Here is a 144,179-nt window from a genome sequence, read left to right on the forward strand (position 1 = left end):
ATTTTTGCAGGAGAAAGTGTCCAAATTTGGATGCTTTCTCGTTATTTCAGTTTCTTGGCTTCTAACAGAAAAAAATACGTGAATATATTCTATTAATTCAGATGCTACAAGTCTTTACATTTAAGATAAGACTGTTGTAGGCTTTCTGAAACTTTGGGGTGTACATATATCATAAACAATCAGTCATTTTACAATTTACTTTTGGTAAGTAAAATAAAATCGCTTTATCCACGGTGCTAAGCAGGCGTCATCAAGGTGTATTCGGTTTTATGTAAATGCCTTCTATAAGTATTATCTAAAAAAAAAAAATCACATAGCTTTCCCCTATTTAAGAAGAAAAATGTTGTTTAAGTCGCAGAACCCGATTTACTATGAACACAATTTCCATTGGAAGGGGGGGGGGTACACATACAAAATATGGGGTTGATCAGAGAGCCTTGTTCCCACCACATTTTGCATGGTAGACACACTCTTAATTTTCTAGTAGTTATAAATTTAATCAATTTTTGAATTTTTTAAACAAAAAAAGTCGTCGAAGTTGGCATTTTTAAAGCTTGAAAACTTTGAAGCATTTATTGTTGTTAACTTGTATTACAAAATAATAAAAATATATAACTTTAAACAAAAGAACCTTTCAAAAACGATTTAAAACTGGATGTACCGCAAGAAATGAACTCACAAAATGATACCCCTGCTCCCACTTGAGTATAATGGCAAAGTCCATTAAGTTTTGCTATGTGAAACCTCAAATATCTGTCCATGAAATGTAAAATAGGAGATGGCACTTTGTAATACAAAATCTGGGAAAGTCTAATTAAATTTTATTCAGTGGAAGGGAAAGTGTTGAGGATAAGAGTTAGGCACACCAACTATAGAAAAAATAGCAGTGTCTATGTTTTGCTAAGGAACCCCAAAATATGTTCTTGTAAAATAGAAGGTGCACAATGACCCGATGAAGATTCTGTGAAAGTCTCATTAATTTTTTTCAGTGATGTATAGGAGGAGTTGCGGGTAAGAGATGGGTATCCTTCAATATTATAGAAAGAATGGCAGTGTCCATATTTTGCCATGGGAAAGGCCGAAATTTGTTTGATCAAAACGTAAAATATAGGAGGTGCACATCGGTCCCCTGCAGTAAAGATTCTGTATAAGTCTCATTTATTTTTATTCAGTTTCGGATAAAAGAAGCGTAACGGACAGACGGACAAACGTACGGATACCCTCATCAATACATAGTTTCGGATAAAAAAAGTATAACATATTATCTAATATAGTTTTCTTTCGTGTCTAATATGTAATAAAATTATCATAATTTGCCAAAGAGTGATAAAATCAATCCTCACCTTTCATTTCATCCAAGTAAATTAAGAGTAAAATATTTAGAAGGCGTTATATATATTATTTACAAAAAATAAAGCCATCCAAGGATACAAGAAATACATCATCTGACTTCTTGCGTGCTTGATGCATTACATAATTAACATGGTCTTTTGAAATATGGAATTTGTCGGATTATTTTGTAAACGCCCCTCAATATAAAAATATCTTAAAGATTTACTTGAGCATCCTGTTTTAAATGTACAGACGATTCTTTACATTACACATCGTATAAAGTCATACTTTTCAAACATTTCTTTAGATTTTTTTTTAAATGTTGAGTGATTTAAATTATTATGTAATAGTAGCTTTTAAGAAAAAAAGGTCTTTTTCCGTGAAATGTTTTTGCTTATGAAAAACCAAACAAATAAATAAATAAAAATAAATAAATAAGTAAATGATTGATTTATTGTATGTTGTTTTACGTCCCATTCGATTTTTTTTCACTCACATAGAGACGTCACAAATATACGAAAGCCTATTAGGATCAATCTATGAAGAAAAAAAAATTAAAAGGCGCGTTATAACGTATAACATGTATATATGCTTAGTGGATGTATACATATTTGTACCTCTTTCTTTAAAAGTAAGTAGAGTAACTTGCAGATCTTTATAAAACTTATAAAGTTAACAAACGAATAGTACGTAAATTGTTATTCCTGCATATTTCAATAAAATGATGTCAATTAACTTTTTTTTCGGTTTGTTATGCATTTTTGCACGCTGGTCTGATACCCTAATATGATATATAAAATGTATAATTTTATAAATTTGTCACAAAAAGGAAGCTTTGCAGTCTGTATAGCTATTATAAATATTTTTTTCTGGAGAATCATGAGAGGCTATACCATCAATTATTAAAGTCATCTGAGTTACACATCAGTATCAATAAATGGTAAAATGAAAGGGAAAAACAATAGAATGAGTCAACACCATGCAATTTTTCTGTTACTTATTTAATAATTTTTTTTTTTCAATGACATATTTAATAGTATCTTTACTTCATGCAGTGCGATACCCAGCTGCAGTGATTCTCTGGTCTTTTTTTGTAATGGGACTTCCCAAACAACCGAACAGCCCAGTAATATACCCTTGCGTACTTTAAACAATGGCGCCGAGTCCACCAGGATCGTCTGGAGCAAATTCTCTGCATATTCCGCCGGAATTTTCTGTCACAGCTATGACGGGATACGCGATATTGGTGAGAGGAACCCTACAGGCAAGGAACAGAAAACTCTTAAAATACGTAATAGCTTTAAGATTGTAGATGTTAATTTCGAGCTATAAGATTATTAACATTTCTGTAAAATAAACTTAGAATTTTGAACAAAGCCGAATAATAAGACACCCCCCCCCCCAATTCAACAGAAAGAATAAAAAAGTCCGCTTAAAGAAGAAAGACATGTTTCAGTTTCATTTAAATATATATTCGAATTCTTTAAATATTTACCCTCATATATGCACCTCTATGACTGGCATGTAAGTCTTGCAAATATTTTACAATATTCACACGTACAGTAACATTTCTGCATACATTACATGTCTCAGCTAAAATACTCGGTCTACATCTTTCACTAACTGTCCAGGATTGGCGTATGTATATCATGAAACTTATTTCATCAACTATGTTTTTGTTTTTGTTTTGTTTTGTTTTGTTTTTGTTTTTTTTTTGGGGGGGGGTGTTTTTAAACAAGTACTTACACACATGTAGCACTGGTCATGCTTATAACAAGCTGGTTTAAAAGTTCTTTTGTAGAAAAAAGGCAGGTTTCCAGGAATGGAACAGCCATTAGCTCTGTAACTACAGGAGTAAGCATCAGTTCCAGGTGAATACAGCATCACAGAGAACAACCACAGAAGAAGAACCAGTGGTACAGGTCCCATATTGCCTGAATACTGCAGAAATCGGAAAACAAATACAGAAAAGGTGTTTACGAATGTTTTGAATCTGTTGTGTGAGAGAGAGAGAGAGAGAGAGAGACAGAGAGAGAGAGAGAGTGGGGATCTGATTACTCCCTGTTTAACAGAAATGCAAAAACTTGTGACATCTCAAATTGTTTTATATAATGATTTTTAAAAAAAATTTTATTTGAAGTATTTATTTACCATTAACTTTACAAAAAAGGAGAAACATTATGATATACATATAGCATTAACATTGTGTCTCATTAATATCAAAATTGTATGCGCTGCTCTATTCTAAATGCCCCCTTTCACCATGAGTTTCCAGTTGGAACTGGAATGAAAGGAGCATTTGAAATATATACAATGCTGTATTATTGCTTATATTAGCCAGAAAAAGGCCCGTCACTTGCCAGGAAGAAATAGATATATCAAAATAGTAACAGAAAATCCACCCACCCCCAGAAACTGGGCCATGCGTTGTACGAAAGGAATAAATGCATCTCTATTTATAAGCTAATTCAAAGAATGTGCCCCCTCCCCCTTTTAAGAAAAAAGAGGGTAGAAGAACTAAAAAAAGATATGCAGATGAAAAAAAAAGGCCAACCTTGACCTTTCAGCTTTTAAACTTAAGGTCAATAGGGGTCTATTTTAGGTTAAATAAATTCTTGACCTTAAATTTCATTGAAAAAGATTACAGGGAACTTAACTATGTATGCGATATACATGTATAAAATTCTGAACTTGGTCTTGGACCTTTTGAGATCAAAATCAATAGCAGTCTTTTTTGAATGTCATATTGACTAAAAAATTAAAATTCCATTACAAAACCTTAAAAAGAAATAGGGTTATGCAAGATATAATTTATTTTTACCTTGAATTTTTTACCTTGATCTTTTGACCTCAAAAATTAAAGGGGATTTTCTTTAAGTCATTGGGAGTTTTGATATAAAATTTCACAGAAAATGGTTCAAGGAAAACTAAAGCTCTCATTTGAAAACCATTCTTTGCATTGTATAACCTTGAGTTTTAACCTAAAAATAAAAAGGGATCTTTTTTAAGTCACTGGGAGTTATGATACATGACTTAATTAAAAAAGCTAAAAGAAAACTAAAGTTATCATATGGATTTTTCTTGCACCATATAAATTTCTGACCTTGACCTCAAGATCAATAGTGGTCTTCAAAGGTCATAAGAAGTTATTATGTTCATTAATAAAAGCTCAAAGAAAACTGAAGTTATCATCTGGAAACTGTTATTTGCAATGTTTGAATTTCTGACCTTGATCTTTGATCTTTTGAACTCAAAATCGATAGGGGTCTTTTTTAGGTCATAAGGAGTTGTGATATAAATTTTCATTGCAAAAGCTCAAAGGCTTATTAATATATCGCCCAGAAACGAGTGTTTCACACAGACAGAATGACAGACGGACGGACAGAAACAAATTAGTATCCCCCACTTTCGATGAAAGCGGGGGACAAAAATGTGACGCATCAAACAGACCATATCTGTCTGCAGAACAGATGCCCTTAAGGATTTCTAATTGTGATCCTTATTTGATTGTTTATGAAATCGAGAAAACATTATTTTAAAAACAGTTAAATATTTGATATTGCTTGGAGCATTTATTTTTTAAATGTTATTTGACTTGGTAAATATTTTAATAATTCGAGCGATATCTCACCATTATAGGTACACATATATTTCACTGTTTTACTATTCGATTCCAATGAATAAATAAATAGATAATAAATGAATGAATAAAGAAATTTAAATTTGAATATAATAAATCGATTAATCAATAATGAAATTTCAATAATAAATAAAATTTAAAAAATAAAAATACTTGATACATTCAAACCTGTTCAAGATGTGCCTCTTTGGATCTGAGGAGAGATTTTCGTGCATGAAACAGATGGTAAGAGTTTATATACGGTGTAAAGTATCACTGTGGTATTTTATACCAAATCAAAATTACATGTCAATATTCTGAATGTCATGTTAATATGTAGATACATTTAACTTTACAGTGACAGGCTTTAAGCCTTTAATATTTCAACACATGTTTTATTTCAACAAATCCACTCTTGGTTAAGCAATACTTTGCAAAAACCTTAAATTTTGTCAAAAAGTCATTATCAGTTTATTAGTATTATTATCATCATTATTATTGTTGTTGTTGTTTGATATCTTCAGTTTAAATGAAGCCAACTGTTGTCTTGTAACGTTGTATTTACTATCTTTGATTAAACACAGAATGTGTATAATAAGACAAGTATATGTTTTTGGTGAAAACCCGAACTAGTTTTACATATGCATCGTGATATTCAGCATTTGATATGATTTTTATTTGTATACATAGGTATGTTATATGGATCCATTATAGTTTCTTATTATCGGTTACTCTCTCTCTCTCTCTCTCTCTCTCTCTCTCTCTCTTTGCACCCTCCAGTCCAATTCATACCGTTCTACTCTTTTGATTTTTACTTCATCTTTACATTAGCTTAGCTTTGTCCAGCTTATAGCTTCGTGTGTATAAAAAATCAAATTCCATTTGTGAACTTAATGTTTAGGACAAAGTTCTTATTATTGATAATACAAGATTTTACATACAATACATTTTGCTGAAAATTCTCACAGCAAAAAAAAAAAAAGTTTCTATGGTTTAAAAGAAAGAAAATATGCGGATTCTGTGGTCCAAACAATAATCCTGAGCATATGTGTTCCTATTGAGGCTGATGAAACCATTAAATATTTCTAGGAAAGCTACAAATGTTACGTCATAAAAGTATATTTTTTAAGGATAAATAACACAAGTAAAAAAATGCATGGATTGATATAGAATTATTTTTTCGACAGATTTGGGATAGAAGTGACATAAATAATAAATCCCTTAATAAACATAAAGAAATCGTAGATTTTCTTTGGCTGAAATATACAGCTTTGTGACATTCTCCTTAATATAAATCTAGACGAAATTTTGCACATGTTTAATAACTTACATAATTTCCACACTTTCTCTGACAAACATTATTCAAGTCCCCTCTATTAGATATGTTGCTGATTTATGAGAAAAAAAAAGTTTGTGTTATAAATCTTCATGTTTTGTTAACCGGAAATTTATATTTTAACTCATACTAGTTAGTATTTTGAAGATATACTTACCCCCCCCCCAATATATATATATATATATATATATATATATATATATATATATATATATATATATATATATATATATATATATATATATATATATATATATATATTGTATCAAAGAAAATTTATGTTATGAGATTTCTTTTTCAAAATTTTATTTGTCAAGCCAATTGTATACACTGTTTATCCAAAACACAATTTGAAACATCTGACTTTAAGGGTTCTCTCGGTTTATTCGCCAATAATGAATTTTATATTATTGCTGGTCTTCTCTGGCAAACCATGTGTGTTCATGGTTTTGTTTTTTGTTGGTCTTGCACGTTGGATATTTGTACATATCCACGTCTTATATATGCAACAGAACTTAAGTTACCTTTAGATATCATTCCAACTATATAATCTCTGTCTCCCCTTTCAATACCTTGATTATGCACGATTTCTTTCCATATTAATTCACTTTTTTAACCGATATCAATTTATTTTGATATGACTTTGTAAAATTTGTGTAAATTTTTCATATGATCATATAAGAAAATGTTCGTATTATCAAAATTGATACACAAGTACATTTAATCATAATATTCAAAAATACTGGGGGTATGTAAATCTTATGCAAAGGGTATTTTAAAAGCATAATTTACTGATGTACATACGTTACTTTCTTTTATAAATTCAACAGAATTTGTCAAATACATTGTGGATTTCTACTACAAACTATAATATGAAATAAATAAAGAATGATAGAAATTGATATGACCTATTACAGTAAAATCAGCCATCCGGCTGGTTTCAAAGAATTCAATGAAATATAATGGTCATCGCACTGTAGTAATAAGTTTTATTTAGATGTTAAACCTTTATGTAGATTCCAGTAACTTTCGAATAAAATATTTTTTGGAATTCTTTGTTTAATTCTCACTGACAAAAATTAATGAATCTAAAAACTTAATTAATGACATCTTTTGTTTATACTTGCATGGTTGATGTATTGTGTAATTTTTAGTATAAAGAGATTTGTCGACATGTAAATGTATCTATTTCTAAAACCATGCATAGTTAAATCTGAAGTCAGTTAAACCTAAATAACCTTAAGCTTGAAAGAAAGACATGAATATTCTGAGTATATTTAAGACGTGCAGGTTACAAGGATGGTGTTAAATCAGGATTATTCACGAACTTTGAAAACTGAAGTCTTGATAGGCAGATGATAAAACTTGTCAAAATAAGGATCTAAAGACCCGCAGAATGCAGTATCATGGCGGAAAAGAGGGGGGGGGGGTCCACAACCAAACATTGTCAGTTGTGGTGGGCTCTACCAAGCAAAAATTCCTACGGCCATGATCTATGTATAAAAGATAAATGAACAAACCAATCAGTTTTCTGAATTATGTTGACCCAGAACCTGCTAGGATATATAGCAATCATGATGCACGTATCTCGACACACACAACAAAATTTCTTGATAAAGATTTTTTTTAAAATCTGAACTTTGTTTTTTACTAAGGTAGACAAGCTCTGACATAATCTAAAACAGTTAAATTTCAATGTCGAATCATATTTGCGAGCTACAAACTCCGAATAGCACAAGTCAATAAATGACTAAAGTCGTGCGGTGCAAGGGGTCTGGTAAGGGAAGAAAAAAAATGACAGCCAGAAAAAGTAAATCTAATTGATCTTTGTGAGCAAAGACATCTTGTTGAGATCTGTCCACCAGTGTGTAGAACTTCTAGTATAGAAAAACAATGTTTGTGTGCACGCACTTTCTTTAAACAATGTAACAAGGGCGAAGAAATCGAAATATGTGAAATTGAGGACAGGACGGAATAAATATGACAAGAGGCCCATGGACCACATCTGTTATTGAAAAGTTTAAATATATAAGTGGTTCCAACCTACTACCCCCCCCCCCCCCCCCCGACGGGGATTTGAACAAACTTGAATCTACATTAGCTGAGGATGCTTCTTTATTATGACTAATCATGGCTTTGCTGTTCTTGAGAAGACTTTTAAAAAGATGTTCCTTTATATTCTATGTATAGCTCTGATCCCCTGTTATGGCCCTGCCCTACCCCCGGTGGTCAAGATTTGAATCTACACTATGTACTAAAGTTTTCACATTAGTTTCACTTTTTCTGGCCCTGTGATTCTTGAAAAAAAGATTCTTAAAAGATGCCATCAAATTTTCACCAATTCTTAATTATCTCCCCTTGAGAGACGGTGTAGCCCATTGGGCGAATAAACTTTAATTCCCTTTACCCAAGAAATGCTGTGTCATGTTTGGTTGAAATTGGTCTAGTGGTTCTGAAGTCGAAAATGTGAAAAGTTTTACGACAACACACGACAGACGGACGCAGGACACTTTTTAATCAGAATATAGGTCACTCGAGCCTTTGGCTCAGTCGGGCAAAAAATATTGTGTACAAAAGATTCTTACTTGAATTTGTGAAAATCCCAAGACAAATACAACTGGCCATTTATTTGTGTATCATTTTTTTGTCACCATCTATTTTTCCCTTCTCTTCAAAAGCAAACAATGAATTGTTTATATTTTGGTAGAATGTTTAGAAGTTTGCAAATTATTACTTGGCAGATGTGTCTTTACAGAACAAAATCCTTAGAAACAGATATTGTGACTGCGGATACACCACAGTAAGAACAACAGGATCACTATGTATTAATAAGCCTCTTATGTTTGAATAAAAGTCAAGATCTTAAAGGACTTGAATGAAGTAAATATCTTGAAAGGTTCACAAATACCCTCACTTCATCCTTTCAACCCTAGTGGTATGAGGCTATACTTACAGGTATTTACCACAGTTTCCCAGTTACAAACATATGGCCCAGACATCAAAGTATTTTGGGAAGGGGATTAGAACTTGCTTGGTCTTAACTTTGGATCACTACCTATCCTATGATCATAACCTTTCAGTGAAGTCTGATCTTCAGATGTCTCTCTATTACAGAATTATCAAACAGGCACAAACATTCAAACAGTACTCTTCCTAAATAATCTTCACAAACTCTTATATGAATAAACAACAAATATTTTAGTATTTAAATTTATTTTCATCATTATGGCACAAAGTAAAACATATCACAATTTGTTCTACATAATACAAGGAGTTGATGCAGTAGTGGGTGATGACACCCTGATATTTTGATTGTGTGCGATGAGGCATCTGATTGTAATAATGTAACGAACACCAGTGCTCTATATCTGAAAACGCGCTAAAATTATGACAAGTTTAATCAAAAAGTTTTAAAATCAATTGAATAATTAAAATTATTACTTAAAATTCTAAAATTAAGATGCAAAACAATTAAGAATATATTATCATTCAAAATATTGCTAACTATATAGCTACTTTTTTCTTCTGTCTTGTTATCAAATAGAATTTTCAATGCAATTGATACTGTTCAGTTTACGTATTAATTAAAATAATCTGAAGGATAATCACAAGGTTTTCGAGCAAGTGAATTTAAAGTAAGAAACAGTAGGACTAGACTGCTGGCTTCAACATAAAACTTTTAATGAATGTTATGTAAACCAATGGGCAAAATATGTTGAACTTTGGCACATCCACAGTACTATGTGTATACAACTAGTGCACTATATGGCTGTAACAATATTCATGATAAACATTTTAAATTCATATTATTTTAAAAATTTGCACCATTTCAATTGATCTACTATAAGATACAAGTATTATCACACACTAATACAGGTATGGCTTGAACTTCAGCACAATATGCATTGCTATGTTGTATTGATACATGGTATTGTAGACAATGATTATTAACAGAACTGGAATGTTATTTGACATTACATGTGGTGTGTTTAGTGCTATATAAACAAAGTGACATGAAATGAATTAAAATCAATTAGTAGCACCTGCAAAGTGGACAACTAATATCTAAAGAAAAAAATTCAACTGATAATCATAAAATCAAATACAGATATGAAGAACAAGTCCATATAAATAATAAGGCACTCACGATACATGTACAAGTATATTCACCTTGACCTCAAATTATACTCTCTAAAAATTCTAAAAATTAACAGAGGATTCAGTAAAATCAGATTTAAGTAAGAAACATTCCACATTCAGAAGTTCATATGTAAAATGAGGACATTTGTTTCTATGAGAATTAACAGTTTAAACCAACTAATTAAAACCTAATGTTATTTAAGGAATAAGAAAAATCTAGTTTTAACAAATTCAGAATGATAAAAACTGGACAAAAAGGTAAACAATCTATATAGTACCGGGAAGGGTTTTTTTTTCCAAGGATAGTTAGCTCTCTATAAGCTGTATTTGTTCTTCCATACAATAACAAGTAAATTTATAATAATACATAAATATTTACACAAACACTTTGAGCACTTATTAGACATATACACACATTTGGACCTGCCATTTTGAAAACGGATAAGATTTTTTCCCATCTCTAACTTGTGTTATTAGTACATGTATATACAAAGTATAAAATATACATCAGAGACTACACAACTAAATAAGTTAACCAATAGGGACATTAATATCACACATACAAAACATATTTACTGTGCAATCACTGAATGTTTTGTAAAAAATTCTTGAATATTATTGCACCATTTATATGCAATCAAGTGCAGTAATGAAATATTTCACTAGCTTTGATTAAAAGGTCTTTGATCCATTCTGGACACAAAAGTTTTTTCCCTACAGTTATGCAAACAATGCATCATGTTAAATTGTCTCAATGTCAATCCTTTTTTTCTGCTTCTCCTTCTGCCACCACAATTTCTTCTGAACACAAAATGCCACTGAATGAAAGCTATTTCTTGTTCACACGAGATTACCCTCACTCCAATATCAACCAAAAGTTCATCAAGTCTGAACTTGAACATTTACATTCCTATGATAGGAATGTATATGAATGTGAAATGTGGAGAATAAACAAAATGTATGACTTGATGATAAAGTATATAAACATAAATATTGATGAATTCAATAAATGGGACATTCATACTGTTTTTTCTCTGTTTTATATTCATTTGACTCCCTTTCACAGCATCTACATATGACTAGTTCCAATGTTCACTGACTAGTTCACAGATTCACAGGTATGTATGAGACTTTATGGCACAATTTCCCCAACCTTCCTGTCTGTCAGTAGTGGAGAAATTTATGTTATTCAACAGCTCTTCTGATAAATGCTTTTCCAAAAAAAAATATTTCAACAACTTAGGTAATATGAAGTAAAATAATGCTTCATCTTTGATGGTATTCATTTTTTTTTTTAAGTTTTACAAATATTTAAGTTTGTATCATGACCTTTTTCTGGAATTTTCTAGACACATAATTGAGGTATAATTTGCCCCCTTGATTATAAACGCTGTATAACATTTATATCCTAGGGGCTTGTGCACAACTACGCTGGGACTGAATTTCCATCCGAGTTCTCTGTGGAGTGGAATGGTGGTATTCCACCCAATCAGAAGTAAGAGTCTGAGTCCACATCAAAGCCACTGCCTGAGCTCCACCCTCCTTCTGAGGAACCATTTTCTGAGATGTTGGGCGATTCATAGAAAGACGGCAGTATATCATGTTCCACCCAATCAGAAATAAGAGTCTGAGTCTACATCAAAGCCACTGCCTGAGCTCCGCCCTCCTTCTGAGGAACCATTTTCTGAGATGTTGGGCTATTCATAGAAAGACGGCAGTATATCATGTTCCACCCAATCAGAAATAAGAGTCTGAGTCCACATCAAAGCCACTGCCTGAGCTCCGCCCTCCTTCTGAGGAACCATTTTCCGAGATGTCTGAGATGTTGGGCGATTCATAGAAAGACGGCAGTATATCATCATCCGACTGCAATTAAAATAATAAGTTACTGTGATATATGCATATCATAAAAACCCTGCTTGTTGTTAAGAAAGTACTCTTATGAAATATGTTCTTCAGGTAGCATGGACAATTAGTTTAATCCCAGAGGTTCAGATCAAACATTTGTATGCTTTCAATTGCACAAAAAATACTTAAATATAAAATCATCTTTAAATTCCAGAACCATAAATTGAAAATTGCAACACTGGGATTTAAAGAAAAAACTAACTTTAATGCAATTTTGATATGAGCACATATTATGATATGAAGAATTCTCAAAATTTACATTTTACTACAACCCCCCCCCCCCCCCCCCTTTAGAAACAACACATTTTATGCACTGGTATGTACTGTAAATTTCTGGGTAAAAGAAAATATTTACATTTGCTCAGTTTTTCTACTAAGCCAACTGTGAAATTGATTTGAAAACCATTTTTGTGTATACTCACGCGTAGAAATATACACGAAGAAACTCGCGCTAAAGTGACGTCACAATGAGGCTACAGAGACGTTAATAAAAATATGACATATAGGGCAGCGAGAAATTCAAACATTGAGTATATTTTTTGTGCATTTAAACATGTAAAATGTAAATATAAGGAATGTCTTTAAGTTTTGTGTGAATTATTGGTGTGTAAATCACACAGACTTGCACGTAGGCATATTTTTCATGAAGCGCTAGCGCGCTTCATGAAATATGCCTACGTGACAAGTCTGTGTGATTTACACACCAATAACTCGCACAAAACTTAAAAACATTCCTTAAATAAATTTTATGTTGTCAACTCCACTGCCTGTATATATTGAGAGTATTAAAAAATCCAATGAAATGTTAAACTAATCAAGTTATCAAGTATATCAATTTGAGATATATATATATATATATATATATATATATATATATATATATATATATCATTCATTAAATCAAAATTAATATACAAGCCTTTATAACAGTACATGTACATGTATTATATATATTAATAAATATTTACACATGTATACATATTTACGATAGTTTTGACATGTGCAAATCCTGATTCTGCAGTTATACTTGTGGAATATGGATAAGAAGGCATCATTAATGGTGATACTTTGTGGTTACATCAATAAGAAGCATCTAATTTAGTGATACTTGCTGGATACATCGATTAGAAGCATCTGTGCATACTTGGGCATATTACTTAACAAAGAAACTACCTCTGGAAAAAAACTTGGATGCCAGCGAATAGGAGACATTACCGGTCTCAGCTCGATGTCTGAGCCAGGAAGTGACATCACACTGCTGGAACGACTGGAGTTGTATATGCGGTTCTGGTAAGCAGTAGCTGGCCCTCCAGGTAGATAGACCACAGGTAAATCACGATGTACTCTCGCCTTGTGTTCTATTGAATCCTTATTTCCCCTATTTAGATGAAATCAATTCATTTTATTTTACTTGTTAAAAAGCATGAGGTATTCAATTAAGGACATATTAATGCACAAAATATAAATCAATTAGAAAACTAATAAGGTCAAACATGCTTGCACACAATGTTTGTATCAATAATCTGAACATTTTTTATTTGAAAAAAATAGTGCTATTAAATATTTTGCCTGGACACAGTCGCTATGTTTACATTTTAAATTTCTAAGCTAATTAAAAAAATAAAACCAGTTAAATGAATTGAAATTACATGAATATTCTTTGAATTCAATGATAAAGACATTCTTCTTTACATCACATAAAACATCTGTTTTTGTAAACAGGGCATGAGCTCTGTTATTGTTAATGTTTACATTTCACCAGGTGTGTTCAATTTGTTAAACTCTGCACACATCACTGAGCACAGACTGACAATACTGGTGAGTTGGTTTTGCTTTCTCACATTTCCACTCTGAATTTTCTTCATTATAGTTTTAATATTTTTCATTAATACACAACAAAATTTATACTTTTTCTTCAGTATTAAGGTTAAAGTTTACTTTGTGAAAGTGCAATGATGTGTCAATCAAACGCGTCCGAAATTTGTAGTTTCAATAATTGCCAGATAAAAAAAGTTTCTGACCACATTTTTATTATAATTCTGTGTGAAATGCTATAGCAACATGTAACTCATGATATTATATAGAAAATGTGAAAAAAAATGATAACTTCAAGTATGTGTCCAGGCCCCTTTCCAGGGAATATTGAATTTTACTAAAACATGATTTTTAGAACTGTTGTTATTGATTTTTTTAAAAAAAAAAAGCCTGAAGATTTGTTTAGATTATCTCAAAGTTGTACTTATTAAGAAGAATGACCTGCAGCGAAGGCCCAGATAGATTCCCATCACAACAAGAATGACAACTCCTACCCCAACTGTGGCCCCGACTATGATTAATGTACTGTCAGCTGAAGGTAAAAAAAAAAAAAGGATACACATTTTTAAAAGAGCAATGTATAAGTGTATCAAATGGCCCCTTAAAATGAATATCTTAATTTTACTTTATATATAGCTCTACTTTGCACAGTATACATGTGACCTTTACTTTTAATTTTCAATTTGATCAAAATGCCATTAATTTAGAAATATGACATCATTAAACCTTTTCCTGCCATTTTAGCATATTTTGTATAAAACTGCTTATATTCAAGCAGTTTTTCTTCCAAAAAATACTGAGTGCAGACTTGAACAAACTTTATATTTTTACCAAAGTTTTATCTATGGCCAAAAAAAAAAAAAAATTAATCAATAGTTTCTCAGGCACCGCCGCATCAGGTCAAACACTGCCGCATTGATCAATTTTATTGACATATTGAAAAGGGAAGTAACTCAATTTTCTATTTTTTCAAGTTGAAAAAGAAAATTGAGTAATTCCCCTTTTCATAAATGCTAATAGATACATTTTTATTAAATAAACAATACATTTCTTGTTAATACAGTATTTTATGAATTAACTTTGTTTGGAATATTATTATTTAAAGTTGAAAGCATATTATAATTAATGAGGGAACAAAAAAAGTAAGAATCAGTTAATATCATTATTTTGTGCAACAAATGACATGAAAAATAGGTAACACCTAGAAAAAAAAAACACTGCCTGCCATATTGAATTTTGAAATTTTTGGCCCGAGAAACTACTAATGAATTTTTTATGGCCTATCCGAGACTAATAATTGACAGAAAAATTTTTCATGTTCAAAGCTGTGCTCTATGTTTTCAATAATAAAAAGATCAAGAAAAATGCTTATTCTTGTCTTATTTTGATTAGATTGCAAAAAATTTCCTCATTTATGACATCATTTAAAGCCTGTGAGTGCATATAAATTTGAAAAATGTTTTGAAAAATCTCTTAATATAATCTCTTCTACAAAACAGAAAACAGTTATACATATCAGAATCAAATCTAAAATGTTGATTTTGAGGGGCCAAAATTGACACTTATCAGATAAGGTCCTTTGTATGTTGAGTTTAATTCATAATTTCATAACATTATCCACTTATTTACTGTAGATAATTAAAAAATAGATATCTACACATGGTTTTCAACTTTTATAGTTTAAAAAAGTTACCTTTTTTAAGAGGTGTTTGGATTGCTAAAAAGAGATAAAAGAAATAGTGAATTGAAATTATTAATGCAATCAGTTGGAAAAATTAAGTTTTAAAAAAATCCATATTCTGTTCTAGCTAGTACAATGATCAACAAATACCTAAACAAGTTCCATTGACACTTTCATATCCCTGCTTACAGACACATTGATAGTAGTCTGGTGTGTCAACACAATCCTCATAGGCTGCACACTCTGCCACATCAGTATCACATTCATTGACGTTTCCCTTCACGCAGTCAGAGGGACTGCGACTTCCCTTCAGGAGAGTAGTCTGCCCTTGAGCACACTTCAGACATTGGACCTGACCCCGGGCAGGCTGGTACTGACCCAGGGGACAGGGAACACAATTGTTGTTAGAGGTATAGGATCCAGCAGGGCACACAACTAAAATAAGAATTAGCTCAAGTCAACAGATCAAATTTTATAAACTGAACAGTTTAGCTGCTTCCAATACAAACTTTGTCAAGAAGAAATAGAATTCATCTTATAGTGAGTTAAAATTAGAGCTCTAGATTGTCTTGACCACTTACTAATATTACACTGGTCTACAGACTTGCTTCCTAGATTTGATGTAGTAGTTCCATAGGGACAGGACTGACAGGATGCCTGAGTGGACCCTTCCTTATAGAAGCCCCGTCTACACAACACACAGACACCTCTCACTGATAACTCCTCACCGGCCAGACAACCAGCTGTAGAATATAAGTCAACCTATAAATCTCTGATATTGTATCCTCATAGTCATACAAGGATTTCATCTTTTTGTCTACACAAATTCTTACCCACTTATCTCTTCAATAAATGGCAAATTATGACTCTCCTTCGAAATAAATAGCTTCCAATTCATTCAAATTATAAATTGATTCTAAAAGAACAAAATCATACGCCATCATAAAAGTATTATGTACACATTATGAACTACCTGTACAGTTTTCCAATGAAGTGGAGCCCTCATCTAGAGTCATCTGACCATTAGGACATGACTGACACATCCTTCTTCCTGACGTGGTCTGGTAGTAACCACGTGGACATTTCTTACACACATTAGTTATATCCTCTGCATATTGACCAGCTGGACAGATAGCTGTAGTAAATTAATTATATTTATCAAAATAATCAAATTAATTATTCTCAAAACCCAATTCTCTAAACAAAATCATGATCATAAACTAACAAAGCCAAGTATAATTAAACCTTGTATTTATTATTTTTACTACTCGATTTTCATAGTAATTCCATATCTATTTTTGGCAAACATATGTGAAAGTTTAATTCCTTGCTTTCAAAATATAGAATGCTTACTGTAGCATTGAGAGGGTTGTGTGGCCCCTGGATCTTGAGTTGTCTGTCCCTCTGGACATGGAATACATTGAGTTTGTCGTTCCTGATCATTATAAGAGCCAAGAGGACACAAGTCACATGTTCCTGGACTCACAGACTGATTATGGAAGCTACCTATGGCACAGTTCACTGCAAGTACAGCAAAATTGATATCAGTAATTAGTCTATATCAATGACAAAAAGGTTTTCATGTTGGTTTTCCAAAATGCCACATACCACAATACTCTGTCATCTCTGTGTGTTTGAGCTCCTGGCCCTCTAAACAGTTACACTGAGCAGTTACAATCACAGAGTCATTTTTGGCAACAAAATCTTCACTGTTGAAGGCTCCTTTCTTCACATAAGTCTTGATGCTGTCAAGTGGTTGTGAATTTGTTGTTTCCAAGGATGTCCTATAAAAAAATATTGGTATATACTGTATTATTATCATCATCTGAAACACATGAAAATCCCTCAATATGCATACATAAAGAGAGTAGATACAATATAATCAGAAGAAATTTAACTTACTTGTTAACAGGAAAGTTGAATCTAACAAGATATGAGGTATCCACTGCCTGTCTGCGTTTTCTTCTATGACTGATGTCCCCAGAGCAGTGAATTTTGACATACATGTTACAGACATTGTCTGGACACAGTCCAAACTCTTGGTTCCACTTGGCCATTGTTTGGTTAAAGATCAGCTTCAGTTTCTGTGTTAGGTCTTCTGTACATGTGGGCCCAGCAAAACTAATGGTTCCTGTCACTCCAGCAGCAGGGGGAGAAAAAGCTGAATAAACAGAAAAGATATTTACTAATCCTATTTTGTAAATAACTGTAAATATTACCTTTGAAACTAAAGTTTAGAAAATATATTCAAACCATTTTAGAAATATTAATATACTTATTTTTATTTCATTATGAAACATTTAAATATGCAAGTACATATATATCAAAGATAGGTTAATAACTATTAATTTAACTGTCAAAGAAATTGAAAATTTACCTGCACAAGCAGGAAAGGTGAAGTTCTCTCCCCTGGCAGGGTCCCATTGTCCTGTCAGTCCACACCTGTAGAACTCTGGGACTGGTTCACTGAATGCATGGGTGTCTGGACTGTCACAACTTAGCCAGCAGTACCTTTTACTCCCTACAGTCCTACAGCTGTGGTTTACACTCTCTGGGACTGCTGGGACTTCACAGTCAAATGCTGTAAACAAATTTTAATATATCACTTAAGTTAAATATTTTAATCCTTCTATATTAAACATCACATCTCAATCCTTACAATATTTCCTTATTCTTACTGTAACTTAATATTAAAGAAGATTCTTTTAAGATTATTAACATCCTTCTTAAGTTCTCCAACAATTTATACACTCCAAAATGGAATGACTTACGAGAGACTGCAACACGAAAGGTACAGTTTGCTGTATTGTTGGCTGCATCAAATGCCACATACATGACAACATACTCCCCATAGGCCAGGACTTCCCCTAAAATCAAAAGTCAGTCAGTTTATAATAAACTACATTTAATCTAATCAATATTTGTCTTCATAAAAAAAACAAACAAACAAAAACATCTCCCCAAAAACAAAAGGACTCCTTGTTTCAGAAAACTCACATCTTGAATAAATAAATGAAATACAGTTAAACTTGGTTATAGGGAACTCACTTATAAGGAAATCTAAGTTATAAAGAACTTTTTACAAATCCAGTAGAAGACTTTTCACTCTGTACTTATATGGATACAAAGAATCTCATTTATAAGGGAGCAAACTTTGAGATCCTAGAGACTTCCTTATAGCTGAGTTTTACTGTATAAGCTTTCTATGGTTTTAGTCACTTGAATTCTATAAGATCTGAGCTATCTGTACTATTACCTGATCTGTGTGTTTGGATGATATTCACAACACCCATATCATCATAAAAGTCAGGCTCTGTCCAGTTGACCAGACTCAAGCGTTGAGAACTGACCACTCTGAAATCACTTGGACAGTTTATCACTAGTGGGGGACTTTTATCGATCTGAATGCTGCAGTTATGTCCCTTGAACCCAGCAGGACACCGCTTGTCACCACAGGTTGAGGGTTCAATCACTTTCAGATCACCTTTGATGTTAGCTTGTAACTCCATCCACGGACCGCTGCTTTCTGACAAGGAGTAGCATGACTTGGATAATGTGGATATGTAGTTTGGCTCTAACTGGTTTGGGAATACATGAAGCTGGCTCATTTCACCATGAAACTGCACCTGACCTGGCACTGGTTGTAATGACTGTCCCAATAAAATCATTACTCTGAAAAAAAAGTGTTTGTTTCTCAATATAAAGTAATCTTCAAAATCATGACAATGTATTTAAAAATAATTTTTTTTTTCATCGTAGGTACATACAGTACAGGCAACGCGGATCCCGTATTTCCCGCGCCCCGTCGCGGTGTAAACACAACGCGGGATTTGGCCAGGTGAGACAGGTAAACCGCGTTGCCACCGCGGGAAATTCATCACCTACCTGTCCCCGCCGCGGTTAAATCATCGATCAACTAGTATCGTAAACAAACGGGAGTTATCTCCCCGAACAAGTATTTTGCGAAATTCCCTGTTTTGAACATATTTTACTGAGTTCATAAAAAGGATTGGAAACAAGTTTTATCCAACTTACTAGGTTCCTCTCCTTATATTTTACAATATGTCATGCAAATTAAAAGAAAAATAATACAGTTAGTACAAGTGAAAAAGTAATTTTAAAAATAGCATATCAACAAGAGAATCTACATGTTTCGTCAATAAATTTATGAACAGTAGCAAAATTCCCTCTTTAAAAAATTAAAGATCTTCAGTGTATGTATATTTATGAAATTATTTTCTTTTATTTTGCAACAATGAGGTGAAAATAATGCATATACTCCAAAAAAGAATTTGCAAAGCAGAAGATATTTTGAAGTTTTTTTGTTTTTTTTAAAATTATTATTATTATTATTATTTTTGAATTATAGATCAATACTAAAGCGACATCTTTTGTTTTAGATAGTGTTAAGAAAACTATTTATAAGCCGCGTCATTTGAGAGTTTAACATGACAAATTTTAATGTCGGAAATATAAGTTCTAAAAACTTCTTTTCAAATTATATGCGAACTACAATAATGTTACATGTACATGCACGTGCTAAACAATAGTCAGTGCGAGTTCCAACTAACAGTTTTCAACATTCCTATGAGGAAAAGAGTACATCTTTATACTGTTTATGTTTTTGTATTTTTACCAAATTTAGAACAGTATAATTCATTTAATTAATTTCACGTTATTGTATAAATGTACAAGCATTTCTCTGAAATTGTCAAATGACCGGAAAGCTGTAATTAATATATTGAATGGTGAGAGTTTGCAGTGAGTGAGCGCGTGAACTTTATACAAGATATCAATATAATTTTTCTTTTCCTCGATACATGTATTTACTTCTTTGGAAAACAGTGTTTTGTTTTTAATTTTATTATTTCTCTAATTACAGAAGGTAGGATGTGCATGGTGATGAACTCCATAAAACAATTAAAACGGCCCGGGGGGGAGGGGGGGGGGGTGTTATATCACTAAAAGTTATTCTCAATAATACTCAAGAAAAAAAATCAAATGCCACGTTTACTTGAACATATTCTTTTCTTTGTGTATTAAGGACTAATGACCCTCTGCTCCAAATTTCACGAATTTTTTTTAAACTTCCCAACATTGATTTTCATCAAGAGCTATAGCATCAAAATCAAATGAAAAATAGTATGAGGTATGAAGCGCTGCTTATTTTTTCAGAAATAATTTTTATGTCAGATCATAATATGAAGAAATTTTAACAAAGAGATTAGGAAGAGTAATAATTTATTATCAGAACATAAAATTAGAAATATGCAGTGTATATGAAAATAATATTTAGTGTCATACCTACTAAATTCATATTAGAAATCATAATGAAGCGCTGCTTCCTAAGTCAGAATATCACAATGTTATATGTGGTTTTAAGAAAACAATACATCTGTTAGCAAGAGTTATCTTTCTTATAAATATTTTTTCATTGGAAAAAAATGTAATACTAACAAGTAATAGCTTTTCAAAAAGCTTGCCTGACTAATCAATCAATATCTATGGAACGTATATGCAAGAGGGGTGCTAAATGTTTCCGTCATCAAGGAGCGACATAGTTGCGATACTTCATTTCACAAGATGTACAATTGACTTTCTCAAATGTCATAACCAAATACTGCAGGTTAACGATTATCTAAGACATGCGACTATTTGGGCATTCATTAGTTAGCCCGCGGGCTGACTAGTTACTTTGGGATGAAACTGCAAGTGCGCTAGCGTAGATTATAATCAAAGGCGGATCTAGCACCGGCGCGCCGGGCGTGCGCCCCCCCCCCCCCCCCCCCCGGACAAAAAACTCACGATGATGGTCTTACCATATACATGTACATGTATTATAAATGAGTTTTAAATTGTTTAGTTTTTCTTTTCAATCGATTTTAGGACCTTTCTCAAAATTATAATAACGTACTTTTTATGAAATGAAAACCAGTACAGATCATGATGTCTTCTTCATTTTGCCGATTCTTTACTTAGAACCTTACGGGAGTGAAGCCCATTCCCCTACGGGTACTGACCTACACTCTTGTCACTGTATAAAAGGAAACCCTTGTTCATCACAAAGCATGAAATAATATGCCACTCGCTGACTTTCTAAGCTTTTTTTAAAAACCTAACCTTGTAACGTACATTATTAATAAATGTAATATTGAAAGAAAGGCTAGGTGGAAAACAGAATGAATCAAGAAGGGATGTCCCATTTACTAGGTGGAGAGACTAGTCCACTTATGGGATAAATAGTAAGAATAATCAGCAAATCCATTGTTTTAGTGTTGCCTGTCCATATACAATATGTTCTCTTAAAAAATGAGATAAAATTTACTGTTAATAAAAAATCTGAAGCTTAAGAATCAAGTTAAAATAATAAACTTTATTTATTTCCATAGAATTATCACACCCATTCAATAGAACAACCCAAGAAAAAGGCGCGAAGATAATTTACATGTGACATTTGGCGCGAAATGATTGTGTCACCCCTTTCGTAGAAGGCAAATGGACTGATCCAGTAGTTTAGAAACGCAGAAAAAACGTTACACGGACATGTCCGTACAAAGAATAGCAAAGAATAAACATGTGCATGCAACAAAAACTGAAGGAATTAAACATATTATTATTTTGCATCAGTTATATGACTCTTTTTTCTGCAAGCTGTATTTGTTTAAATGCAGGTAACAAATTCCGATGTAAATCAGCTTGCACAAAATCTAGTTCATTAAGAATGATCGCTTAGTTTCGGATCCCTGAAAAATTAATCCTTATACTGCCTGACGCACGTGGCGTCAGGCAATAAAAAATCTACATTTGGTGCTTGATACATTAAACCATTTTTAAAATGATCGTTAAAAAGATAGAACTTATTCAATTTTTAAGGTTTTTAAAACTGGATTTAAATGTTTTTTTGTCAAACATAATAAAACAATTTGAAAAGTACAGTCAAAGGAAATATAAGCTAATGTTTTCTTCATGTGTTGAGTTTGATCGAATTGACTGTTCAAAGGTCTCGATAATTAAACTCTGATAAAGTAAACTATGAGTAATACTAGGATATTTTACTTGGAAAGTTATCTCTCTTATCAGAGGGTCGGTCCCCCTTAAGTATTAGTGGCAATCATTTCCTGTGTATAGGGATTAGCAGACCAAGAGCAGGAAACGGCATGCCCTGAGGGTTTCACACCTGTCGTAGAGTTACTGTACCTGAGGTAAATTTCTCTGCATGTGCAAGGCGTTGTCTAGCCATACAACACACCAGTCCCTTCAATGTTTCATTATTTCTTCATTTTCAAATGAAATTACAACCATGAAATCTACGCGAGTCAATATATACTTGCTATAATTTTTTTTTTTACCCTGAGTGACGTATATTAAGAGGAAAAGGGTCAATCATACATTTAAAATAAATTAATAAAGTTTGAATGAAATAAAATAAATCAAATCAAATGATGTTTTTATTAATATTTTCTGTATATGCCCACGGGGCTCGATATTTGTTTCTGTTTATATATGTACATGTGCATGAAAATGTATTATGTAAGTAGAATATCAAAAAGGAAAGTAAAGAAAAAAACGTACAGAATGTTACGGCACGTGCATCTTTTTTCCTTCATTCAGTATATTGATTTATCGAGTTCATCGATTAAAACAAAATATTCATGATAAAATTTCAATGAAATGATTTGCTTATGGATTAATTTTTGTTTCAGTTTCAATATAAGTCGTTTCTGTGAAAAGATCATATACTGTAGCCAATTTATCAGTTTATTGACCAGTTGTGGACTTCGTCTAATTCTACGATCGAGTTTCTGAAAAACACAGAAACAGTAACAGCCACAGACACTATTTACTAAACTAACTTTAGTTACTGCTTCCAAGACATTTACATGTATTTCTAAGATCGCCATATTGCTTCACGATGTAAGATTACGCAATCTGAAGGTATTGCAGGTATCTCGTTAGAGTATTTATTTAGCTAGTTATAGGCACCTGAAAACTCGTAGCCTATCGCTCTAACACATTTTGTCTCTTAATATAATAAGTTTATTTTTGTATTGTACAAATTATTTTAGGGCCCAAAATCAGCCAATAAAAGAGGGTTTTTCCGATTTGACGATGCGTGTAAATGAAAATATTGATGATCATGATCATATTAATTTCAAAAAGAAATAAAATGGAAAAACTAGCTATGAAATTATCCTGAATATATAGGATATGTATGTAATGATTTTATTAACAACAATAACCAAAAAAAAAGAGAGATCATGTTGATATTACTTCTACAGTCTTACATGTTTAGCTGTTTAGCGCATAGTATTAGCAGTTAATGGTTCCTAAATCTTCCTAAATGTACACTGCTTAATACTGTTACCATCTCCATCTATCATCGTTTTTCATTCTAATATTTATATCAGATATATATAAATACATACATATATATATATATATATATATATATATATATATATATATATATATATATATATATATATATATATATATATATACAAAGGCATATTTTTTTTTAAGAAACCAAAGACTGTGATCGAATCTCGCAGAAAAAATAAACGCATTAGCTACATGTAACTGAGAACGAAACTTCACGGCCTAATCGTGGACAATTAAGAAACGTTGGCATTTTTAAAAAAAATCTACTGATACTGTTATAAGGCGGATTTTTTTTTTTTAGCAATTTCAAGATAATTTATGGTTGAATTATTGATTTTAAATAAATACTATACGGTTAATGAGCTGACGATCATATTTCATCCAATTTTACCGCAAGTACTGGCAATTATATGCCTTTTTTAATTTAAGAAATAATAAATTTTGACTATTGATAAAAACATAGGAAATAAATAAATATTATACAATTTGATAATACTGAAAATTATATCAAAAATTCATTTAATGATATTCACCATATAATGCAGGCCATGATCTTTAATAAAATAACCCCCCTTTTTTTCGTCGCGATTAAAAATCGACAACACTTTACAGGTAATAAATCTAAGCTGCAGAAAAACGGTACCTGGCCCCGCCGCGGTGTAAACACGGTCGCAGGTAATACCGCGATCAAAACCCGCGACGGTGAAACGCGGAAAGGATTAACACACTGCCGAGGGGACGCGGTCTAATACGGGATCCACGTTGCCTGTACTGTATGTGGTGTCATTTCATTTTAATGACGTATTACACAGTTTGAAATTTTGACCAGTCTTTACCAACCATATATTTTAGAATAACAACTGAACATTTGTAAGAAAATGCTTGTAAATAAAAAACAATGGAAATATTTAAAATTACTTAACACACTGATGACAACCTTTTCCAGTTAATATTTAAAAAGTGGGCTTCATATTTTAGCGGGTTTTGGCATGGGCAACAATGCACTAATTCATGTTGTTAATAATTCACTCTTCAATACAGTACAAGGCCCAGATGTGTGTATCACTTATTCATGATTGTGCCAACAGCTCAATACCCAGTGATTGCACTAAAATTTGAATATGTCAATTAATGCTTACATACAGTACTCTGAAACTATTCTGATATATACCTATTGGGTAAGTTCATCTGATTATCTCCCACCAGTCTTGTTCCATTTAGGTACATAGACCAAGAACCCAAATTTTTCTTTGTCCAAACAAAGCAGACATGGTTCCAGAGGCCATTGTTAAGGTTCCAGGGACTGAACCACTGCTTGGCAGTATATGTAACCGAAAAACTATTTTCACGAATCTCCACAATCCTGTTGGTGTTATTTCTGGAAGATTGAACAAAGGAGGTGACCAACACATTGACCAAAAGCTAAAATGCTGCTGTGTATATCTAATTAAACATTCATAAAGACATCTTACATTGCTAAGGTTAGAATGGTCTTATTTTGGCCAGTGTTAAAGGATCGAACCCAAAGACACATGGACATTTCTTCTTCCACAGTGATCCAAGTTTGACTTGATGATCCATTCAAGCCACGGAAGAACAAATCAAAATTTGAGGATTTCTCTGTAAGATATTAAAATGCAATTGCAGATATATAAGTACAAAACATAAAAGCAGAAAATGGTCATAAACTAGTATCTACTGGTAGTCAACAAGACAAGCTGCTGTCCAGATAAAACAAATACTTTGAAAAAACTTTTTTTTTTACAGATTACAAAACAATTGTTTAAATTGAGAGACTTCTGCAAAAATTTGGGGTAGCATCACTTTAAACCATAAAAATGATCATGATTCAAAGAAAAAAAATATTATATAGGTTACCTTTTCCACAGTCAAATCCAGTGAAAAATGGAGAACATAGACAGGTACCATTCTGACAAGTTGCCCCATTTTTACACACATTATGGCTGAGGCAGGGATCCACTTTAACTTCACACTTCTTCCCTTCATATCCTGCTGTACAGTTACACATAAAGCCAGTCTCATCATTAACACATGAACCTCCATTTTTACAAGGTGAAGATTCACAAGTAACAGTCTTTTCTGAGCAGTTGTCTCCAAAAAAGCCTAAAATAAGCATCAAAGTCAAACAATAAATACATTACTTGATATTATCCGAAATTATCCTTCTAAATTCAGTTTGACTAAATGTCAACCCCACAAAATTGTCCCTTGAAATGACATTTCCACTACCTATTCTTAAATGGATAAATCAGGATTATAACACTTACCATCTGGACAAGCACAAAAGTATTTTCCACTTTGAGAAGAATCAACACATTCTCCACTATTCTGACAGGGCAGAGACAGACAGGGACTTATTTTGTTTTCACATGTGAGCCCTGTCCACTCAGAGGGGCAGCTGCAATGAAATGGATACATCATTAAGTATGAAGCGGAAACAAGTAGAGCAAAGCAAATTCCCATTTCATTTATTGTTCACCCCCCCCCCCCCCCAGTAGCTATGAACATTTTCCATCTTATTTTCCTTAATTTTAAAATCTATTTATACATGTACAAATAGAACTATTATGACTGTCCCCTTCTGTATGTACATATAAAGAAATTGGGCAATGGAAGATAATGTAAACAGAATTACAGAACAGAATATAGACAAAAATATAAATAATAAATATCATTCATATTACTTAAAGCAACCAACCTGCAGGTAAACCTATTAACCAGATCAAAACAGGTACCCCCATTTCTACACGGATTTGGGCTGCAGTCATCAATATTGACATTACAGGTTTCATTTTTAAATCCTTGAGGACAGCTGCAATTAAATCCATCGACAAGGTCCGTACATTTTCCTCCATTTAAACAAGGTTGGGATGCACACTCATCAAGTTGCACCTGTATGAATATTTAACCTTTACATCCAAACTTCTTTAATGTGTACAGTGAAAATAATTTAAGTCCAAATTAAGGGGAATTGTGTACAAGTAATTTTAATTAGTGAAAACAGGTGTGATTAATGGTCATTAAAAACCTCTTTTACCTCACAGTAAGGCCCTGTGTATCCAGCCAAACAGTCACATCTTCCCAAACTGATATTACACGATCCATCATTCTGGCACTGGAAAGGACAACTATGGGTACGAGTCTCACACCACTTCCCTGCAAAATTCAACACAAACATATGTTTCCCTGTTACTTCACATATTCAATCAAATAAATTCTTATAAACATAAACCACCTGAAAAAGACTGCCTGGTTCCATTTTTTTTTGACAACCTACCTGTCCAACCATTCCTACAAACACAGGTGTAGTCATTGTCTCCATCAATACAGTCAATAGCTGAGGTCAGGTTACAGGGAAAGGGAGAGCACTCATCTCGATTGATCTCGCATCGCTTCCCTTGAAAGCCTGTGATACAGAGTCCAACATTATTATCATGAACATTACACTAAATTCCTTAGAAAACTAAGATGGGGCTTTATAGATGTACATGATAATACTTTTTTCTCTTACCTGGAGGACAGATACATTTGAAATCATTCTCTCCAGGCTCACATCTAGCTGAGTTCAGACAGGGGTTGGCTAAACACTCATTGATATTTATGTTACAGTACTTTCCAGTGAAACCAGGCTAAAAAGAAATGATTTAAAATGATCAACTTCTACTATTTTGAACTATTTTTTTGAAATGTAGAGCATAATTATTAATTTAAAATACTGTTTAGCAAATGTTCTCTGCCATTTTAAGAGATAAAATGCAGCAGGACTTACTTATAAAAAAATTTAGTTTACACATTATTATTTAAAGTTAACTTTATAGATTTTTTTGTTTATAATACCATAAACTTAAAACAGATTGCAGGTGTTGGTTCCATTATTGAATTTCTGGGGAGAGATAGGCAGGTTTTGATTACCCTATAACCACCCGTTAAATATTTTATTCAGCCCCCACCACTACCTTAATTTAAGTTAAATCTTATCCCCTACAATACAAGGTACTAACTATCAGCTCACTTAAAAAGAAATCAAATTTATGAGAATGATATTTGACACTCTCTTCTAAGGAAAAGTACCCGTGTTGATAGATATATAATGTAAAACTATTACATTTATCTCTACTATATCCTCCCAACAGTCATAAATCTGTTCCCTATTTTAACAGTATTATACCCCCTTCTCACTGCTTTCTGTTGTTTTATTTTTTTTCTGTAAGAGTTTCACACAACAAATTTAATATGCTAACCTTGCATATACAGGTGAAGCTGTTGATGTCATCAATACAGTATCCATTATCTCCACAGAAATTCAATGTACACTCGTCTATCAACACTTCACACTGATTCCCTGTGTACCCTACAAAGAAAACAGGACACTATACTGCCATTACACCACTACTAAATGAATCAGTACAGTCATTCTGAACCTGGACTTCCATACCCATATGATCAGTTTCTTATGTATTATGCATTACCTGGCTTACAGGAACAGCTGCTAAATGCTGAGTGCTTTACTCCTCCATTGAAGCAGATTTTGGTTGCTTCATTTTCAGGTTCTGTGCAGTTAATTCCTCTGTATCCAGTCTCCTGTCAACAAAGTCAAATACTTTATCTAAACTCTGAAACAAAACCTTTATCTGTTATGGAAAATTAAAAGTATATCAAAATTAAATACAGTTTTGAGTGCAAGGTCTTGTTTTGGTAAACCTCAGAAATTCTTACAGAACAATCACACTGATATTGACCAATCAGATTTATGCATCTGCCGCCATGGAGACATGGATTGGGTGAGCACTCATCAATGTCCTGGGAACAGCTAAAATTAGAATAGGTACACAGTGTTACTGAATGTACTAATTATGTAAAACTTAGGTATTTTATTATTCTAATTAAACTAGACAGTGAGGGTCCCAGTGAAGAATACATTGTACAGATGGAGTTGGGAGATGTGACCAAGGTAACACATTTATGTAAAAGAAAATAGAGAAATTCTTTTAAATGTGGAACAACAATGCATGAATTAGATTCACTCAAGTGATTATCTAGTGGAAATGTAATCCTTCTATTTACATATATGAAAGAAGTTCATATCTTTCTTTAGAATAATAATTCAATTTAATGCATACATGTAAATGATCTTCAATCAATTTGAGGTATACATAATAAAAATTAACCTTTGGCCTGCAAATCCTTCAAAACATTGGCAGTAATATCCACTTGTATTGGTTTTACAAGTTCCATGTACACAAGAACAGGGAGACTGAGGGACTTCACAGAAATCTCCAGTGTAACCTGTAACATAGAAAACCTCCATCAACCTACAGAAAAAGTCAAACATTCTCTACCCTGCTCAAAGTCAACGATTTTCTGTTTTAAAATCTATGAAATCAATGTAGAGATAAATGTATCAGCCCCAAAACCATTAACTCACAACAGACTTTAAAAGTCAAAATTTAGATTTTCAATATCTTGTTATTTATTTCACATATTTAAAAAGTTGCAAGTTTATATCATATTCAAATACAAACATGTCATAAAAAATGTTTCATTATTTGAAAAGTTATACTAAATTTAAAATTTTGACTAAAGTCTTTTTTCATATATATGTTCTTGGAGCACATATTATCAGCATGCTCACAGGCTTTGAAAGATGGTAGATACACTTGGAGACATGATAAAGTTCTAGCCAGTATAGCTGACACCTTGGAGAAAAGTATCAAAAAACCAAGGAAAAACAGAGAGGGCCTGAGATTTGTCAACTTTGTGAAAGAAGGTGAAAAAGGACATAAAGTTAGTGTGGAAGGAAGTGGTCTGCTGGGAACAACAACAGATTGGCAGATGCGGACAGACCTCAAGAAAAGATTAGAATTTCCACCTGAGATAACAGCTACAAACAAGAGGCCTGACATAGTTATCTCGTCAGTGGCAACAAAACAGACAATTCTTATGGAATTAACAGTACCATGGGAAGGCAGAATGGAGGATGCATATGAGAGGAAGAACCTAAAGCACCAAGACCTAGTGGCGGATTGTCAACAAAATGGATGGAAGGTCTGGTTTTTCGCAGTAGAAGTGGGATGTAGAGGATTTGTGAGACAGTCTACGTGGAGGGCACTGAGAGTCATTGGCATTACTGGAGCAGAGAGAAGGAGACTGATAGGGAGTCTGTGTAGGGAGGCAGAGTCAGCATCTATGTGGTTGTGGAGAAGAAGGGCAGATACATGTAAGTGGAAAGACAGTTAAGATACAGCAGTGATATAGACATTAAAACAGAACAGCAGTGATGTTAAGCCAAGTGGTTCCGGGCTGGGACCTGATCACCCCAGTCGGCGCACCTCTGGAGGCTGTAGTGGACAGCGCCGAAACAGCTGATGAAGGAGGATCCACCTGAAGATGGAACCACGCATCTTTCCACCAGGATGTATACAAGTAATAACTTATTCTGTTATTCTTTTGTGTGTCTGTCCAAGAACTTAGCCATAGGTATACTGACCTGCAGGACAGTGGCAGATAGGTCTGTTGTACAACACACTACAAGTTCCTCCATTCATACAAGGTTCACTGTCACAGACGCTGTAGTTGTGTTCACAGTTATAACCTAAAACACCACACAGAAATCTATATCCATAAAACTGGTATCAAATCAGTAGATGTCAAGTATGTAATATATTAAAATTCAGTGGATATCTGATCTTTTCAACAAGGACTTTACTTATGGAGCTGAATTACAATATGGTCTTCAATTACTATCAGACTACGTTTATAGTTTTTACTTCTAATGTTAGTTACAATCAGGTCTTATTTACATGTATGACCAGTTTTATTTGCTATCAGGTCTTCAGATATGAGCAGGTCTTTATTTACGACTACTCACAACCACTACCTCTATACTATTATCAGACTCAGTAACTATAAGGTCTTCAGATATAAGCTGGCCTTACCATAGTGTCCTGGAGCACAAGTACAGCTGTACCAATGGTCTATAAGGTTCGACCTACATGTCCCACCATTTAGACAAGGACCCTTGCTACAGAAGTCTATGACTGCAATGTCAAAATAAATTACAAGTAAAAACTCATTCATATCCCTATCATTGTTTCTTTATAATACTGTACAGCAGGAAATTAACTCGCGGAGTTAATATTTGCTATATTCGCAGAAATAAAAACTCTGCGAATTCAACAGACAGTGAATAATTCTTCAAAAATTGATAAGGATACATTGAAATATCACTGATATCTGTGATAAGTTTCGTTAACTCATTTGTGTTTCCTTGCAAACATAAAAGCAGTAATTAATATATAGTGGAGATGTAGACTGTCTTCCTAATTATGCGGGTGTATGGATTAATTACTAACACGTAGTTGTTGGGTTTTTTAAAGCTTAATTGATAAATTAACATCTATAACTAACATTTAATTCTGCCACCCAGTAGAGGTGCGATGTAATTATCTATAAAACATGTATTGTTAGATTTCACCTGTGCGTATCACTCAGTCTTATTATCTGATATCAAGAGCACTTACGTAGTAAAGACAACACTGTTACACATTAATTCAATTTTATTAACAGTTCAACATTTTGACTATCGGTACTGACAACTGATTTAGATTCAGGGGGATTTAAATATACTGCAGTAAATACTACTCGGTACTCTACTCAAAACACACTATGAAAGAACACCTACCGAAGGGCTTCTTTTTTTTACATGAATGTTTTGGACACGACTTGAAATCACTTGAATAAATTATACTCATATGTATTACAAAAATATTTAATAAAAAGAAAGAAAACACGAGAAAGAAAGAAGAAAGTTTATTTGAATGCGTAACATTTGTCTTCTAATCGGGGTCAGTACGGTGTTTCGTTCTATTTAATCGGGTTCAGAATCGACAAAATACGCAAAGAAAATATTTGCAGTACTGAAAAAAAATCTGAATAATTTATCCTTTCCGCAAATTCAAACGACTGCGATTTGCTGCAAGTTGAACAAATCGCAATCTTTTCCGATCGCGATTTTAACCTGCTGTACAGTAGATTCACTAGATTGTGATATCTTTTCCAAATCCTGATTTTTTCCCCAAATCTGTATCACTTTGTTTCTGAAATTAATGATTAATTTAATACATTTACAACACTAAGTATATCTGTATCTGTGATATAACTCTTATGAGAAGTTAATCCAGTATCACATTTGTTTACCACCATTCCAGCTCAAGGACACTTCTAACAGTAGACCTAAATGTTATTTATAACTTCTTTTATACTGCATGAAAAAAACTTTTCCCTGAGTTTCTACCTTTGCAATCTGTTGGACTGGATTTCCCTGTGCCATCAGTAGCAGTGTTACCAGGACATGCTATACACTGGCTGGACATTTCTGAGCTGGAGTAGTGGTTCCATGAACAGTTAATACACGGTTCTAATCCAGTGTCACTATACTGTCCTGGCCGACATACAGCTAAAAAGAAATCCGATCATCTCAAGGTTTCGAAGGAATACCATGATAGGAAATAGAAACAAATTCAAGGTTGCCAAATGTAAAGTGATCAATATAGAATAACAATCATCCTTTACAGTGAAAATTAGTGAAAAATTACATGTCAATCAATTTAACTATGGAACTTACTTTTACACTGATTTGAGGTTGTTGCCCCTGATTTTTCAGTGGATGACCCATTACTACAAGGAATACAAGATTTAGCTCCCTGCTGGTCAGTGTACTTTCCCTGTGGACACTTAATACAGGGCTGTAGTCCATTCTCTGAGTATTCACCCGGCTGACAAGGTTCTACAACAGTAATTACTTGGCTGTAACTAATTTGTAACATTAAGGACATTGGCAGGTCAGGGCTTTCCGGAGAAAAAAGGTTTAATACATGGGTTTTTTAAATTTGTAAAATAGTGATTGAGAGTGATCTCCCGTGTAGAATTCTCTAAGCGGTGACAACCAATAAAGCGTATGTTATAGAGGTAAACAAAAGCACGTGTACTTCCTTCAACGGGTAGAATCATCTATACAGCAAGAAAGAAAAGTAGTAATGGCTTTGTTGTACATTGTATTCAGGGACAAAGAGCAAAAAGGTCGTCATTTACCATAGTTATGCTCAGTATGCTGGGAAGGGCAAAGATGTGACATATGCTGAGAGGTAGGTCGACCATGCCGACTGAGAACAGTTCTTAGGTCGTGTGAAGGAATCAGCATTTAGTAATTACGAATAAAAGTTAAAGATAAATCCATGCCAATATTTTTATGACAATGTGTTTCAATCAATTCAGTCAATTACATGATAAGAACAATCAACCAGTCTCTTGACCAATTTTAGCTGTTAAGGGACGCAACTCAAAAATGATGATCGGTGCCGGTATATCCTTGTCTTGTTTCTACATCTACATTTTCAACCAAAATATCTAGAAGTCATAGGAAATGAAGTTACAATAATGTATATAATACAAAAACTGTATGAAATAAATGTGTTTTGAAGAAATATTATGGTGAAAAATTATGTAGGTCCCTTTTATCAACATTTTACATAGGAAATGCATTAAGAATTGTAAAAACACTACTTTGACAAAATCTAAAAAAAGAATGCTGGATTGGTAGGTAAATTGATCCAGAATATAGCCTATTTAGTACATTTAAACCTACTCAAAAGTTCTTGAAAAATTCTATACAATAGCCAGGAACCTTGCCAATGTCCTTAATTTAATTTCACTCAACAGCTTCACAACAACATGTATACATGTTTGTAACAAGAGGCCCAGGGGCCACATCGCTCACCTGAGCACTATGGCTAGGAAAAAGCAGAAATCACTTCAATCTTGAAAGGTTGAAAAGTTTAAATATAAAAGTGGTTGGGGGGGGGGGGGGGGGGGGGGGGGAGGGTGTCATGAATTGAACAAATTTGAATCTACATTATCTGAGGATGCTTCCATTTAAATATGACCAATCATGGCTTTGCTGTTCTTGAGTAGAAGATTTTTAAAGATTTAACCTATGTATTCCTATGTAAAACTTTGATCACCCATTGTGGCCCCATCCGACCCCCAGGGGTCATGTTTGAACAAACTTGAATGTACACTATCTAAGAATGCTTCCATATAAATATGACCAATCATGGCTTTGCTATTCTTCACAAATAGTTTTTTTTAAAGATTTTTACTATGTGTTCCTATGTAAAACTTTGATCGCCCATTGTGGCCCCACCCGACCCCCGGGGGTCATGATTCGAACAAATTTGTATGTACGCTATCTGAGGATGCTACCATATAAATATGACCGATCATGGCTCTGCTGTTCTTAACAAATAGTTTTTTTTAAAGATTTTTACTATGTGTTCCTATGTAAAATTTGATCGCCCATTGTGGACCCACCCGACCCCCGGGGGTCATGATTTGAACAAATTTGAATGTACACTATCTGAGGATGCTTCCATGTAAATCTGACCAATCATGGCTTTGCTGTTCTTGACAAGAAGATTTTTGAAGATTTTCCCATATATTCCCATGTAAAACTTTGATCGCCCATTGTGGACCCACCCGACCCCCGGGGGTCATGATTTGAACAAATTTGAATGTACACTATCTGAGGATGCTTCCATGTAAATCTGACCAATCATGGCTTTGCTGTTCTTGACAAGAAGATTTTTGAAGATTTTCCCATATATTCCCATGTAAAACTTTGATCGCCCATTGTGGACCCACCTGACCCTCGGGGGTCATGATTTGAACAAATTTGAATGTACACTATCTGAGGATGCTTCCATGTAAATCTGACCAATCATGGCTTTGCTGTTCTTGAGAAGAAGATTTTTTAAGATTTTCCCATATATTCCCATGTAAAACTTTGATCGCCCATTGTGGACCCACCCGACCCCCGGGGGTCATGATTTGAACAAATTTGAATGTACACTATCTGAGGATGCTTCCATGTAAATGTGACCAATCATGGCTTTGCTGTTCTTGAGAAGAAGATTTTTGAAGATTTTCCCATATATTCCCATGTAAAACTTTGATCGCCCATTGTGGCCCCACCAGACCCCCGGGGGTCACGAGTTGAAGAAACTTGAATCTACACTACCTGAGGATGCTTCCATGTAAATATGACCAATTATGGCTTTGCTGTTCTTGAGAAGAAGATTTTTAAAGATTTTTTCCTATATATTCCTATGTAAAACTTTGATCGCCCATTGTGGCCCCACCCGACCCCCGGGGGTCATGATTTGAACAAACTTGAATCTACACTACCTGAGGATGCTTCCAAGTAAATATGACCAATCTTGGCTTTGCTGTTCTTGAGAAGAAGATTTTTGAAGATTTTCCCATATATTCCTATGTAAAACTTTGATCGCCCATTGTGGCCCCAACCGACCCCCGGGGGTCATGATTTGAAGAAACTTGAATCTACACTACCTGAGGATGCTACCACATAAATATGACCAATCATGGCTTTGCTGTTCTTGAGAAGAAGATTTTTAAAGATTTTTCCTGTATATTTCCTATGTAAAACTTTGATCGCCCATTGCGGCCCCACCCTACCCCCGGGGGTCATGATTTGAACAAACTTGAATCTACACTACCTGAGGATGCTTCCAAGTAAATATGACCAATCTTGGCTTTGCTGTTCTTGAGAAGAAGATTTTTGAAGATTTTTTAATGATGCCATTAATTTTTCACAAATTCTTAATTATCTCCCCTTGGAAGAAGGCGTGGCCCTTCATTTGAACAAACTTGAATCCTCTTTACCCAAGGATACTTTGTGGCAAGTTTGGTTGAAATTGGCCCAGTGGTTCTTGAGAAGAAGTCGAAAATGTGAAAAGTTTACAGACGGACAGACGGACAGACAGACGGACAGATGGACTACAGACAAAATGTGATCAGAAAAGCTCACTTGAGCCTTCGGCTCAGGTGAGCTAAAAATCCTGATGTCCAAAATACAAACACTATCATAATCATTTTCTAGTTGAAAAAAAAAACATATGGTTCTCCCTTTTTCTCCTTGATCATGTTGATGAATAAAGTATGGATATTTTCTGCAAAAAAAAAACAACTCCAATACAAGGAAATTATTTGTTTTTCTGGGACTTAACCAAGATAGGAGTGTTAAGTGTTCACTGTCACAGTGTAAGACTTACTGAGACAGGGGACTTGGTGTTCACTGACAGACTTACTGAGACAGGAGACTTGGTGTTCACTGACAGACTTACTGAGACAGGAGACTTGGTGTTTACTGAAAGACTTACTGAGTCAGGAGACTTGGTGTTCACTGTCAAACAGACTTACCGAGACAGGAGACTTGGTGTTCACTGACAGACTTACTGAGACAGGAGACTTGGTGTTCACTGACAGACTTTCTGAGACAGGCGACTTGGTGTTTATTGACAGACTTACTGAGACAGGCGACTTGGTGTTCACTGACAGACTTACTGAGACAGGAGACTTGGTGTTCACTGACAGACTTACTGAGGCAGGAGACTTGGTGTTTACTGAAAGACTTACTGAGACAGGAGACTTGTGTTCACTGACAGACTTACTGAGATAGGAGACTTGGTGTTCACTGACAGACCTACTGAGACAGGGGACTTGGTGTTCATTGACAGACTTACTGAGACAGGAGACTTGTGTTCACTGACAGACTTACTGAGAAAAGGAGACTTGGTGTTCACTGACAGACTTACTGAGACAGGAGACTTGGTGTTCACTGACAGACTTACTGAGACAGGAGACTTGGTGTTCACTGACAGACCTACTGAGACAGGGGACTTGGTGTTCATTGACAGACTTACTGAGACAGGAGACTTGTGTTCACTGACAGACTTACTGAGATATGGAGACTTGTAATCGCGGTGGAGATTCGGCTGGGCTAGATATTTGGTCTGACGCCCACCGAATCTCGGGACAGTTCTTCATAATTCATGTCTGGGAATTCAGCCCCAACTTCGGCCGGCTACATCAAGAATTATTCACCTAGGCGACACTGTCATTTGCTTCAATTAAGTCATTTAGTTGTTTAATTAACTCTCTGTCACTATTACTTTCACATTGCTTACCGTCTAGGCATGTAAATCCCACCATAAAAACATTCACTAAAATCTCCGTTCAAAATATGGCTCCCCTGACGTAATTGTTTATCTCCGCACACTAAATAGTTCCTCTATGGTCTGTTTTCATTTCTATGAAAAATACTTAAAAGCCACAGTAGAGATTCAGTATCACATAAAAGAAAACAGACTGTAGGAACTCTTTAGTGCGAGGAGATAAACAATTACGTCAGGGGAGCCATATTTTGAATGGAGCTTTTAGTGAATGTTTTTATGGTGGGATTTACATACCTAAATGACTTAATTGAAGCGAACGACAGTGTCGCCTAGGTGAATAATTCTTGATATAGCCGGCCGAAGTTGGGGCTGAATTCCCAGACATGAATTATGAAGGACTGTCCCGAGATTCGGTGGGCGTCAGACCAAATATCTAGCCCAGCCGAATCTCTACCAAGATTAGGAGACTTGGTGTTCACTGACAAACTTACTGAGACAGGAGACTTGGTGATCACTGTCACACAGCTGACAATCCCATGCTATCGGTATTCCATCTATACTGGGGCACCTCTCACACGTATGGCTGGTCTGGTTGGCATAGTAACCAAGGTCACATTGAACTGTCAACAGAAAAAAATGGCAATTTGAAATCAAAACCAAAAATATCCCTATTACTGTTAGTACTCTCAAGGTTTTAAAAAGCAAGCCTTACCACATTTCAAACTGGTCTCATTTAACACACTATCTGCAGCACATGTAATTGCAGTTTTGGTGGCATTAAGTGAGATATTCACATTCCCACAGACCGGGTCATTCACTGAAGATCCATTCTGGTATTTGTTCACTATTTGTTGTGTGAAGTTATCCATGCACTCAAAGAACTTCTGTCTGTGAACTTTCAGCTGGGTCACGACCAGAGTAAGCACCAGAGAATCCTGTAAAGGGACGTAACTCCTCATAATAATAGTCATACTATATAATATACTGCAGCGTATACATCTACCAGTGGTAAGACATGAAATTCATTTCCAAGAAATACAAACACTGGAACTAATTGATTTTTTTTCAGTGAATTATCAAGTTTGAGACATCAGTGTTATATCATGTATTTCAATAAAAGAAGAAACACTTAGTGATCCAAGAATACAATAAATTACAAAAGAGAAATTTTAAATAAATGTATAATTATTGAACATTTAATTTGTAATAATAGCAATTTCCACAAAATGCACAAAATATCAAACAATTTAGGCATTAACAATGATGGTGTTTTATGAGGGCCATTCAAAAATTATGCAGACTTGTTGCACAGAAAAAAAATATTTTACAACATAATCAAGCAAAAAGTCTTACATAATATAAAAGAATCTATACTTATATGGCCCTAAAAATTTCATATCAAAATCCTGAAATTGATAGAAATTTTGGGTGGTTTAACAGGAGATATATGAAGTCATCGTGCAGTAAAATCTTCGATGTCACAGGCATTATAAAAAAATGTGAGCTTTCATTTATCAACCTTTCCAATGGTGTTTTGATACTGTACAGTTTTGGTTATCTTTTCCACTCAGCATAAACATCTATATACCAATTCTTATCCTGCTTAAAATCTTTAAAACTAAAATAGTAAAGTTTAGTTTGTTTTAAAACCCCAAAACTGCTGATATTTCTGAAATATTCTGCGACATCGGTCAGTCTCAATCAGACCAGATTTAGGGTATGAAATTTTCCTGGAAAACCAACTAGCCAAGGGGCTACTGATCAGTAAAAAATTACTAGTCCAAACCTCAAACTAACTAGCCCAACTATTTTTTATGCAAAAGGAAAACTTAACAAGTTAAAGTTTCAAAGGCTTTGGTGAGAGGAACAAATTAAACTAGTTCTCAATCAAAAGAAACCAGTCTACATAGAAAAGCAAACGTATATAAGCTGAGGATCGAGAATTTTTTTTTCATTCTGCTAGTCCAACGGACTATCGTTACATTTGAATTAGCTAGCCCAAGTCTTAAAATATCTAGCCCCAGGCTACCGTATATCTCAACCCCTACAAATCAAGTTTTCATTATTGATCTTCTTTCATCCCTTCCCAGATTGCCTTTTCCTGAGGTTTAACTTGTAAAATTCTCTTATGCTATTTGTAGACATGTTGGAAATACCACTGGTTTACTCAGTTTAATCAAATGTATTTGGGTATATGTTGGCATTTTCTTGAGCATTACACATATTTTGATAAAAGTGCGCTGCTCTGCAAATCACAAGACTTTATTTTTGCAGTTGTTTCAAAGAAATGGCGTCGGAGAAAAATCACAATTTTTCTGTAAGTATTTCAAACATTCTGTCAGAAATCTAAATGCATAATAATATAACAATAAAAAGAAACTTAAGAGAAAACTGTTGAATAATATCACGAATTACAGAAAATAAATGAGTAAAATTTTGGACTCGGCACAATTGTTTTTTCAAATTTTTGTCATGCTCTGTACAATGTCATCAGCACAGAGTGTCAAATTCTTTAAATCACTGTCAGACTTTTGGTCTGACGAATCAAAGAGTCTAGGGGACAGTACAAAGTTTTGTCTGACCAGAAACATTATTTTGTACAAAACAGAAAATAAGTACATGTAATTGCACCAAAATGCTTTTATTTTTTTCAATCTCATCTGATCTCACAATTTTCTTTGCTTATAGGATAGAGAGTCTTTAATCAGAGGCATAAATAACATGATTATGACAACTGGATTGAACACCATCACCACACACCATTTCTGCTGTTTTTGTGACCTTAACCTGCGCATCCTGATCTTGATCTTTTCATAATTTGCATCATGCCTGATTTTTAAAAAAAATGTAAAATTGGGCTGAATTTTTTTGCCAGTCCAGACAATTTTTATACTGTCCTTGCCGACAGAACCGATGGTTTTCAACAAGTCTTCAGCAATATCAAAACAGCAATAATTTTACTAGAAATTAATTAAAATTTTTAAAAAATACATGTACAAAAAATATACTGGAATCTTTAAGAAATAAGTTTCTGTGAAATTTCATCACTATATGACGTCTATAAGAGTAAATAAAGGCAGAGTCTGCTTAATGTTTTAACAGCTCTCGTCTATTTTATGTAAACTGCTTTCATTTTCTCATACAATAGGCAAAAGCATTTCAGGGGAAAAAAAAACAAATAAAACAGAATAAACTACTAAACAATACAAAAAACCCCAAAAGTTCCTCAAGCCTTTGTGTACATTTATATACAAATACTACATCCTAATAAGAATAGATATATCCAGTAATTAATACATGTAGGTGTAGCAGATGAATGTATTTAATTTCTGAGAATTGTTTTGTGTAAAATTTGCATTCTGCATTAAAAAATCAATTGTGATGGTTTAATCAAAGTGTAAGATTCAAAAAAGCTGTGTTATTAATTAGCGGCCACTTGCAACAGTGCAGATATACCTGTTTGAACTCTCTGCCTTTCTTCGACTGTTTCTCATATACTTTAACAGTATATAAAATTGATTGCTCAAGCTTAAAGTAATAAAAACAATGTTTAAATGTGCATGCATGTACTCACATTATCCATCTGCTGCATTAATGATAAGCACATTGATCTTTCTAGTTCATGTATTATTATTTTATGTGATTCAATGAGAACATGTCACATGTACACATACTTAAGAAATGGTTATACATGTATTTAACATTTTAAATAAGAGAAACAGATTCTTCACAATAAAGACCGAGATTATGGAAATTACTATACAGGTTTTGAAGTACACAAGAATTCGCTGAATTAGGCACTTATTTCTATTAGAGTATTCTAATCCTATCAAAGTCTGACATGTGATTTACACAGAATAAAATCCTATTCCAGGAATGAATATAAACTTTACACTAGTAAATCATACACCTCCTACTTTAACACATCATTACTTAAAGGAAGTATATGTACATGTATAGAAGACAATGATAACATTTTAGCCATGATTTACTTTAAAAGGCTACAATTGAAAAACAGACAAAACAGAATGATATGAGAATGAATTCAAAGACTGAATACATATGATGCAAAGATCTACAAAATTAATATAGCACTTGAGACAGCTTAACAAGATTCTTACCAATGATACGACTTGGCCATAGAGAAGGTATCCAAGATATATCTCTGCATTCTCTATACAGCTGTTGTTGGCAAAACTAAGCACATCTAAGCTGATTAAGCGGGAAATATTATCTGTACAGGCTTTCCTAGGATCAGTAATGTCCACGGAAAAATTCAACACTACATTTCCATGTGCATTCATATCAGCCCCTGAAAATGAACCAACAGTTACTCTTACCTTACAAATTTAATTTCCTATTTCTAAGTCATGTACTTTAATTCATGTACCAAATACAGATACCAGGATTAGATAAGGTACAGTAATTCTATGTTGAAAGCTCCAAGACATTCACCTCAACTATGTTAAATACTAATCACCAAATTTTCGCAACACAATTTTTTCGTGAGATAGTTATTTGGTATTTACAGATGTGAGACAAAATTTTCACGAACTGTGATTTTTGATGTATACAATCTATAATACAACAAATATACGGTACAAAAGAATTTTCATAAGCAGATGGTCTTGCAAAAGAAAAAAAAAAGATTTACAATATGTACTGCACACCAAATTCAAATGGGTTTATCCATGTACATAGGCCACATAAAATTGAAATTATGGTTCTCAGGCCTGCGCGCAACCATTTTGAGGTAGCCGCATTCCAAATTTTAACATATTTTTGATAAAATGAAAAGTTGGTAATGCAGAGACCAATCCACTAAAAAAAGTTATTTTCTGGTAGTTCAGTACTTGAATATCACTCCCAGTAGCCATTTTCAAAGAGATTTGGATACTTCGTTTAAAAATACATACGAAGATAATGCTTACGATGTTCACACGTTGATAAGCAATGGATAATGCAAACCTATTGATCAGACATGGAAAGTATATTTATGAACAAAGAATTTTTACCATTATTTTATAGAAAATTTGGGTATAAAAAAAATACCTACCTCATCTACTTTATACCTGTTTTGGAGAAAATTGGCCTAAGAACCAGAGAATTAAATTTATGTAGCCTTATTTTTTAGGATAACAATACAAATAGAAAAGCACTCACTCTTCGCTTCATAAAGAAAGTCACATGACCCTTCATTGCCATAAGTGTCATTAGCTTTCGCAGTAATGTTGACGAAATGTCTCACAGGTATTACACCGGGCATAGCAGCATCACTAAAACGTTCTAAATTAACACTGTAACTGATCTGATTGTTTAGGATACCACTGCGGTCCCAGGCGGTGACCAGGTTAGAGAGCGTGATGTTGGTCTGATTGTAGATTGTATTGTACTTCTCCACCACTACTGTATCAGGACATGTCACATCAGGGGGAGTGGTGTCCTCTACAAAAATCAACAACAAATGTACATACATTTCCTTTTTTACACTGTCTTCAAAAATTTTATCCACATGATGTACATTTAATTATTTTACAACAGGTTAACCTAATTCTCTAATATCCATCTATAAAAGTATTTGACAAACAATATCCCTTGGAATTAATAGATCGAAGTGAATAAAGGCTATGTTGTGTAGGAAGAGAATACCGTAGAGTAGTGGGATTGTACAGCTGGCTGTGTTATTACTCTGGTCAGTGGCTGTAACTGTGACATTTTGCTGTTTAAAAAAAATTATGTATAAAATATAGTCATTTAAGGACAGATGCTATAATTTTTTTTTAAAATTCAAAATAACAACTAAAGTCATGCCTATATGAGAAAAATGAATATGATTGGCTGCATAATTTTTAATTTTTCATTCAAAGTTTTCTATAAAGTAATGAAAAGTTTTATAAATTAATAATGATGATGGCAAAAAGGAAGAATTTTGAACATCATAGAAAGTCTACAATTTTTTTTTAATATTTTAGAAATTTGAATATTTACATCATATAAAACCAAAATAGGTCCAGAAATATACCAATCCATGCATCCATGGATTTTTTTTTGTTCTTAAGATAAGAAAATTACTTTAATCAGATCTTTAACAATCTTCACAGACATATATGTATTGCTTGTAATATTTCTATGAGCAGTTGAAAGAAGTAATGTATCAGGTTAAATGAGTCTGAAGGAATTGTACTCGTTTCAAAATAAACATACTGCAGGACAGTAGATTTATTACCTGTCCTTCAAACAGATAGGGTTGTTTCAGTATGTCTGCTGGGTAGTACTCCATGACAGGAGGGACTCCAGAGTTATCAGTGACACTGGGCAGGGAGACATTGATTGGTTTGGAATCTGTTCTTCCCATAGGAACTTTGAGAATGGAAGGACAAGGTCCAAACACTGGAGATTGTTGATCTAAAAAATTCCAGAAAAAAATTTGGCCATGTATGCATGTAAAATAAAAATAATGAATCTATGTCAATTGTGCACAATTATTACTGACATTAATACAGTGAACTCTATAAATGGATAAAGGTAAATTAATTAATCCATTACTCTTGTCAATACTTTTCTACAATGTTATTGTTTGAAAAAATTAAGCTGACATCACTACAGTTATACATGTATGTCCTTAGCACTGATCTACAACTAACCTTGACATTCTGGTGCTGCAGGTAGCCAGGAAGCAATCACTTCACTGGCAGCATTTTGTGCTACACTACGTTTCTGTCGATTATTCCTACCATCTTGGTCCAAGTTACCTCCCCTAAGCTGTGTAGATGTTCTCTTTACCAAAGATCTCTGGTAAACACTTCTTCTTCCCCTGGCACTTCCTACAATAGTTAGTATCCCATATACTATAGCAAGAAGTCTTTTGTTATACACTTCATAACTTTACTTTTATTAATAAGCAAGCAGGAACTTCATTTACTAATTGTAATACCTGCAATTAAATTGCTTTCATGACTTTTTTTAAATTGTATGTTTATAACTAACTAGAAAAATGTTCATACAACATGAATGTTCTGCCTAGGTCCCTTTGTATATTTAACACACTCATGATACAGTCAAGTAAATTTAACAATTTTTTGTACAACATCATTTATTGTGGTTAATGACTTTTATGCAACAGATATGAATTTGTTGTAAAAGTGTTTGTTTTATATACATTTTACAAGTGATTTTCACTGTTTTTTATCATTCTACCAAGTGTATTTGTGAAGCACATCATTTTAAATGGCAACAATTAATTCCTTAGGTGGAAATTGTTGTTTGACCTATCTTATTATATATCTACAAACACAGCAGACCCCAATAACTAGAGGTATTGTGAGTGAGCTCACAAAATTGTTCCCCCTGCTGCAATTTTTTTTCAAACACCCAAATACAATTATCTAAATAAGACCTTGAACTTCTCAAAGTAACCTTGGTTAAAATTAAAGACTTACATATCCTCAGGTCATACATAATCTTTGAGTGAAAGGCAAACATATGTTTCTCCATTAGACTTCTATGGACCTGACATGAATTGTACACTTTTTCTGCCAGCGACCTTGAACTTGCCACAATGATCTTGGGTAAAGGTTATGATATACCTCTAGCTCAAAAATAATCTTTAAAAAATTCAAATACAATTCAATTTCAAATACTTATCTATTTGAGAGTAATGAACAAGTAACTAATTTATACTTTTTTTCTGCCAGTGACCTTGAACTTGGCAGAGTGACCTTGTGTCAAGGTCATGACACATCTTGAGGACATAAGTTATATTTGTGTGAAATATAAACTTCCCATGTTTTTCCATTAAGAAGCTATAAAGCGCACAATTGCATGGACAGACAGACGGACAGACTGACATACAACATATATATATATATATATATATATATATATATATATATATATATATATATATATATATATATATATATATATGTAAACCCAATTTTTTTTTATTTGAGGGGGGTATAATAAAGTTTTCATAGAAATATACTTTAAAATAGAAACAAAAAAATTCTAAATATACTTTTACATACCTTTAACACAGACATAAGCATTTTCATTCCAAGTATAGTTTGGTGCCATGCAAAGAAAGCTGAAGTCTGGAGTGTTGAATCTCCTTGATTGACTGACTGGACAAGCTGAGCCCATATCTTGTTGGAATCTCTGATACACAGAACTGAAGTTCTCTTTATACAACAGTCTTAGGCACATCAAAGTACGATTTATGTCCCACTCATATGGTAAAATGCTCAAAGTCAGTTCAACCTACAATCCAAACCAAAACACATTACAACAATATTACTCCTCTATCTAATCAAATGACTTTCATTCCACCCAGAACTCACAGAAGCAGATGCTAACTTTTCTAGATTGGTACTTTACAGGGCTAGTGGGTGATAACTTAGATTTGCTCCTTGTTTTCTTGTATCAATAATCTAGCTTCTGACAGAAGCTCATACACTCTTGAAGAAACAAGAAAAAAGTAACATAATTGAAGACTACCCCAAGAAAAATGTTGAAATAAAGACGGATACATGTACCAAATCCTGCTGATCACATTTAAAAGAGACAATAGAAACTCATGCAGTAATCATGCAATTAAAATGCTAGACTTTTCTTGTAAAATCAATTAAAATAGATTTTCTGGGGTGTATGGATTGAAGACACTTTAGCAGGTCACTAGATTTCCTGACCTCAGCATAAATTTGCATGTTAGATTAGTTGTTTACTTTACCAACTGACAAATCAGTTGAATGAGTTGCAATACATTATGGGCTACCACAAGTTTCAGGACGAACACAGTGTAATGAAAAAAAAGAGCAATTTTATTTGTCCCTAGGAAGCTCATTTCTATATCTTTTTTAAAATTTATAAAATAAATATTGAAAGTGATGTAAAATCTTGCATTTCTATGCTCACAATTACAAAATGTGGCACCTTATTTCAACTTGAAAACCTTTACATTGGTAAATCCACAAATATCCCTTGAACCTTTATTTATGAGAAGAAAAAAAAAGAAACTGAAGAAAATAAAATTCCTGACAATTGATACACATGCACTTGAAACTTTTTGACAAGTATTCAAAAGACTCTGTATTACAAAATCTTTGTAGCTTGATTTTTTATTATTATTATTATTTATTAAAAGAAAGGAATAGGAAAAAGCAGGCAAATCATGTTCTCTGTGACAAATATGTATGTATAATGAAGGTTCTGATGAGCTATGTCAGGAAGTGTAACACAGATCATTTACACACCTGATTCCCAGCAATGTTAGCTTCAATTCCTTTAGACATCTGCCTGCACTGACTAGAGTTGGCTTCACTCTTTATTACATCAATCATGTACCCCCTCAGCTGTTGTCTAAGGCTAATCATACAATTCTGGCTGGGAACACCTACCCAGCTTATATTGGTGGAGAAGTTAGCTCTTAGAACTGCTGATCTGTCTGTAATGAAAAGATTGTAAGAATTGCATTTCTTTCAAATTCATGTCAAAAAGTTCTAAAGACTGAATACTAAATGCTTTGACGTACCATCAATACATCGTCGGAGTTGTTTATAGTAGAGGTAAGAACCCAGACAATGATCTTTCATATCCAGAGGATCATTTTTCTCCCACGTCAGGTTACCACATTTTCTAGAGTTTTCTGTTGGCACAACAAGGGCTCCTGGAATGAAGTCTTTACCCCAAAGGTGTTTGTGCAATACTGTTGAAGCACAACCCGCATAATTTGCTTGCTCTGAAGTAGCCATCAAAAGTACACTAACATTACCATATACTTCACTATTGACACTGTCACTTAAATGATATCCTAGTTCACCAATATTTTTGTTAATTGTTACAACCACATCATGGTCCAGACACATGTCATACAGGCGTTCCTTTATAATTGAGACTTCTTGCCTCTCCAGTTGTTTCCGAATTGATGTTTGGAAATGCAAACGACACTCAGGCAAGCTTGCTGTAGCAACTGAAAAGGTCACCTTCATTTTATATTCTCTAGTTATCATATAAAGCACAGGGGTACGATAGCAACGCCGGGCTATGTGATGGAATTGAAAAGGACTTTGGCATCCGATGTTCATTGTATAACCTGAACTCACATAATCTATTTTGTGACAAATATTGCTAGGGATTCCTTTCACGAGATTTGATATGTTATTCTGAAAGTTGTCATCTAGTAACTGTCTAAGGCTATGGTTAATGCAGGACTCCATGTCCAGTGGGAAGTTCCTTGATTGCAGCACAAAGGGCACCCTCAGTATTATCTAGGTAGAACAACAAAATCATTGACATTCTACACATGTACAACATTTCATGATATATATATATATATACATATATATATATATATATATATATATATATATATATATATATATATATATATATATATATATATATATATATTAATTTATTTATAAAGACGAAAGCCTTTCCTCCATCAGGCCATCACTTATGTGACCTTTACTTAACAGATTCCTGCTTCTACAGTGAAACTTTTCATAATAAGTTCATATGTTCAATAATCAGAATTTATCCCATGTTTACCCCTTTATCCCGTGGATATGACTCATTGGATAATTTTTTCATAATCCACAGTTAAGTGCAGTTGTGACGTCACAATGGTTTTTGCGTTAGCGTGATGAAGTAAAATAAAGTGGAGTCCTATATAAAACAGTGTAAAACATTGGTTGTGAAGTATTTAACATGGGATAAAAAGAATCTCCCATGATTTGTAGTTGGATATGACTTTTATCCAACTCGTTGTGTGTTTTTATCCCCTCGCCAAGGCTCGGGGATAAAAAACACACAACTCGTTGGATAAAAATCATATCCAACTACAAATCATGGGAGATCCTATATTTATCAGAAAATTTCATGAATATTTCATTTAATGATGAATCACAGATGCTGCATCTCCCAGTCAAAGTGTTCTACTAGTGATGCTACACCTACATTATAGAATGCTGCTAGATTTAGAACTAATGTGAGACCTATATTATAGAATCAGTAATGCAACTAGATTTAGAACTAATGTGAGACACTATTCAGGTGAGAGTGATAAGGTGCATTCAAATGACAGCAGCACCCTTATTTATATGATTCTTTATTAGATTCACAGGTATCTGTGAGAGTAAATACTGCTATATTGTGCATATAAAATCAGTTCTCAGCATGATCAGGATTTTCATGCAAAGTGAGAAACAACTGCTTTTCAATCAGAAGACCTCTTAAGCTAGCACCATAAATCTGCTTGCGCAAAGTTAAGTTTAGTTTATCTCATGCCTCATAACACTCTTCCTTACAATGTAAATTAACAAGAGGCCCATAGGCCACAATGCTCACCTGAGTCACCTTGGCCCTCCTTTTTTTCAGAAGAAAAAAGAATCTAAAAGATCTTTTAAAAGATCTTTATTCCACAAAAAGACCCCATATTGTGGCCCCAACATACCCTCAAGATATTCGATCTAAATATTCCCATGTGAATCTTTGATCCCCCATTATGGCCAAACCGTATACCCAGGGGCTTAATTTGAATAAACTTTTAGATCCAAAATCACTTAGTCCTCTTAGCGAAAAATTTAGGGGATATTTCTAATCCTAGGAAGACTTCTCAGTGTGTCAGTGTGCACTGATTATTAAGCTTAAAATTTTAAACACGTCATGTCAATATATATACATGTACATGTAAATATACATTTCTCAGTATTACTTTAACATCCCAAATACTAAAAGACAAGAAAATTGAAGTCAAATCTTTTCAATGGCAAGGAATATAAATAACTAGCATTAGAATAAAATTGCACATTGTCAACCTAAAAATTTCTCAGCTGATAGAAGTCATTTCATTACTTGCATAATATGCACACATGATCAAAGTCCATTATTTGACTGTTTAAGTATAACGTTTAAGATTTTTAGGATATTAGTAAAATCAAAGTTTCATTGTTATCTTTAAAATTCTTTTTCAATAAGGTAATGCTTTTTTTTAATGTATTAATATGTATTTATATAAACAAAACCAAAAATGAAATATACATTTCATTATAAAAAAAACACTACTGCATGCCAACTGAGCCATTGACTTCATGAATGTGTGTGAACACAAGTCAACAGCTCTAATTTTATTACCATGCAGTAGCATATGTCTGTACTCACAGCATGGATTTTAAATTTTGACAATAAAAAGGTCTAAAATCCTCTACAACTTTTTTGAAATGACATGGATAGCTGCCATGTTCATCTTGTGTATATTTTAACAACACATGAATAGGTAAATTCTAAAGGAGTTCCAACCAAGTATTCAATGTAGTGGTTAACAGTAGCGAAAACTGGTGCTCTGCTGCAATTCATCATATTTTAACATTGGTAAAACAAACGACATTTGATTTTTTGCTAACTGGAAAAGCACTTGTTTGCAGGCAGGTACCACTTATCAAATAACTTACCCGCCAAAGAAAATTAGTGTCTAGGGCTTTGGGCAATGCTATTTGTCTAGCCCAGTTTACCAAAGCATGCTTTGTGGCAAGTTTGGTTGAAATTAGCCAAGTGATTCTCAAAGAGAAGTCTAAAATATAAAAAGTTTACAGATGACACACGACAGATGAACATGGGACAGCCTTCAATCAGAAAAGCTCACTTAAGCCTTTGGTTCAAGTGAGCTTAAAAGGTACAGGTGTTCAAAATCCAAGATGGATCATTAATAGCAAATAATGTCAGAGTCCAAAATTTACATGAAAGAAGTTAAAATTTTAATTCAATGAACTTCAAATTTTTCAAGTTAGCATAAACTATTAAAATAAAAACCATGCACAGTCAATTGTGGTGCACTCAGTGATTAATCTATGCAGAAGACCTATACAAATGAGGTCTTTACAAGTATGCATAGAAACATGTGCCCAAGACATGCCATGCAGTCCAGTTATACCTTGTTTGGTGTGGGGGTCGTCTACAAATAAAGCCGTGTAAAAAATAAATTTCAATTTGTTCCAGAAAAGTTTCTGAATTTTAAACATGCTAACATGAAGCCATAATAGATTTCATGAAACCAGTAAATACCACATAAATTTGATGAAAAGGATATAAATAACAATGTCTTTCTTGTTTTTGTTTAGGAGTACATTCTGCATCATGTGATTTAAATGGGCAACTAATGCTACTGCTAAAAATATATTTTCTGAAATGGTGTATAAAGCAAGCAGAAAGCTTTGCAAAGAATGACATGCCAAGTCTGAGTTTGGATAACAAAGCATTACCATAGAATTCTTTGTGATCCACACCCATTAAGGTATCACATAAAGCACTTGCATTGATTGGATCATCCAATAAAAATAAAACATTTTAATAATACCAATATTTTTTTCTCCAAGATAGTAACTAAAAAGATATCTACAAGCAAAATTGAGATGTATTTAGGGTGGATACACTGAATAGCTTACCGTCTCGTTCTCCAAGAACCTAAGATCATACTGCAGAGACTGCAAAGGTAATGCATCCAGTCAATTGTCATATCTTTACATTTATCTTATGAAATACTGCACACTGGGTAACATACAATCTCTAAAATATTTTCTATATCATTCTAAACAAGACTCAAACATTTTTTTTTTTTTCTATTTGTCTGCCTTCTGTCTGTTTGGCAAGGAAGTATCTCTTAAATAAGATTTCAATGAAATTTTGGGAAAAGATGCATCTTGAGGTTTGAAAAGTTTGACAAGATTTTAAGTCCGTAAGAGATATAAATACAAAAAAATCAAATTCTTTTTGCATTAAGATATGTTGCACTAAAATTTGAAAAATGCAAAACTGAATTTATGCACTTAAAAGTCAAGATGGCTTCTTCATGTTATATTTGCATTTTCTTATCATTGTTGGGTTGGTTTAAATAGTTTTTATTTACCCAGTGCACAGTACTTTGTCAATTATGATTAAATGATGCAAGCAAGCACCATGCATGCAAAGAACCCAGAATTTCAAATGTCACACAAGCTGAAGGATGTAAAAAATCTGTTGTACAATATATTTATGGTACAATGATTAAGAAAGCCAATATTTTAACTCTTAGAACAAAGGCAATTTTAAGACAGGTCCTTTATAAGACAAAGCCCCCCCCCCCCCCCCCCCCCCCCCCGAAAAAAATAATTAAAGGGACAGAAAGAAGTTTTAGGTATTTATAAAACATAATGTATTACTATAAAAGGCTTTAAGCCCATGAATTTTACAATTCTTTAAACATGTTAAAGGGTCTCACTGCTTAATAATCATGCTAATGGTTTGACTTTATGTCCAGGAAGAAAGATTTTTGATAACTGGATTATCTTTTCTGTTGTGGCCACACCCCTGAGATCCAAGGTAGGCAGAGACCATGAAATTCACAATTTATGTTCCTCGATATTTACTTACAGATGCCAACTGTATGTACCAAAAATGGTTGATATTGTACAACTGTTCCAGTGAAGAAATTGAAAATATTCAAAAGATTTTACCGACAAACGGAAGATGGTGCAAAACGCACAGCACAATATAGGGATAGACATTAACAGTTGTCCGAGTGCCCCCGGAAAAAGTAATATCTCAGTTCGGGCAAGTGAAATTGTCAGTGTGCTTGTCCAATCAAGCAGGTGAATATATGATAGAAACTTTACCTACAAAATGTACATTAGTTTGAAAATGCAGTAATAAATTGAACACTTTATTTTTGTCAGATTGCAAGATTTTTTGGGCTTTGGAATATTCCTCTTTTATTCCTAGATACATTGTTCCATACATCATGTGCTGTATCAATGTTCAATGAATAATAAGAGTCGATCTTTATATTGCTTACTTACAGAAAGATTTACACCAAATATATTTGATATGTGACGTATTCTAATGAAGATGCATGTATATTGGCTTTGTAGTACAAAAGGAGGGATACAAATTTATAATAAACCAGAAGACCCTTCTGAAAATAAACAAAAATATAAATGACATTATCTATTTTCTTTAATAACTTTTTCAATTTTTAATCCCCTTTCAATATCTCAATCCTGTATCTTCAATTATTGAAAAAAAGAAGAAGTAGAAATTGGATTACAAGATATTTTCCTTCTAAATTTGGGCAATAAAAATTAATCATTGGGACAGGTCAAAGTTTACTTGCTTGAAGGACAAGTGAATCCAAAAGTTTATGTCTATACCTACATCACACTCTGGTTCTGCTATGGAATAAAAAAAACCCGGTTGAAAAGTAGACTGATGAAAACCCTAAAGTAACTCTGCCATTACTTACTAGATGATGACCTAAAGTCAACCCTTTACATGACACAGAGCATGCAGATGAATATAACATTATTTGAATGATTTTCAAATGCCTCTTTTTCCTACTTATTTTATACACTGTTATTCTCTTCTTTGCATGCTTTAGTAGTAAGAAGTAATTAGTATTTTTCAAACAAGTATTATGTCAACAAGACCAAAAAAAACCCCTAAAATTTGAGGCCACTTATAAAAAGACAAACCTGGTTAGTGGTTGGGTCATGTGAGAGCATGGACGTGGTGTCAAGTAATGTGGCATCTGTGATGTGATCGCAGTCAGGTAGGTGAGGGAAGACCTGTATAATGGCCTCGCTGGCTTGTTGGACTGTATATTTTATATCTTCACGCAATCTCTCCTCACATTCCTGTGTTAATCCTTCACTCTGCAGGGTGAAGTTATACTCAAGGGTAAAGAATGGAGTTTGGTCTGGTTCAGCTGAAACAAATAAGGAATAAACATTAGCAAAAGGAACACTGAGGAAAAATAAATACACATGTATATATGTATACTATTTATTTGCTTACTGGGTAGGTTACAAAACCAGATTAAAACAAGAAAGGATGGTTTATAATTCAGTAATCTTGCTTTGAATGGAGAGAGAGAGAGAGAGAGAGTCAAAATACAGCAAGGTATATTTCTAAATTGTCGTATTTAGATGCATATCATGCAGCATGCATATCTAAGAGGGACATAGGAAATTTAAACAAAGAAAACATGCATCATTCTACTTGAAAGAAATGTGGAATAGAAATACATGTAATAATTATGTATTAAATCTGTATATGACATTTTTAAAATGCTTGATTATACATGTACACTAGTTTCTGGAAGAAAAAAGACTGAAATTTACTTCCAGTCTGCTGAATTCTAAATAAAACAGACACAGATGTAAACAACATGTATATAATATGTACGGAAATACAAAAATAAACAGCAATTAAAAAAAATTGAAATAAAAATGTGACAATACAGATATGAAACAAGAAGCCATTTGTTAGCTAACCAGGTGAGGCTGGGGTGGACATCGGTGTCACAATACTGGTAGAACTTGGAACAGTGGTGGTGGACACCATAGGCTTGATAGTACTGGTGGGTTCTAGTCGTGGTACCGTCTGTATCACCACCTCTGGTTGAGTGTCGGCCCGGGAAGCTGGACGTAAGAAGGATGCTGCTAAGCTCTGGATATTCAGTATACAGAGATGCTGGTTAGCATCATAGCGGTAGCTATTACTCAGACACATCCATGCACTTTGTTTGGACAGTGTGCGACTTGAAAAGGGATAAATAGATGGGCATGGTTGATTGGTCTCCATTGAATTAAATACATTCTCTACTTTTGTGTTGATGGTGCCATTGACACTCTTAGCACAAGTTTCCACCTGACCTTGGTCCCCCATGAAACCAATTTTCAAAATAAATATGAACTGGAAGAAGAAATAAATTGCAAAATGAGAAATTTAGACATACTGTGAAAAAGAAATGTTAGTGTGGGAAAAGTTTTTTTTTTTATGAATTTTGTAACGTTAAAAAAAGCTTCACAAAATTTATTGCTGTAAAAATATCTATCTTTACAAAATCAGTAATTGAGATCTTGGAATTCAACAGAACTTAATATTTTTAGAATATTATTGGTTTAATATGAACAATAATCCATGCCTAGGCTTCAAGTCTTTAACAAGCAATTGCGTAGTGTGTATCATTAAACTATCCAAATTTAATTGAATGAAATTCAAAAGCTGTAAGTATGACAGTGTCATTACAATGCTGTGTTTGATGTTTGTTCTTACCTCCTGGTGTGGATCAGTGATGTAGGGTCTCTCTCGAGTTACTGACAATGTAACCCCTTTACAGGATTTCCTATTAGCTGCCAATGCATCCTCAATTGCTTTTTTGCTGTTATCAAATTCGGAAACATAACGGTTTTCCAAATTCTGCTGACAGCTAGTATCAGTAGGGTATGCTGGATATTTGTATGTCCAATAAATCCCAAAATGCACTGGGGGAAGAGCTAAAAAAATACATGCATACAAATTGTCTGTTATGGAAACAAACATTCTGCATTGAAATCAAACTTTCTTCACATTATGTGTATTTTTCATACTTACTCACAAGTTAATAATTATTATAGTCTAAAATAAGGTAAATTGTGATGATTTTCAAAAAAAAAATATATATATATTTTATAAATGAAAATAGATTTATAGAAAAACAATACATGTAAACTATCATGTTGAAAAGCCCTGCCATGCTTCCTATTCCCTGTCAATGACACAAGAACACTACACTCTTACAATAAATCACTATAATCCACTGATTCTTCTCTACATTCAGGCTTCATGCTTATCATTCTGTCATAATTCTGGTACATGTCAATCATGCTAAATGTTCATTTCATACTGTATGCATGCTTAATTGGGAGAAATATGATACACATATAAAATATCAGAACACATCTGGGAAATTAAAACATCAAATCAGCTTTGGTTGAAATACACTTCATCACCAAACAACTTGTAAATTTTAAATTTTATCATATTTTTGAACTTGTTCACTTGTCATTGAAATGACCTAATGTTTGTTATACATTAGAATATGACAGAGAAAATAATGCAGCTTAACCTCAAGACTCTACACTATACAGGGGATTCTCTATTTCTTCCTGAACTATTTTAACCTATGTTACGTAATACCATAAACCTATGTTAGATAATACCATAAAATCTTACAGGTAGCCAATGTTGTTCCTGGTGTTGTCGTTTCAGCTATCAATGGTTCTGTTGTTGTTGTCTGTGCAGTAGTAGTGGTAGAAGTTATTGGTACAAGTGTACTTGTAGGTGTTTGAGAAGTATTTGTGAGTGTAGTTGTATAAACAGATGAATAAGCATTTGAAGCCTCTGTTGTTGTGGTAGTTGTAGAAGTCTCTGCTATTGTGGTAGTTGTAGGATTCTTTGTTGTGGATCTTGTTGGAGCCTCTGTTGTTGTGGTAGTTTTAGTAGCCTCTGTTGTTGTAGAAGACTCTGTTGTTGTGGTTGTTATAGAAGCCTCTGTTGTTGTAGGAGTCTCTGTTGTGGTAGTTTTAGTAGCCTCTGTTGTTACAGGAGTCTCTGTTGTTGTGGCAGTTTTAGTAGCCTCTGTTGTTGTTGGAGCCTCTGTTTTTGTGGTTGTTTTAGTAGCCTCTGTTGTTGTGGTCGTTTTAGTAGCCTCTGTTGTGGTTGTAGCCTCTATTGTTGTGGTTGTAGGAACCTCTTTTGTTGTTACTGGAGTCTCTGTTGTTGTGACTGTTGTTGGAGCCTTTGTTGTTGTTGTTGTCATTGGAATTTCTGTTGTTGTTGGAGCCTCTTTCATTGTGGATGTACTTATAGCATCTGTTGTTGAGATTGCTGGTGGAATCTCTGTTTTTATGGTTGTTGTCTGAGCCTCTTTTATTGTGGTTGTTGTTGGAGCTTCTGTTGTTGTAAGAGCATCTGTTGTTGTTAAAACCTCTGTTATTGTTGGAACCTCTGTTGTTGCTGCAGTCTCTGTTGTGGAAATAACCTCTGTTGTTTTGGTTTTTGTTGGAGCCTTCGATGTTGAAGCCTCTGTTGTGGTTGTAATTAGAACCTCTGTAGTTGTTATTTGAGTCTCTGTTGTTGTTGTATAAGTAGGAGCTTCTGTTGTTGGGGTTGTTGTTGAAGTCTCTGTTGTGGTTGGAGCCTCTCTTAGTTTGGTTGTTGTTGGAACCTCTGTTGTTGAGTATGTTACAGGAACCTCTGTTGTTGTGGTTGGAGCCTCTGTTGCTGAGGCTGTTGTTGGAGCTTCTGTTGTTGTGGTTGCTGGTGGAGCCACTAATGTAGTGGTTCTTGTTGGAGGTTTTGTTGTTGTGGTAGTTGTAGGAGTCTTTGTTATTGATGTTGTTGTTGAAGCCATTGTTGTTCTTGCTGTTGGAGCCTCAGTTGTGGTTGTAATAGTAGCCTCTGACTTTGAGGTTGTTGTTGGAGCCTCTGTTACTGAGGTCATTGTTGGTGCCTTTGTTGTGGTTGTGCTTAAAGTCTCTGTTGTGGTTGGTGCTTCTGTTAGTGTTAATGTTGTTGGAACCTCTGTTGATGTGGTTGTTGTTGGAGCCTTTGTTGTGGTAGTTATAGGAGCCTTTGTTGTTGAGGTTATTGTTGAAGCCACTGTTGTTGTTGGAGTCCCCATTGTGATTGTAGCCTTTGTTGCTGTTGTTGGAACCTCTGTTGCTGAAGTTGTTGGAGGTACCTCTTTTGATGTGGTTGTTGTTGGAGCCTTTGTCATGGTAGTTATAGAAGCCTTTGTTGTTGAGGTTATTGTTGAAGCAATTGTTGTTGTTGTTGGAGCCTCAGTTGTGGTTGTTGTCTCTGTTGCTGCTGTTGTTGTTGGAGCCTCTGTTATTAAGGTCATTGTTGGAGCCTTTGTTGTGGTTGAACCTGAAGCCTCTGTTGTGGTTGGAGCTTCTGCTAGTGTGGTTGTTTTTAGAAAGTCTGTTGCTGAGGTTGTTGTAGGAACATCTGTTGTTGTGGTTGTTGTTGGAGCCTCTGTTGTTGAGGTTCTTGTAAGAGCCTTTGTTGTGATTGTAGTAGGAACCTCTGTTGTTGTGGTTGTTGTTGGAGCCATTAATGTTGTGGTTATTGTTGGAGCTTCTGTTGTTGAGGTTGTTGTTGGAGGCTCTGTTGTGGTTGTTGTTGGGACCTCTGTTGTTGTGGTTGTAGACTCTAATGTTGTGGTTGTTGTTGGGACCTTTGTTGTGGTGGTTGTTGTTGGGACCTCTGTTGTTGTGGTTGTTGTTGGAGCCTCTAATGTTGTGGTTGTTGTTGGAGCTTTTGTTGTTGAGGTTGCTTGAGCCTCTGCTATTGTGGTAATTGTAAAAGCCTCTGTTGTTGAGGTTTTAGTTGGAGCCATTGTGGTTGTTGTTGGAGCTTCTGTTGTGGTTGTAGAAGTAGACTCTCTTGTTGAGGTTGTTGCTGGAGCCTCTGATATTGAGGTTGTTTTTGGTGTCTTTGTTGTTGTGATTGTTGTTGGAGCCTTTGTTGTTGAGGTTGTTGTTGGAGCCTCTGCTGTTGTGGTAGATGTAGAAGCCTCTGTTGTTGCTGTTGTTGTAGGAGCCTCTGCTGTTGAGGTTGTTGTTGGAGCATTTGTTGTTATATCTTCTGTTGTACTTGAAAAAGAAGCTTCTGTTGTTGAGATTGTTGTTGGAGCCTCTGTTGAGGTTGTTGGTGGGGTCTCTGTTGTTGTGATTGATGTTGGAGCCTCTGTTGTGGTGGTTGTAGAAGGAACCTCTGTTGTTGTGGTTGTTGGAGCCTCTGTAGTTGAGGTTGTTGTTGGAGCCTCTGTTGTTGTAGTTGTTGTTGGGGCCTCTTTTGCTTTGGTTGTAGTTAGAGCCTCTATTGTTGAGATTGTTCTTTGAGCCTCTGTTGTTGTCATTGTTGTAGGAGTTAATGTTTCAGAGTTGTTAGTTGTTGTAGGAGTTGCTGTTATTGTGCTTGTTATAGAAGCCTCTGTTCCTGCTGTAGGTATCTCAGATGTTCTAGCTGTTGAAAGATCCTCTGTTGTCGTAGGAGACTCTGTTGTTTGAGTTGTGGAAAGTGTCTCTATTGTTGTAGGAGGCTTTGTTGTTTTGGCTGTAGTAGGAGCTTCTGATTTAGGAGAAGTAGTAAAAATCTCTATTTTGGCAGTGGTGGAAGGACCCTCAGTTGCTTTGATTGTTGATGTAACTTCTGTTATTGAAGGCAACTTTGTTGTAATGGTTGTTGTAGATCCTGTTACTGTGGTAATTGTAGGAATCTCTGTTGTTGTGGTTGTTGAAATAGCTTCTGTTCCTGTTGTTAATGCCTCAGATGTTTGAGCTGTTGAAGTAGTTGTTGTGATTGCTGTTGAAGTAGTTGTTGTGATTGCTGTTGGAACTTTGTTTATTTCACTTGAAGTTTGTGCCTCTGTTGTTTTGCTTGTTGTAAATGCCCCTGTTATTTCTGTGGTCATAGAAACCTCTTTTGTGCTAAATGTACCAGGGATTATTGTGGTTGTCGTCGGAGCTTTTGTTGTGGTTGTTATAAAAGCCTGTGTTATTTTTATTGTAGAAGATTCTGTTGTCTCAGTGGTTGAAGGAGTCTCTGTTGATTTACTTGCTGTTGTACCTGTTAACATTGTTGTTTTATGATCCAGTGTTGTTGTGGTTGTTGTAGAAGGCTCTTTTGATGTTGTAGCAGCTTCCGTTTTTGTCACTGTTGTAGTAGTTTCCGTTGTAGTGGTAGACGGTGCCTCTGCAGAGGTGGTTGTTGAAACTGTTTGTGAAGGTAACATTGTTGCAGTTGATGCTGGGAATTCTCTTGAAACTGTGGTCATTATAGGAACTTCTTTTGATGTTGTAGTAACTTCTGTGGTTGTTGTTGATTTTGTTGTGGTGGGTTTAGGATTTTCTGCTGTACTTGCTACAATTGTTTGTACTGTGTGTGGGGCTTTTGTAGATATATTTGAAACAGAGTCAGAATATGAAAGTGAAGTTGTGTCAGTTGTGTTAAAGAACAATGTGCTGCTTATTGCATTAGTTGAAGTATTTTGTTCATTTGTAGTTGTGGTTTTAGTTGTTATCTGTTCCATAGGTGCATTTGTAACTGTGGTTTTAGTAGTTATCTGTTCTGTAGGTGCACTATTTGATGACAAAGTGTAATCTTGTGTAAATGTTACAGTTGTAACCACATCTGCTGGTTCTTCAGTAGGAAGAGTACTTCCAGTCCTTTGTTCCTCCTCTGTGGTAGTTGATAACATGGTTGCAGTAGATTGAGATGTAAGAAGTGTAGAAATGGTAGAAGTTATTTCAACAGGCTCCTCTGTATCTAAACATTCTTAAAAGTTAAACAATAAATGTCAAATAGCATGCAAAACTTTACAATGGCACCATATCAAAATAAACAATTAGTTATAATCTACAGGGGAATGACCAGATAAAAAAAGACCACAGCCAGAGAAAAAGAAAGGATGCATATACATATATAATTCTCATTCCAGGCCAAGCAATTTAGTAACAGAGAATACCAATTAGTACTTCTAGAGTGACACAAAAGAGAAGATATTTTTTTTAATATATAGCAATATATACATGTAAATCTTACCAGTAACTTTCCGGCATGTTGGAACAAAGGAGTCCACTAGGCAGCCATCTGTTCCACCTTGCAGAGTGAAGTCTGCTGGACATTTCCAATGCTGAATCTTCTCCAGGAACTTTTTCTCTGGTGTTGCCCGGTCTTTATTAGCAAGTGTTGGACAACCTGTTTCAGTTATTTTCCAGTTTATACTTGCTGGTGTGTTCTGTATGATGTCTGATGAACAACTGCACACCACAGAGGCAGAGCCACTCATTGTTATCGATGTCCCCAGAATGATCTGAAAATAAAAGAAAGCTGCACCAAAAATAGCATGAAAAGATAAACTTTCAGGAGCAAAACATTTCAAAATAGCTTTACCTCAGAGCCAGAAAAATTTCCTGTGCTTGAGTCTAACACATTCATGTGTACAGAGGAACAGGCAGGCAGATTATGAATGCTTGCATTATATTTAGCTGCCAACACTACACCATATCTACGGGCACATTGAGTGTTGATGTTGTTGTCTCCCTTGAACTTGACCTTTAACAACAGCAAGAGGTCAGGAATACTGGTTTCCTCTGGTAAGGCACAAGTGGAATGAGTAGACCCTGAAAAAATCATCAGTCATTTTTTTTTTTTACAGAATTCTAATACAGGGTAAAAGAAGTCTAGGTTTATGAAGTGTTTTAGTGGAAATTTACCTATGAGAGAGTAACCTTTCTGACAGGTATATGAAATTCTGCTGCCAAAGTAAGACATTCTGGTTGAACTATATACACCACCGTTGACGGGTGCAGTGGGTGTAGAACATTCCATCTCTGTTAAAAATTTATATGTATATATTCTTTTATCTCAATTACTTATACATCATTTTTAATCTTAATTACATCATGAAATTCTTATTTTCTAATCCTACTGAATACACAGTTCTCTCAACTACTTACCCACACATATGGTGCTGTTACCACTCCAGACTCCATTTCCTTGACAGTGTCTGACCCTTGACCCAATCAGAGTGTACCCACACTGGCAGCTATAGGTAGCGACTGACCCATAAGAAAGACCAGTGTAATTCACAAATCCATGGGCTGGTTCTACTGGTTTTATACATGTCTTTGCTAAAATAAAAATCAGAATACTGCATTAAAGTTATTCAGTCTATGACAATCAATAATAAATTATTTATTTTAAAACACTAGTTACCCCAATAAACACTATTCTTTCATACAAACTTCTAAGCTTTCAAAATTTATTCAAATACAAAAAAATATCCTGTAATAAATTAATAATAATATTTCGAACATGATCTTCTTTAACCCAAGATAACAGAAGGCCCATACGTAGACAGACTGTTATGTTGTCACCACTTGGGCTCCATAGGGCTGTTCTATTATTATCAGACACACACTGTCTCTGTGGTGTCCCATATAAAGTGTAGCCCTCCGAACAGTTATAGGTAGCCACCGTGCCAAGCCTTAACATATCACGGTCATAGAAAACATAGCCATTCTCTAATGTTGGAAGACCTTCACACACTTGATCTAAGTAAAAGAAAATATCAACAGTGAGTAAAGTCTCAACAGCCTTCTTAATTATGATTAAAAGTATTACAAATTATATCCTAGCTATTATGATGTTTATATATTACATACTGAATCATATTTCAAAAATATATAGGTTTCTTTCAAAATCCAGAACTCACAACAGTGTATTTTTGTTACCTATACAGCGATCGATATTATGAGACCATGTTCCATTAGCCTGGCAGTAGATTGTGGTGGTGTTCCATGAGGGAAGTGTTCCAAAGGGACAGTAGATAAAGATTGAGGTGGGGTAGATATAAGTATCGTCAGGCAGCTTGGTAGTGTTGGCAAAACCTCTCCCTCCATTTGACACATTGAAGGCTGGGCATGTCACTGACAAAGAATATAAACTTTCATAAATGTTTAGCAAGGAAATTTGGTTGTAGTATATTGATTGATTTAATATATCAAAGTCTTCCTTTTTTAATTTTTTATATTTTCATTAAAACATAATTCTGCAAAAAATTGGCCATTATAAAAACTGTTATTTCTTTCATTAAAACCAACTTAAGAGCTTTTAAAAATTCTGTGTCTGCTATCTATTTCTTTACAAGAGCAAGTAATACCTATACAAGTTTTGTTGGGAATAAGCACTCTTTGGTTCAAGACAATGACATCATTTCCATTGTAGAGTTTATAGCCAGGTTGACATTCACAGATATAGCTCCCCTCTGTATTATTACACCGGTGATCACAGACATCACTTTCACACTCATTGATATCTACAATACCATGCATGATGTATGTCATTATCATAATTGTATAATATCTAGTAGATGTAATGAAAATTAATCATTTTTATCTTACAGAGAGTAGAAAAACGTAATACATATAATCTTTCTTGTATTTAAGGAATGACTAACACCGTATATACTCGCCTATAAGTCGGTTTTTTGGGGAGTTAAACTTTGGTCCAAAACTCTATATCCGACTTATGTGGAGTTATAAAAAGATTGGTATTTTAGCAGGTCAATCCCTCTAATTTAAACTTAAAAAATACAACCAACTTATAGGCGGACCAACTTATAGGCGAGTATATACGGTAGCTACCCAGTTAAATTGTATAATCAGTGCTGTGAAGCTGTAAAGAGGTTTATAAATAAAGCTTAAATTGTTCCAGCAACAGTTACACTAGTGTAACTTGGGTAGCTATTAAATTCATTTTCTATTATTAAGTGTAAAAATAAGACAATTTCCCTTCAAAATTTACTTGAAAAATTGCACAGAATCTAAATGTTATTTCAGTGGATTGATACATATTTGACGTGTCATATTGTGATGTAGGCAACACAGATTATACAATATGAACTTATTTTTCCATCCAATCAAATGGCAATTTATAAAGACAATTAAATTGTATCATCATATTTAAAACTTGAAATTTTTATAGTCTTGGAATTACCATACTTGACCTACATACCATGACAATCGTTGGAGGTCTCATTTAGTTTCTGATAACCATGTGAGCATCTACACTGATAACTCCCCATCACATTGTGACACATGTGTGGCTGACATAGGTCTCTATCCTCACACTCATTTACATCTACAAACAAAGCACACTGTTACACATGTGTGGCTGTATACATACACAGTTAAAGCTCCATATTTTAAATTAGCTGGACAATTAAAAATTTCTAACATCTGAGTTTGAGATTTCCAAGCTGGATTTTGTATGCCTTATCAGGTCAAGACCTTCAATTCACTTGAAATACATAGGTTATTTGACCTAGTCTGAGATTCCAATGTTAGTGTGTGTTGTTCATGTTTCAAACAACTTCATAGTGGTACACTTAAAATCAAAGCTAAGTTTTTACCTATACAAGAGGGTAGATTGGACTGGTAAGTTCCGTCCAAGTAACACCTAACATTCTGAGGACCTTGGAGTTGATACCCAGGGTTACAGGTCACCTGGACAGAGGTACCTCCCACTGGCTGTACAACACTGGTGTGGCCATTACTGATTGGGAGGTAAGGACAAAGGGGAGCTGAAGAGGAAAAAAAATTAGGATATAAATTGTCTATAATGTAGTTTTGAAGATTGATACAATATTTTTTCATTGATAAATAAAATTGATAATGTTGTACTAACCTGCACACTGTGGCATTAGTGAGGACCACTGCCCATCCCCTTTACAAACAATTTCTGAAGCATTAATAAGACGGAAGTTCTCTTTACATTTGAAGTAAACTTTCTGGCCATAAGAGGGATCAAAGTCATTGATAATTGATCCATTCTGCAGGCTGTCTAACTTTGGACATCTAATTTCTGAAGTAAGTAAACAAAAGCAACAGTTATCTCCATCCATAATGGCATTTAACTGGTCACAATGCTGTGTAAAATCTTCTTTATGAAATAGCAAATTACTCGATTCCATTGTAAGATTTTAGCACATCATTAAGTTATGTCTGACTATAAGGTAATGTGCTTGCGAAGTTGACTTACTTTCACACTTTGGAACTGAACTCCACTGCCCATTCCCCTGACACATTGCAAAAAGTGCATCACGCGAATGATACCCCACATCACACTGATAGCGAACCAGTCCAGTGTAATAAGAGGTATTAGACCAAACTATTACACCATGGTCTGGGACAGTTGGTGATCCACAGTTTATTTCTACAAAAAAAAAAAAAAAAAAAACCCACTCAAAAACAACAGTGTATGACTTGATGTTTACTTTATATTCTGAAATTATAAGAAAATTTATTTCAAAAATAACCCTGTATGAGAAAATGAAAGTAGAAGGTGAAAACAATTTGAAGGTCACCTTTGTCAAAAAATCCTAATCAGTGAATATTAGTAAAAGCAGTACTACATGTACTACAATGACTAATTTAGGCTATAGATCAATAGAATCCTTAGTAATGAACTTACCTCTACAGGTTGGCAGTGAGTCTGACCAAGTTCCATTTATATCACAGATCAGAGTTGTGGCCCCTTCCAACAGGTAGCCAGTATCACAGGTAAATTTCACAGCAGTACCATACTCCACTCTCAGACTACTTACATTCAAGTGGTTAGATAAGTTCTCCAATTTAGGACAGTCTACAAATTTACAAAGTACAAGTATTAAAACTTTCACTTATTCATTTCATATCAATTCTTTTCCAGGCAAGTTCATTTAAATAAATGTCTGGTCTCAAATATTCCTTTTGAAACACAAAATAAATTTGTCTCTCTTAATGGAAGATGACAAGATATTTATAAATTGGTCTTGAAAAATAATAAATAGAGAAAAAATCAATAGCTTTTTTGTTTAAATGCAACAAATACAATTAATTTGCAATAATCACCGTATGATATGGTTGCTCCCCAGCCTGGCCTTGATACAAGGTCATCTGAAGTAAAAGAAATGTTGAAATGACCTTGACGTGAACGTGTGACAGAAGGTCCTTTGGTCCCAGAATATCTGCTTATCACAGCACTAGGTTCCTCCAGAGAGGATCCATTTATTAGCTATAAATAAAACAGAGGTTCCATATCAACATTTGTATTTAAATATTTCTTAAACTGAAATTAATATATATATATATATATATATATATATATATATATATATATATATATATATATATATATATATATATATATATATATATACATATCAAAGTTTATCAACTTTTTGATATACTGCACGTGTTCTTAAAAAAGAGGGCTTCATATTTTAGAGGCTTTGGCACAGACAGTGATGCGCTAATTCATGATTACTGTTAATAAATGAATACGATATGGCACTTGTCACTTGGACCATTCAGTTCAATCGTGTCTACCCGCATACTCTATATGTGAACCTCGACAATGTATATACATCTACGTACAGTACTGGTAATACAGTGCTATTCTAACATATATAATTACACATAATTGCTCCTAATGGATTAGAAAATCTTAACTTAATTGTTTTTAATCAATAGTAAACAGCAAATTAAATGCTCAACAATAAAACTACGACCGCAAAATAAATACCTTAAGGCTATTTTCAGCCAGATGGACACGATAATTGAATGTCAATAATCTAATACAATGTTTAAAAATTATTTAGAGTAAGATATTAAAATTTTACTTTAACTCATATACAATACGTACAACTTTTTTAATTTTTATTTTTAGCGCTACATGTGTAGCGCTAATTCATGACTACGCCAACCACTCCATACCCGGCGATTGCGCTAAATTTTGAATACATTAATTTATGTACACATACAGTAAAAGAAAACTTAACTGATTAAAATTATCATAATTGGGTTAAACTGCACTCATAGAAAATAGCAAATGCTTTGCCATAAATCAAACATTTTCAAATGTTTGGAAACTACTAAATTCTAAACTTAAAAAGTAGAGTAAGTAATTTTTTAAGCAAATTATTACTGTTAAAACATCAAAGTCCACTTCGGTGTCGAAGTTGTCGTCAAATACGATGGTGAGTTCTGTGTTACGTGGGTTGGTGATAAGCCATGAACACTGAAGACTAGGTGGATATGAGGCTCCCAGTTTGTAGCCAGGAGATGAAATAATGGCAGCTTCCTTGTTTATTATATTATTGCACCCTGAAATTAAAAGAAATAAAGGTACTGCGAGCAATGAGCTCACATAATCATACCCCCTGCTCCCATGTGAGAATAATGGCTAAGTCCATGTTTTGCTATGAGAAAGCCCAAATATGTGTCTTATCAAAATGTAAAATAGGAGGATCACAATGACACTATGTAATAAAGATTCTGTGAAAGTCTCATTTAGTGAATAGGAGGAGTTGCTGCTAAGAGAATGGTTACCCCAAAGTGTAACAGACAAATGGACACCCCCATCACTGTATTATATATAATAATAAAAAATAGGGAAGTCATGTTAATTTCTTTAAAAGCATCTAACAATTAAGATTTTATATTTAATCTTATAGTTTATAATTTAATGGTAATATAACAATGAAAATTATTATCAGACTTTTTGATGCTTTTAAATACCCGATCTATAATCTTCTGATATAACCTTGGCCAGACAAGACTAGATATTACACACTACAGAATATAACCTTGGCCAGACAAGACTAGATATTACATACTACAGAATATAACCTTGGCCAGACAAGACTAGATATTACATACTACAGAATATAACCTTGGCCAGACAAGACTAGATATTACACACTACAGAATATAACCTTGGCCAGACAAGACTAGATATTACATACTACAGAATATAACCTTGGCCAGACAAGACTAGATATTACACACTACAGAATATAGCCTTGGCCAGACAAGACTAGATATTACATACTACAGAATATAGCCTTGGCCAGACAAGACTAGATATTACATACTACAGAATATAGCCTTGGCCAGACAAGACTAGATATTACACACTACAGAATATAGCCTTGGCCAGACAAGACTAGATATTACATACTACAGAATATAACCTTGGCCAGACAAGACTAGATATTACATACTACAGAATATAACCTTGGCCAGACAAGACTAGATATTACACACTACAGAATATAACCTTGGCCAGACAAGACTAGATATTACATACTACAGAATATAACCTTGGCCAGACAAGACTAGATATTACATACTACAGAACATAACCTTGGCCAGACAAGACTAGATATTACACACTACAGAATATAACCTTGGCCAGACAAGACTAGATATTACACACTACAGAATATAACCTTGGCCAGACAAGACTAGATATTACACACTACAGAATATAACCTTGGCCAGACAAGACTAGATATTACACACTACAGAACATAACCTTGGCCAGACAAGACTAGATATTACACACTACAGAATATAACCTTGGCCAGACAAGACTAGATATTACATACTACAGAATATAACCTTGGCCAGACAAGACTAGATATTACACACTACAGAATAAAACCTTGGCCAGACAAGACTAGATATTACACACTACAGAATATAACCTTGGCCAGACAAGACTAGATATTACACACTACAGAACATAACCTTGGCCAGACAAGACTAGATATTACATACTACAGAACATAACCTTGGCCAGACAAGACTAGATATTACATACTACAGAACATAACCTTGGCCAGACAAGACTAGATATTACATACTACAGAACATAACCTTGGCCAGACAAGACTAGATATTACATACTACAGAATATAACCTTGGCCAGACAAGACTAGATATTACACACTACAGAATATAACCTTGGCCAGACAAGACTAGATATTACACACTACAGAACAGCTTCATTAGTTGAGTTTTTGTCTTATCCATCAGATAATTCAGGACATGGTTAAAATACACCTCAACATTAACAGAAGCCTACAATCTGGGATCTGTACCTGCTTTATATGAAATGTTGAATCCTCTCCCGACTTCCTCCCTGTCTGCCTGGAGCCGGATAAAGAGACTGTGACTGGTGGAGATGATAATGGGGGGTAAAGTTTCACCGGTGTACCTCCCAAACAGAGCCGAGTTTTCAGTATTCCCATCTCTAACCTCAACCCAATCCCCTGACCCCAGGGAAAGATCCTCAAACTACAACATACAACTTTATTTGAATGACTTTTCTGTTTAATGAATTAATTCTATCAAACAGCCAAATAAAAACAGTTTTATTCCTTGCTTTTTGCAATATAATACATAGTTCCCATAACTTTTGGGGAGTTAACTGTAGCATGTGCTACAATGCTCTTTCCAGTATTTCATATACAGTGTCAATACCATTTAGCGAGAATTTTTTCACAGGGTGCTAATTTTGGCTAATTTTAGGGATTTGGTATTAGTACGCTAAAATTTTAATTGCTGAATTTTTACCCTTGCATATAAGCACAGGACACAGGAAAATCCGAAATATAATTTGATTAGTCTGTTGTAAAATGGTACATTTTTCGTTTGGTTACCCTAACAAGTATTTAAATGTACTGGATACTCATCTTGAAGATGAACTTCTACTTTCTGCAATGTTACTGAACTTGTGTCTGCTACAGTAAGTTCCACCCAAAATATTGCCTTACCTTTGAGCAAGCAAAATGCCAAATTTTACACCCGCTATATGGTACAATGAGATGATCTTGTGTACTGGAAGTAAGGTACCAACAATGTAATGAATGCTTTTGGATATCCTATCTCCCTTCCCAGTTATCTTTTATTATTTGCATATTTTACTTCTTAACCTTTACAAATGGAGCATGTTTTGCTATTTTTCTCTTATTTTTGAACACAATACATAAGCTTGCATTTAAACACTCATTCAAACTCTTTCACGTCATCATCTATTGGATTCAAGTCATGTTAATTAAACCTGAAAATTAATGCAAACTTCAACACTTCAATGTAAAGGTTCCAAAAAGCAATTTTCCACTTAACATAATCTCTTTTTCTCACTGGCTGAACTTGTGAAATCACTTTTTGTGCTTTTTATAATATAAGATTACATGGGTTTTAAAAGGTGATCTATATTGTATTAACTCTACGTATATAGTTCACAGGCTTGTCTTTTGACATAATTTACAGTCTGTGAAATTGCTGCACGAGATGATGAGCCACACCTACCTGCAGTGAGATCAGATTTTGTTGAGCAGTGAGCGTCCACTCACAGATAAGGTTGTTGACATACTGAGATTTCTTATAACCAGGGGAAGTAACCCACTCGGACTGGGATGTAGCATTCAATGTGCCACCACAGCCCTCAATTGCAACTACAAAATAATACACAATATCAAGTAAAATTAATCTAAATTAAATCTTCAGAAACTGTAATGCAAGTAATAATTTATTCCCCAACATGTAAAAACCAATCGCGAGTTTAGGTGCAAGATGTGAAGGACTGCTTGATGGATTGTTTGTATTGTTTCACATTTCAAAGAGACTGAAGTTCTTAAAGCTTCATATTGAACATTGACACATAACCGTCTTTAGGTCATGTCATTATATTAGGTAGGGTCTTTATTATGCCAGCACCAATTTTAACTTTGGGCTAATGCATTGGTTTCATCAGAATGATCCATGGCTTTCCCATTTATAATGTTAAGTGTTTTGACAATAGTACAATCACTATACAAGTGTACCTATTTTAGAGTATATATAAAAGTCTAACTTTGTCAGGAATCAAACTCACAAACTTTTACAGAAAATGTTAGAGAAATAAGTGGGAAATCAAACGGATATTACATATTAGAATATTATTTCCTCCAAAGGCCACTATCCGGATAACCTGCTTAACAGATACCACTAATGTACTGCACCTGAAATCAATCTGCTTTTGACAACACTAATTACTGCTCACAATAATTACGACACAAGTAAGAACTTTCTGAGACAACTGGAGGGGTTGTAGATTCTGTACAAAAAGCCTTGTAATAACAAACAGAGACATCAGTCACAACAGCATTACATGGACTGTAACAAGCCGGGAACATGAGGTGTGTCAACTCCAGGCCTGTCACGGCTGTACAGAGGACCATGTTATACACACATTAAATCAACCAGCTTTTGCTGTTACACAAAACTTCAAACTTAAATCAAGTTTTTAGGTAACATTCTGTTAAAATGTATCACAGGGATCATGCAGCCTCATCCATTTAAAAAATATATATATCTCAGCTTAATCTTTTCTATCTTCATTTATTCGTATAATTCTATTTTATTTTTTTTAAATACTTATTTGACACATGACAATGAAAAAAAAAGCCCTTGGTAACTAGACATGTATAAGATATATTAATCTACTGTTCCACTCAATTTACACCCATGATCATTCAGATTTTTCCCCTCTTCAAATTCACATGTCTTGCTAACTTTCCTTTTAATATTTTAGATATAAACCAGAACTGTATAAAACATTTTAACTCTAACTTTATTCCATTGCTTTAAAAATGTATATAACTTAAACAGCTATTTTCACTTTCTTTGCACAGAAGATCAAAACTGTTTATAAATAAATGCACAGCATGCTCTTAGATTTTCAGTGTTGTGACACTCCCTTGGCTCTTAGTGCAGTGAACACAGATGCCATGTAATTCTCTGCAGGAGGATTAACAGAGCCAATTCTCACTCCAACAAGTTCAAACTAAGAGAGCATCAAAGTAATGTTGACGCCCAAAATTATAATTGTTCTATCTACTTCTTGAAAGGATTATCTCAAGGGTTTGAAGACCTGGAGCAGAAATTTGATAGGAGCGAAGAAAACACCTAACTAAAAAAGGCTTTACAGCTGATGAGAATCTCAAAATAAGAAATAGTGAAACCTTATGAAATATTTGACAAGACCGTCAAATTATCAGGTGCTGGTACCAACTAGCCTATATCAAACTCTAATAGAAAGTTACTGAATGAAGTCTGCACCTGTTCTGCAAAAATCAAATTATAGGTAAATTTTATCAGCCTGATTATTTCTCTGCAATTTTGAACATTGTTCATTAATAACAACCATTAAATCAACATCCACAGAAAATGAACGTAGAAATTCGGGTGTGTCTAAAAATATGCAAATAATCTCTTTTTCCCTGTGTCATTAATAGCCACCATTAGTGAGAAATTTACAAGGAATCGTTCAGGTTCACCATCTACACAAACAAAAATTCTCATCATGTACAAAATCCATTTATTTTACCACACTAATCATCTTGTTGTGCACTTTTTCACAAATAAAAACCCCCCAACATTTTTTATCTTTGCAGAGAAAATAAACACGAACCATTACATAAAGACTTTTCTGTTTTAATTCATAAACCTAAAGTTTTCACCAACAGGGAAACTCTAACTGTCAGAATTCACCAAGATGGGACTAGATGAAGACAAATCCTATTTTCACTTTTGTACAAACATCTCCACCTCTCTCCAAGAAAAGCTGCCTGTTATTTTAAGAGATTTATAACAGTCAAACTGTTTTTTCATCTTATCTGTGCTGTTTTGGGTGGACCGAGAATCCAGAAATTGATAATGCTCTAAAATTGATATCAATCTTTCATTTCCTGATAAAGATTTAAATGTCAAGCTACACATTAGATTCTGCATGATGTCATCATTTTTTCCCCTTAAGTATTCTTTGAAACTGTTCACCTAAGTAACAGATTTTTTTTTTGTTGTCGTTAAGATTTTCAAATCAAATCTTATGAAATATCAAAATTTATGGTAGTATTTATAAAAGCGTTCTATCAAATTTTCCACAATATTCTCTATTCAGCCTAGCCTGCTATTGTTCAATCAATTCCAAAACAGATCCCCTGTAGATTCATCTCTCCAACAGAGATGTACTTGGAGAATATTTATACAGGCTTGTGATTTTTTTGGGTGGAGCTGCTATTTCTTGCATGCCTTGGTAATCGATCATTGACAACAATAACAGGAGTCTTTGTTATGCTGAATCAATGTCACAGAAAAACTCCCAAGTGTTGACGCAAATTTCAATTTAAACTACCCCCTCTGACTTCTACATGGGAAATCTTCTATTTTAAGAAGTTGCAGTCTTTTGTATTCATTTGTTACACTTTCTGTACAAGAGAAACAATATACATAAAAGTACAGTATAATTCCCATCAATACAGTGAATCTATGATTCAATTTTATACACAGTTGAACTTGTTAAGTATTTTATCGTTGGTGTCTTGAACCCTCCGATATCTCAAAGTTTTCTCTTGGTCCCATTGAGTTCGAGATAACGAGGTTTGATTGTAATGTCAAGAATTTTTCAACAATTTTTCCATAACCTTTTCTCATGGAAGAGAAATATTTACTGTATATTCTGTGCATCTTGACAGAGTTATTTCCCTTGCCAAGTAGAATTTCAATCACTTGAGGGAGGTTACCCATCACATTTAAAAGATAACATAACAGGAACCCATTTAGAGGGACCCTTCATAGTTCTCTTTTTCTGGAACACATCTGATCTCCCAAAAGCACTATATCAGGCACGTTCTTCAGCAATGGAATGCCCTTGTCAGTCCTGACATTAGTGGGGTCTTCGACAAGATAAACACCCCAGAAGCTGCCATATCACTGGAGAATCATCAGTAAAATGTCATTTGTTGCCGGTATCTCTAACAAACTCTTTTGATAAGAAAGGCAAAAAAATACTGAAAGGACTTGGGGTACACATTCAGATTGATGGGAAAAATATACTGTCATCAATTAAAATACTTTATTCCCCTCAAAGTATTTCATGACGTTGAAGAAATTTCTCACACCCATTGTTATTGAAAGCTAAGTGCATGGGAATGATCAAATATGCCAAGATTCACAATTTTACTAAAGATTGCTTCTAAAAGTTATATTGTAATCATGAAATATCCCTTGCCAAAACAATTTGAACAGGGACCCAAATTAAGGTGGTATGTACAGAAACTCAGCCAATAGATGCAGTAAATAAGGAAAGGGTGGGGTACAGATAGCACTATAGGTTTCCATGGTAAACTCCAAGGCAATCAAAGGAATGTTGTTTTGCAACTGCCACATATTACATCCATGTAGTGAAAACACTTTATATTCTGTCCTTGATCATTAACAGCACTAAAAATCTTACATTGTATACATTTCAATTTAAGTGTGAAAACTATTAATTTTAGAACAATCACCCTAAGCATGATGTACTGCTTTTCAAAGCAAGTTTTGCTGTTTTCCTGAAAATGGCTTTATATTTTTTTTTCTTCATTTTTTTTTTTAAATAAAGGTCAATAGCCTCATTCATGCAAATTGGAATATCTTTAAAAAAAATTCCTACCAAGATGAACTTTTATTTCTTGAAAGAAACTGTTATTTTTTGAAAAATTAACAGTTATGTAGTGTGTTAAAAAAGCAATAACAAATCTATTGAGAATAACACACACATTTCAGAATATCAGTAAGAACATGATTACTTCCTCACCTCAACTGTCTCAAGAGTACATAACGAATCACACAAATTAGAACCTTATGTGGGACCTCAATAATGTGGAACCTCAACAAGGCCTAAGACACACAATATGGGACCTCTGGACCCGAGATACAAAGTTTATTTCACACAATATGAAACATCAAGAGAACCAAGGGTTCACTTTGTAGAGACACAGAGACTTCAACAGAACTGATGATACAACTTTTATCTAAAAGTCTGGAACCTGAACAGAACTGGCCAAGATACACATTTACTAACTTGCGCAATATGAAACCTTAAGAAAATCACAGGTACACTTTGTACCTCATACAATGTGGGACCTAAACAGGGTAAAGTTACATTTGGTTCCTGAAATAATGTGATATCTCAATAGGGCTTGAGGAACACTTCAATTCGCAAAATGTACAAGTTAAATTAACACCTTTACAAACTATCATACTAAGGAAAATCTGGAATCTCAAAAAGAAAGTTACACTTTGTACATTAATGTACTAGACCTCATAAAATAAAGGACAGAATTTTGTATGTAACAAAGACTGGGATTGTTAAAGAAATATATACACTGTACCTCACAATCAAGGATAATTTTTCCTCACTCAATCTGGGACCTCAAGAAGGCTCGACATAATATGTAAGTCGTTTAATATCTTAAACACATTATAAAGCACACTTTGAATTCTGTGCACAATTTTAGGACAAATTTTAGTGACTTTGACTTTGGGCCCCATATAAAAACTAGCCCCTATCAATCTAATTACTTAAATAGACCATCTCTTTTCAACTATTGAAAAAAGTTGTTATCTGCTAAAACCTAGGAAATAGGTAATACATTTTAGTGATGATAGCTAGGTGTTTCCCTAAACATTCTTCCAGTAACTAACAAGTGTCAGACTATCTAGAAAGAGACAGATGCTTTTTTATACACATGATTCATATACTTTCACTCTGGAATCCTGGTTTATAGCTGATGCATAGTAAATTATTTTTCCTAGTGTATGTACATGTAAACAACAGTTCTACTCTCACAAAAGTTATATGCAAGTTCTTCATAATTCAGTTTGAATCTTTGGACTTTCAGTGCATACCAGAGTAAACTATTTTTATGCACATGCTTATTTTTTGCATTTATTAAGGATTTTTTCTCTTTAATTTTTTGCTTGAAGACTTGCTGAAACTGTTAATCACATAATTTTTCATCAGACATATACCTCAATCAAACTCTATAAACTTGGAACTAATGAACATTTTATGAAGCAATCTCCATTAAATCTCCAGATGCTAGGCTTCTGTTGCAGTCAGTAGCTTTGTCATTTCACTTCATCAGAATATTACATCAGACACACCCTTGTTTTATTGATACCAGGAGATATCCAACACAATTAAATCTCTCCACATCAAACCTGATCCACAGCCCTCTGTAAATAAATATCTCCCCAAAGACAAGGGGGAAAAAGCTTACTGCAGAATAAGTTTACTCCCTCTAATTAAATGCAGTCTTTTGTTTATAAAGTACATAATGTGAATTAACCAAAGGGTGTTTCATCATGCCCAGATATATAATAAATCATTGCATAAAAATAGCAGAGAACGAAGCACCAGTTGAAAGAGCTGAACTGAAACCAAATGCATTGGTATGCTGCAACTTTTTGGAAAAACATAAATCATTTGTTGTCAAGTTCACATCAACTTGTGCATTAAGAATACACATTAAAAGTGGTTTATCTAGACCTACTAGAAGTTCTAAATATTTTAATAAAGGGTGCATCCCTGGTCAATGTTTGGTAATTTGTAATAACTTTATCATTAAAAAAAAAAAAAAAAACAAAACAAAAACAAAAACAAATAGAAATAAAATAACCCTACTATTTCTTGGAAGCTTTAAGAGACAGTATAGATTACCGTAATCATTAGCCTTTTCCCAAACTTTATAAATACAATTAAAATTTCAATTTTTGAAAATAACTCCTATTTGAAAATGAGTATCATTTGCAATGCATTCTTCTCAAAGGATATGAGATCTATACAAATAAATTATACCACTAAACTGTTAAGAATAAGATGAAGGTAAATAGGTGTGGTTTTTCTTGCATATATTTGCAAATCTGAAACCTGAATATGGTTATAACACCCAAGCAATCACTAAAGGTCAACAAAGAGAAATGAATAGATTCTAGGGAAGTCAATTTTGTTGTTGTAACAATTAAGTTTCTGTCCTAGTTCAAACTATTAATTAAAACCATTTTTATTGAAACAAAAGATTCTATTGAAGACTGAAGGGCACCTTCAATATCAAAGCGAATGATTGATGATAATACATCAAATTAAATATTGAGAGATATATATGTCACAAATATATCATCCATGATAAGAAATTCTTTTGTAAAAATAAAATTCCATTATACTTAAGAATATATGTCATCTAGAAAAGGATTAATGTTACAGGATATTAAGATATATTGGATCATAATTACACCTGTGACAAAAACCCAAAAACCCGAGGAATGGTTGACTAATGTTGTTGTTGACAATGAGCAATTCTCATCACACTATCTTAACTGTGTTTTAAACTAGTATGAATTTGTGATAACCATTAATAGAAGCTTAAAGCCAACACTGACAAATTCCTATTTCGTATTTGAACTTCAAATATATCTTTAACATAAACCTTAACTTGAGAATACATGTATATAAGTCTTTTATTCATTCATGGAATAAGGGTTTAAGCAATGGCTATTGCTGTACAGGAAGTCAAAAGGACAATTATAAATACAAAAAAATGTTCTGATTGTCATTTTATTGTTTTTTTTTAAACTCACCTGCAAACCAGGTGGCATTGAAGCCAGTGGTCTGATTGTCCTGGTCCGAGTGAAACTTGACTACGAGGCTGTTGGAGGAGGAGAGGGGAATTATGGGAATGCTGCTTCCACTGTAGTTTCCGACCAGCGGATCTAACGTGGAGCGGCCGTCATAAATGCTGATAACATCATAGCCATGTTCTAAGTCAAAAGCTTCAAACTAAAAGTAGAAAATTAATGTTCAATCAGACAATGTTAAACATATTTCAGTCTCATTGTTCTTCCATAAACAGGCAGGTCGAATTCTAAGTCTATACAAAATTTCAACAAGATCTATTGCTTGTTTTTGTTAATATAGTAAAATGCAGTTATATATAGTGAAATCCTGGGGACCTGTGAATTTACTTCACTTTATCCATAATTCGTTATATCTATATTATGAATTCCTTAAACTATATATGATTATTTATATATATACTGGAACATGTTTTGCTTCAAGATGACTACCAAATATGTTCAGGGAAGTACTAAATACCAAAAATAGCTTGCTGACTTAAATTAAGTTTTCAAATGAATTAAACTTCAAATATAAATACTTATGAAAAATAATGTCAGTGCAATATTCTGAATTTTGAGATCTTAAAAAAATTGCCATAAAAATGTAAATTTTGTTATTTTAACCTCTATGGGACACAAAAAAATCAATTTGTTATATCAGACTTTGTTATAACCATTGAATTTGCAAGGAATCGTTAAGAATTTTGCTGAGGATCATAAAAAAACTTTGCTATATCTATAAATATGCTATATCTGTGTTCCTATGTACCAAGTTTTACTGTATGTTGATTGAAATTTGTAACATTAACTGTCTTACTTGTATATAAATTCTTGTCCCGAGCGGAGTATGAATATCCCATTGACATGATGAGAAGGGTGGGTAAGGATGAGGGGAATAGGGTGATTGGAATGTTCCAGTGTTTCCCTGATATGTATTGCCACAATAACCTGCAAAAAAAAATAAATTAATTAAAATAAAAAACCAGAAATTATTGTAAAATCAAAAAATAACTAAAATCTTCATTTCTGATAAAAGGTATTGCATTTTGGAAAATATAGTTTTTACTGTCAACTTCAAAAACATTAATCAATTCAAAATAATTGATATGCTGCACTTTAAAAATTTAAATGCAGTCTAATTTTTTTCCCTTCAAGGATTTTTAATAAAACCTGTCAGGTTAAGATGTCTAGGCACCTAATGTACCGCAATTTGTTGCACTTTTTCTTCACAAACTCAATTCCCTTTTTATTTTTATTCCTATCCAATTCTGCCTCATTTCTAGCAATATCACAGTGATTCAGCTTTCCTTTTTGTCAATACTTAGACTGCAAATTTACTTAACAATTTATTTTATTTCACTGTAAAAACTAGATAGTATATAGACTTGCAATAGTGTCGCTCCAAAAATCATAATAAAATTTGAACTCATTTCACAGTAAACTATTCTATTAGTTTCATTCAAAGATTTCTCTTAGAAGTTACAGAAATAATTATAATTCTCTTGAACAGGACGGTGAACATGCTTACAAAAGACCATGATTAATAATGTCACATTTAGGAATAAATACCTGCAAACTTCCCAGTGCTAATAAATTATAATGACTTAATTAATGCATTTGCATGTATAAATTGCATGGGAGGTCTAATGTTTTCCAAACAAAATAGGTTATAAACATAACTAAGCATGTCAAGTTTAATTCTGGACCTGTCCAATTTTGAATCTCTGTGAAAAGAAAAAAAAAATGTACTAGGTAGTGAGAACTTTGAAAAGTATCTAATTATCAAACTAGCATAATGCCTCAAACAGTCATACTTAAAATAAAAAACCTCTCTTTATCTGCTCCATTTGTGAAGTAACTACCTGAACATCCCCCCAAAGTTAGTCTTCAAAAAAAAAAAAAAAAAAAAAAAAAAAAGTGAATTAATCTCATCCCAAGAACTAAAACTTTCACCTAATGCTACCCTCTGTTCCATTTTTATTCCAAATATATAAAGATGTACTAGATTATGCAAACAAGCTTTATTCATTTCAATTAATTTCTCTGACAGAATACCTTTTCCAACCTAACTATATCAACAAAAACTGTAATGGTAGCATAGTGTATCTGATGTTGTAGTTCACGAGCATGACTACACAGACATGTTTCTCTAACTGTATGGAAATTATGACCTTCATCTACAATTCACAGCTGACATAATGACATTTCTTACAATTAGCTCACACAATTACACATTTAACCCCTTCTTTTTACCTCCAATAGGATTCTTATTTTTCATTTTTCTTTTCTAACTAAAATGTTCTTTCAAAAATTTTAAAACAACATAAAGTCACAAATACGAAAATCAGGAATTTTCTGACACTTGTTTCATGGTTTACATTCTACAATTTTAGCGAGGTACACAATTTCCATAAGAATAACATATAGACAGAATATAGCTTTTCACAAAGAACAAATTTGGGCCCACGCCCTCCTCTCGGCTCCAAGTTTAGACAAAGGCCATTGACAAGCTTCCATTTGACATGTTTACCTTTCACAAGATATAGATACTACAGATAGGGCTGAAGCAAGACTTTAAACTGCTATAGGATATTGAGTTTCTTTCTCAGATTAACTCGAAAAAATACAAACAGATCCATGTACATCCTGGTCATTCATTTATCAACGAATTAAATATCACCCCAATAGTGTGTGACAGAGAAAAATTGGTATCAACAAAGTGTTGAGCAGGTTACATAATCTTTAAAAATCAATGAAAAAGCTTTATCATGATTAATGAAGTACTAAACAGGAAAATTGTCCAGTGTAAATACAGAAGTTATAAATGAAATTTAAAAAAAAATTCTCTAAATCATACCTATAATTTGTTCATTAATAACTTTTTTTTAAGTTTAACATAAATCATATTACCCTGTATCTCTATTGCTTCAATAAAAACAGGTATTAAACAGTCTAACAAGGGCTCTCGATTTTCTATAATTGGTACCTTTTCCAGTGTTTGAAATACCCACTCGACCGCCCGAGACACACAAATTTTGTTGCGGGCAAATAGATTTGCATGTGTTGATGCCCGGCTAGAAGTGTAAAGATTTTTCATAAATTAGAATTTAGATCTTTGATAAATCTCTCTTACATCAACCAATTGTATCGGCAGCAAAGTGTATACATGTACAAGCAAACGGGTAGAATTTGCATTCTACAGGTTTGGGATTGGGATTGAAGATATAGTGATCTGGCCCCATTCACATTATTGCTAAAACAAATTTATAAAAGACATAAATTTTCTCAGGCTCTCGATTTTTGGCAGGGCTGACAACTTTTACCAGCAGTCAGCCCTACATGTCTAGCTTATTTTACGATGAGATTCAAACACTGCCTTTTCTTTTCCCAATAGTTGGACATATAAAAACTAAACTTGCTACTCATATTTCTCTGTATCGCAATTGTTAACTGAAATAAAATCCCCAATGAATATTTCTGCTTTTACAGTAATTTTCCCATTTTTTACAGCCCCAGTCCCATAACAAGGTATGAGAGCCCTGCTTACTCCTATATTAGATTGACTGAGGTTGTTAGATTGTAAACAAAGCCAAACTTACTTTTCTGAAAGCTTCTTTATTAAGCCAGAAAAAAAATTCAAAATACTTATTTATATACAGATATATATCATCAAACTTAGCATAAGTCCTAAAGAACTAGTCTTGCAGTCATAACCAACTTTCAAGTAAAGTAGTTGATTCTGACTCTGCTTAAAATTACATGTACTTAATCTATCCAAGCAGGACTTATGAACCAGATTTAGATTATTACATGTAAAACTATCCAAGCAGGACTCAGGAACCAGCTTTAGATTATTATATGTACTTATCTATCTAAGAGTACTCATGAACCAGATTTAGATTACAAAATGCACTTAATCTATCCAAGCAAGACTCAGGAACCAGCTTTAAGTTAGGTTATTTCAAATGAGGCATTTACAGAAATGAAATACTTTGAAGAAACAAGCCTATGACTTTTCAAAGTGAACACATCAAAAATGCAAAGTTTCATTCAAACTTACCTGAACAATTTTTTTCATCTGATTGGTCAAGACAATCGGCAACTCCATCACACAACCAATCAGAGCTGATGCATTTGCTTCCATCTTGGCAGCGGTATTGCTGCCTAGCACATGGTACTGTTTGGCACACAAATGGCAATTTCATTTCACATGGTCCCAATGACCAGCGATATTTACCAAAGTCACTTACACTATGTACATTTATAGAAGAACACTGCTTGTGACCTACAAAGCACAACATTTTGTTAGGATATCATGTCCGGTAGCGTACACTTGGAAAGAACTTTTTCACATATAAATATCAATATATATATATATATATATATATATATATATATATATATATATATATATATATATATATATATATATATATATATATATATATGAAGTTCTTAAACTTGTATAGGTATATAAACACAATAATCTCTTCAACATGTTTAAAATTCAAAAGTTTTTTATATGGTACACTTAGAGAATCATAAGATGACAAAAGAAAACAAATAAAGTATTAAAAAAAAATGTATATACAACTGTACTCCTGACAAATGAGGAAGTCACATATAGTGGGCCATGGGTTGTTGAGGCATTTGACTGTACATGTATTTCAGTTTTATGCAAACTTTAATTTTTATTGACCATTCCACTCCGTGTGTTTATCTAGTGACAGAGCAACCATCAAAATCCTTACCATTTTGAAAGCCCAGTGGTTGATTCAGGGTCCAGAAACCCTGTTCTATATTTGTCACCTGTCCATCATTCCATTGATACTGACCATTTTCATCTCTGAACAAACCTGTAGATACACACAATAAGTACATACATGTTTAAAAAGAGTTTTTGATACTCTATCATGTTTACAGATAAAGAGATTTCTTTTAGTGGTTGTTTTAGGGAAAGTAATTAAAACTCAGGCTGAAGACCTTTAAAAATATTCCTGAAATCTCTGAAGGAAATCCGTTTAATGCACTAGCTACTTTGCAAAATGTCCAAGAATCACCTTTATAGTGACAAATAAAAAGAGACATTTCCCTTTGTTTGAATTCATGAAAATCAAATGACATTCCATAACCTTTGAGCTTTAAAGTATCAATTAAGTCAAACCTAAGATAAATTTTCACTTGTAAGAACATTAAAAAAAAATTACTATATTTCTAGTAGAGAAACCATATTAGGGTGTCAACTTCTAATTTAAATTGAAATTACTTCTTGAAAAAATAGCAACCATCAATTTTAAATTATTTTTAAAAAATTCAATAAAAAAGCATACACTTTACTTTTAAGTAGGGAATCAAAATAAAAACAATATACTGATAACATTTATTGAAAAAAAATATAGTAAAATTTACAACTGCAAGTTTTGACACATTTACAAAAAGATTTGTCAGTTGCTATATATAAGACCTAGTTTTTATTCTCTCAGTCAACTGTACTACAGATCTACATTCAGCAGTAGCACTCTCTGAATGTCAATTATAAAAAAAAAAATCCCCTATCAGCTAATTATCAGATGTTTCTTGTCACTTACCAATCCAGAATGAGCCGTTATCCCATCCTTCAAGGGATACAAACGTGTCACTCTGCTGAAATTGCACATTTTCTATGAAATTTCCAAGTTGCTGATTTTGATTAAATCCTTTTATTTTCAGCAACCAGCCTCCATAACTGCAGAAAGAATCATATATTTCACGTACTATTTAAGTGCATACACATAAAATTGCAATATAATGTTCATTTGAGTTTTCCAATAAACTAAATAGGTATTCTATCTTTCCTTCAGGCATCAATTTATGGGGAAAAAAAACCAAGTCATTATTAAATCATATTAAAGTAAAATTTGCAGTACATATACTTGCACTAATGAATAAGAACCTTTAAACATGTAAATGTAAGCTGCCTCACTTTGCTTTTTATTTTTTTTTCATTTTTTTTTTTAATAGACTGCTTGTAAATGAGAGTGCTCACACTTTTTCACTCCAAGCCTGCTATATCACATGGAAGAAAATAGCGGAATACATTTAAGGGTCATTGAAACAATTAACTTTAACAGATAACGCCCAAAACAATGTGTAAACTTATTATGCTGAAGAAATCCTGTTATAAAGTCATCAATCCTTGATGGGAAGTCTGACATACTTACATTAATTACAAATTCTAACAGTGTAGTGTTAAAGACTCAGAAAACAAGTGTTCTTTTAGAGAGATTCAGTTAACAAAGATATGGTCTTATGTATGAAATTTATTTTTTTTTTAAATCCAGACCCCCCCCCCCCCCCCCCATAAACAAAGCAATTGATAGAGAAAGTAAAATGATAATCTTTTCCCATTTGTATGGATATATGTAATTTGGGGTGGGGTGTAATTATCTTTAAAGTGTCATAAAGGGAAAATATGAGCATAAAACACCTGATCAAAGATAAAACTAAACAGAGGGAAGAAATGTTGATAACAAAATCCACTTGAACAAATCTTCAAGATGTTTTAACATCATTAATAAGAGGGCTCTATCATAAAGTCAATATCTCTGACAACCCATGACCACCAGATGGCATTTCATTTCTCATTCCAAGTCTGAAAGGTTCCAATTCATTAACAGGAGGATGGGAAGTCTTTGGATTTGGGTGGCCTATTGATATGATTGAATATTTTTGTCAGAATATAAAACAGCACAAGAAGGAAATAACAAGATTAATGTCAATTTATATCAATATCTGATCAGCTATTGGTTTGATTTCTCATCCACTCCTCTCTTGAAAATCAATATATGTAAAATATAGAATTTTGAACATTCCTAAATGTAAAAAGCAATGTTTTAAAAATAAATTGTAGCCAGTTTGTGACTTATGAAATATGAAAGGAGATAAATATGCTTTGATTATGTCCCATTTGCACTGCTGCTTTTTTTTTTTAAAGAAAATACGCACTGGTACTGCCACATTGATAGTTTTTCTATAAACACATACCACATCCGATTTCACGGCAATTTTATATACTCAAGCATCATTTACAACTGTTAATTCTTTTAGTTTGAATCTTTTGATATCAAAGTAAGAAACAAGTAAATATCTGACTTGTGACAATATTACATTAATTGAAGGTTACACCATCTAGCATAAGGGATAAAAATACATGCCACCACATGTATTAGAAGACACACAATCTGTACTCATGAGGATCAATACATCCTTATTCTTTCTATTTACCTTTGACATAATGATTCTGCTTGAGTAAATGTTGCTAATTCTGCCAAAACCAGGACACACGTGCTTCCGATTTTACTCCACCCTGCAAAACACCAGCACTTAAATTTACCTAATTATCAATGAAAGTCTGACAGGCTAAATTCAACAGATACAATTAGCTACACTCCACCATATAAAACATGTAATTACTTCATGCTTTTTGAAGCATGTCACTAAAAGGGTAAGTGGTTCACTTACTTTATAACCAAGTATCAGCTGATATTTGTCTGCTAAATTTATTTAATGGAATGCTGCAGTTATGTCTGGCATAACCATATTGAAGGGAAAAACAATAAAAACATAAAAACAATATCCTTCATTCAATTAGGGAAAAGATCCCCTTGTCTATTCTAATTTAAACTGTTAAACTTTTCAACACCGATTCTTTTTTTTCTAATAAAAAAAATTAATTGGGTCAAAATATTGCATTTCAAATTTGTCTATCACTAGTATAACATTAAGTTTTGAAACTAATGTACCCATCTGTTACAGTACTTATAAGTAAATTGGGACCCCCCCCCCCCCCCCAAAGAAAATCTTAGACTTTGGTATTGCTGTTCAACTTTGAATAAAGGGAAAATCTTTAATTTTGTGTGTAAATAGTAAATATTAAGGACAATATGTTATAGTATTTATATATTTTCACACATTGTAAACTATGAACCTTCATTATTAATATTGAAATATAGGCTCATCATTTTAAATGAGCAATGTTACACACATATATTGTTAATCTATCTTTTAGCATCAACATGTCTTTTCCTTGCTATTTTAATCTTATAACTGTTTTGGACTCTGAATTAGAAATAAATATTCTGTCATGTTTCTCTCCGTTTTATTTTACCCTCTATGTACGATGTTTATCCTGAGAACTGCTGCACTGTTAGAAAGAAAAATCATTGACTTTTAAACAGGTCTAGGCGGCCTCTGTTTTTGGAGGATAGATTTTATCCTCTGAAAACAGAGGATAGCAGTCTTGCCACCTACCGGAATTTTCAAAACCAAGGGCAGTTAACTCTTAACCAAACAAATAACAGCAACTCTTGCATTTATGAACCGTATGCTGATTTCGAAATCAAAACAAATAAAAGGTACAATTTAATATGATGATGGGTAATTCCAGATACTAAATCAATATATTAACTTTATTTTTGTAATTGTCGTCATCAGTTATTCCGTATACAGCTTGGAACATAAATATTGCACTTACCTGGCAGTGCCTGTGACTGCATTTAATTATACCCATGCTGATTTTCCAGTACCATAATTATGTGATAAGCAGTTTAGAACTTTTGATAAACAGATTTGAACAAAATAAGTTTAATCATTTATTATTTCTTTCATTTAATAATTCTTAAGCACAATACTTTGTAATATTTTGTTTATAAATGTATACACATTGCCATGATGGCTGTATGAATATATGTTAATTTCTTAGTAAACATGTTAGATTATTACTTTATTTATTAATGCTATTCAAATTATTTATTTATTTTCATAATTATTCATTCAATCCATTTATAGTTTTATTTGCTTTAATTATAAGGCAGAGTATATTTTGCATTTTAAATACGCTTAAAATGTGTTTCCTTGGGTGTTTCCCTTTGTCCTCCTTTTTTGAATTAAAAGAAAATATGAAAGAAATATTAAAGTCCTTTTTTATTTGTCTAAATAGGGAAAAATCATAAAAAATGAAACAAAATAACAAGAAATATTCAGTAATAATGGAGTGCAAAATGGCCCAACTTTGAAAATAAATTGCAAAATATCTAGACATAGAATCTCAAATCGCCACACACAATCGATAGTTTAATGTTTGAACTTTTATTTACACGTACTCTGGTGCTTGCACTTTTTGATTAAAGGTAGGCACGAGGTGTTTGAAAATTACCTGTGTTATCCTCTGAAATCGGAGGATAAACTATCCCACAATGCAATGCGGTTTCCATATATGGTAAAAATTTTGGCCGCCATATTGAATCTAGCTATCCTCCAAAAACGGAGGCCGCCCAGACCTGTTAAAGTCAGATGTATTCCCCATCATTCAGAGCTCTCACACCACTTTCTTGATACGGGGAGTCGGGGACCAGTAGAACCATAAAAGCCTTTAAAATTGGGTCAATTAGTGACATTCTTGAGGGACATTGGGAAAATCAACATGTTGTTTATAGTTTTGTTACCAATTTTTTAACATTAGCTATGACAATTTGGAAAATAACACTTTCTTTCATTATTTTAGTTAGGAAAATTGCATTGGGAATGGGGCCACTGAGCCCTGTATACGGATAGCCCTGCATATGGTAGGCTCCTATGTGTGTGGATTTAGATTTACTTACCTTCAGGACAAGTTAGCCATGGTAAGTTTCTCTCATATAACTGGATTGCGAACTTTTGATCAGAAACCTGAAGTACAATCCAATGAGTTAGAAGAGGTGGCATTCAATGATTCACAATGATGCTAATTGTACAGTGAATCTTGTCTAATCCAGAAACCACTGGTTCCATAAAAATTTGCAAGATTAGACAATATTCCGGATTAGACAATATTTTTAATCAATTGAATTAGGTCTAACTGAAAAGGACTAGAGTTTACTTCGTAATAGACTAACATTTTGGAATATACAGCATCCAGATTAGACAAGTTTTACTGTACTGACTTTATTAATAACTGGTTAACAGAATGATGATTTACTTTTAAATACTATCTGTCTATCGTAATTCAAAACACAACTGCTGAACAGAAACTATAATGATTACGGCTTATACAAGCCAGAAAATTCCATTCTAGACAAAACTGGTAATTTTCTGTGGTAAGTCCAAGCCAATTACAGTAGTAATTGACAAAGTCTATCTCTACATAGACAGATCGCTGCAACCGTCCACCATCTACATGTTAATTTTAGTTTATTCCATAAACTTTATATTTACCGCCGGACGTTGCAATAAACCCTACCGTCTGCATCTCTTTCGGTCTAAAATAGCTAAATCTCCTATATCCGGTTAAAAATGGAATTGGTACAGACAAAATATAAATAAGATTATTCTTTAAAAAGATAAAATTATAACATAAACACATTAAATTAAAAAATAAATACAAATCATTATATTATATTAATCAAATAAAACTTGAACTCATTAAAAGATGGAATATTTCAAAATCATCACCAAAGTAGGCCCTGTCGGGTGACACTGTTTTAAAGTCATTGTGTGTTTTATTTTTATTATTTTATTTTTATTTTATTTTTTTAAAAATATTTTTCTTACGACATAAATGCTACCAGAATATAGGCCTGTTATTAGTTTAAAACAGTTTTGCATGAAAGTGTCACGTACAGTAGATTCCCAGATGAAAGACTTCATGGGTAACTTGGACCCCGTTTTACAAAAGAACTTACGACTACTACCAAAATGTAAGTTTGCCACTTTCTTTTTTTACACAAATATGAACATGAATTTAATCTTTTTTAAAGGAATTTACAAAATTAATTTTATACAAGTAATTTTAAACCGAAACAGTTATTTTTGCCGCAAGATTTTACATGATCAACTCAAGCTTTTGGTCTCAAAACTGTGGTGTATAGCAATGGGCTGTCATTATAAGACTTCCCCATTCCTCAATCTAATAGTCATGTCAAACAAGAGGAGGTAAACCTAGGGACAGATGATACGAACCAAATTTTTAAAAAAATGCCTGGACTGGTTTATATTTTTGGACCTATCCTCAATTTCTATAATATTAAGAAATTGTAAACTTTCTATGATATATCAAAATTCCACCTTTCTGCAGTCACCCTTATAAATCTATACTAATATAACTACATGTATTTTTTATTCACTTTATAGGACATTATCGTGAAATTTTGAATGAAAAATATAAAACTACGCCGTTTAACTTTTTTCATTTTGTTTATATAAAAGATTAAAGGTGTTATTTTAATGGTTTTTGAAGAAAGTTTGTTTGTAGCATCTGTCCTTTAAAAAAGAATTTAAAAGAAAAACCCATAATTACTCCAACTAGTAAAGAACGCTGGGAAAATCTGTCATGTGCATGACACACGTAGAGCGTAAATCAAACACTGAAATGGTGTGCAGCAAACACCCCCATGTTAAACCATGACTGTTTAAGGAAGCGGCTCGTTCGAATCGGGATGTGACACGCCCGACTCCAGCGGAAAGATAAACCGAATCAAACAAAGGGCCATTTCCGAGTAGTCCTTTATATTTAACCCACCATTCTGATTAACTACAAAAAAACCCACAGTTTAGAACTTCACTTTCTAAAGCACATTCAGAAATATATCTACAGAAGGATTAGGACATCGTCGCAAACCACGGCCAAAACATACGATCCTCTCCCATTCTAGGGGAGAGCTATATACGGACTCCGGACAATGGCTTGAGACGATGGGATAAGGAATACTTTATATCATATGTATGGTAAATAAATAACACTAAATTAAAAAAAAAATTGAATATGACGCGTGGTTAGAAAACCCATCTCTATTTATCTTTTAGAAAAATCAACGAAACACACCTCCTTAAGGACATACGCAACGTAGTTTGAACTTTATTGTCTTTTTCCTTGGAGTTGAAGAGTTCCAATACTAAAAGGAACTGTGTGCTACATTTTAATGTCTATATATGCTATTGTACACTTCTTCTAAAACAAGTTTTGATAAACAAAACATCTAGAATATATGCTTAGTAATTTTTGTATATTTTTCTTTGAATTATACAAGAATTTTCATCAATTGATATCTTTTCAAAACCTCTGGTAACGCATGCTGATTTTTTGTCTACAAACATCTGATAGCACTATAATCTTAAATTAAGAATATCTCGAAAAATTATCAGTAGGTAAGGTACGTTGCGTATGTCCTTAAAATAATGATTGTTTAGCGATCTACAGTGTTCGCACCTGCCTTGACCTTTAACCTTGACCAATGCACCCTCTGTTAATATACCACGTCTTATATTTTGAACTCGTCCTCAACCTACTTGATATATAACCTCTTTGAAAGTTCATATTAAATATATACATGTCAGTACTTGTGCTACACAAACTAAATCATGGACAGATCCAGCATATATATTGCTAATTTAGAGAGGAGCTAGAATTAACGGAGCGATAAACGCTAAACAATATTCTAGTATTTCACTGGGTGGGGAAGATGTTTCTGACAGATGAACAAGATTTGTGGTAATGTATATATTCATATTCTATCGCACGAAACTCGACGAAGAATCGGGTCCACCCATCAGGTACAAAGTTTTTCTACACCGTTCGGAATTTATTGCTTGGCACTAGAAAACAGATATCAACGACAGAACATCTTTCTTTTCGTGAAAAAATTGGCACCTCTGTATTGGTTTGCTAACAAGAGAAATTTTACTAATTAATGGGTGATTATGGAGATCGATTGTTGTATTGTACATTGGTAAAACCTGAAATAAACTGAAAGTCACCAGACAAAAGACCTATACAGTAAACTACACTTTTGTCCGCTAGGTTTGGTTCTTTTCCCAAGTATATCACCAAAAATCCAATTATTATTGTTTTAGAACTGCGAAGCTCTGCTGCAAACACAAGTAAACGATGTTCCAGTTTAAACATAAGCGACGGGGATGCCCGGTGTTATAATGTGTGTGTATTTTTACATACAGAGTTTACATACTGAATATGCTTTATATAATTAATAAAGACATTAAAAGTTGGGCTTTAATGATTATGATTAAAAATGCGTCAATTGGTTGAAAAGAGATATTCAAGTTAAATCTTTTCTATTGAATAAAGGCTTTAATTTCTGCCGGATCGCATTTAAAGTATTTAAATATATCCCTATTTCAAATAGATTTCGCTGCTTTTTCAATTTTTTTCATTTATTCATTTATTTTTTTGTAATCTTATAAAAATGAACCTACAGTTCTGTACAATACTTTTGTGTAAACCTTTTCCCTCGCGTCCAGTTGTTTCGCTGACTATAGCTTACTACAGACATTTGATATCAAACGTTGTATTTTTTCAAGATGTGCAGGTACCTATTGATAAAGAAATTTTGACGACCATATTTTATTTACATTTAATTTATGAAAAAAAATAATAACGAACCATAAGAACAGTTTTGGCAGATCCTGATTTATAAAATGAATTAGCCTTTTCACCGCCATATCTTGAACATCTTGAAATGCCCCAACTTTGAAATATTTTATTATATATTTTTTTATACAAACATGGAATTGTGAAATGCTCGATCATTGATTCAATTTTTTCAACAAATGTTACAAATTGAAAATATTGATGAAAATGTTCAGGATTTTTTTTTATCCCTTAACCACACAAAATGCAGACATGGAGGGGGAGGGGGTGCAGGGTATCGGGTTCTTGTGACCTGGTCCTCCACGTGAGTTATAAATGCAGCATGTTACGTAGCAAAGAAACGCAGAAGGAATATCAAAAGTTTTTATATCTACTTTAAAATTTAGAAAAAAAATCTAATGGTCGTTTTTATTCCGAATTTTGAAGTAAAAAAAACCAAAAGGGAAAAAGTCCTTGTACATTTACGTGTACAGGAACTTTGATGACATCTCAGTATCGGCGGAGAAGAGCATCTGAGCACAGACCCGATGCAATACATTTATAAAGTTTAATATAAAAAATAAAATAAACTGAATGATCTGTCATTCACCAAACATAGGGATACTTTGTAAAATTTATATTGTATCTATTATAGATTGTATTCTATTACTTGTGTAATAATGTGAGTAATATAGTTTAATCAAGAACCCTCTATAAGAAAAATCTGCCCCTAGATTTAAAATAGAAGAAATTGTAATTACAGTTTTTAACTCAATTTGTAATCAATTCAGGCATTCTTAACATTTTCATAGATCAAGATAAATTAACTGAACACTTTATTTCCATACATTTTCCCCACAAAAGTAAAAGATAAAATTTCTGTTCCTTTAAATACTTTATTATCCTTGAAAATTTTTCTTGGGGATAAATGCCAGCAACCCTATGTTGAATATGAAATAAGCTCAATATTTACATCTCCATATACGTTTTCTCAATGTTCCAAAATCATTAAGCTTTACTGTATATAGCCTAGAGATTCCTTAAATAAAAATATTAACTTCTCACCTCTCCAGCGTAATTCATTTTCATGTAAAGATCTTTTTTTTTTTTCTTTTTTTTTTTTTTTTTTTTTGAATCTATTGTATAATATGATCATATAAAAATATATAAATGTATACATAAATAATTCAATATATACCTTATAAATAACTATGTAGAAAAATAGATGTACAATCTTGCTGAGATCTATTTCAAATCTTTTCGAAGGGTAAGAATGTATATAGAGCAAAAAATACCCCCCCCCCTTTCTTTTCTATTAAGAGAGCAATTTTTACATGTTTTTATTTTTTTTAGCAAATAAATGCATTCGATCCCTCTATATTCATTTTCTGACTCGGCAGTGATTTTTTTTCATTTTAGCTTATCATCCGGGATGATGTCTATTACACAATATTTCAATATTAATGGATTATTTATCAGTTGTTATCTATTGCTTTATACCTACATGCATCAGATACATTTATAACACACGTGTAATGTACTCTTAATAGCCTTGACGATATACACATTTAGCCAGTTCTCAATGTACAAACACTTTTATGGACATGGAATTCTTATGAGCATGCGATACGAGTACTTTTGATAAAACTTCACCTATACAGAACAATCGTGGCTCTTTGATCACTAACTGTGCACTGTGCAGACTTAATGCGCCCGTATTTGCTGGTGAACAGAATGCACATACATTTGATCACGTGTTTGGCTTCAATTTAAAGATTTCGAACATCTTAATTTCATGTGTTGTCGACACTAGGGTGTGGTGTAGTGATTAACGAGATTATGAAAATCACGGACTGAACTTCCATCAATTTTCGCAAGTTGAGTTTTTGAAATCTTCCAGATTTTAACTGATATATCATAAGCAAAGCTATCATGTATATAAGGATATTTTTTGAAGTGAAAATGTAAATTGCCTCTCCCTCTTTCTCTGACTCTCTCTCTCTCGTTTACCCTTTTCTGTCAACTGAAAACCGATATCGTTTTTACAAGGTTGCAGTTTTTAAGTGCAACTGTTTGTATATAAGCACATTTATCAGATTTGTTCTTTGCTTCAAGCTGATAAACAACATGTGCAACATGCAACAATAGGATTTATCGCGCTGCAATATAACGGGGTCAATCGTGTACTTACTACCCCCGACATGCCCCGCAACAAGCTAAGCCTCAATCCGCCTACAGGCTCTAAACTGATGCTATATACGTTGAATGTTTTACGATTGACGCAAATTAAAAGAAGCACTCAACATGCTCAATACTTGGGATAAGATACCGGGATTCTCAGTTTTGATGACATTGCGTACATGCATGGTTGCAAGATGTTTTACAATGTATCTACTTTTATCAAATATACTTATCATATGTACGGTGTATGTTAGCATTCTTTAATGATAATTACGTTATGGTGTGTTTACATTTGCATTTTATTTATATCGTCAGATCCGTTCGATGTCATTGCCAGACTATTACATCATTTTTCGCTAGCCTAAAAAATATCAGTCACAATTCAAAATCAGATTTTACAAATCAACCGTGCTGAGGGAATTCAGATTAAATTTGGCTCAATTTAACCACCGAGATTTTTTTGAAAATTAAATAGTTTTCTTTGAATCCTGTGCAGATTCCTTGGCTTCTATATTCTGCAGCCCTGTTCACAACTGACTAATACAAAGCATATGGGGACCTGTAGTTTATTTGGTACATTAAAACTCCAGAACTTCCGCGTTATTTCTTGTTAGGATATTAAACGTCCACCCAATCTGTAGCTTGTCAATTTCAACAACCATATGACTTGTTTCTTTCGCATGCTTAGGTATATGACTGCAGATTATGCTTCAAGCATATATTTGATTATGTTCGCGCCATTTTTTTCTTTCTAAAACTTACGAGATAAAGCGTAAATTTGAAAATATTGAAGTATTCAATTAAATTATAAATGAAGAATATTTAAAGAAGGTATAGAGTTAAAGTGACGTATAAATTATCAAATAATGTATTATTATCATTATATTAAAATTATTTAAAAGATAAAAGAAATACGTGTTGATGGGTTCTTTATAGGAATTTACAATGTACCACAATATCTTCATATGTCATAAGCCCGTGTCTCAGTGACAACCTTACATTTTCGTCACGAATTGTAAAATATCAAACTCGTCTTTGATGTTGATAAAATTAAATAAATGAAAAACAAGAACGTCACGACCTGTTCTAATTATGATATAGTTCCTGTCTTTTTGACAGTGTTAAAATGATAGTAAATTATTGATTGTTACTGTGTGATCAAAAATAATTAATGCTCGCGTTAACGATAGCAGGAAAAAAAAAAAACATAACCACCAAAAGTGACTCAGAATTTTTTTTTCTGATCGCATGCAATGACGCGGAACATAATCAATTCAAAAGGAAAGTGGCGGATTCAAATGCTATCTCAGTTCAATAAATTTTTCAGAATTTTTATTGTAGTGTTTGGAGATTTTTTTTTTTCTTCTATGACCTACATGCAGAAACACATCAATTTGATATACTGTTAAATAAATGATGTAGTGATTTTTCTTTCTTTTTGACAGTTGAAGTGACAAAGGAATAACCTTTTATTTGTCGAAAATAAAATGCATGTTACATGAATGATAAACATACATTACGTACATTCAAATTAGGGATTTCTTTATATCATTAAAAGCTAGAAGAATAATATTTCCATAAATTAGTTACTTTCTAATTAAGAATGCAAGTCTTTTAAGCCATTAAACGTATCGTGAAACTTTTCAAACCACTTTCCCTTTGCACTTCCGACTTGCACTGACTATATACACCATAAGTTTAAGAGTACACACTACATTTAATCAAATATATGGGTCATGGGGTAATGGATGTTGACCCTGTCGTGACCTAATTAACTCACCTGAGAGTAGACACAGACAGAGTTGAACACTGACCAGAGAACAACAAGAGTTAGAAGGTGTTGCGGTTTGGACATCAGCCGATATGACCGGACCATTTGCTTGTAGAATGGGAAAAAAGCACACACTCCGAGTCCGGCGCGGGCATCGGGAAAGTAGGGAAACTAGACCACCAAGAGTATCCAATTATTTTATTTTTATTCTGTACAAAGAGTACACTCATTTAATCCCCTGCATGTAACAGTACGACGAGCGGCTTCTCAGCATCTATGTTTAGAGACCACGACAATAACATAGCGTTCCACAGAAACAAATTCCATTCAGTATTGTATTCCCAGTCAAAAGGAAAGATTCCCAAATACTCCGAGAATTAACTTATAATCCATTTTTTTCAATCATCAATATATATAATAATTTCAATCTAACTTTGTCATAATACCGGCGTGGAATGATAATAATACCGTGTCGCTCTATCGTAATACGAGATCACAAGGGGCCTTCGACAGGGAAACGCACATTCCAAATACACATCCGCCTTTCAGCTGATCATCCAGATTTAATGGTCATAAATCATCGCATACATAATATGTATATCAGCACAATTCTTGGAAAATAGGGCATACATTTTTTTTCTGATATAAACTATGAATTTTTACAATTTTTATCAACAAATTATGTCAATAATGACCCTTAAATAACCTCATTTGTAGTATAACTGCTTATATTGCGCTAAGACTATAACAGCGCCCAATGGGAAGTCACATAAATGTTCATTCATACCCACCCAAGAACAGCGCTTTGGTGGAATAAAATGCGAAATATACAGAAAATTTAGCCAGAACTCTTCATATGTGTTTAAATAATGCAGATATGTGGACGAACGGCGAAATGAAGCTGTGAGAAGAAAGCAAGAGAATAAACAAGGCGAAGGCGGGGAATCCCTGAAACAGACTATGGCTGACCTAAAACCAAACAATATCAGCTGTTGTATGCGATGGGTGTGGTTGCTTATTTGGGGATAATTTGCATCATTTATGGATTCGGGAACCTATCATTCAGTCCTCGGGGGTCTTAGCTGAAGAAATGTGTATGATTTATGACCGTGCGGTCAACTGAAAATGTTTTATTTATCGAATTCCGAGGGCACCCTCCCTCGATTTACACCGTTATATAATTCAATAATTGAATCGCGAAATCGATCGAGAAAGGCCACAGAAACTTTTCAAACAAGAATTAATAAATTCATAATTATTCGACAGTGGAGTGTAGATCGTTAATCTATGTTTATGATAGCGGCTGTATGATGGAAGGGCGTAGCAGGTTACAGAGAGTATTTATTTTACGAGGATAAAACACCTATTGACCTCCCGTGTCGATGATAGTGTGACCGCGTATATCGCCGATTAACGTGTGGATATTGAAACACATAAGCGCTATGTCATTTTTTTTCTTTTTCCTGAGAACTATAACACCTTTCGTTAATAAATTTTACCTTTTTTTTGGTCTGCACAATTCTATTTTTATCCTTGAATGAGCAAAAATGGCAATTATAATAAAGTACTGTTTCTTGGCAAAGAATATAATCAATTAAAAGAAAAGAAAACAAAAATAAATAAACAAACACATAAATTGAAAATAATAATAATAATAAAATAAAATTAAAAAAAATGACTCTCACCAATTTTTTTTTTAATTATAATGTACATGCAATATAAAGTAAGGGACATACAAATACTCCAATACTTCGTGTAAATTATGTAAAGAAAACTCTAGTAACATAAATTAGCCCAGTATATACCCATGCGTTCATACTTTGATATATAATGTCATTACTAAATATGCTAAGTTGAAAATGATCCAAAAAATAATTCATGGAATTCACGAAGCTCTAACTCTCTGCGTGTTTGGAATACAAGCTTCATCCTTTCTCCTTCGATCAAGTCAACAATATGTAAATCGGTTTAAATTTAACCACAACATTTTTTTTTCTTTCTTTTGAAAGTAAACAAGAGACAACACACATTTTCTCTCAGTGAGAGAGTGCGTGCTTTTCTTCAGAAGATCCATTAATATATTCTTTAATAAACTGCGCAATTAATTAATTGATATTGTCTTTCCTGATGATACTGAGGCTGCAGATATTTAAGACTGATAACTCGTCAAAGGTGAACACACTATCTTTCATACAGAGGGTCAGATTCAGAGAGAGAGAAGGGGGAGTAATTTATGTACAAATGGTCTAATGATACCGTTAACATGCTTATACCCGGGTAATCGCTACAGAAAATATTTTCGACCTTTTCTGAAGTAAAAGTATTAACTTGTCAAGAACTTTTTAGGTCACTTCACTATAACATTCCCTTGATCTAAAGCTTCATTATATATTTGAGAGACATCTGCTGAGAGACTTATAACATTATTGTTAGAAATAAAAACATATATTTTTGAACTGTTAACTTATCAGAGTTCCAACGTTATGAAAGATTGCCATTCGGTACTTAGATTCGCTAATTATTCCGAATAAAAATACTGACTGATTGATAACGCCATGCTTTATTTGACAAGGCAATTAATTTCGTTATGAAACAATTGTCAATGAAATTACGCATAAGATTTTTGTATAACTATTTAGGTTATTTTATACTTTTTAAATCTATCTATCTATCTATCTATATATATATATATATATATATATATATATATATATATATATATATATATATATATATATATATATATATATATATATATATATTTATATATTTTGCTTTCAAGTATTCTAGATCACATTTAAGAATTGCCACAAAACAGCAGTTTGAGGAGAGATTGAGTACAATAAAAGTTAAATGAAAATTTTTACTCAAAGTCAGCTGAAGATTTTGACATCGTGGATAGATACTCGGGTAATTCTTGTGAAAATGAATTCAAATGAGACAAGGATAATGTTCTTATTTGTCTCATTCAAACGAACTTACATTAATTATAATAATGTTAACGACTTGTATAATGAAATATATGCGCTTGGTTGCCAGTATTTATTAGACGTATATGTACATAAACAAAATTGTGACGGCACTTATTCCTTCACTTCCCTCACAATGTATAAATACATGAAAAACAGATTTGGTGCCGATATACATTTTAGCAACTTAGATCCAGTTACTGTGTGACATAACCAATTTTTCAAGGCAGAAAACATTTTTGTAACTTATTTGCATAATTTTAGAACAAAGTATGAGTTGAAGAAGACCTTTAGCAAGTTCACGATCATTCGAAATAAATGCGCTTGCAGACTGATACTTTTAGATTGACTTTGTTCTTCATTCAAATTATAAAAATAAGAAATCGTGTAAGAGGTTGAAATGAAGTTTTAAACAATGACATTAAATCAATCTAAAACAATATCTGATTATGTTTGAAGATTTAGTGCCACTAGGCAGAAGTATTTAATTCAAACACTCCATAAACAAGTTCGATTCTTTTCTCAAAATATAAGGCGACAGAACCTTTGTAAACGACGCAAGGATGAAGTTAAAGTATGCATTACAGTAATCCTATGAATGTTCATATACAACTGATGTTGCGAATGCATGAAAATATTTAAAACCTTTCTAAATCGATTTTTTGCATTATGATTTAGATTTAATCCTAAAATCCGAACTTTAAAGGGTGTGAATCTATAACTGTCAAAACTAGTGACGGATGGAGTAAAATCACTTCACGGTAGATATATTGGCTGCGCCCCACCCCCAAAATTGTCGACATTTGCCGTAAATATTTTCTGAGTTCATACAAAAAGAACACTATAGTAATATACGATAATCCTGGAGATAAATGCTAAAAGTTAGTAGACATACATTGGACTCAAAAATAATTTGATAATGACACAGGCCCGAAGAACGCAAGGGGGGGGGGGGAGGAGGGGCGGCCCCACCACTTTTTTTCTGAGCATAGTATTTTGCTATAGTAAATTTTCCTTTAGATGCTGGTTGCCCCCCCCCCCCCCCCAACCACCACTTTTTGATGCCGTCTGGTCGAGCACTGGCAAATTCCAGGATTTGGACAGTAATTTAGTTTTTTTCGCTTGTCAGATAATTTTGGGAAGTCCCCCCCTCCTTGGTCAGTTGAGGTTTTTTTTTTTAATTTTTTTTTTTATAATTTTTTTTTTTTTGCTTGTCAGATTTTAGAAGTTGGCCCCCCTTTTTGAAACCTGTAAGAATTCTTATGAGACTTAATATACAAGTCTTACGAGTGATAATGTCTTTCATAATAACGTAAATTAAATGGATGCAAGATCCGTCATCATTCATACGGAAAAAAATTTGTAGTCATGAAATATGTGGATTTATGGTGTTAAAATTTAATCTAGCCTGAGAAAAGGGGAAAAAAATGTGAACAAAAATTGTTCGTTGTGACCGCCCCGGATTTCATTAGTTTAACATCATTCTTTTCCGTGCACAAGTATTGCTCTTGGGTAAAAGGCGTTCAATTTTTTGCATTACTGAATTATTCAAAATCATGATATTGTCGATGTTTTAAAATTACATCCTCCCCGCAGGATATAGGAACTCCCCCTCACTTTTTAATGGTACAATTACCTTGGAATGAAATTTGTACTACAAATGTATATAATGCTTGGCAATCTCATTTTACAGGAAATTTAAGAAACATAACTCTTGATACAACATTTGGGTTAAATAGTCGACATCATTAGAGTTACCTAACTTTATCAGAAATATGATAGCCTGAAGACTATACGGCATTTCTAGTTAATACAATATATTGAAGCAAAGCATCAAATTGGCCGCAAATGTTACACGTTCTGATCATATTTTACTCTGGATCTATGTCACGCGATGATACCGATGATTTGATTTCTTCAGGCGTGATGATAGTGGTGGATCCAGGATTCTTGAGAAGGGGGGCCCGGCCAATTGCAGGTTGGTGTGGGGGCCCAGAGGCCACAGCAAAAAAAAATGATTTATTAAATATGTATATATTTGGACACAAAGGGGGGCCTCTAAATCCGCCAGTAATCGCAATAAATGTGAAGTGTTTTGTCATCGGCACCTGTAGCAATTCTAAACAAAAATAAATTCTGTACAAAGGAGATGGGTGAACATAGTGTGCAGAAAGCCTATAGCTTTAAAGATGTAAAAATCATTTCAATTTGTGAATTTAGTATTTAAAGTTCTCATTATTGAAATTTATGAAATTATGATAAACAAAACTTTTGTGAGGAAAATTTTCTCGGCAAAATATATTCTTTTATTTAAAAAAAAAGCGGTATTCGTGGGGTTCGAACCCTTGCAATAAAAATCCGGAGCATCACTTCCTTTCGAGACTAGCGCGCTAACCACTAGACTACTACAGAAGTCCTGATGAATAGTGGCATTTAAATCATGTTTGTGACATGACCCTTGACTCAATGGACTTCATGTATTTCTCGAAGATGCGAATGTTATATCAAAAAAGTATATTTTTAAGGTATAGTGGGTCTTTGCTCCAAATTTTTGGAAACCAAAAAATGTATATTTTTATGAAAACTTTGAGGATTAACTTTCAAAAAAATGGAGCGAAGACCCACTCATATCGAAAAATACATGTAGTTTTATAATGTGAGAAAATGACTCTTTTTGTCCTCTTTAGTGTGTGTATATTTCATAAGCAAACAATTTCAATCTTTGTGAGATTTTTTGCAAATTGTACGAGATTTTACATAAAGTACATATTAATATTAGAGGAAATATCAAGGAAATTTTTGATGCATTTAAAATTTAATTTTTCACCTTCATGTTTGTCACACTATAGGCTAGCCGCTTTTCGCTCGTCATGTTCACCCATCTTCTTTTCAAGTATTGTAATTTTTCAGAAACTCGCGATCGCGTATCGAGTTACTTTTATACATTATACACTCCTATGCTGGGGAACACCTCTTTAAAAAAATATATAAAAATCATAAATTATTCATCTGATTAAAATTAACAAAAATTGAAATGCATTATTAACTATAATTAAGACGATATAAAAATTTTTAATTGAATTATTTATTCAAAACTTTGGTACATTCTATCAATAAGGACTTCTATCAAATAACGCCCGATTTCTCCATGAGCACTTTCTAACAACTACAAATAAATAGCTCCCTGCTGCCACCATAAATAATAGCATTCCATCCTCTAAGACATCGAATGTGGCTGACCACAATTCTTTGAATTTGCTTGTTTAAGTTGCACCTATCTTTAAATCAATTTTACCCATTTCCACATGAATTGAAGATAGGTTTAATTGACAATAGGTATAATTAAATTGAAGAAAGGTACAAATACCAAGAATTGAAGATAGGTATAATTTGAAGATATGTTTAAAGATTTGAACTGAACATATATTTATTTGGCATTCCATACAATCTTGGCCAAACTTCTGCACTAGAACATTTTACTTTTATAATTAAACCATTTTTGCACATGTGATAGACAAGAGAGTTAAAATACCACGTTATCATTGCACCCCCTTTATAGCCAACAAGACCCTGACAACGGGGGCAACTACAATTATCTTAACTGGCTCGTCTTTCTTTAAAAAATAATCAGAAGTCTGACAAGAAGCAAGCTCTACTGGTGTGTACTTGGTGTATCATAGCATGGTGCACTTATTGAAAAATGGTCCAGAACTGTTGAAGTAGTGTTTTAAGAATTTCAATATTTCTACTTTTTAGCAACCATGGCAACACCATGTCAAAATCAAAAACAGATACACAGAATTATCAGCTTTAGTAGTGTACTTCCGATTTCAGTTTTAAACAAATTTCAAAGCAAGTACCAATTTGTCAAATTACCATTGAAGAATTTAAGTTATCTTGCACAAGTTTTTTTTTTCTTTGCTATGTCCAACCCATTCTAAGAGATAAAAAGAAGCAAAATTTAAGAAATCTTTATCTAAAAAGCATACTTGTGTAATGTAGCCATTTGCAGTCACAATTTAAAACAAAACACAATAAAAATTCTCAGCAACAATCATCCAATGTCTTCTCCCACACTTGTAATAATTTAAAGCACCAGTAGCAATATGCATCCATTCAAACACTTCCTTGCGCAGTCATTCTCCTGTCAATTCCTATTTACAGTAACACAATTTGGTTCTGACAATTCCTACTTTGCCTTCTTCATTTTCTTCACACTTTGTGGTCTCTTTGGAGTCTGAAAATATTAAAACAACACTAAGTTATTTTGTTCTGAACAATACATTATACTTGGCATGATACAAAAACTCTCAGACCACAGCTCATTTTTGCTTCTGATGCCTTGGCAAACCCGCATTCTAGTGCAGGCATTTGATTAGGTCCAGCCCAAACCCTGGATTTAGCTCCGTCTTAAATTAGCTATACATGGGTTTATTAAGCTATTCAAAATAGTTTGATAAAGAAATTTCATCAGTTTTACACAGATGTTTTTCTTTCTTTCTTTCTTTTTTTTAAATTAAGAAATGGACGAAAAGTTGCAAGTATGTGACTACTCATTTGTACCATGACCTATTTAAAAACAAGAGGCCCATGGGCCACAACACTCACCTGAGTAACTTTGTTTTTCATCAGATGTTCGCCCTTGTTATACTTATTGTGGCCCCATCCTACCCTAGGGGTCATGATTTGAACAATTTAAAATCTGCACTACCCCAGGATGCTTCCACTTAAGTTTCAACTTTTCTGGCCCAGTGGTTCTTGAGAAGATTTTATATTACCCCACCCTATTTTTGTCTTGATTATCTCCCCAGTAAAGGGACTTGACCCTTCATTTTAACAATTTAAACTTCCCTTCACCCACAGATACTTTGTACCATTGGCCCAGTGGTTCTTGAGAAGTTGAAAATGTGAAAAGTTTACAGACAGACGATGAACAACAGGCCCTTACCAGTTAGAATACTTCCCATATACTTGCAATGTCGCAAATTGGAGTGGATCCACTCCGAAATGATTTTGAAGTATACAAAAGGAGTTGCACTGAAAATAACTACCAAATTAATTATAACAAACCATTTTGAGATTGTATATGCTCAAATGTTTTTTTTCTCGCTTCAAATTTATATGCCATGTTGACATTCGGAACTCTCTGGATTGATCATAGTAAAAGCACCGAGTTCGATTTATCACCCATGTTTATTTTGCTACATTGCAAATACACGGAACAAATTCCATCGTTAAACCGGGTCCATAAGACAATATCATTTTAACGATAGAACGTTCTATCCAGTCCAACGTAAGAATTGTTAGACTGCAACGTCACTAATAATTTGAGCTGAAGAGTTGTTTGCTATATGAAAGAGTATGTTTTGTGAAAAATAATTTTTGTGATATAAGAATTTGATTTTTTCATTCTCTATTGTTTTATTTTTATTGGTCAAGCCAAAATTTTCCAAAGAAAGTAATTGATTATAAATTGATTGCGAAATGTTGCCCTTGGCCTGTGGCCTTGGGCAACATTTTCACCTTCAGGTCCAACAAATCATGTGTTGCTCTCATACCCAGTCAATAACTGTGTATTGTTGGTTATAATGACTTTAAAGCAAATATCTATCATTGGGCCATTTTTTGGCAGACAAGTTTCATACCATTGTTAGGCCTTTGTTTTCATACTGAAGTTCTGTCTACCTGATCATTACACAGGGATCACGTTGGGTGTGATCAGTCAACAAGGGATGCTTACTCCTCCTAGGCACCTGATCCCACCTCTTGAATTTCCAGGGGTAAGTGTTTTATGCCCTGTTCACCAATTTGCTTTTTTTTGTTTACTTTTAGATCGATCACTGTTATCTTTATCTTTTTCATTAATTGTATTTCTCAAATTGGGTTATGAATGCCAGAAAATACCTGCAGATTTGTCTTTTTTCAATAAAAATTACAAAAAATTTAAAATTTACCTTAGGTTTGATGACTTTGACAGGTGTTTTCTTCACTTTAGCTGGAGACTTTTTGGCTTTGGGCGATTTTGCTGCTGCTTTTGGCGTCTTTTCTTTGGTAGATTTTTTGGATGCAGTAGGTTTCTTTGCTGCTGGCTCCTTTTTCTTCGTCTCCTTCGGTTTTGCCGCCATTTTCTTTTTGTCTTCGCTTTCAGTCCGTTTCTTTTTTTCTGCCGCCTTTTTTACTTTGTTCACTTTGAATCTGCTGGTCATGAGTGGTCTTTCTTCCGATTTCTTGGTTTTTATTATCATGTTTTTCTCCACTGCCTTCGCAAGAGCTTGTTTAAGGTGGAAGCGAACTGTAGTAGGGTCCACGGTTTTGTATTTTTCCGTAATATAATTGCGAATTGACGGCACGGAGGCACCTTTGAAGTCTGTGTTGGCCTGTATTGCTTCCATTGCCATGTCAAGGAAGGATGGATGGAGTTTTGGAGTACTTTTGGCAGCAGGTTTTTTAGTTGGAGATTTCGATGGAGACGCCATTGCTCTCTCTTTCTTTTGAAGTTTCCACAAAGGCGAGCACGAGGTTGGTTACTTTTTATATATATACTACACACGCGGACGTCCTCGAAAACATGGGATTGAAATTTCATTTCCGTTTTGCATTTTCAATCCAGATAACGCTCAGGTAAGTGCGGAAAACACGAGTTAATATATTTGATTTTTTTTGTATTAAGAATGAGGGGAGTCCGTGCGCATAAGAAATCCAACTCAAAAGTTTTCTGATATTCATTTTCAAAATAAAAAAAGAGAAAGAAATCGAACGCGAAAAAACTATTACGTGTTTAGGAGGGGGGGGGGGTGTAATTCTTATGAGCAAGCCGCTTTCCTTCATTTACGAGGGTTGATCCAAAAGTTCGTGGAATTTCTGTCTAAAATTTCATCGTGATGTGATTAAAGCAAATAACAGACATGTTTATAAAATAGAGCCATTATGCAACAATACTGGACTCTTGAAAATTTCACCACGTTCCAATTAGATCTACCATTAAGATCACAGAAGCTTTCTCAACATGGACAGTTGTGAAATCCAGGGGAGATTTCGACTTAACGTCGTTAGGTATGTCACGTCACGTTGTAGGAGCATCTCAACCTTACGTTCAAATCGACTTAGAAATTCTAAAGAACGCTGCATTCTTTTCTCCATTTCTGCTCTCGAGAAAAGCCTGGGTACCCATCTCGCACCCACTTTCTTCTTATTACGATCATTTTTCAAAATATGCTCCGTCATTTCATATCCTATTTCAGTAGCAAACGTCAACCACAGTATGTCGGCGGTCCACGTCCATTAACACTCTCAAATTGTCTATGAGGAAAAATGACCTTCCAATAGGCAGCCACACCATTCATCCTCCTCCATGGAAGTTCTATTTTTTCTTAAAGTCCTTACGCCACTGGAAAACCAGTTGCTTACTGCACTTTTTGTCCTGCTTGTATTTAGCAGTATATGCGTATAAGTCGGAGTGTTCCCGAGATTTTCACAAAACTTATTTGACCGAATTTCGATGTTGTCTAACGGTGTCATGATGAGCAACAAATCATCAATTGAAAAACTAAATATCCAGTTAAATCGTTAAAACTTTCACACAAAGGTTTATAAGAGGTCAAGCAATCGTAATAATGACATCATTTTCGTTTCATATGCTACTTAACTTGTTTTTTCCCCTCACAGTGAGTATTAAAAATTGAAATGATAATGAACGAATAAATGTCCCCCCGCATTTTCAAGCATCCGTTTTTCTATGACAACTGCCAGAGTGTTACTATTATGAATATTTAAAATATTTTTATTAAAAAAATTCAACAAGTGTATATATCTCCATCTGTAATTTTCAATCACTTCCACCAATAAATGAATAAAATATTAAGAAATTCCACGAACTTTTGGATCAACCCTCGTACATGTATATGAATCTTCTTATACTTCCTAAGAAAGGCCAAAGGGATCCATTTTTCCAACAGGGGATCTCAAGTATAATTGTTTTGGTTATTACGACGTTAAAAGCGTTCAGTGAAAAAGTTTTGGACCAGTCGTCAGCGATGAGGATTTAAAAGGTATGGCGGCATACCCCCCCCCCCCCACTTGTCAGATAATTATGTCGACTTGTCCGATCTTTTTGTTAACTTGTCACTTATTCACGTGTTTAAAAATTCAACATGAAAATGTGTCCATGCCCAATTTAGGCCATCAATTGACACCATGTTTTTTTTTTCTGAGAAGTCAACATAAACATCTGGCAAGTGGTGGCAGAAAAAGAGATTTAAAAGGTCAGACAATAAATACAATAAAAAAAAACACACAGGCGACTGCAGTGTGGATCCCCCCACTTTAATTTTAAAAATTGTAAGAGCTTATAATTTCTCTAAAATATAAAATTTCCCCGACAATCACATCCATATATCGTTCTATGCAAGCAGATTGTACTTAAATAAAATAATGAAATAAAATTAAATAAAATTATGATAGGTAACACTGTTATTACTTTGAAAATATGTCTCAAAGCAGCCCCCCTCCCCCCGGTTTGTTTACAAATTTTGTTTCTTATCTTCAAGTTGTGTACCGGTTTGTTCCCGTTTTGCACACATTTGAATTTCAGGTACTGAAAAAAATGTGTGCAAAATGGGAATTTGTTAGGAGTGAAACGGTTCACCGCGGTATCGATGCACCGCGGTATTTTTTCTCGGTTTGATACACGGTGCAAAATCTCTAATTTTCGGTTCGGTTCATTTTTCGGTCTGTCCAGGTAAGATAATTACTTAATTGCTATAGTCTATATCATAGTTGTGAATTTGCAGAAAAAGAATCTATAGAAAGAAAACAAAGAAAAAATAATTAATTTTTCATTTGAAATTTTGATTTATTTCTGTAATTTCGTAATAAGTAAAAAATATTTTAAAACATAAAAAAATATCATAAATACTGATCAAAACTATAAATACATTCATTTGATGCTTACCGGACACGTTTTTTTTATTTATTAAGATTGAATTCATTAACTCATTCATTTTATCTTTATGAAATTTAAAAAAAAAAAAAGGTGAACTGCAATAAGGATTTTTGTCTAAGTTATCAACTTCAGTTGGATTGGACAAGTCAAATTTTCAAAATTTATTCTTTTGAAATATATATTATAATGCATTGGTAAAATACAGTAATTCCAGGTAAATCCCAGATAGAGATCAAACTATAACTGCTATCAAAACATATTTCACGCCTATTGTTCTATACCTAATTATCAAATGTGTGCAAAACGGGAACACACCATTGTACCGTACATGTACATACCGTACAAGGCCATTATACCGTACAAGGCCATTATACAAGGCCATTATACCGTACAAGGCCATTATACCGTACAAGGTCATTCTCTAAACGTAAGAAAAAGTACAATCTGCTTACACAGAACGATATATGGATGTGACTGACGGGGAAATTATATATTTTGAGAAATTAAAAGCTCTTACAATTTTTGAAATTAAAATGGGGGGGGGGTATATCCACACTTCAGGCGCCTGGGAAAATAATATGGCACGAACAGGGTGGGAAAAAGGGGGTATTGAAGTGACGTGTAGATTCTGTGCAGAATAAATTGTTAAGTGATTGAGAAAATTCGACATTTTACATTCACAAGGAAATATTAATCCGAAGTTAATAATAGGAAAACTGTTTGTACTTGCTTTTGATATATTGAATCAGATTCATTTTTAGGCCTTTTCTGTAATTTAGATACAGAATAGTTGGCTAGTACAGTGCAGTATATAGGGCTAATACAGAACGGAAAATAGTTCCGCCTACATTGGTCCTGTTCCGTATACCATTGCTAATACACATGTACCATATACAAATATGCAGGCCCGTAGGAAGCAATTTCTCTTTGGGGGGCGCAACCAAACATTTTCAGTTGGGGGGGGGGGGGGCTACCAAAAGTTCCTTGACAAGCATTAAAAAAGGTCATCAGACTTTATTATTGAGGAAGCACAAACATATAGAATAGAATAGAATAGAATTTATTTGCCAATCATGGTCCCACTGGGGGCATAGCATAGATACAAGCATAATTTGTAACACTCAAGAGGACAAGAAAATACATGAACATACAGCAATACAGAACATAAAAATACTAGATGTTGAGTCTTAGCAAAACAGAGGTGATGAGTACTTTGAATTACCTCCCTTACACCAGGAAGCCATATATGGCATTACAATTGAGTCACTAAACTACGAAATATTTCAAGGGACAGTCAGTGCTCTAGGATATACATGTCTCAGAAGTGTAACTGTCTGGACAGCATTCCTCCTCATAACTAATGTAGAACAGCAATTCAATAATGTATGTATCACATAAAATTGAGAAAATGTACATAATCGAAAATCAAACCAATTTTACCATGGTGATGTATAAATGTAAATAGATTATAAGATAAAGGGTGCATCAATGGTTGCCAGTCTACAGAAGACATCAAGGGACAGTGCTCTAGGAAATGCATGAATTCTAGTCAAATATATAACATGAATAAAAGGTTGCATTCCTCCACATGTCTACTGTAGATAAGCAAAATGAGCACAATTATAATTTACAAAATGTAACAATTTACAGTAATATTGTTTAAAAATCATTTACAGTGTTTTGATATGAATTGACTCATTTTCATTTGAAAATAGCCATATAAGCTTCTCATTAAAATCAAGATTAGGGAATTTGGTACATAATTCTGAGACAGATTTTAAGAGAATTTCTCGTTCATCTTTGAATTTAGTGCATTTGAAGAGAAAATGTATTTCATCCTCCACCTCATCTAAATCACATTTCGAACATAATGGCATGTGTGCTGGGATACCCTGGAACCTTCCAACTTCAATTTGTAAATTATGTAAAGATATTCTAAATCTACTCAGGCATCTCCTCAACTCAAAATCCTTAATGATATTAAGATAATTTTCGAAACCAAATTGATCTTTAAGGAAACTTTACACTGCACACTAAAGAGTTCTAATTGTTGGGTAGCTTTATACAGTTAGAGTGACCTGCCCTTAGAAGAAAGATAGAAAAAATGGTTATTTATAGTTAATTACGCAATTTGTAATAGTTTAAATATTTGTAGCATTATATTAGACCAAAAATAAGTAATTGAATTCATTATTTCCACTAATTTTCCCAATGTTGGTAAACAACAGTGATTTCTGTTCACGCATAGTCCATTGTCTTTGAACATTTTTTCTTGCAGAAATAAGGCAGGTACCCTATGTTGAAAATGAATTAAATAGTCACAATATGCACACCTTTATATGATATATTTTTCTCCAAGTCCAAAAAGCACTTTTTGTTAGTGTTTATAGCTTCCTTAATTTTGACATAAGTACGTAGTTTACCATCCATATAGCTGCCCAAATTGTCATGCCATAATTTTATGTAAGTTTTCTTCAGAATTTTGTGTATTGTATATTTACTAACTTTTTTCCAGTTATTTAAACATCCCTTCAGTTCTGGTATATTTTCTAGAATAGTGTGTAGTGACCTGTACCAAGAGGATCTATTAACAGCATATAGTTTCTTAGAATGTTTATATGTATTTCTGAGTAAAGGAAATTCTCTGTCATTTTCTTCCAACCTTTCAAGTCTTTGCCAGTAGCTAGGTTTTCTATCGTGCTACCTATACCTACCTATCCTCTAAGTGAAGCATAAGGTCAATTTTCTATAGTACTAGTATTCTATATATCGGCAAAATTATTGAGGGGGCACAAACATATAGTAGCTTTGTTTTCAAAAGTATTCTATTTATCGTGCCCCCCCCCCCTCCCCGGTTCCTACGGCCATGGTTTGTAAGCTCCACAGATTACATCCAAAATATAACATTTGTCAAAGTGAAAAGTGTAACTCTATCTTTTTATGCATTGACTATCGGCAAATCCAGTTAAAGAAGATAGTGGGTTGGGGTGGGGTGGAGTAAATTTGTTTATTATAATTAAAAAAGAGTTAATATACCACAAATACTTGACCAAGGTAATGTTTCTGTGTAGGTAACAATATATACATGTATTTGTGTGTTTTGTTACATAATACAGCTTTTGTATATATATACAATGGGGTATAATGAATAAGTCGAATTTTAACATCCAAAGCCACCTGACAGGTCCGTCGGAAGTAATTTCAGTTGGGAAGGGGGGTTAAAAAAGGTATCATTTTTATGAATTATTTTGTTTTCTATGTTCTAAGAAATTATGGGGGGGGGGGAGACAGGCATGCGATATACAGTGTTCTATTTAATTTTGTATCTGCATCAAACTATAATTCAAATGATTCATATGAGTACTCTTCATTTTTTACGGGATAAGTGTTGGTTTAAAAAAAAGCAACCATTAAGGGCGTTAGATGGTTTCATAAGTTAAGAACATAGAGTTATTCTTCCTTGCAAAGCAGTCAGTGGTTGGGGGAGGGGTGGCTTAAATAAGGAAATATACAGAGTATAGTATGTTAAAGGGTATATACTATATTGTGTCTTGTAACTTGCTTTTTTCATTATAATGATCAAAGTCCAATACATGGTATCTAAGTCAAGAAAGTACATACGTGTGGAGACCCATCATTATTGCGTAAAATTTCTATTTCATTCCATTCTATTTATCTCTCTCTTTTTTCAAAAAAGCTTAATTGTCAACCCAAAGAAAATTAAGAGATTATAGAGCATCACAATATTTATTTCTAAAAACAACGGCAAAAATGCTATATTAAGTAGTAGGTAAAGAAGTACCTATAATATATGCATATACTGGTATACATAATATTTCTTATACAATAAAAAAGCACCTTTGTATTTTATCTACATCATATGTACAAAAGCATATTCTGTAACTAGCAAGCATGGTATAAGTACAGAGGCCCACGAGCCACAACGCTCACCAGAGTCACCCTTTATTTCCAAACTAAATAAATATGAATACATGTATGAAAACTCTTGCACTGATCAACAATACTGAAGATGATTGCCTAATGATTTGACTAATCAAATGATTCGTTATTTGCACATGTTAGAGTCACACTACATGGGGAATTCTTGTACATGTTTATCACTGACTTTACTTATTAGAGTCACACTTTATGGGAAATCCTTATACATGTATATCACTGATAATGAAGAAAAGAATACAAATGATTGTTCGTTGTGTATTCCTAAATGTATGTAACACTTTTACCATTTATTGCATCCCCGCCCTTCTTCCAGGACCAATGATATCAACAAATTAATCTAAACACAACAAGGAAACTTGCACATGTTTCATCACTATGAGCCCAGTTTTTCTTGTGAAGATTTTAAAGTGATCCCACACAATATTTACTGGAGTGTTCCCACACAATATTTACTGGAGTGATTCCACACAATATTTACTGAAGTGATCCCACATTATATTTACTGAAGTGATCCCACACTATATTTACTGGAGTGATTCCACACTATATTAACTAGGTGTCATTTCTTAATTATCTCATTAATAATTATTAAAATAATTGACATTTCGTTTACCTAAGGACACATTTTGTAAAGTTTGGTTAAAAATGGTAGAAAAATCTTGTAAATCTGTAATAACTGTAGGTAACCATTTATGAACATAATGATTGTTTTGTAGAAAGATATCAGTTAAAATAGATATTCGTTACATATAAATCATACAATGAAATATAAATATAATGAACAGTAATCAAACTAAAAGTCCATTGAAACAAATTACAAATGGTGAGCAGAGCAAACCTGGGCCTCTAAAAACATCAGAGGTGGGATCAAGTGCGATGGAAGAGTAAGCATCCCCTGTTGACCGGTCACAATTGCTGTTTGTTCGGATAAACAGAAAATTCGTTAAAAAAATTCTATTGTGAGAATAATGGTCTAATTATTTGTATGAAAAATGTCGATTTAATCAACATTCGATTGTATTTTGCTAACAAGGTCATTAAGATTAAAGATGGTGCTTATTTAAAAAATCTGTCTTCTAGAATCTGTTTTTTAGACATATTGGTGCACCATACTGTTAAACTGTATAGGCATGCTGACACAGAAATATCACCCAGTCTTCTAAGTACATGACATTAAGAGGACGATAGTTTTATTCCTAAAACCACCACCCCAATAATTACTCCCACAAGGAGGAAGGCTAGCACAACGGACAACAGGCACCATTTGTTGTTCCTGGCCAGGTGTTTGTACCTCATACTTCTTGTGATAACTTTGAATTCACTGGCCTGTAACAAAAGAACATTATATTAGAGGGAAAACTTGGCTAGGAATTTTTTAAGAAGTACATTTTGATTTTTTTTTTAAAGTATGGATGGAATTTTTCTCCGTTAGCAATACATGTAAAAGAGTTTTTCTGTAAGTTTGATTTTTTTTATGTTTTTTTTTTGTAGTATGATAGGAATTTCTCTATAAGAATGATTTTTTTGGAATTTCTCTGTTAGTAGGAATGAATTTTTTTGCATGACTGGATTTTTTTCCTAGCATGATTGGAATTTTGCTGTAAGTAAGAATGGACTTTCAAGTAAACATGAATGCAAATATTTCATAAGTATTTAAATGGAATTTTTCTGAAAATATTAATATTTTTTCTGTAACATTATTTAAATTTCTCTGTAAGTATGAAAGGAACTTTTCTTTAAATATGACTAGAATTTCTGTGTAAATATAAATAGAAATTTTCCGTAAGTATGACTGTAATTTCTTTGTAAATATGAATGGCAATGTTCTATGAGTGAAAGTGGATATTTTATGTAAGTATGAATTGGATTTATCTATAAATATAAATAAATGGAATTCTTCTGCAAAGATAGCTAAATTTTTTCTGTAAGTATGAATTAAAATTTTTGAATGACCATTTTCTAATACAAAATGGCAGTATCATTGATATTCCAGCAAGTTTAATAGACCCATCGTCGCAAACTACGGGTTTTTTGTCCATTCTCTTTCCACAAAAGTTTGTGGAATGAGAATGGACGCAAACCCCTGGCTTGCGACGATGACAAAAATCATTGTTGATGAACATTTAGTGATTTATAATGTAAGCATAGTCATTTATCACATTTACAGTCATTTCTATTGATGTCAGTAATATTGTACAGGGAAAATATATTAAACTTTGAAAACTTACCTTATCAAGTAGTTGATCCGAGAGGCCTTCCAGTGCTTCCAAATTTCCGCCTCTCTCCTGCAATGTCTGGACATTAGTATTTAGTATGTTGATCAGTTCGTTGATTTGTCCTTGGACTTTTCTCAGATTATCCACAGCCTCTTGTTCTTCTTCGTCTACACTGTCATGATTTATCTGAAATATATCAATTTGTAGATTTACTTTTACATATATATGCACATGTATGTATAGTAAGTGCTAAGGCAAACACATACCATATATTTTACCCTGCTTCCATGACGTTCTTCCATAAACAGCAAGTCTGGGTTTTTTTGTATTTTGTACCCCGTGAATAAATGAACTAAATTTTGGATGAAAAAAAATGAACTGAACTAAATTTTAAGTAAATAAATGAACTAAACTAAATTTTGACTGAATAAATAAGCTGAAATGCCTCTGCTTGAAACCCATGTTTCTTTCTAACAAAACAATTCTTGATCATTTCTTGTTTCATTTCTACATTAATAGACAAAGGTATTTATATGAAACTGAAAATGAAATCACGTTGTTGTTACCTTGGAATCGGTTCAGTCTGGGGTAATTCAGCACATATATTTTATCATTTTGTGGAACCGAAGTAATCATACAGATATAAATTGCTAAATTACATGAATCAATTTGGTTTGAATATTAAGATAATAAGTGGTCTAAAATAATTGTGGGTAGGATGCCTTTTCTTCTTGGTAAATTGAAAAAAATGCAGAGTATTTTTGCACGATGATCTATACTTTTCTTTGGAATACATGTAATGCACGCTTATAGATAACACGCTGATTTCCATTCCCCATGGCTTTAAAATATATTGTGAACTTAGGTATTCAAGTTATAACGACCATATCTTGTACCTAATAAATGAATGGTCAAATATTTTTAATCGTGGTAGCATTTTGAAGGTGTCATCAAATAAAATACTCCAACAAAGGAATTTACAAAATTTTGATTATTGTCCAATTTATTGCACCTTAAATTTTACATTGAAGTCTATGGGCAGTGCATGTGTTATTAAGATGCTGTAAAAGTAATTTGAACAAATCTCTTAGTGAAAATAAGCATAATCTCTCTCTTTATTAAAATATGAAATTAAATGAGTCATTGACCACAGATATTTTGAAAAAATCAAAATTTTCTTCTTTTCGTCAAAGACAGATACGATCTTCAAAAACGTTTAAGGTGCAAAATGGGCGGCTTCTTGTATGAAATTTCTTGACAAAAAAAAAAATAAATAAATAAACTCCTTTCCCAAATGTCTCAAACCCAAAAATTTCTTTACAAAAAAAAAAAAAAACAAACAAACAAATAAAAAAAAACCCTAAAGTACATTCCCAAACGTAAAAAAACCTATTTCGTGGTGATGGTGGTGGGGTCCACGTTTTCTAGGGGGGGGGTCCAAAGTCATTTTTTTTCTTGCTTCAGTATATACTTTTAATGACTTTGCAAATTCCAGTGAGGGAGGGTCCGGACTCCCCTCCCCCATCCCTCCTCTAGATCAGCGCATGCAATACATGGGATGCCTTTTGATTTTTAAAATCGAACACCGAGTTTATAAATTTTTGCTAGTATTTTGAGTGATGATTTTGTGAATCAAAGAAATGTTTAGGTTTCAAAGAGTGTTCAGAGATGTCTATTGTATGTAATGTGTGTGTGTGTGTGTGTGTGTGTGTGTGTGAAAGTGCGACTCCTCTACCAAAGAAAACGAACAAACAACAGTCAACCATGCTCAGCAGACGACAACATTTGACCTAGCTTATTTTTATTAATTAGCCGTGCTATATTTAGCTTTAGAATCTTCTTGTTTTGGAATATTTTTAGATACGTTGGATTAATCACATCTTAGTTTTGTTGATATTAAAACTCTTTATATCAAAAGTGTATGATCTAGGGTTATAGTAAGTCAATGATGATTACTATGTAGTTTAGATAACCAAACCTGCCATGTGTTTTACATATTTAGCATGAACAGACTAATTTAAATCACATGTAACCTAGACTAGGACTGAACATTCTATAAAGAAAATTACTAAGATTTTTGAACGATCGGTTTCTAAAAAGAAAAAAAAGTACTTACTATGACGTCCATGCTTCCAAAAAATGAAAAATACAATAACACGATTCTTAAAGATTTGTTTTCATTCACTAGGACTGAACGTTCTGTTATTTCCAACGTTATTGCAAAACGAAACAAGATCGAATCATGTGAATGGAAATTATACAAGCTTTTAAACATGCATAATGCATGCAAGTTAGTTATAACGTTATTGAAGTGATTTTCCCTAAATCAATGACCCATTTTATTTTTTGTGTTTTGTTTTGTTGTTGTGTTTTTTTCTTTTGCTTGAACTTCACCATGTACAAATAGTAACGCGGGGGAGTCGCAAAAGAGTATAGAGCAATATATTTTAACGTTATTTATATTTTGATACCGGGAGGTCCAAGTTTTCCAGGTGTGTCCAAGATTTTTTTTTTTGGTTATTTCTGTCTCTGAAAATGCCAGAGGGGGTCCTGGCCTCAAGACCATAAACTGAGAACAGACTTAAGTCAGAATTTCAAATGAATATAACTTCTGGAATAGTTTTGATAATCTAACAAAATTTTCACCATTTGTTTGTATTAAGATAGTAAACAAAAATGCAAATTTCGAAACATATATGTACAATAAAACTCAAGATACCGAGAATCAAAATTTTGATTTAAGTCTATTCTCAGTTTATGGTCTTGGGGCCTGATTTCTTGCTAAAATAAGTTATTTGGTAAGGTCGAGGACAATTTTAGTAACTGAGCAAGATTCTTAGACAGAAAATTCAGAGAATATTATTTAAAAGACAAAGAAAACCATGCCCTGGGATCATAAACAATTAATCAAAGTATGTCTGTATATTATTATTATTATTCTGTATATGTATTGCGCCGAAATGATGTAGAAATCAATCACAATCAATGTCAATCAGTCCAAAATAAAAATGTTAGTCAACACTGCATCACCAAACTACTGTTATCTACAAATTAGCTTTTAATTATCTTCTTACAGACGATTGAAATATTGCAAATTTTCCCTTGTAATCCAAACGAAATGCGAGTCTTTTGGCTGTCTTTCCTCAAACGGACAAATAAAGATCAACACAAGTAACTGTATTTTAATTTACATCAGCCAACCAAAAAATGAGGAATAATGGTAATCGTTACTCATTATCTCGCCATGAGAGGAGTGGATAGAACTCGTGCGAATATATGAAACATCATTTCTGTCCATTAACACAACAACAGTAGAACTGACGGCATCGTTTTCTGTGACTTGATTTGTGTTGCATTCCGTTTTTCCAACAACAGCAGAATTATGTATTATATCTGTGTATATTACACTGTGAACCTCACAGACGATAGTCCATGAAAATACGTATATTCCTTGCTCGGGAGCTGTAAATATACCAGTATTTCGGTTGTAAGACCCCATATTGTTGGTTCCAATGACATCAAAAATAATTGTATGATGGGTACTTGGAGATCTTTCATGATAACTCATGTAAGCATAAAATGCAACTTTTTCTGGAACAACGGCCCCTGCAACAAAATTAAGTGTACTAGTTGAAATAAGGAAAAATACAATAGTCCATAAAATTTTACTTTATAAATAAATTTTAGCCTCAAACTTACTTCTGAATTTTGAAAAAGCCTTATTGGCATTCCCAAGAGATTGTTTTATGGTGGTAGTGTTTTGCTTGATCATCTGTAAAACGAAAACATGCACACTTAAACATCCTGAAATAAAATATTACTCTAAAGCAATACCACCAGCAATACACCGACAACATCACATCAGTGGAGAAAACTAAACAAAAACAAGAAACCCAAGTGCAACAAAGCTCATTTAAGTCACCTTGGTTCAGCGGTCCTTCATAAGTTTGATTTTCTCTTAAATTCCCTTGGAAATTGTGGCCCTCCCTATTCCCAAGAGCTCATGACAACCAAACTTAAATGGACACTCTAATATGGTGGCATATTTCTGCCCCCTGCATGCAAGATAAATTATGTTAACATGCAACATAATTATGTAGACATGCGACTTATCTATGTCAACATGCAAGATAATTATGTTACCATGCAACTTATTTATGTTAACATTCGACTTATTTATGTCAACATGCACCTTATTTATGTCAATATGCGACTTATTTATGTCAACATGCGAGTTATATTTTAACATGCAAGGTATTTATTGTCAACATGCAAAATAATAAGTTGCATGTTAACATACATATCTCGCATGTTGGCATAATTAACTCGCATGTTAACACAGTAGTATCTTGCATGTTGACATAAATAAGTTGCATGTCTACATAATTATCTTGCATGTTGACATAAATAAGTCGCATGTCAACATAATTCTGTTGTATCTTGCTTATATGATGTCATATAATGGCGTTAGTAAGTTTACCGATATTAAAATAAGATTTTCTAGAGAGATTGAAGTGAGATTAGTAACTTACATGTCAACATAATTATTTTGCATGTTGACATACAAATATAAATAAGTTGCATGTTTACATAATTATGTTGCATGTTAACATGATTTATCGTGCATGTAGGGGGCAAAAATATGCCACCATACAATAGGACTAATATAACCTGGAAGTTATGGAGAATATCTTTTAAAAGAATATGTGTTTATGAATCACTGATGCCCCTGTATGGCAACTTATAGCGAAGGTTAAACTTTCTCAAATGCCAATCAAATATGTTGGTACCCAAGGTAAGTTCTAGTCTCGAGAAATATACATGTGAAATATGAAAGTCTTAGCAGCAACCATTGAATAAATATGGAAATGGTTAAAGTTTTCAAAGTAAGTCAAACATCAAAGTCAAGGTCAAAAAGTCAAAATTAATGGTGCCCTACGAAAGGCCTTCTCACAAGAAATACACACGTGAAATATGAAAGCCCTAGTACCAACCATTCAAAAGTTATGGCCAAGGTTAAAATTTTTCAAATGTAGGTCAAACTGCAAGGTCAAGGTTAAAGGGTCAAAGTTGTTGGTATCCAAAGTAAAGTCTTGTCACAAGGATTACATATGTGAAGTATGACAGTCCTAGTACCAACTATTCAAAAGTAATGGCCAAGGTTAAAGTTTTCCAAAAAGTAGGTCAAACTCAAAGGTCAAGGTCAATGGGCTACAATTTTTGGAATTCAATAAAGGTCTTGTCACAAGGAATACACATGTGAAGTATGAAAGCCCTAGCACCAACTGTTCAAAAGTTATGGCCAATGTTAAAGTTTTTCAAAAGTAGGTCAAACTCTTAGGTCAAGGTCAAAGGGTCAAAGTTGTTAGTATCCAATAGAAAATCTTGTCACAAGGAATACACATGTGCAGTATGAATGCCCTAGCACCAATTGTTCAAAAGTTATGGCCATGCTTAAAGTTGGGTAAAATTTTGCAAAACTGGGTCAAACTCTATCACGCCTGCTAATCGATCAGTTGCATAACCAGCAGTTATGTATAATAATCATAAGAGATCGATTTCCGGTTATGCATTTGATACGAATACTTTCAATACACAGATGGTAAGTTGACCCGATGCAGGCAATAATTGAAATTTTAATTAAAATATAAGAATGTGATTCCATGAGCAATTTATTTTTCTTTTATTTTACACTCTTATAAAATGCAAGGTTTGTCGATTTACGACGATATTTGTTTTGAAGCAAGGGCTGGTAGAGCGAAAACGCTGATTGAAAACAGTATTTGCTGACTGGAATTCGTGTTAATCTCAACTAACCTTAAATATCCAATACTCACCATTAGTTTGCATCAGTTACATCTTATCCACCCAAGTTTGGACTTTGATATGTGTATTATTTGGCAAATATTCAAGGTAAATAACGTTGCCTATGCATGCGATACTTCAGTTGTGAAAGAAATTTCGGGTTATGCTGCTTATGCATGAGATAAAGGACAAACAGTTTCAAACTTTATAATTAAAATTAAACTTTATGTAATTATAACGTAGTCTTCCAAAATTAGAAATAAAAGTATAGGATTTTCCTGCAAACAAGTTGAAAATTTGTTAAAAAGATCTGTTAATCGTTGAAGTAAATCTGTTGGGGGTGGGGTTCAGTTACAATCAGTACAAACTATTTTAAAAATAATTGCACTAACATTCGCTGTGTGAATTATTTACATCACATTATTGTGTGTGTATTTTTCAGTTTTAAAACCCAATGCATCGTTAACAGGCCCGTAGCAACGGTTTCAAAAGTGGGGGGGTGTAAGGGGGGGGGGGGTCAGCTTCCCAAAAAAATATGACACTCAAAAGAAAAAGAATACTGATCAAAAGTGAGCGCCTACTTTCCAAAATTATCTGACAAGCAAAAAAAAAAAAAAACTAATTTACTGTCCAAATCCTGGAATTTGCCAGTGCTCGACCTCACATCAAAAAAAGGGGGCAGTGCATTTAAAGAAAAATTTACTATATCAAATATCTATCCTCAGAAAAAGTGCCCCCCCCCCCCCCCGGCGTTCTGGTTAGGTTAAAATTTATTTGGTGGAAAATTCATTTGATTTATGTTTTGTCTAAAAAATGGAACAGACTTTTTGTTTGGACAAAATATGCTACATCCACAACAGTGTAAAATCAATTTTGCTTTTCCTGACGAAAATATTCTTTATGGAATATATCCCATGGGTGAAGCATTTCCTTATGTTCTGAAGCCGGGTATACTGAATTATAATATCGAGCTGGAAAAGACACAAGATGACAACGTCTCATATTACATTCTCATGTTTGATGGTAAAAAGGGATGTCAATCTATTAGGTACGGAAGCGTATTAGTGCCACGTAATTTTTTTTTTTAATGTTGGAAATTCCAACTTTAAAGTTGGGTTTTCCAACTTTAATCTTGGAAATTCCAACTTTGAAGTTGGTAATTCCAACTTTAATCTTGGAAATTCCAACTTTAAAGTTGGTAATTCCAACTTTAAAGTTGGAAATTCCAACTTTAATCTTGGCTTTTCCAACTTTAAAGTTGGTAATTCCAAATTTAATCTTGGCTTTTCCAACTTTAAAGTTGGAAATTCCAACTTTATTCTTGGCTTTTCCAACTTTAAAGTTGGAAATTCCAACTTTAAAGTTGGCTTTTCCAACTTTAAAGTTGGTAATTCCAACTTTAATCTTGGCTTTTCCAACTTCGAATTTGAGCTTTTCTAGCCCCCCCCCCCTTTTTTTAAAACTTTTTTCCCTGATCTTATGCATAACCCGAAATCTCTTTCACAACTGAAGTATCGCATGCATAGGCAATGTTATTTACCTCGAATATTTGCCAAATAATACACATATCAAAGTCCAAACTTGGATGGATAAGATGTAATTGATGCAAACTAATGGTGAACATTGAATATTTAAGGTTAGTTGAGATTAACACAAATTCCAGTCGGCAAATACTGTTTTCATTCAGCGTCTTCGCTCTTCTAGCCCTTGCTTCAAAACAAATATCATCGTTTATCGACAATCCTTGCATTATATAAGGGTGTAAAATAAAAGAAAAGTAAATTGCTCGTGGAATCACATTCTTTTACTTTTATTAAAATTTCAATTATTGCCTGCATCGGGTCAACTTATCATCTGTGTATTGAAAGTATTCGTATCAAATGCATAACCGGAAATCGATCTCTTATGATTATTATACATAACTGCTGGTTATGCAACTGATCAATTAGCAAGCGTGTCTATGTAAAGGTCAAATATGACGGTACCCAAAGAAAGCTCTTGTCTCAAAGAAATACACTTGTGAAATATAAAAGCCATAGCTCCAACCAATCAAAGTTATGGCAATGTTAAAGATTTTGCGGACAAAACAGACAAAAAACTATTTAACCCCGAATCTTCGATTACGGGGACATAAAAAGTTTTTCCTATGTTTATAAACTAAATAGATTTAATCCCCAATATGTGGTCTACCTTTTCCCCAGGACCAGTTCCTAAATTTAAGGAGGCTCATTACACCCACAGTTTATTTTAGATTTCATTACAGCACCACTTATAATGTAGATTTCAAATATCAAAATAGAGGTTATGATACCATAAATATTTTTAATTAAGTAATTTTTTAAATTTTTTTTAATTAAGTTAAATGTTTTATTTCAAGTTTTTATTAATAGAATTGCAGAAATTTCAGTGTCAAGTGTTGGACATCTTCTTCAGACATGTAAACAAAATGACAATACTTCATAATATTGATTCGATATGCAAGAGCATGCTCTACGTATGAACAATTTCTAAAACGAGGTAAGTTATTTACAAACAAGTTGATGAAACAAGAAAATCAACAGTCTCGTTTAAGGACATACGCAACGTACCTTACCTACTGAAATTTTTCAAGATATTCTTAATTTAAGATTATAGTGCCATCAGATGTTCACAGACAACAAATCAACATGCATTATCAGGGGTTTTGAAAAGATATCAATTGATGAAAATTCTTGTATAATTCAAAGAAAAATATACAAAAATTACCAAACATATATTCTAGATGTTTAATTTATCCAAACTTATTTTAGAAGAAGTATACAACAGCATGTACAGACATTAAAATGTAGAACACAGTTCCTGACAAATTGCAAAACATCCTTATTCCCCCAGAATCAACACACCTAAGAATGTTTGAACATCTAAAATTCAGAATAAGGCTAAAATTTCTAGAGTATATATTAAAAAAAAGACAAGCATATAAATAAAAAAAGGGTCACAGGTCATTTTCAACTGCATGTTCCAAGGTAAACTTTGATCCCTTATTTTGTTCCAACTATATCCCCGTGGTCTTAATTTTAAAATCTTGAATATTCTTGAATATTAATTTGTCTAATCATTGCTTCGCTGTCCTTGACAAGGAGATTCTCTTTATGCCCCCGTTATCAAAGATTCAAGGGTATATAGTTTTGCTCTGTCCGTCCGTTTGTCTGCCTCTCTTTTAATCTGTTTCTTTGTCAGCAATACTATAACCCTGTACAAAAATTTTGATATGTTGGAGCTATGGCTTTAATATTTCAAATGTGTATTCCTTGTGACTAGACCTTTCTTGAGGTATGAATATATTTGACCTCTTGACCTTGGAGTTTGACCCACTTTTGCAAAATTTATCAAATTTTAACCCTGGTCATAACTTTTGTACAGTTGGTGCTAGGACTTTCATACTTCACATGTGAATTTATTGTGACAAGAATTTTTCACGGGTGTAAATATTTTGACCTTTTGACGTTGACCTTAGAGTTTGACTCACATTTAAAAAAAAATTTAAACTTTGTTCTAACTTTTGAACAATTTATACTAAGGGCTTTCACAGGTGTATTTCTTGTGACAAGATCTTTCTTGGGATACTAACAATTTTGATCTCTGACCTTATCTTGGAGTTTGACCTATTTTAAAAAAAAACTTTGACTTTGGTCATAACCTTTGAATACATGTAATTGGTGCTAGGTCTTCTCTATTTCACAAATATATATTTCTTGTGACGAGTCCTTTCCTTAGATATCATTGATTTTTACCCTTTGACCTTGACCTTTGAGTTTGACCAACTTTTTAAAAACTTTGAACAAACTCAAATCCAGACTACCCGAGGATGCTTGCATATCATTATGACTAAAATGGCCCTGTTGTGGCGATTTTTTTTAAAGAAAGACTTAGATATAATCCGACGTAAACCATTGATCCAAAATCAATCAAAATTGATTAACGATAATACACCTGATTAACACAGGCCTCTAAGTGGCCTCTAAAATGTAGGCGCCAGCTGGCGCCTTATTAAAAAAAATTTAGTCGCCAATGCCATTAAATTTTAGTCTCCAGACAATATTTTTAAGGCGCCAACTTTAAAAGTTAATAGTAATCAATATAGGAACCCATGATGTGACTAAGAAAACACGACATGTCCATTGCTAAAATTAATTTCCTTTTCTTTTAAATTTCTTTTAGCCTTTTCAGAAAACTTGTTAAAAATGTTAAAATTTCCAGAACTCGACGATCGTCAAGTCAGATTAAAATGGTCGCCAATTTGGCGATTTATGGACATATTTTAGGCGCCAATCAAAAATTTTAGGTGCCATGGCGACTAAATTGGTCGCCAATTAGAGCCCTGTAACAGTAACACGCCTGATGAACAGTAACACAGCTGGTTAAAAGTAACATACCTAATAAACAGTAACATACCTGATTAACAGTAACACATCTGATTAATTGTAAAACACTTGGTTAACAGTGGCTCCAAAGGTTGTCATAGCCGAGGGGTGGTAATGGGGATATGCTCCCATCATCTACAAAATGCTCCTTACATGTATGGCGTGCGCCTCAAATAGCCTCTGACAACCAAGTCAAGCTCCTAGTCTGCTCGTGCGGCTTTCATCAAGTCCGGCGGAACTGCTACTACTGATAGGAGAAGGGGTAATGGTGAGTTATCTTTGGGTAGATAGGGCTCATCAATCTGGGAGGATAGCTCATCTAAGAGAAGGAAAACTCTTATTCCAAACCTCCGCTGCCTTGCGGCATACCCACTTATGGGAAAGGCTAGGTGAAGGAAACACTGATATAAAACCGAATGGGCAGACTGTGCTCAATATCCAGGGAAGGAAAGAAGTTTAGGAAGGAAACTCCAAACTCAAACCACCTTTCCTCTAGGTTACTAGAGGTTTGCGTAGGGCCAACAACCTAGCCTATAGAAAAGCTAGTTACAGAAGCATCAACGACAAACCAAAACCAACATAACCTGGGCCATATTGGGCATACTTCAAGGGGAACTATGATGCTGTGAAATGAAAGCCAAAAGGAAATTGCAGAGCTGACTACCTTTCTGACACCCAGGAAAACCGTCAGATTCGCTACTTTGAACATCAGAACAATGTATGACGCAGGAAGAACAGCACAGATAGCAAAGGAGACGAAGCACTACAACATTTGTCTCCTAGGACTGAGTGAGAAGAGGTGGCTAAAGACAGAACAGCAGAGGCTAACCTCTGGGGAAACACTGTTGTATTCAGGACACACCGAGGAGGGAGCCCACAACACCGAAGGTGTAGGCCTGATGCTATCCCTGGAGGCACAACGTGCTCTTATCGGATGGGAGCCTGTCAACTCCCTGATAATAACAGCCAGATTCAACACCAAGAAAAGCAAGATCAAATTGAACATCATCCAATGTTATGCCTCCACGAATGACGCCGATGACGAAAAGAAAGACGCCTTTTACCGGCAACTACAGGCAGTCTAGGATAAAACAGAGAAGAAAGACATGACAATACTCATGGGCGACTTCAATGCCAAGATTGCAGCGAACAACACTGGCTACAATGAAGTCATGAGCACACAAGGATTGGGCTACATGAATGAGAATGGCGAGAGATTTGCAGACCTATGCTCCCTTAACCAGCTTGTAATAGGAGGAAGCATCTTCCCTCATAAAAGGATTCACAAGGCCACATGGAGATCCCCTGACCATGTTACCGAAAACCAGATTGATCATATTTGCATCAACAAGAAATTTCGAAGAGCATGGAAAGATGTCAGGGTGATGAGAGGAGCAGACATTTCATCAGACCACCATCTGCTGTTGACAGCATTAAGACTACGCCTCAAGAAATTCAAGAACATGACAAACATGAGGACAAGGTACAACGTGAGTGTCCTCAAAACAAAGGAAGAGAAGACAGCATTCCACCTCAGCTTGTCCAACAGATTCCAGCTGCTACAAGACCAGCTAGAAAACAATGATACCAACATCGAGACCCAATGGCAGCACATCAAGGAAATGTGGCGAGACACATGTGAGGAAGTCCTCGGCAGAAGAAAGGCTCAACACAAGGAGTGGATCTCTGTTGATACTATGAGGAAACTTGATGTGAGGAAGGAAAGAAAGCGGCACTGAATACAAGCCGAACAAGAGCAGCAAAGGCAAAAGCTCAAGAGGACTACACAGCCACAGATAAAGAAGTTAAGAAAAGCATCAGGAAAGATAAATGGGATCACATTGACAACCTGGCCAAAGAAGCTGAAGAAGCAGCGGGACAAGGAAATTTGAGAGAACTGTACATGGTCACAAAGAAGCTCTCCAACAAGTTCCAGCAGACAGACAAGCCAGTGAAGGACAAGAATGGGAAGCCTCTCACAACAACAGAAGAACAATTGAAGAGGTGAGTATAACACTTTGGAGAGCTATTAAATCGACCAACACCAGAAACACCTCCGCACATACAACCAGCCGAAACAGACCTCCCGATCAACTGCGATAAGCCAACAAAGACAGAGATCAGGAGAGCAATTACCAGACTTAAGAATGGAAAAGCGGCAGGGCCTGACGAGATACCAGCATGTCATCAAAGAAGATACAGAGAGAGCTGTTGACATCCTATACAACCTCTTCAAGAAGATCTGGGAGGAAGAGAACATTCCGGAGGAATGGAAAGAAGGCATCCTTATTAAGCTGCCAAAAAAGGGAGATAAGGAACTGCAGTAATTACCGGGAAATTGTGCTCTTGACAGTGCCTGGCAAGGTCCTCAACAGGATCCTTCTCGAGAGGATGAAAGAGGCAGTGGTCCCAAAGCTCCGTGACCAGCAAGCTGGTTTTAGAGCCAACAGATCATGTGCTGACCAGATAGCCAGCCTGCGCATCATCATTGAACAGTCAATTGAGTTGAAGTCCCCCCTCTATATCAACTTCATCGACTATTAGAAAGCATTTGACAGCTTGGACCGAGAAACACTGTGGAAGATACTGAGTTTCGAGGTCAAGACAGGAGTTCAACAAGGATGGTTGCTGTCACCATTCCTCTTTCTCTTGGTCATTGACTGGATCATGAGGACTACCACATCAGGCGGGAACAATGGTATACAGTGGACACTCTTGACATAACTTGACGATCTAGACTTTGCCGATGACCTGGCTCTACTTTCGCACAACCACAGTCAGATGCAGGATAAAACAACTCGCCTAGCAACAACATCAGCAGGAACGGGACTCAAGATCAAGTTGAAGAAAACAGAAACAGAAATGATGAAGATAAACACCACTGCCCAAACACCAGTCACAGTTGGTGGTGAGCCCATCAGAGAAGTTGAGTCCTTTATTAGCTGCAGAACTGTAGCTCTCTGGTTGAGAAAATACGGACAGATAAACCAGAGAGCTACAGATCCAAGCGTAGTAAAACCCGCTTTTTTCGCTCGCTTCGGTTATTATTTCTTGTATTTTATGCTTTCCCCCGCTTTAAGAATGGTATCCAATAATTAACTATTTATTTTACTCCTATTTTTGATACTTTTTTTTTTTACCTTTCAACGGTTCCAACAGCCCTTAGTGGTTGTCAGTGGAACATCGGATTGAAAAATTCCCATTCCGACGTCCATGTTGGGGGTCGTGCGAAAAAAAACCATACAATTGCCGAGAAAATGTAAATAAAAATATTAAAAATTCAGGAGATTCAAATATCATGTATATTGTCTATAAAGAAGACAATATGTATGTAAAAAAGAAATGAGATACCGTATATACTCGCCTATAAGTCGGTTTTTGGGGAGTTAAACTTTGGTCCAAAACTCTTTATCCGACTTATATGCGAGTTATAAAAAGATTGGTATTTTAGCAGGTCAATCCCTCTAATTTAAGCTTAAAAAATACAACCGACTTATAGGCGGACCGACTTATAGGCCAGTATATACGGTAAATAAAACTCGGGCGTGTTATTTCAGGACGACACCAAAATGGACGTCGGAATTTTTTTTTAAACTGATACTCCAAAACGTTTGGAACGTTGAAAGGTAAATAAAGTATCAGGAATAGGAGTAAAATATATGCTTAATTATCGGATACCATTCTTAGAGAGGGGGAAAGCATAAAATACAAGAAATAATGCCCGAAGCCAGTGACAAAAAAGCGGCGGTGTAAATCGAAGGTTTTTACAACGCTAGGATCTGTAGCTCTCTGGTAAATCTGTCCGAAATTTTTCAACCAGAGAGCTACAGTTCTGCAGCCAAGTCCTTCATCTACCTGTGGTGGACAGACAGGGTGGCACAGACTGTGACATCAAGTCAAGAATTGGCAAGGCAAGAACTGCATTTATCATGCTAAAGAACATCTGGGCCTCAAAGAACATCCGCATTACTACCAAACTGCGGATCCTCAACTCTTATGTAAAGTCAGTCCTGTTGAATGGTGCAGAGATGTGGAGGTTGACCAAAGCTACCCTGCAGAAGATCCAGGCATTTTACAACACCTTTCTCAGGCGCATCTTCAACATCCGATGGCCTGAAAGGATCACAGATGAAGAACAATGGAAGAAAGCAGGACAGGAACCAATGGATGTACAGATCAGACAGAGAAAGTGGGGCTGGATTGGACACACGCTAAGGAAGTCACCATCCAACTTCACATGCCAGGCCCTGGCTTGGAACCCACAGGGCAAAAGAAAGAGGGGACGTCCAAGAAACACCTGGAGGCGTGACTCGGAGTCAGAACTAAAGGCTCAGGACATGACCTGGCAGGATGCAGTAAAAGCAGCCCAGAATCGAGTTCGTTGGAGGACTGTCGTGGATGGCCTGTGTTTTTTCAGGGAACGACAGGCCTAAGTAAGTAAGTACTTGGTTAACAGTAACACAGCTGATTAACGGTAACACACTTGATTATTAGTAACACACCTGATTAACAGTTATACACCTGATTAACAGTAACACACCTGATTAATAGTAACACACCTGATTAACAGTAACACAACTGATTAAGAATAACACACCTGATTAACAGTAACACACCTGATTAACAGTAACACAGCTGATTAACGGTAACACACCTGATTAACAGTAACACACCTGATTAACAGTAACACACCTGATTAAGAATAACACCCCTGATTAACAGTAACACACCTGATTAACAGTAACACAGCTGATTAACGGTAACAAACCTGATTATTAGTAACACACATGATTAACAGTAACACACTTTATTAACAGTAACACACCTGATTAACAGCAACACACCTGATTAACAATTACACACCTGATTAACAATTACACAACAGTTTATCGGTAACAAACCTAATTAAGACTTAAACATCTGTTTTACAGTAACATACCTGATGAACAGTTACACATCTCTTTAATAGTTACACACCTATTTAACAGTAACACGCCTGATTAACAGTACTTGATTCACAAGTAAAACACCTGGTTCACAAGTAACACACCTGATTTATTTTTAAGGAATTTACATCCTCTGCCTCCTCTAGTCTGCTTTCCAGATTAAGAATTTGAACGCCTTGTATTTTGACCTTTTCCTCCAGGACAATAATTTTTTCCTGATATAGTTCAACCTTTTTTTCCAGTTTTTCCAAACGATTCATACACATCTCACTTCTTGCAAAATGAAATGGAGTGCTGAATATTAAAATAATAACAGCCAGCATGATTTGGACTAAGGCATCTTTGAAACTTGAAACAGAATAAGGATAAAAAATATCTTATCAGACGTAACCTTACGACTAAATGTCTATAAATTGTTTAACTAACTTTTGACCTATTTAGTTGATGATTTCATGGCCATTTGGTTTGCAGACCACAATAATTTTTCAGGGGAAAAGAATTCATTGTTCAAAAGACGATTAAGTTTCTTAATCCTTTTGTTCAATCAGATAAAATGTCGCTTCAATGCTGCTGATTTTCCAAAGGTTATGGTATTTTCTAAAGTAAAATACATGTACAAACAAATTTAGCATAACTTGGGGGTGGGCTAAATAAAGACATATAAAGGAATAACAGACATTTATCCAATAACGAGTAATCTCTCTTATCAGAGGGTTAATGGACCTTGAGACAAAACATCTTTGTATAAGTTCCCAAATCTGATTTTTTTTTTCTCAGCCAGTTGATCTGTACATATTATAACACACTTACTTTGAGTTTAGATCTACTTAAAATAAAATCGTTATATATTGCAAACAGTTTAATAAACGGGTACACATTTTCAAATTTTATGACATATAACATACAATTTAGAAAGACTCAACTATGTCCAAAAATATCATCTGAGCGTTTAAATCCCTTGTCCCAGGGATCATATTGGAACAACTTAAAATAATATACAATGTACAACAGGGATGTTCCTGCATAACCATATGACTTATTGCAGTACATGTACATGTATTTCTTTTCTTTTAAACAGATATTTTTTTATCTTAGCATGTGTGACTCGTGTCGAACTTTCACTGTTTGCTGTTGCAGAATCCTATAGGCCAGGAATGATTTGGATAAACTTGAATTTTCACTATATGTGGATACATGAATACCAATTTGGCTTACATACTGTTTTGAGAGTTTTAAAGTTTATGCAGAAGAAAACCTGATATGAATTTTTATTATATGATGATTCCTGCAGGTATATTATATATATATATACCTAATTTTCAGTAGAAGATGATTCTCATTTTTTTTATATTCCCCAATAGGAAAAAATCAGACCCTACTGTGACCCCTTACATAAAGGACTTTTGCAAGAGAAAGAAGAGTGATTAGTAAATTTAACTAAGTCCTAAATTACTGTACACAAATTGCTGAAATCACAGAATTCGAAAAAAAAAATATCACAATTAAAAATATTAAATTATTCATTTACCCGCATATTTATTTGTCAGGAAAGTAAGGTGACTCCGGTGAACGTTACAGCCATTAATCCATTCAAAATAAATGTTACTTCTGGTCTAAAACTATTCTCTTACAATGTAAGAGAAGTGGACAGGCTTTCGCCTACATCCACTTCTCTTCGCAAGCCTTCATGTTTTGATTCTGGAAAACGTGTAAATCTCGAACCGGTGACGGCCTACACTTCAACTGACATTTCGTCTAAAATACGTCTGAATATACGTAATAGACGTGTTATATTAACAATTTTAACATAAATACACACAATTGTCACAAGAAAACTGACCTTTACGTATTGTTAATCTATTTTCACAAGTTCTCCATTTCCGGATTTATAAACCTCTTTCTCTTTTAAGTAAAATAATAATTTAAATGGTCCCGCTTCAAAACATAAATCAAAGGTGATAATGCTTGATATAAAATTAGCACTCTGGAATACCCGTCCTGTGTCGTAGGTAACATGGCAGGTCTGCAGAAGGCAGATTCTGGGTAAGTATTAAACATGTTAGACTTAAGTTGAAATATAGTGAATTTGTCTGAGATAGTTTCATTTAAAATAAAGAGCTGATTAAGGTCAACATAATTATCTAATGTTTGATATCTCAAATATGCCCTTCCTCAGGTAAAATCCAAATGCCGGGGGTTGACAATCTTGAAGACTGCTTGCATTTAAATCTTAAGTATATAAAATGACACGAAGTAATGGACAGAATGTTAAAAATTCGTTTGACAGTCTGAAGGGATCTGTTTATCTGTACATGTAGCTGTATTAGTAAGGCAATGCATATGATAGACATTGTTATTTATTGTTTAATACATGTAGTTTCTTCATAGGCACTCAAGCGAACATATCTCTAGCCTTGTGATCGAGTGCCCTATTTAAATTTTAAAAAAAAAATGGATACCTGAAAATACGCAGATATTTATATAAAAAAGAAAAGAAAGTAAATATATAGCTCATTTAGATTATGATCATTATGTGCGTGTATTGCTATGACTTATTTTATAAACATATGTCAATTAATGAAAACAACGAAAAGAGAGAAGAAAAATCTTTACAGATTTTAAGTATGATCAGAACCCGATATAACCTCAGTATTCACGTATCGTTTTTCTTAATTTTTTTCCCGCATCTTTCAAAAATTAAGACGGAATATTTACATGTTGCAGATACTAAAACTCCTCATAAAAATGTATTTCATGTATTGTGTCTTATAATATATCCCTATTTATTTAACGAAAAACTTTATTGAGTTGGACAAATCTTTGTTATTTCTGTAAAGAAGGTAAAGGAGATAGGCAAACAAAGGTAACAGAATGCCTATAGCTAAAATAGATGTAAAAAAAATCATATTCAGTTTGTGAACTTAGTATTTAGAATGAAGTTCTAATTATTAAAATTTAGGAAATTATGGGGGGGGGGGACTTTTCTGCAGAATATTTTCTCGGCATTAATTCTTCTTTTATTGAAAAAATGGAACTTCTGGGCTTCGAACCCAAGCAATAAAACTTTTTCTTTGAGACGTACACGTTAACCATTACGCTAAACAACTCCTGACAAATATTAGCATTAAAGGACTGATGATAAAAGAAAATGGACGCCTGGATTGGTACATAATTTTTGACTTATTTCGGTTGTAAATGATGCAAATAATAAATTTCTAAAATAGAAAGAAATTGTAAACTTTCTATGATGTTCAAAATTCTACCTTTCTGCAACCATCCTTTTTTAATCTATGCATTTTTTTGTTACCCTTAATCAATTATTATAAAACTTTGAATGAAAAATTAAAATCTATGGTTAAACTTATTCATTTCATTTAAATAAACATGACTTAAGTTATTTTCAAATTATTTGTATCCTCTGTCCTTAAATCATGTTTGTGATATGACCTTTGACTAAATGGACTTCAAATATTTCTCGGAAAGATACGAATGCTGAGTTTAAAATGTTATTTTAAGGAATAGTGGGTCTTTTCTCCATGTTTTTGTTAAAACCAAAAATGTATTTTTACGCATACTTTCAAAAAAAATGGAGCGAAAAATTGTGTTATAATATGAAGAATGATCATTGTTGCCCTCTTTGGTGTTTGTCTGCTATTTCATAGACAAATAGTTTCAAACTTTGTGACATGAGATTTTTGCAAATTTTGGATATTATACAAAGTATACGATGATGTTACATGAAATATCATAGAAAATTTTGTTATGACTGAGATTTAATTTTTCACCTTTTTTTTTTTGTCGCACCATTTTGCTCGCCTTGTTCCCCCAATCTTCTTTAATCTTATTTGTGTGGGATCTGTTTTCTTTTTAAAAATAGCATGTCCTTCTTTACAGGTATGAAGAAGGACCGGGAGACATTGTAGAGAAGCTAAAGGTATGAGATACCCTGGTAATTTTTTGGTAGTAATTTGATTCAAATGATGAACAGTACTTGTCCTTATTAAATCTTGAATGAACTTTTCACCCTTCTTGTATTTAAGTAATAAAACGTGCATATTTTTCTTACAATAAAGTTTGGAGTTGATAATTTATGGTTAATTTACTTACATAAAATGTACTCATAAATTTCGGAATGGTAACTATATAAAATAAGAATTTATAACAATGATTAATAAATATATGTATATATGAATGTCTCATTTTCAAACTTTTAGAAATCTTAAGGATAAATCCTTTAAAATTCCCTAATTTTTATATCTGCACCTTATATAAACATGTCAATAGAAGTGGTTTGACTGATTACGTTTAACCAGGAACAACATGTAGGGATAACGCCCTCTTGGTAAATATGGTCAATTAATATATCACCACATGGACTAGCAATGTTTACATAGGGTTTTGTGCATTATCTGCGTTAATATGCATTGAAGAGGCTGTATACCGGTACATTATTTTATTTAAAAAATCTTTGCCTTGAAAGTTTCAACATTTTTGTAACAAAAACCATCATTTTAACCATTCATTGAGATGGGGCTTTGACGTAAAGAATAAATCATTCCTATAGTGCTGTAAGAAATATATATGACAATTATTATTCACAATCACCCAAGATCTTCACACTTAAAACAAACATGATATCTTTTACAGTCTCTACTTGATGAACATTTTCTAAAGTTGGAGGGAAAATTTTCGAGCCAGCTTCAAACCACTAATGAAAAACTTGATGTTCTCACAAAGCGAGTTTCAAATATCGAACTTAAGTTGTTCGATGAAGAACAAAAAAAGTTAAACAGAGACAAAGTTAAACAAACTGGCAAGACCTTAACGTATGGACTTAGCAAGCCCCGTCTGAGGAGATTTGCTGCGGTATGCTGTAGCGAAGATTCTTTACACAGTAGTAGTAGTAGTGATGGATCTTTCAATATACGATTGGAGGGTAAATTTTCTCCAATATTCTTTATACTAGAATGTGGTTTATAAGATATTATAGATAAGTGTCTTGTCGAGAAAGGACATGTTCTTTATTATTGGTATATGTAAAGTGTATTTAAAATTGTATCTGCAGATCTTCCAAGTACATGTGCCAATGTATACAAAGACGTTCTTGTTCAGGAGCATGAACACATTCTGAAAGACGTCGATCTTAACAGCACAGATGTCCTCGACAAATTAATAGCAGATGACGCCATTACGACAAGCGATGCTGAGGAAATAAAGAGGAGGGGAGGAAGAAAAGATCAAGCCAGAAGCCTTCTGTTAGTGTTAGAGCAGCGTGGTCATGGCCCATTTCTCAGTTTTGTTGACTCTTTAGAAGAAGATTACAACCATCTTCATCAATCATTAAAGAGATCATTAAGTATTATGTACAAAGAAAAGAAAAATGGACGCCTAACATGTACTGTTTGTAAAATTATAGAAAACGTTCACCCACGTGACATCATAGACAAATTTTACAGCCAAAAGCTTATACAACCAAAAACAATGCGAGACATAAACCAATGTGGCGATCCTAGGAGAGGTTGGGAACAGTTGAGGCCTTTCATTAAAAATGAAGATGCCATTAAGATACTAGCAGATTCACTCTTGCCAAAATACAAAAGTTTGTCAGAGGAGCTTATCAAAATTAAAGACATGACAAGACTTGTTTGCTTTTGTAAACGTCTATCTGCGAAACGAAAGCGTGAAGAATCAACCAAAGTAGACATACTACCCCAATCCCCAGTAGAACATAGCGATTCTTCTTTTTCCATTGAACTGCAAGCGAATAAAGACCCATCTGACGTAGATGCAACTGAACTCGAAAAACGACCTACTGCTTCGCGGGAATTTGTGAGCAGATTCAATGAATCAGGATTTAGGGAGAAATTCAATAGACAAGCAATAAAGAAAAGGGAACCCAAGGGGAAATGTGAAGAAAAGGAAACACTGAAGATCCCTAAATGAACAATAAGGAAATCAAAGCCCGGATGGACAGATTACGATGAAAAGTGACCATTGTCAAACACACGTTCATTGTGATGTGTGAGACAGCTGTGTTGTTTTTAAATATAAATTGGCAAGAGGATACTTTGCTTTAAAAACCAATACTTTAAACATACAGGGATGTTTATAAAAATTGTAATACCAAAGAGTAACTTAATTGCTCTCTTAATACCCCCCCTTTTCATGCATTAACAAAGAACAGAAGGTTCTAGGTGAGTCATCTTGGCCATACTGTTCTTCAAATGAAATATGTGGAGATAACTAACAGTATTCGAGCTCAAAAGTCCATTAAACATTACAAAATAGGAGCAGAGCAAACACGGACCTCTGAGACATCAGAGGTGTGATCAGGTGCCATGGAGGAGTGAGCATCCCCTACCGACCGGTCACACCCGTCGTGTACTCCTTGTCATGATCGGGAAATAACGGAAAAATCCGTCGACAATTCAGTGTGTAAATAATGTCCTAATAAATGGAATGAAAAAGTCAGTCGGCATTTACTTAATGATAGATTGTATTTGCTACATGTAACAAGGTCATTGTATCGACCGTAGAACTTACGAAATGATGACTTTAAACGAGACTGCTGATATTCTTGTTTCATCAACTTGTTTGTCAATAACTTACCTCGTTTTAGAAATTGTTCATACGTAGAGCATCAAAAATTTTTTAAAATATCCACCCCACTTTTATTCAAATGAATAATTTTGACCTAATATTGTAGCCCCACTCTAGACCCAAAAGGTATTGAAGTAACCAAACCTGAATAACACATCGTGGAGAAGCTTAAATATCAGTATTACTAACATGCGCCTGCTATTTTGAAGTTTTTTCAAAGATTTTTTTTCTGTACACATGCTTTTTGTAAAATTTTATCCCTGATTTTCGCTCAACCTTAACCCTAGAATACATGTTTTTAAAAGTTGAATTCACACAACTAGTAATGTAATACGTTTACTGTTGCTCAGCTCACTCTTAATTAGAATGTTCTTTACATTTTTTCTTATTATGATTGTAAAAATGGATTGTATTTTTCGGGTAGTTTTAACTTTGACCAAGAAGTCAATCAAGTATTTTTTTCTGTTAAAATATATACGCAAGCACATCACTTTCAGCGCCAGTATGATTTCCATTTCAGAGCAATAGAGGTATTTTAAATGCGATACATAAATATGGATAAACACATTTATTTTTATCCCAAAATTTGTTCAACAAAAAAACTAGGTGTGCATCACGAAAGCACGCATAGAATTGATTTATTTCACATTGATTTCAATGATAATCAGTGCAGCATAAAACCACAGAAAAATTACACCGACTTATTTCAGATTTAGAAGATAACACAATGTTGATTCACAGCAGAATAATCTTCTTCCCGGTTTGCAAGTTTTCTGTGGAATGGTATCACATGACAGTTTTCTCCTCACGTACTGAAATACACTGACGAAAATGAGTTCAACATAACACCCTTACTTCTAGTGCAGAAATTTTATTTATAAATAATAATAAAAAAAACTAGAAACTCATTGCGAGCAATGAGAGGTCTTCCGTCCGATTTTGAAAATAAAAACGTAAATTCAAGCTGAAAAGGTGATAAAAAAAATTCAGACACTCTGGAGATTTAACCCTGGTTGTCAGCGTGAAAATCCAACGTGCTAACCATTAACCATTCACTTTTTTGCATCACTTCCTGTCACGACCGGAAGTAACGGCGATACAAATTTCCTCGCGATTCAAATAAACTGATGACTGACTATCAGTTCTGAAAGTTTTAGACTTCAGTCGTTTACTGTTGCAAGCAATATTGTGAGAACAAATTCTAATTCTGAGGACAGGTAAGCACGCGACCGGAAGTGAATTTTATAAAAAAAAAAAATCTCTGACGTTTCTCTATACATTTGCAGTATCTACAAAATGCATAAAACATTTCAAGTACTTTATCGATAAGCAATACTGATGAGAAAGTTAAATATCGAAATAACGTAGTTTATCACCTAAACCGGAAGTTGACGTTTTTGTTTCCGATGGAATCTAACATATTTCAAAACAGCAAAAGAGATGCAATAAAGTGATGCAAACTTTGATTTAAAAAAGAAAAGTTAAAATTTTTTGATTTTTTTTATCACTTCCTGTGACGACCGGAAGTTACGACGGACGCGTTTAACCAAAATGGTTTTGCCTACTCCTCAAGGTCTGCTACTCATAAAAATTTGGTGTTTTAATCTTTTACCTGTTTTTGAGATCTCGCTCAGACAATTTTTCATTTTGAGGACAGAAAAACACGGGACCGGAAGTGAATTTTTGAAAGATATTTGAGGTTACTCTAGATCTTTGCAGTCTGAATACATTATTCAAAATTCATTTCAAATACGTTATCTATAAAGAATATTTATAGGTAAGTAAAATAATCAAATTTTGTAGTTTTTCTCTTATAACCGGAAGTTGTCGTTTTTGTTTCCGGTGGGACCAACATCTTTCGAATCTGCGAAAAAGATGCAATAAAGTGATGCAATTTTTAAATAAAAAAAGAAAAGTTGAAATTTTCGATTTCTTTGATCACTTCCTGTGACGACCGGAAGTGACGGCTGACAGTCTGAACCTAAGTGTTTTTGGCTACATTTTAAGGTCTGTTGCTCATATAAGTTTGGTGTCTTAATCTTTTACCGTTTTCGAGATCTTGCTCAGACAATTTCTCAGTTTGAGGACAGAAAAACACGCGACCGGAAGTGAATTTTTGAAAGATATTTGAGGTTACTTTAGGCATTTGCTGTCTGAATAACATATTTAAAATTCATCCCAAATACTTAATCTACAAAAGATATTAATGGGAAAGAAAAATACTCAAATTATGTAGTTTTTCTCTTATAACCGGAAGTTGACGTTTTTGTTTCCGGTGGGACCAACATATTTCAAAACTACAAAACAGATGCAATAATGTGATGTAAGAATTGATTTGAAAAAGGAAAGTTGAAATTTAACGATTTCTTTGATCACTTCCGTAAGCGACCGGAAGTGCCGACGACGAACGAAAAGGCGCCCTCTCCAATCTAGAAATCATGTTCTATCATCTCTAACAAGTCTCCAGTTAATATCTTAAGCCATTCTTGAGAACACTCAAGGACAAAATTTCATTTTAAAATCAGGAAATTGTCCATAACTTGGCACTGGAACCGAATTTTCCAAAAAACGGAATTTTATATAAAATTCATATAAAGACCTTTTATCCCTGAAAATTTCAAGGAAATTCATTGAATAGTTTTCGAGAAATCGCGTGCACAAAATTTTGTCTAAAAAAAAAAGAATAATAATAATAATAACTAGAAACTCATTACTAGTAATGAGAAGGTCTTCCGTTATACTACTTCCTCTTTGCATCAACATGTCTTTTCCAACGTCGGTATTAGCCTAAAACTTATGTAGAAACAAAATAACTCAAAAAATTACTTTTTTGCTTCGTTTCCTGTCACGACCGGAAGTAATGACGACACACGATTTTTACACGATGCAAATGAACTGATGACTGACTATAAGTCCAGAAAGATTTAGACTTCAGTCTATTATTGTTGCCGAACAATTGTGAGAACAAATTCTAATTTTGAGTACAGGAAAACACACGACCGGAAGTGAAATGAATAAAAATCTCTGAATTTTCTCTTGACTTTTGCAATATCTACAACATATGTAAAAAACATTTCAAATACTGATATATAAGTGATATTTATGAGAAAGTTAAACCACGAAATAACGTAGTTTATCTCTTAAAACCGGAATGTTAAAGTTTTTGTTTCCGATAGAATCTAACATATTTCAAAACAGCGAAAGAGAAACAATAAAGTGATGCAAGTTTTAATTTTAAGAATAAAAGTTAAATTTTTGATTTCTTTGATCACTTCCTGTGACGACCGGAAGTGACGGCTTACGTGTTTAACCCTATATGTTTTGCCTACTCACCAAGGTTTATTACTCCTATAAGTTTAGTGTCTTAATCTCATGCTGTTTCCGAGATCTCTCTGAAATAAGTTTTCATTTTGAGGACAAGAAAACACGCGACCGGAAGTGAATTTTACTAAGATATTTCACGTCACTCTAGACATCTGCAGTCTCAATAACATATATTAAAATCATTTAAACACCTCTATGTATAGGCGATATGTATGGGAAAATTAAAAACCCTATTATGTAGTTTTCTCTTATAACCGGAAGTTGTCGTTTTTTGGTTCTGGTGAGACCAACACATATCGTAACTGTGAAAAAGATACAATTATATGATGCAAGTCTTATTCCAAAAGAGAAAAGTTGAAATTTTTGATTTCTTTGATCACTTCCTGTGACGACCGGAAGTGACGGCTGACGCTCTTAACCCAAATGGTTTTGTCTACTCCTCAACGTCTATTACTCCTACAAGTTTGGTGTCTAAATCTCTTACCGTTTCTGAAATATCACTGGGACAAGTTCTCAATTTGCGGACATTTAAACGCGCGACCGGAAGTGAATTTTACAAAGATATTTGACGTTACTCTAGACATTTGCAGTCTTGATAACATATTTAAAAATCAGTTCAAATACTTTATCTATAAAAAATATTTATGGGAAAGTAAAATACTCAAATTATGCAGTTTTTCGCTTATAGCCGGAAGTTGACGTTTTTGTTTCCGGTGGGACCAACATATTTCGAATCTACAAATAAGATGCAACAATGTGATGAAAGAAAAAAATCAAAAAAGAAAAGTTGAAAATTTCGATTTCTTTAATCACTTCCTGTGACGACCGGAAGTGACGGCTGACGCTCTTAACCCAAATGGATTTGCCTACTCCTCAAGATCTATTATTCATATAAGTTTGGTGTCTAAATCTGTTACCGTTTCTGAGATATGACTCGGACAAAATATTTCTGAAAAAAACGGAAATCGGACATATCTGACGACCGGAAGTGAATCTTGATAAAAATGAAAGATACATTTGTAGGTATTTTCATTCTCTATTATCCCTGAAAATTTCAAGAAAATCCGTCCAGCCATCTCTGAGAAATCGTGAAAACAAGAAAGGGAACAAAAATAATAATAACTAGAAACTCATTACTAGTAATGAGAAGGTCTTCCGTTATACGACTTCCTGTTTGCATGAACATGTCTTTTCCAACGTCGGTATTAGCCTAAAACTTATGTAGAAACAAAATAACTTAAAAAATACTTTTTTGCTTCGTTTCCTCTCACGACCGGAAGTAATGACGACACACGATTTTTACACCAAGCAAATGAACTGATGACTGACTATAAGTCCTGAAAGTTTTAGAGTTCAGTCTTTTACTGTTGCCGAACAATTGTGAGAACAAATTCTAATTTTGAGGACAAGAAAACACACGACCGGAAGTGAACTGAATAAAAATCTCTGAATTTTCTCTTGACTTTTGCAGTATCTACAGCATATGTAAAAAAAAAAAACAAAAAAACATTTCAATTACTTATCTATAAGTGATATTTATGAGAAAGCTAAACCACGAAATAACGTAGTTTATCTTTTAAAACCGGAAGTTTAAAGTTTTTTTCCGGTGGAATTTAACATATTTTAAAACAGCGAAAGGGAAGCAATAAAGTGATGAAAATTTTAATTTTAAAAAGAAAAGTTGAAATTTTCGATTTCTTTGATCACTTCCTGTGATGACCGGAAATGACGGCTGACGCTTTTAACCCTATGTGTTTTGCCTTCTCACCAAGTTTTATTACTCCTACAAGTTTGGTGTTTTACTTTCATGCCGTTTCCGAGATCTCGCTGAAATAACTTTTCATTTTGTGGACAAGAAAACACGCGACCGGAAGTGAATTTTATTAAGATATTTCATGTCAATCTAGACAACTGCAGTCTCAATAACATATATAAAAATCATTTAAAGAACTCTATCTATAAGCGATATGTTGGGGAAAATTCAAAACCCCTATTATGTAGTTTTTCTCTTAAAACCGGAAGTTGTCGTTTTTTGTTTCCGGTGGAACCAAGACATCTCGTAACTGTGAAAAAGATACAATTATATGATGCAAGTCTTATTTCAAAAGAGAAAATTTGAAATTTTCTATTTCTTTGGTCACTTCCTGTGACGACCGGAAGTGACGACTGACGCTCTTAAGCCAAATTGTTTTGTCTACTTCTCAAGGTTTAATACTCTTATCAGTTTGGTGTCTAAATCTCTTACCGTTTCTAAGATCTCACTCGGACAAGTTCTCATTTTGCGGACATTTAAACGCGCGACCGGAAGTGAATTTTACAAAGATATTTGACGTTACTCTAGACATTTGCAGTCTTGATAACATATTCAAAAATCAGTTCAAATACATTATGTATAAAAAATATTTATGGGAAAGTAAAATACTCAAATTATGCAGTTTTTCACTTATAGCCGGAAGTTGACGTTTTTGGTTCCGGTAAGACTAACATATTTCGAATCTACAAATAAGATGCAACAATGTAATGAAAGAAAAAAATCAAAAAAGAAAAGTTGAAAATTTCGATTTCTTTGATCACTTCCTGTGACGACCGGAAGTGACGGCTGACGCTCTTAACCCAAATGGTTTTGCCTACTCCTCAAGATCTATTAACCGTATAGGTTTGGTGTCTTAATCTCTTACCTTTTCTGAGATATGACTGGGACAAAATATTTTTGAAAAAAACGGAAATCGGACATATCTGACGACCGGAAGTGAATTTTGAAAAAATGAAAAAAACGCCTAGGGGTATTTTCATTCTCTATCATCCCTGAAAATTTCAAGAAAATCCGTCCAGCCATCTCTGAGAAAACGCTCCGACAAGAAAAGGGGGAAAAAAAAATAATAATAAAAAGAAACAGTAGAATCACTATAAGGTCTTCCGTCTGAAACGGAAGACCTTAATAAAAAGAAAAAGAAGAAACAGTAGAATCACTATAAGGTCTTCCGTCTGAAACGGAAGACCTTAATAAGAAACAATAGAATCACTATAAGGTCTTCCGTGGAGACGGAAGACCTTAATAATAACGCCAGTATTCTCTGAATTAAATCGTTTACTGTAAGTTGAAAGTATTTGTATATATCAAAGGTGGATGAGGAAAAGATTTGTACATGAAGGAAAGATATAAACATCTATAAAATTACATGCACGGCATGGCCGTAGGAACCTGGGGGGGGGGGGGGGGGCGTGCCCCCCACCCCAATAATTTTGCCAATATATGGTGTACTATAGAAAACATAGATATATGCTTGAGCCCCCTCAATAAAAACGTCTGATTACCTTTTTTCTTGCTTGTCAAAGTATTTTTGGTAGTTGTTGATAGTGCCCCCTCAACTGAAAATGTATGGCTGTGCCCCCCCCCCCCCCTTCAAACTGAAATTGCTTCCTACGGGCCTGCGCGGAATACAATTTGTGTCATATCTTATGAAGCAAGATTGTGACGTATTCTTTTATCTTTTCGATTCTCGTCCGCCGCGCTGCGTCAAACCTAAAACGTGAAATAGGTAGTGACTGTTCGCCAAGCGCCTGGCATTAGAAGTGAAAGTCACGGGGCATTCGGATGAGACCTTAAAAACCGAGGTACCGTCACGTAGGCGTTGGCACGATAAAGAACGCTTACTGCTCAATGGCCCCGAGTGCCGAGTGTAAGTCGGCATGTCTCTATATGATGAAAAATTCTCGAATGGGACGTTAAACAAAATACAACCAACCAATCAGTCCAGATCCATCTGTCACACTATCTTCTTCCTAAAAGGTCTTTTGCATTTTAAACAGCAACCAAATCATCTTTTGGAATATAATTGGTGGTGTCCTGTAGATTTGCAATAAGGCTTCAGAATTTTCATTTTCATCATGGGGCCAATTGGGAATTGAAAAGCAACGCTTTTTCCTTGTAAACCTTATTCTTAGAAACCCTATTACTTTACATAGCCACATCTTCTTTTGGAATATGATTGATGTCCTGTAAATATGCAATAAGGTTTTGTGGGGCCAATTGGGGGTAAAAAAAAACCAAACAAACATTTTCCTACAATACATGTAACTCGGAACTCCCTATACATTAATACAGCCCAAATCATCCTTTACAATATGATTGGTGATTTCCTGTAGATGTGCAATAAGGTTGGGAGGTCAACATTAACGCTACATTGCGAAAAATTTCAACTCATTACCGCTACATTTTCTCAAATTTTTAATATGGATTTAGGATTTTCAATTTCGCCCTAGGGGACAATTTGAGGATCGAAGAAGGACGTTTTTCTATAAAGACCTCAGTCTGAGATTTCTTACATTTACAGTAATCAAAATATGAATGATGAATGAGCAATAACGTTCAGAATTATTATTTCCAGTCAGGGTGTTAACAATTTTGAATCAATTCAGCTCTGACCCCCCCCCCTCCCCTTCATTTTTTTTTTTTTTTTTACACAAAAACCTCCTTTCCAAAACTCTTTTTCTAACAGGATAAAGGCTTCGAAATTCTTTAACTCAAGACTAGTAATGAATTTATTTTATGAAATACAAACACAAGAGGCCCATAGCCACCAACTCACCTGAGCATTTTATGTTCAATTTGATTTATGCATATTTATGTAAATTCAGATACGAATAATCATCGTAACGTCTTCACTACGGCAGTTACCGAGGTACATGTACGAAGGAGAGTACACTTAAAGGCCAGCCCTTTCATGCGAATATTTCTGTCTCGTAATCAAAATATGGTTTTAAATCTATCACATGTTTCATTGCCCAATTTTCATTTTGCTTAAATGTTGTATCTGGGAATACTAATATCACTAACTTGTTTTAGATGATCCATGTGGCCTTCGAAATACGGATTGGTGATAAAATATCGCATCAGGGGATACTTTCATCCATCACAGGTACTTGTGGACAGGAACCCCCCCCCCCTCCCTCCAATATGCCCCACAGGTCAAAAAATATTTTTATGTATTTTTTTTTCATAAATTATTCTTCTAGTACACATTTACAATGTATTCCATAAGAAAAATCCAAAAAATAACGCAGAATTAACGTTTTACTAAAAAATCATACCCGCGGTATTATAAAATAGAGAAGGTAAGTCACTTCCATTTGTTTACACTGGACCCCTCTTGCATATCAGGCCCGAAATATCAATTACCTAATACATGTCACCGAAATGTATCATGATATTTTGTTTCGGTAGATATTTTTGTCTTTAATCGTGCTATTTAATTGCCCAGGCATCCCATAATAATCCGAGTATTCATCGTCAAACGTGAAAAATGCTACAACATTTGGAAATGTCAGAGTGGAAATTACGGAAGTGATGCAAAAACGACACCTAGCGAGTAACTCTCGAGTTCCGAGTGTTATAGAACTAAGGGAAAAGTCAGAAGTCTACGAAAAGGTTCGGGAAAATTTTGATAAAGAAGTCGAAATTGATTCATTAGAATTAAATTCTGCTTAAGATTTTCGAGATGAGCGAGGGTAGTCGTCAATATTCCCTTTAAAGGATGTTATCATTGATACCAAGTAGCGGTTTAAAAATCGCTTAAACATTATAAACTTGACATGTAAACCCCCCCCCCCCCCACTCCACCTCGACCGCCTTCCCCATCTGCGTGGACATGGAATTTTCATTAAATTGTGTCTGCGGAAAGGTGGATATCCGTTAAACTAATGTGGTAGTAAATATAATATTTAGAGTGATAAACTAGTTTTAAAAATAAGTAAAGACAGAAATGTGATTATTTAAAACTGTACAAAAAAATCTCTTTTTTTCCCCATTTGTTATGAATTCGCTACATGTATTTAATCAATATTGATTAATTTGGGGACGGGGGCTGTGCAACGTCATTACAAGTTACAGTGTTGGAGAAAAACAAATTGACCGGTTGATGAATGGTTGTACAACCCATGCAATATTTAAACGACAATTGCTACGTAATACAAGTTGCAATTATCTAACTATGACTGTTAGAAAAGACGTACCTAAAGAACTTTTTTAAAAGTCTTTATTTTATAGAAGTTAAGCTTCCGTTTGTTCAATTAAAATAATAGCAGCTTGATATATATGTAATAAAGGCCAGAAATAAACTCAGCAGTGCGACGCGAAAGTAAAGAAGAGCATGAAAATTATTTTTTTTTTTAAAAAAAATGGGGTTCTGATTTTCATTCTTAAAAATTAATTTTGAAAAGACTCACATTTAAATTCCTTGGCAAATGATAATCATCGCATAAGAATATTAAAAAATACACATAATTATTAAGCTTAATATTATCGGAATTAATTGCAAGCATGTCCATGTAGAAGGGGAAGGGGGGTTACATGTCATGTAAGTTGTAAATAAATGTTTAAGCGATTTTTAAACCACTACTTGGTATCAATGATAACATCCTTTAAAGGGAATATTGACGACTACCCTCGCTCATCTCGAAAATCTTAAGCAGAATCAGGGACCTATATACTTAGTATATAGGTCCCTGGCAGAATCAATTTCGACTTCTTTATCAAAATTTTCCCGAACCTTTTCGTAGACCTCTGACTTTTCCCTTAGTTCTATAACACTCGGAACTCGAGAGTTACACGCTAGGTGTCGTTTTTGCATCACTTCCGTAATTTCTACTCTGACATTTCCAAATGTTGTAGCATTTTTCACGTTTGACGATGAATACTCGGATTATTATGGGATGCCTGGGCAATTAAATAGCACGATTAAAGACAAAAATATCTACCGAAACAAAATATCATGACACATTTCGGTGACATGTATTAGGTAAATGATATTTCGGGCCTGATATGCAAGAGGGGTCCAGTGTAAACAAATGGAAGTGACTTACCTTCTCTATTTTACAAGCTTATCTTTTAAAAAAGATAGGTGAGCTAGCGCTGTAGCTATCATAAACCACAGAATTAGATATCTGAATTATTGGATTAATTTGCTGAATCGATTAAGGGGACGACCATTTGATTCTGAGGAGGGCGCGGGTGGGGGTCTGGCAAAAATTTTCGAGGCAGATTATTTATTTTCATGCCAGTCAAGGACAGATTATTCATTTTCTTCTTCACTGAAAAAGTTCGACAAAAAAAACTATAGTCCCCTCCGGTTCACCGGTAGGGGACTAAAAAAGTTCAAACGGGGACGGAAGGGGGGGGGATAGTAATAGTCAAGGACAGATTATTTATTTCCTTGCCGTTCGTGGAAAGACAATTATTTATTTTCAACTTTTTTGAGCACAGATTATATATTTCCAAAATCTGCCAGCCCCCCCCCCCCCCCTTCAGAATCAAATGGTCGTCCCTAATTATTAATAGGAAGACACAGTGGTACACTGGAGGTGGTGTTGGGGGATGTGTCTTAATTCAGAATGGTGAATCTAGAGTGGGTTTTCACATTGGCAATGGCATGCATCATTAACTGTGCTTTAAGCATTCTGTAGTTTACTGCAATTTCAATTTTGAAGTGAAAAATAAGAGATAAGTAGAACCAATGAACACCTAGTTTAAAAATATTCCAGTGTGGTACTGTTTTTACTGTTTTGTAGCAATCACATCCTTTCGGGCCTTTCCGGCAAGCTCAGTAAACATATCCGAGGTTGTTTTTCCGAGCTTGCCGGAAAGATCCAGGAAGGTAGTTAAAAATAGCTAGTTTTTAATTATAATTTTAGAAATTATAACAGATCTGTACAGTTTGGGCATTTACTGTTACCTTTTGTACATTTATTTA

General features: G+C 33.9%; 4 protein-coding genes across 4 annotated transcripts; 1 reads left to right on the plus strand and 3 right to left on the minus strand.

Annotated features, from left to right (window-relative positions):
* Positions 1-9,483: 9,483 nt before the first annotated feature.
* LOC133189681 (uncharacterized) lies at positions 9,484-93,761 on the minus strand. The gene is made up of 68 exons (XM_061325080.1): positions 93,277-93,761; positions 85,576-85,642; positions 83,201-83,282; positions 81,526-81,662; positions 80,689-80,793; positions 79,998-80,222; positions 76,755-76,885; positions 75,902-76,100; positions 68,768-68,913; positions 67,555-67,750; positions 65,595-65,773; positions 64,520-64,682; positions 64,101-64,271; positions 63,669-63,842; positions 63,315-63,491; positions 63,040-63,210; positions 62,643-62,768; positions 61,789-61,944; positions 61,361-61,555; positions 60,980-61,180; positions 60,584-60,757; positions 60,341-60,457; positions 60,018-60,247; positions 59,667-59,937; positions 55,290-59,399; positions 54,351-54,571; positions 53,567-53,987; positions 52,766-52,998; positions 46,795-47,530; positions 46,517-46,707; positions 45,293-45,524; positions 43,910-44,089; positions 43,492-43,670; positions 42,915-42,984; positions 42,429-42,710; positions 41,387-41,577; positions 40,722-40,793; positions 37,978-38,200; positions 37,757-37,885; positions 32,858-33,019; positions 32,528-32,689; positions 31,170-31,271; positions 30,722-30,826; positions 29,403-29,520; positions 28,951-29,044; positions 28,704-28,815; positions 28,476-28,585; positions 27,746-27,863; positions 27,512-27,640; positions 27,272-27,390; positions 26,933-27,126; positions 26,502-26,632; positions 26,092-26,337; positions 25,686-25,833; positions 25,385-25,591; positions 19,088-19,503; positions 18,603-18,698; positions 18,209-18,412; positions 17,734-17,992; positions 17,440-17,615; positions 17,185-17,352; positions 16,805-16,966; positions 16,413-16,574; positions 15,982-16,266; positions 15,844-15,867; positions 14,592-14,682; positions 13,509-13,713; positions 9,484-12,293 (listed from the first exon to the last, which is right to left on the minus strand). Exons 1-68 carry the CDS (start codon positions 93,370-93,372, stop codon positions 12,165-12,167), a joined length of 15,993 nt encoding a protein of 5,330 aa, XP_061181064.1. The 5' UTR covers positions 93,373-93,761; the 3' UTR covers positions 9,484-12,164.
* A 6,431-nt stretch (positions 93,762-100,192) lies between these two features.
* LOC133189592 (histone H1-like) lies at positions 100,193-102,727 on the minus strand. Its single transcript, XM_061324976.1, has 2 exons — positions 102,191-102,727; positions 100,193-100,473 (listed from the first exon to the last, which is right to left on the minus strand). Exons 1-2 carry the CDS (start codon positions 102,710-102,712, stop codon positions 100,426-100,428), a joined length of 570 nt encoding a protein of 189 aa, XP_061180960.1. The 5' UTR covers positions 102,713-102,727; the 3' UTR covers positions 100,193-100,425.
* A 6,178-nt stretch (positions 102,728-108,905) lies between these two features.
* LOC133189596 (uncharacterized) lies at positions 108,906-113,555 on the minus strand. The gene is made up of 3 exons (XM_061324981.1): positions 113,470-113,555; positions 111,366-111,539; positions 108,906-110,463 (listed from the first exon to the last, which is right to left on the minus strand). The coding sequence occupies exons 1-3, from the start codon at positions 113,479-113,481 to the stop codon at positions 110,311-110,313; spliced, it is 339 nt and encodes a 112-aa protein (XP_061180965.1). The 5' UTR covers positions 113,482-113,555; the 3' UTR covers positions 108,906-110,310.
* Positions 113,556-128,520: 14,965 nt separating this feature from the next.
* Positions 128,521-132,735, plus strand: LOC133189589 (uncharacterized). Its single transcript, XM_061324972.1, has 4 exons — positions 128,521-128,550; positions 130,402-130,441; positions 131,155-131,443; positions 131,573-132,735. Exons 1-4 carry the CDS (start codon positions 128,522-128,524, stop codon positions 132,448-132,450), a joined length of 1,236 nt encoding a protein of 411 aa, XP_061180956.1. The 5' UTR covers position 128,521; the 3' UTR covers positions 132,451-132,735.
* The last annotated feature ends 11,444 nt before the right edge of the window (positions 132,736-144,179 follow it).

This window comes from Saccostrea echinata, unplaced genomic scaffold, assembly GCF_033153115.1.
Source record: "Saccostrea echinata isolate AGI-Se365-2 ecotype Australia unplaced genomic scaffold, CSIRO_AGI_Sech_v1 ptg000019l, whole genome shotgun sequence".
NCBI classification, from domain to species: Eukaryota; Metazoa; Mollusca; class Bivalvia; order Ostreida; family Ostreidae; genus Saccostrea; species Saccostrea echinata.

What these genes read in the sequence shown, in the direction of transcription:
- LOC133189681 (XM_061325080.1), bottom strand. Translation starts at nt 93,372, where the DNA reads ATGGTCCGGTCATATCGGCTGATGTCCAAACCGCAACACCTTCTAACT. An exon ending in AGGAACAACATTGGCTACCT is followed by an intron (nt 54,572 to 55,289) that starts GTAAGATTTTAT and finishes GTATTTTTTTAG; the next exon opens with CTCTTCCCCCAGTGCATTTT. An exon ending in CCAAACACCTCTTAAAAAAG is followed by an intron (nt 14,683 to 15,843) that starts GTAACTTTTTTA and finishes TTTTACCTTCAG; the next exon opens with CTGACAGTACATTAATCATA.
- LOC133189592 (XM_061324976.1), bottom strand. Translation starts at nt 102,712, where the DNA reads ATGGCGTCTCCATCGAAATCTCCAACTAAAAAACCTGCTGCCAAAAGT. An exon ending in TCAAAGTCATCAAACCTAAG is followed by an intron (nt 100,474 to 102,190) that starts GTAAATTTTAAA and finishes TAATATTTTCAG; the next exon opens with ACTCCAAAGAGACCACAAAG.
- LOC133189596 (XM_061324981.1), bottom strand. An exon ending in CGGATCAACTACTTGATAAG is followed by an intron (nt 110,464 to 111,365) that starts GTAAGTTTTCAA and finishes CTTTTGTTACAG; the next exon opens with GCCAGTGAATTCAAAGTTAT.
- LOC133189589 (XM_061324972.1), top strand. Translation starts at nt 128,522, where the DNA reads ATGGCAGGTCTGCAGAAGGCAGATTCTGG. An exon ending in CTGCAGAAGGCAGATTCTGG is followed by an intron (nt 128,551 to 130,401) that starts GTAAGTATTAAA and finishes CCTTCTTTACAG; the next exon opens with GTATGAAGAAGGACCGGGAG. An exon ending in TTTCAATATACGATTGGAGG is followed by an intron (nt 131,444 to 131,572) that starts GTAAATTTTCTC and finishes TTGTATCTGCAG; the next exon opens with ATCTTCCAAGTACATGTGCC.